The sequence below is a fragment of the Bidens hawaiensis genome, unplaced genomic scaffold (genome assembly GCF_021521415.1).
Source record: "Bidens hawaiensis isolate Kalapana, Puna unplaced genomic scaffold, B.hawaiensis_p1.1 tig00040543_1, whole genome shotgun sequence".
NCBI classification, from domain to species: domain Eukaryota; kingdom Viridiplantae; phylum Streptophyta; class Magnoliopsida; order Asterales; family Asteraceae; genus Bidens; species Bidens hawaiensis.
In genome coordinates, this window is record NW_027497149.1 from 3,371 (window position 1) to 147,549 (window position 144,179).

The 144,179-nt window shown below is 36.9% G+C and overlaps 3 protein-coding genes and 1 pseudogene across 3 annotated transcripts; all 4 read right to left on the reverse strand.

Moving 5' to 3' along the window:
- Positions 1–33,073: 33,073 nt before the first annotated feature.
- LOC143592131 (uncharacterized) lies at positions 33,074–35,465 on the reverse strand. The gene is made up of 4 exons (XM_077072122.1): positions 34,908–35,465; positions 33,839–34,288; positions 33,439–33,745; positions 33,074–33,210 (listed from the first exon to the last, which is right to left on the reverse strand). The coding sequence occupies exons 1-4, from the start codon at positions 35,307–35,309 to the stop codon at positions 33,074–33,076; spliced, it is 1,296 nt and encodes a 431-aa protein (XP_076928237.1). The 5' UTR covers positions 35,310–35,465.
- A 13,830-nt stretch (positions 35,466–49,295) lies between these two features.
- On the reverse strand, positions 49,296–50,360 carry LOC143592134 (ethylene-responsive transcription factor 3-like). The gene has a single exon (XM_077072124.1). It carries the CDS (start codon positions 50,175–50,177, stop codon positions 49,506–49,508), a length of 672 nt encoding a protein of 223 aa, XP_076928239.1. The 5' UTR covers positions 50,178–50,360; the 3' UTR covers positions 49,296–49,505.
- An 11,146-nt stretch (positions 50,361–61,506) lies between these two features.
- On the reverse strand, positions 61,507–62,678 carry LOC143592135 (glucan endo-1,3-beta-glucosidase 11 pseudogene; annotated as a pseudogene).
- A 21,036-nt stretch (positions 62,679–83,714) lies between these two features.
- LOC143592133 (uncharacterized) lies at positions 83,715–84,137 on the reverse strand. Its single transcript, XM_077072123.1, has one exon. The coding sequence runs from the start codon at positions 84,135–84,137 to the stop codon at positions 83,715–83,717; it is 423 nt and encodes a 140-aa protein (XP_076928238.1).
- Between the last annotated feature and the right edge of the window lie 60,042 nt (positions 84,138–144,179).

The window sequence follows — 144,179 nt, forward strand, 5'->3', positions numbered from 1 at the left end:
TGGTCTCAAGTTTAGAAAAAGAATGCTCTATATTAGCTTATAAACCTTTCAACCTTTAAATTTCAAATACGAACCTTTTAGGTGTAAAATACAATAAAAACCAACTTAAAACAACTTGAAAGTGTAGGAAACATTTATATGAATTATATATATTATAGAGCACATCAAATATCCCCACACTTAAACCTTTTTCGTCCGTGAAAAAGTAGTCTGCACAAGATCATAACCGAGATATACAATATAAACCCACAACTCTTGAAGTTTGTTTTTTTTTTAATATTTAGAATTATCAAACACATTAATCATGATTTCTGATAAACTTATCAACGGAATTCGCCTAATGAGATAAATCTGGTTGATTGCCAGTATTGTTGTCCACCTAAACCCATGCCCTTTAATACTTACCGAGACAGGTAAGATGTGACAAGTTTATTAGTTTATATGATCTAGTGGGACCCACAATTAAGAACAATTTCACACGGTTTTACCGGACCCAAGCCACCCCAACTTGACTTAAACCTTATATCTAGTTGATCAAAACATGTTGTGCCATTGATAAGAACAGCTAAAGACGATCAAGGATATTGTTTATCCACCTAAGCTTAAGCATTAAGGTCTACCTGGCAGCCATTAGATACGATTAAGGTATGTATTAAGTAACTAACTAGTAAGTGTTCCCCACTACATGACATACCCCCGTTATCAAGCAATACCCCAAAGTCCATCTCCATGGGTGAGTATGCACGAATTCATCTGTAGGGCTTACATATGACGTGTCCCTTGTGGTCCATTTCTTAATGGTATTAGGACGCGAGCAAGGGGACCTCATATGACTAACAACGTGGATGATCAAGTCAGTAGTGTATTTGTACTTTGAAGTACGGGACGATCATGTTTAATGACTTATATATGGCAGAAAAACTGCGGGCTTGCTCTTTGAGCTCTTTTAATATTCATAAATCCACTTAGGATATATGAATACCGAGATGATATACCGCATAAAGACCCATGGTGTCCGAACCCCGGAGCATCCCATCAATACAGGATTTAAGGTTATAAAACCATACACCTATGAAGTGTTAACCACTAAAACTAGAAGTATGAAATTTATGTTTATATCACAGGCTACTTAGGCATACCCTAACGTTAAACCTACCCAAGCATCGTATGATTAGTCTAAAAAATTTTAATTTTTACGATCAAATTTAACATAAGGCTTGAGTATGGCTCGACCTTTCATCCCATTTTCTATAGTCTAGTATGTATCCCACTAAAAATCAAGCAATTTAAGTTCAATTAAATCTACAATCATACTGTCCTTTCATTCTTAAGGGGTTGAGCCTACTGACACATCAAATACAGAGTCTACCTGTTCAGTTACATTCCAGTGTATGTGTTGATCTAAAAACTTCTTTTTCTTTCTTTTTTTTTCATAAAAATTTTCAAGAGTGTTGTCAAAATCCATCGGTAAATTAATATCATATCCTGTAAAATGCAGAAAAACAATTTCAAGGAATTTATTATTATTATTATTATTATTATTATTATTTTATTTTTTGTTTTTTTTTATTATTATTTTTAAGAAAAACATCAGTTTCTCATCCCCATACTTAAAATCTACATTGTCCCCAATGTAGGAATAGAAAATGACAAAAATAAAGTAGAATTAAAATCTAAAACAAGTAAAGTGGAACAGACTCCCCTAGTAATGATGCAATTCTCTTCACAAGTCTTGTTCCTAGGCGACCGTATAGCATTTCATTCGTGGTCGCAGCTTCGGGTGTCCTCTACAATATGATAGGCTTGGAAAAATCCTCATCCGAATAGAGATTGAGTACGAACGAGAAAATCCAATCCTGCAAAATAAAACTCAAAACAACCCAAAGCAGACATCAAACAGACTCTAAGGACTAAAACAGACTCAAAGAAAAAAATAAAATAAAATAAAGAAGAATAAAAATAAAAGAAATGATGCAACTAAGTTTTATACAAACTCTACAACTCGGTCGAAGTCCCAAGTGTGCTCTCCTCCTCTACTCTCCAGGCGGATCAAGGTAGATCGCCTCCTCCTCGCGATCAGCAAGTGGACCTCCAACATAATGCTTCAGTCTGTGCCCATTAACTTTCCTAGAATGTCCATCATCAGCCCCTATCTCAACTACTCCATACGGGAATGCCTCCTTCACAACGAACGGACCAGCCCATCGGGATTTCAATTTACATGGAAACAACTTCAACCGGGAATTATATAAAAGAACCTTATCCCTACACTTAAACTCTTTAAGCCCCTTAATATGCTTATCATGAACCTTATCCATCTGAGCATTACAAAAGTGGGTACCCCGATCACTGATCAGGACCTTAGGAGTACCGAATTAAGCAAAGAGTTTCCGAAGGAATCCCACTACAACCCGTGCGTCATTTCTGGGTACGGCCAGAGCCTCCACCCATTTCGACACGAAGTCAACAGCAACAAGGATGTATCTGTTCCCTGTAGACATAGGGAACGGACCCATAAAATCAATGCCCCATATATCGAAGATCTCAACCACCTGGATGGGGTTTTGGGGCATCTCATTTCGGGATGAGATGTTACCGGCTCTCTAACACGCATCACACGAACGAACCAACTCATGCGCATCTCAAAAAATAGTCGGCCAATAGAATCCTGCATCAAACACGCGTTTGGCGGTATAAGTCGCACCGAAATGGCCACCAGTCGGGCCCTCATGACAATGTCGAAGAATACTACGAGCCTCATCACCAAAAACACATCGACGAATCACCTCATCTGCACCAATACGGAATAAGTACGGATCCTCCCAAATGTAGAACTTGATATCTGCAAAGAACTTCTTCTTTTGCTGATATGTCAGTCTGGGCACTAACTCACCAGAGGATAAATAATTAGCAAGATCAGCAAACCATGGAAACCCTCTTCACTCGCTTTTAAGTACAGCAGAGTCTCACCTGGGAAATCATCACCAATCCCCTGTTCCCGGGTCTCATCCATGTCGGGATTTTCTAGTCGTGATAAGTGGTCAGCGGCGACATTTTTAGCCCCTCTTTTATCTTTAATTTCTATATCGAACTCCTGAAGCAGAAGGATCCAACGAAGGAGTCGGGGCTTCGCATCTTTCTTAGCGAACAGGTAACACAAAGCCGCATGATCAGAGAATATGATAGTCTTAGAAAGCACGAGATAGGAACGGAATTTATCGCACGCGAAAACAACCGCAAGAAGTTCCTTCTTTGTCGTGGTGTAATTCTCCTGAGCATCGTTAAGGGTCTTGCTAGCGTAATGGATGGGATGGAAATGTTTCTCTCGACGCTTCCCTAACACGGCTCCAATAGCAAAGTCGCTTGCATCGCACATGATCTCAAACGGAAGAGTCCAATTAGGAGCAACAAGAATAGGAGCACTCACTAACCTCTCCTTTATCAACTCAAAGGCCCTCAAGCACTCCTCACTAAAATTAAACGGCCTATCTTTCTCTAGAAGCTGGATCATCGGACGGGAAATCTTCGAGAAATCTTTAATAAATCAGCGGTAGAATCCCGCATGACCTAAGAAACTACGAATAGATTTCACAGAAGTGGGCAGTGGAAGTTTGGAAATGGTGTCTACCTTAGCTCTATCGACCTCAATCCCCACACTAAAAATCTTATGATCTAAAACAATACCCTCACAAACCATAAAATGACATTTCTCCCAATTAAGCATAAGGTTCATCTCTTCACACCTAGCGAGCACTCGATCTAGGTTACGCAAACAATCATCGAAGGAATTCCCAAAGACAGAAAAATCATCCATAAATACCTCCATGGAATCCTCGATCAACTCATGGAAAATGGCCACCATGCACCGCTGAAATGTAGCAGGAGCGTTACACAATCCAAATGGCATGTGTCGGTACGTGAATGTACCAAAGGGACATGTAAATGTGGTCTTTTCCTGATCTCCCGGGGCGATGGGGATCTGGAAATAACCGGGAAAGCCATCAAGGAAACAATATAACTGCTTCCCTGACAAACGCTCAAGCATCTGATCGATGAATGGAAGCGGGAAATGGTCCTTTCGTGTGGCCTCGTTAAGTCTGTGGTAGTCGATGCAAACTCGCCACCCTGTCACAGTCCGTGTCGGTATGAGTTCATTTTTTTCATTCGTGATAAATGTCATACCGCCCTTTTTAGGGACCACCTGGACTGGGCTAACCCATGCGGAGTCAGAGATCGGAAAAATCAAACCAGCATCGGGCAACTTAATAACCTCCTTTTTAACAACCTCCTGCATGTTCGGGTTAAGCCTCCTCTGCGGCTGCACGACAAGTTTAAACTCGTCCTCCATAAAAATTTTATGTGTGCAGAACGACGGGTTTATACCTTTGATATCCATAAGCTTCCATGCGATGGCATGCTTATGAGATTTCAGAACAACCATCAACTTCTCCTTCTCCTCCGTCTCCAAACTCGAAGAGATGATGACGGGAAGTTGAGACCCCTCCCCTAAAAACGCATACTCGAGATGAGATGGTAAATCTTTCAGCTCTAAAGATGGAGGGTTCTCAACAGATGGTTTCTCGATCGGAAACTCTCGCTCTTCAACCGCTAGGACGTCGGAAAAAATATGGGAACTCACGATCAGCTCGTGTCTTCCTAACTCAGGCAACTGCTGCTCCTCCTGCTACTCCATATCAAAATCGAATACTGTCATCTTGACTAACTGATTCTCCACATCGATGATCTGAGTGTCGGATGCATCTCTCTCACAGAACTTCGTAAGATAATCACCTACATGCGTCATGAAAGTATCGATGAAGTAGAGAGTGTCATCCTGCTGCTGAGTATCTCTCATGGATTTCTGCACGTCGAATGTGACCGTGTCATCATGAACTCGAAGAGTCAATTTGCCATCGGCAACATCAATGAGAGCACGTGCGGTGGCTAAGAATGGACGGCCGAGGATGAGCAGGGCGTTCGAGTCCTCATCCATATCGAGAATGACAACATCGACCGGGAAGATGAATTTGTCCACATGCACCAACATGTTCTCCACAATGCCCCTTGGGAACTTCACAGATCGGTCTGCCAGCTGGATGCTCATTCGGGGGGGAAGCAGCTCTCCCACGTTAAGTTTGGCAAACACAGAGTAGGGCATGAGGTTAATGCTTCCACCGAGGTCGGCCAAAGCATTGCTAACATTAAGATTACCAATCAAACAAGGAATGGTAAAACTGTCCGGATCTGTCATATTCCTAGGAAGCTTGTTCTGTACGGTGGCAAAACACTCCTCACTAAGAGTAACAGTCGAAAGCTCCTCGAGTTTCTTCTTATTAGTGAGCAAATCTTTAAGAAACTTGGCGTGTTTTGGCATGTTCGCAAGAGCTTCGATAAACGGAATGTTCACATGGAGCTTCTTAAGCATGTCGAGAAATCTAGAGTACTGCTCCGAATCATTATTCCTCACCAGACGACCGGGGTATGGCAGTTTTGGCTTATAGACGCGCATCGGTTCCTGCCCAACCTACTTCTCCTTCTCAACTGACGCACCACCTGACTGTGAGGTACTTGCTGGGTATCGCATTCGGTTCACCTTGTCAGGTGGCGTCTCTAACTCCAACTCCTTATCGAATTCCTCCTCCTCTCTTGGTGCGCTGCTAACAACCCCTCTCCCACTTCGGGTGGTCACTGCCTTGGCATGAGCATTTGGAAATGGTTTAGAATAGGTAGGACCGGGATTAGAAACGGTGTCACTAGGAAGACTCCTCGAGGGTCGTTGATCAATCTTTGCGGACAACTCACCAAACTTGGCCTCAAGATTCTGAAATGCGACCTGTTGCCCCTTCATAAACGTCTCATGTTGCAAAAGAGTGGATTTTGTGTTGGCCTGATTCTGTAAGAGCTGATTTAACAATTGAGATTGGTTAGCCAATAGCTCCTCGATCTTGGAAGTATTATGCGGCACAGGAGTAGGTTCTGGGGCGGGTTCTTGGAACAGATTTTGGCGTTGCTGATAACTGGAGTTACCTGCTCGCCAATTAGAGTTATTGTTTCGCCACCCGAAATTGATGGAACGGTTTTGATTAGTAAGAAAATCTACCTCCTCCTGAGAATCAACGGGACAATCGGCTGTCTCGTGATTTTTGTGACAAATCTCGCACTTTCGTTGCAGCTTTAAATCTCTAACCTCCTTCGTCAACTCCTCCAACTGTGCCGACAGTCTCGCATTCTGATCAACATGATGCACTCCACGGGATGATGCGATGGCAGCGGGCTTGGTAGCCGAAACGGACCTTCTACTCGGTGTATGCTAGTCTGCTAACGCTATGCTCTCGAACATTTCTTCAGCCTCCTTTATGGTGAGCTTATCGAGCATGCTTCCTCTAGTGGCGGTATTGAACCGCTGTTGAGTTTCGGGGGTAAAGCCATTATAGAATTTTTCAACCACAGCCCAATCGGATAGGCCATGTTGAGGACAACGGTTTAGAAGAGTTTTGAAATGCTCCCACGTAGAAAAATAAGATTCGTCGTGGTCCATGTGAAATGAATGGATTTGCTCGCGGAGACGTCCGGCCTTCGATGGAGGGAAATATTTTCTTAGGAACTTTGATTGAAGGTCGGCCCATGTGGCGATTGAGGCGTTTGGCAAAGATTCGAACCATGACGCAGCACGACCGGAAAGTGAGAATGGAAACAACTTAAGATGAATGACGTCGGACGATATATTATTAATATTAAACGTTGTCGCAGATCCGAACGAATCAGGACAGGTGTCCCGGAGCATCTTCGTCATCCAAGCCGTAGAACTGAGCAGAATTGGTGATGGAATTCATGACATGAGAGGGAATTTGCCAATTTTGGTTATTAGTCGCAGCTGGTCGGACGATTGCAGATCGGGAACCCACGATGCCATCGTTGGCTTTAGCATGAACGGTCTGTCTCGGTGGTGGTAGAACGGCGTCACCCATATCTATTCTAGGAGCAGGGACGCGTACCTGGATGTTGGGTGTAGAACTCACGCTACCTCTAAGCTCCTTAAGCCTCTCGCTAAGATCTCTCTTGGGTTCTTCTGATGCAGAATACGGAGGTGGTCCTTGTGAATGAGTATGGTGCATAAACTAAAAATTATTAAAAAATTGATTATTTATTTTATTTTATTTATATATATATATATATATATATATATATATATATATATATATATTAGAAACCAAACCAAAAGGCACAAATAGCAAGTAAAGGCACTTAAAGGCAACTAAAAAGCAAATGAACAAACAAACAGATCAGATAATCAACTCGGTTTAAACAAAGAATTTACTAGTGTCCACGGCAACACCGTCAAAAACTTGGTGTAGTGAAAAGTGTGTATATAATATTAAATACCAAGTTTTACCGAATTCACCAAAAAAGAGCACACAATCGGCAAGTGTACCGGTCGTTATGTAGCTAGCAAGTAAGAACGAATATCGAGCCTAGGACACTATGGGTAAACTCTAATTATTAAACCTAAATGATTACTAACCTAGACTTTCTTTTGATTTTTTTTAAAATATTAATTAAACTAATATTACTTAACTAATTAAAATTAAACTAAAAATAAACTTTATAAAAATTGGGTTTTAACCAAATGCGAGAAACGACTACCTAGGCAATGGAATCCTACTAGTTAAATTAATAGTTAACGAACTTGACTTGGTTGAAAAACAATATCTAAAAAAATATGACACTAAAGACCACTAAAGTATGTTAGATCGCCTCCCTGCCTCACCAACGACACCCTAGAACTCTAATGACATGTGAAGCTCAATTGTTAAAGGTTTGGATCACCTCCCGGTCTCACCTTACCTAATAATACTATGGTACCCCAAAACCCAAATCACCTCCCGGTCTCTTTGAATACAATATATATTAATATAAAGGGGGTGTTTTTAATTAATTGGAACACGACTTGCATCACAATAACCTAAAGGGACCTAGGCTAACTCACTCCCGCGCAATTAGTACCCAAACCCGCAAAAGACAAAGATGACACAACACTAAATTGCCTCCCGGCCTCTCTAGAGTTAGAATAATAAAATCTAATCCGATCTCAATAATTATTCCTACGATTCTTTCGACCATAAATCTCAAACAAGTTGAAAACACAAAGTAGACAACCTAATCATGCATCTAACAATCACCAATGACTATCAAATACAAGTGGAATAATTATTAAAGCAAAAATTGGATTCAATTATGCATATATATCATGACCAAACCAATAAAAAAACTTTACCATAACACTAAATCAACCAACGCCAAATACTAGTTCGTCAAACCATTATTATCACATAGTATTTAACCAAAACCTAGGTAGTCAAAAGTATTTAGCTACTCATAAAAAGATACGAAACAAAAATAATATATAAATCACGGTTCATCATAAAACAAATAAATATAGTTGAGCTACTAGCCTGTGAGCTTAAATTAATTCAACTGTCTACCTGCTTGCTTATTAATTCGTTTTTTCCTTTCTTGACTTTTTGCCGTGAGAATCCAAGGAGCAGGCAAGCTGGCTGCTTATTTTTTTCTTCTTCCTAACTCAACCTCACGTTTCTTTTCTTTTCTTTTTTGTTCTTCGGTTGATTGATTTCCGCCGCCACTTCCGTATGATCTCCCCCTCTATCTTTCTTAGGGTTATAATATACTAATAAATGTAGGGTTTTTTCAAAGCTTAAGCCCAATATATTTTATGTAAAACCCACATTAGCTTGTATGAGCCAATATTTAGATTTCTTAAGACCCACGTGAACTTCACTTCTGAATTTCTCCATCTCATTCTTTGCTTTAAACTCTTTTTATTCTTTTTGAACCTTCACGTTGTCTCTAATCTGTAACAAACAAAAAATAATTTTCTTTAGTCACCATTTAATTTTTTACGGCGCTATGCACATAATATTAAATGGTGGTATACACACAAATATTTAGACACCAAATCAACTTTATTATAAGTTGTTTAAAGTTTTCTCAATTGGTCTCAAGTTTAGAAAAAGAATGCTCTAGATTAGCTTATAAACCTTTCAACCTTTAAATTTCAAATATGAACCTTTTAGGAGTAAAATACAATAAAAACCAACTTAAAACAACTTGAAAGTGTAGGAAACATTTATATGAATTATATATATTATAGAGCACATCAAACGCTCAGGGGCGGTTCAACTCAATTATCTCGATGATTTGTTATTTAGTTGGGACAACAAAATACCATGGAAAGCTCATTAGAATCCCAACACACAACTTTATTTTGGTATGATAACAAGTTAGGGCAATAAAATGCCATGGAAGGCTCATAGAAATCTCAACCCATCGAAGAAAATTCGTTTATTCATTTAATTTGTTGATTTTATTGATTTATACACGTTATTTCAATTGATCAAAGTATTTTAATTCTCATGATCCGTCAAGTTATTTAAACAGCTATCAGTTTGTTACGTCTCCTCTTGTTTATATTGTTTAATTTTATTATCAAACTATCACACATGTTTCAATTTTCACCCTCAAATTTTAAATATTAGCATTTTAGTACTTCATGTTTTGGTTAAATCTCATGTTACAAAACCTACCCTTCATCTTATAAATCTTTATTTCTGGTCCTCGTAGAATGTCGTCTCTAAGAAACCATCATTGCACTCAACGTCGTTTAGTTGGTTCTCTTGATCCCCATCTGGCCGCAACGATCACTAAAGAATTGGTTGCTGCAATGCCTACTATCGTAAATAAAATCCAAAGCCTCAACTCGAATGGTTTTGCTTTATCTACTGCTTCGAGAAACTTCAGCTACAAGCAATTCACTAATGCCAAGCCACCCAAATACCTTGGAGAACAAAACGCCACTAACCTTCGACAATGGTTTGAGAGGACGGAGAAAGTATTCATCCATTGTGAATGTCTAGAAAACAAAATGATGAAGCTCACATCGAGCGTCTTTGACGATCGGGCTCTCACTTGGTGGAACGCTATCAAAACCATCCAAGAAATCAATACCTCTATGGCCATGCCATCGAATGATCTCAAGGAAGCTATGAAAAAAGAATTTTGCTCCAATCATGAACCGTAAAGGCTTGAAACTAAATTCTGGGTACTCAAGTAAATAGGAGGTGACAACTCTACTTACTCGAATCGCTTCAAAGAGCTCAGTCTTCTAGTACCCACCTCGTAACATAATGATCGGGTGTATTTCATGTGTATGTATGTGTTATTTCATATATTTTAATTGTTTATTTATAACAAGCATAATTACTTCTGAGTTCTTATATGATCACAGGTGTTCAGAGCTAACGAGCAAATTCAGAGCCATCCGGATAAATATTAAGCAAGCCTTGAGAAGACGGAAGCATGGGGAAACATATATGGATGGTTAAGAAGGATCTACGAATTATTTGGATGAGAAACCTAAAGCCGAAGCGAAAACTGAACAAGACGGGTTACCAAGAAAGTGTCTTTTAGTAAAACGGGCATATCTTGGCCTAGAAAATGAGTTACGGAACCCATAATATATGAATTTCGAGTTTCTCAACGAGAAAAGACTGAATATGTGGTTAGTTTAGTTCGCGTGATGCGAAATGAGGGTCAAAAACCCTTCACGCTACGCGAACCGGCATAAAAATGGGAAAAAGAACCCTAATCAATATATTATTAGTTTTCAGCCCCCATTCGACCTATCTCCCATTCCAACAGCCAGAGAGGAACCTTAGGGAGATTTTACACCATCTCGTAGCTTTCAGTTCATCAATTCATCACATGCTTTCATCATTTCATCAGATAAGCAATTCAATTGTCATGTCGATGTTAGCCTAAAACCTTTGTGTTCACTTTAGGCTAGGGTTTTGTCTAAACTTACCTTGATCGGATTCTTTATGTTTAAATGATTAAGAACTTGATTGAGTTTATTATTTTATCTTGTTTTACCTTCGCAAATTGTTCAAACAATTTATATTTTTGGTTATCAACGTATGCAGCAACTACCTGGTTGCGTTCATCAACATTTAGGATTAGATTCTTGTGCCATTGAACCAATAATCATTAGTCATTTCATGTTAAATGGTTTTCATAATATAAAACTGGTAATTAGGTAACCTGAGTTCAGTTGTGTCAACAATTCGGATAGGGTTTCACTTGCCATCACAACCAATTGTTAGGTTTAGTAATTACTACGCAATCAATTAATTGAATCCGCGATTAGTTTGTTATCGCATAACCTGAACCTGAAGTGAATCATTTTTTCTTATAATTGTTTACAGCTTTACGAGTAATCGTGTGTTTTTAATTCATCCTTTTAAACTGCTTGACATCGTCTGTCCGCTTAGTTAAATAGTTTTTAAGTTATGAGTCAAATGTAACACCCCGGCTAAAGCGGAAGCACCTGAGTGTGACGTACAGATTGCTCAAGCACACATGACACTATTAAGTGACCATAATATCATTATTTCATTATGTAACACAAGTTTATCAAATAATACAAATTGTAAACAAATAAATAAACGAAGTGATAAGTTGTTCTTTGAATATCCTAAAAGCATGATATGTGTCTTCTAACCTTCATCCTCGTATCTCTACACCTGTAGCATATGTATAAAATAAAGTCAGCTATGAACATAGCTGGTGAGATTCCCACAGTTTGATATAATACGTAAAAATCATACAATTCCATGAAACTTGTGAAATGAGCACATAAGGGTTCTTTACACTCGATGCAATGGACCAGAGTGTAAAGAATAAATGAAGGTCCTTTCCTGTTGGGGCTACCAACGTACTTGGATATGAGGTCCCTTTTCCACTTGATACAAATGGACATGAGTACAAAGGGGAGCTTATGATCATACTTATTGAGGCAACAACTTCAAATCCACGTATATAACAAATAAGCAAGTAAGCATACAAGTTCATGATATGAATTGTAGTTTGTAAGTGAAACTGTAAATCTTGAAGTTTAATAGGATACATACTACCCCAAAAGATATGAAAACGATTAAAAACGGGGTGTGGTAAACTCACATTTGAAATTGAAGCAAAAGACTAAGAATAACCGAAAGCGTCAAAGAACCCAAAGCAAACGATCCGAACGAACTATATATAATAAGAATAAATACGAACTTTAACGATGAATTCTAACGATGTTGTTAAGGCTAATTATTGCATAAGTTTATTTAAGAATTAATTAATATTTTATTGTTATTTCTACTAATTTTAAAGCTTTTGGTTATAATAATCATATTTTATGTTTTAACGGAATTCGGTTATTAACATGATATAAATATTTTAATGGAAAAGATACGAAGCTTGATATCTGTAAACCTTGGACTAACATTTACGAGTCAAAATTGAACTTAAAGATTTTAATGCAATTACCTAATTAATTAAAGTTTATGGTTTAGGTTAACGACCGATTAAAGTTAGTGGATTATGAAAATGAAAGCTTGTTTTTAAACAGAAAAGTGATGAAATATAATATATATTTATTTTATAAAAATTCTATTTGGTTAAAAAAATAACTTTATTGTTTTATTATGATTTTAAAAAGATTTATTTGATTTTTTGATAATGAATAAAGGTTTTAAAAAAATGAAACACAAAACCGCTGTGACCCAGGTTCGAACCCAGGTCTGTGGTTTATCACATTACGAGCTTAACCACTAGACCATGTTGAATTGTTGGTTTTAAGACAGAAACAAAGATATATGTATTAGCATTACTAACCATCTTCTTCCACATTAAACCCTAGAATCCAATTGCTTAGAATAACTGTTCATTCATTTTATGTTAGGGGTTATGATTTATAGGTTTACATGATCAAAATACATATCTCAGTTACCTCAAATGGCGCCGGGAAGGTGGTGAATGACGGGTAGCCGGAGATAGGATTTATAAGTAAATTTACGGATTACCGAGAGTGTTGTTGTGATAGTTGAGATCGGGAATGAGTTTAGCTTGAGGTTGGGACCCTATTTATACATGTAATTGCAACGAAATTCATTAATTGATGTAAAATATTAAGGGCCAAAAATCCGACGGTGGTTGTGGATTTCTTTGACGATTCTAGTACGTTATAATTCAATTAAAATGTCAGTTAAAGGTTGTTAGTGTAAGTCCTGAGACAGGATCTTTCAATGTGATATCAAGAAACTCAATGATTAGGCGGAAACTAATCACCAAGCCGATTCTATGCAACAAACACATAAACACAAGGAACAAGCTTCAAAACACACGCATATTAATACGTCGGGTGCTTAAGCCTTTAACAACTTACACGGGTGAAAGATAAACTTGAACGAACAACCTAGAACCAACTACCCTACAATAAGTTACATACATCATATATATAGACTACCAACCCAAGTCCAAAACAAAATAAAGCCCACCGAAATCAATAGATTTTGGTTTACATATTATAGCCCAATTAAGCCCAAAAATAAAGCATAAACCATAATATAGCCCAGCAATCTCCGCCTTGGTTTATTGCTTGATTTTAGCCGTACTCGAGAATATCTTCAAAAATCTGTTCTTGAGTTTGTTGAGCAGCATTAGATGGGCCTTGAGTTGTCTGAGCTTCAACAGTAACAGGCTCAACAATAGTTGGTTGAGTAGTTGGTATCACATCACTAGCCAGCACACCCAGTCTTGGATCTTTCTTTCGTCGTTTGCATGGAATAATATCGGTGGCTGGCTCTTCGTCAATATCATCTTCAACATGTGTTGCAGTGACTGATTGAGGTGGCTTCAATGCTGTCAACTGGAGCTTTTTCTTGAACGCTTTGGACTCTTTAACTTGTTCAGCAGTAGTCACTGAATGTTGTACTTGGTGTTCAGTCTCCATAGGTTGTAATGGAAAACTATCCGACTCATCATCATCGGACAATGTCTCAAAGGTGGTAACGTGCCTTTGAGCATGAACCACATGTTCCTCAGCTACAGCTGCATCAGTAGCATCAACATCTGCCTCGATCTCAGCAAATCTTCCAGACTTAACTAACGGATGAAGACCTTGATAACCACTTTGACTTCTTTCCAAACTTAATCAAATCTGTAAACAAAACCTTTTGGACTCATGAGATGCCGAGAACCTGGATGGGATGAGAACACCTTTAACACAAACAACTTGGGCCAAAGATGACTGGGCCAGGAACACAAATATTATGGACACATTGGGCTAAACAGAATGGCCCAAGAACATAACTAGCAGACGTAAAATTTCATGAGCTAAAAACAATCCCGATTCATGTGAAAAATGATTTCTTAAAGATATTTGTTTCAACACGAGTAACCATGAGGTAAAAATAAAAATTAAAAATAAAATAAAATTAGAATAAAAAATAAATTAAAACAAAAATAATTTACCTATCTAGCAGATTTATCATATATTGGGATCAAATTTCAGCTATTAAAAACAACCAACCCTTTTCAAGAAAAGATCCAAACATGAAATCATATTGATTAAGATACTTTCATAATGATCCATTTTCAGCATTACTGAGACATATTGAAAAGGTTGATGGTAGGTAATTATCATGATTTTCATTGCGCCAGTGATACGATTAGATTCAGTTAAGCATAAATCTTATATGGACATCACTTATGGACTTATGATATCCCTTATCTCTTCTCAAAGCTTATTTGGCTTTCCCCAGATCACCCCAATTTGACTCCAACCCCCTAGTGCTTCATCAAAGAATTTTCTTTACACAAAATAAATTTTAAGCTTTAAGGTTGAACGTTGGACTTACATGCTGTCCAGACTTACAAACCTTACATTTAGGGTGTTTAGGACTTACTTGGATGCCCCACCCCTATAGTTCTATGGTGCCCCTTTAAGCTTATAGAAAAAATATTTGAACACTCATAATTTACAAAACCCTTTTTTTAAGCTTTTGGCGATCAAGACACTAACGGGCTCGTGTATGACTGGGTAATTACTTTTCTGCCTATCATTCGGAGAGATGTATCTAGGGACATGCAAACATCTTCAAAATGACTCTCCACAATAAGTTTAGCAAATTTAGTTTTTATCACTTCAAGCTTTTACTTATCATGGGAAGCTACCATACACACCAATGACTAATCAAGAGCCTTTTTTAGCCTAATCACTTCACACGTTAGGCACACATATCAATTTTCCTATCATTTTCCAAATGTTGGATCAATTTTCGTTTGAAAATATTTTAAGCTTCTAAAAAGCTTTAGCTGAATAATAATATCACTTCCCAGATGATAACTTCGAAGACAATTTTAAATTCAATCACCCCAGTCACTTTCAGTTTTCAGGTGAATGGCTATCCCATGTGTCTACAGGTAGATGATAGGACCAAACACATAATAATATATGTCCCTCAAACTTAGGTAGCTGACATAATTTTCAGTGAAAGAACTTAAAAAACAGATAGTTAAACCAAAAACAATTTATAATTTTTTTGATTATATTCAGTCGCCCCAGTCACTTTCAGTCATTGGGTTAATGGCTACCTCGTCCGTCAAAGGTTGACAACGAGACCAAACATAGAAATATGTCCCTTGAACTTGAGTCACCGGCATAATTTTAAGCGACAGAACAAAACAGAGATTTTTTTTTAATTAGAACACACACACTCTTTTTGTTTTTTTTAAGAACACACACACACACACACACTTTTTGAAATTTTCTTTTTCTCCCCCTAAATTTGTACAAAAAATATGATAAAATCAGAAAAATATTTATGTACAAAATTTAACCTCAAAAATACTCAGTCATCAAAACGCAACATCTTAAAAAACCCTACAAGCACATTAAATCTGGCTGTTTCGACCGGTTTTGTAAATAATCCGCCACATTATTATCAGTGTGGACCTGCTCAAGATGAATTAATTTCCGGTCGTAACAGTCACGAATGAAAAGAATTATAATATCGATGTGCTTGGTTTTTGAATGCTGAACCGGGTTTTTAACAATGGCAACGGTAGCATCATTATCACAGGAAATAGTAGTGTCAAGAAATTCCAAACCGTAATCCAGCAATTGATGTTGCCTCTAGATGACCTGTGAACAGCAGGCAGAACCAGCAACATACTCAGCTTCAGCAGTGGATGTGGACACCGTTTGTTGTTTCATGTATTGCCATGAAATGAGTCGATCACCCAAGAATTGACATCCCAAACTTAAGAACACCATTACATACAGTACCCTTCTATGTAATCTTTCCCTTCTCCCCTCCCGTAAAGAAAGCATACACTCCATTAAAGATTTGAGTGTCATGCAGTTGAGAGATGTCTCCTGTCATGTGCCTGGAACAGCCACTATCAACATACCACGGTCTGATGATATTCCTCCATAGCTGTTCTTGTACGATGTGCGAGATTAGTTAGTTTTATGTACCCAGTCCATAGTCGTTCTGGGTAGACCTGACTTATTTAAACGTGTCACGGGTTGCCATGACATGTCTTCCTGATTATCAAAGATCGAACAGGAAGGCTTTGAAGACTTAGTCACCGGAGACTTAGGCAACCATCTGTATTTGGGTTTTAAAACTTTATTGTTTGTACAAACGGTTGGTTTCGTCTACGGTTTGCGGACGGAAAACACGCTTGACTTTGACCTTCTAAACAATTTCGATTCTGACGCCCATTTGGGTCTCGGAGCCGAATCCGAGTTTCCATTCCGCTTTTGAAACGAATTAGGCTTAGTCTGATAGGAACTTGACCTGTCAGCCTTGTTTCTCCTCCAATCACCTTCAGAGGGCTTTGCCTTATAATACCTCATTTTATTTGAGTTAAAATTTTTGTAGGTATTTCGAGGCATAGTCCTCTGATGATATCTGTAATATGGGACATACGGACGGTGTGGACAGTTCTAGCAATGTGACCAGGAATGCCACAATTAAAACATGTTTGCCTTTTAACGAGAAAATCGTTATGGCCAATTCCTGGTCTTGCTCTGTTGTGTGAGCATGTTTGTCCCGCTTTGGACTTAGCACTGGATTTCTCACAATTTGAGTACATGAACTTCCTTCTTTAACAAACTTGGGTGACAAATATTTATGCAAATTTTTATTTTTATCAAGTTTATTTGAAAACAGATAACTGTTTTTAGAAGTTTTAGAAATATCAGCCACACAATTATCTTTGCTCTTTAAAACAAAGCCCACACTAGCATCATTAGCAATAGAGTTCAAAATAGGCAAATTTAAAGAAACATGAGAATCAATAGGTGAATCATCATCCTCATCAGTCCAATCCTCAATAATTACTTCATTTGCACGTGAAGTAAACACATTAGTATCGTTCACCCTAGATGTTGATTCAGTATTGCTGATTGAACCAACAACACATTAGCCATTTGCAGTCGGCTTACCATACTGCATGCATTTTTCCATTTCTTCCCCTTCCTTGGTAAGAGGAAGACCAGTGTAGTTATCATTATATGAAGGGGGAACCATGTTGTACCCAATACCCACACCCTTATTCTCTTTCCATTTTAACTGGTTTTCAATCATTGATTCAACGACAGCGCTAGAGACATCAAATTTCTTAAAATTGAATACAGCATTTTGAAATTTATTAGTTAATTTAGCTATCTCCAACTTGGATGCATCTAACTCGACGGTTAGTTCAGAAATTTTCTTTTTAGCATCTAGGTGGTAACAACATTTTATGCTGAAATCAGATTGGAGTTTTGAAAAATCTTTTTGTTGTGCCTCTATTTTCTCTTTTAATGCCTTTTCCAGTTTTTTAAGGGAAGTATTTTCATATTTAATTCCCTTCATTTCTCTAATCATGTTACTATTGTGAAAATCCTGAGAATAAGGAAGGTTCTTGATGTGGTAATCTTAAAGATAGAATCAAATCCCGAGAATGAAGAGATTTGAATTTAATTCAAAGATTAACTCAAATCCTTTCCAGAAAAATCTCAAGAACCCGAAGAACATGAAGAACAATTCTTCAAGATCCAGAAATCTTCAACCACGAACACACCCGAAAGTCACCGGTGAAATCCTTGATATCACCTTCAACCGAGCCTAGAATAGGTCAATAGGCTCTGATACCAATTGTAAGTCCCGAGACAAGATTTTTCATTGTGATATCAAGAAACTCAATGATTAGGCGGAAACTAATCACCAAGCCGATTCTATGCAACAAACACAAACACACATAAACACAAGAAACAAGCTTCAAAACACACGTATATTAATACGTCGGGTGCTTAAGTCCTTAACAACTTACACGGGTGAAAGATAAACTTGAACGAACAACCTAGAACCAACTACCCTACAATGATTCACATACATCATATATATATGTACTACCAACCTAGGCCCAAAACAAACTAAAGTCCACCGAAATCAATAGATTTCACTTTACATATTATAGCCAAATTAAGCCTAAAAATAAAGCATAAACCATAAATATAGCCCAATAGTTAGGGTCGTCTATAGCTGTTAGGCTGAATTAGCGAGTCGACGGGATCTGGGGGTGTTAGCGGATTTTCTGGCACCGGAATTCCGGTGGCCGGAGGATTGGTCGGGAAAACGAGGGTTGCGCAGGGGGGGGGGGGTTGGGTTGGGTAGTTTAATATAATTTAAACTGATTTTACACTTTAGGTCCTTGTAGTTTCAGCATGCTTTTAGTTCTGGGTTAAAGGATATTTACATTTTAAACCTTGGACTTAGGAATGTATAAAAAATGTTTTACAAAGACTATAATTTATAAACTCAATCCCGAATTTTGAAATGTGTAGTAAGTTATAAAGCTTGGATATTATATTATGCTTGAAAAGTTTGCAACTCGTTTAACTTTAATGAAACTTTAAACCTTGGAGTTTCGATAACGAACGAAATGAAAAAGAAAATGAACGAGTGATAAACGTAACTCCGTGTGAATATTATATTAACGAAGCAGCTTCAAACACGTATACATTGAAACGAGGAAATGGTTTGTTTTAACAAATACAAATATGAATTCAAATAATATTTAACAAAAATCATGTAAGTACACGAAACAAACTTGAGGAACATATATTTATAAACAAAACCGAAAAATTAAAATGGGTCGGGTTTTCGGGTTTGAAAGTAACGAATATTACAGGATTCACAACTTTTAGAAATTTCGTCGCGAAATAAAGATAAAAATAGAATTTTAAAAGAAAATAATTAATATAAGTAGTTGTTAAAAGTGTCTAATAATTTTACAAATACATCTTTAAATAAAAACAATAACGTCGATCATTAAATGGCCCGAAAGACGTCACAAATGGGAAATATGGCAAGGACACTTATATATAGGATGTACCACCGGCGTATCCACTAATATCCCCACACTTAAACCTTTTTCGTCCCTGAAAAAGCTATTTGCAATGGAATCATAATTTGAAACTAGTATTCAAAACATTTAGGTTACTTTAATTAGTAATAGGTAAACGCAAAAACCATGATTGCCAATATTGTTATCCACTTAAACCAAACCACCAGCCTATCGATCCCCCCAAGCACATTTAGCAATTAAATTTAAGTGATATCAAAAACGTATGGGTCTCACACCTCTTGAGTCAAGATTCACCTACCCCATCTCAAGCATAGTAAAGACAATTAAAAATTGAGTTGAAGAGAAATTGGTTCAACATATCACCGTAAGATAAGAACCCCTTAATGGTAAAAAGAAAATACACTTAGATGGATTTTATGGATGATAGGTCAAGTGAGGTCGTACGAGCATGCTCTAAATATTATTGGACTTTGTCCTATATATTACCTAAGAAAATATATATTGACTAAAAACTTTCGAGTCCCAATAGTGTATCCTCAGAGTCTCCATCCCCTTTGTAACACGTAAACTATCAGTCCCGTCTAGTATGTGCACTTTGGCCTCTTTTTCTATTTTCAGAATGCTTCTTTGGCATTTTTTCTTTACATAATTTTTCTCACTTTTACTTTTTACTTTTCAGACCAATTATTTATTTACTTTTTTTTATTGTGCACTTAGGCATCTTTAACCTTAAAATATATAACTAAAGACTAAAGATCGTAAAAATTGGACATTTGCGGGGCGCCACCACTCTTTATTTATTTTCATAAAACAGAGTGGCGTGCTAATTTTAAAGTGCATTTAATTCTCACCACCTTAGGGTAGTCAGCTTATGGTAATACTCCCTATGCCTTATCGAATTTCAGCTTCACTATCCCCCGTAGGATGAGAACCACAAAATTTAAGAATAATTAGGTTTATTAAGAATATGCAATGGGAAACCTTTCAAGACTAGTTGGGCCTATCCACACATCCATAGCTTAGTACGCTTTCTTTTATATTTTATCTCTTATATATAGTAGTTTCAAAAACCAATTTCCAATTATACTATCATTTTCCATTTACAGTGCAAAAAATCATATTCAATGGACATTTTTTTTCAAAACCTTTTTTTTTTTTATTTTTAATTTTTTTAATAAAATATTAAACTACGACTCAAGTATCCTATCTCCACATTTAAATTTTGCATTGACCTCAAAAAAAGGATAAGGATGAAAAATAAAAAATAAAGTCGGACTACAAAAAAAAAACGTAAAAAAACAAAAATAACATGCTAAATACTGGAAAAGACTTGGCTGGTAATATGGGCATGAAATATGATGCCAAAGTCTTCTTCCAAAGCTGCCCTCCATCACCGAACGTGCTTGTAAGGCCCCGAACCCCGGGAACCCCACAGTTGGTAATCATTCATAACACTCGTAAAATTAAATAAACTCAAAAACCGTTTCTTCCATTAAAACAAACATTTCAGAGTATCAATTTTGTGGAAAACATGAAAAATGAAATAAGTTCCCGAAATCCGGGAATTTTGCCCAAAATCCAAAGTAAGTATAACTTTTATAAGTTTCCTTGAAATAAAACATTCATAACAATTCTTCCTTCCAGTATGCCCTTCACCATCCAAGTAGCTCCGTGCACGTCCAAGCGATAAGGCATCCTCTTCCGAATCCTGAAACTTACACTAACATGCACACAAAGTCAGCTTGAGCTGAGTGAGTTCAAGTTTTAAGTAAAAGATATCAGTAGTAAAATCATGATAGTCATATCAAAGGTTTTCTAAAAGTAAAAGGGTACATCCATCTAATCATCATTACCGAACTTAAACACCCTCATACATACATATACAAAATGTATATGTAAACATCCATTCAATAACATCCCTATATACATAACAGTATATATATATATATCATCCACGTATAACATCAGGGTCGAGCAAATGTACAACCCAAACACGTAACATCAGTGTATGCAAACACAAAGTAGGCATACACAACATCAGTAGTCGAAACGACCACAACATCGCCAAATAGAGGCCAAGAAATAATGTATATACACATATATATATTTAACATCCCAAGGCTTACCATATACTAGCAAGCCTATATAAAATCTTTTTAAAAACATTTCATCAAGTAAGAAAACATTTAGGTGCGCATGCTAGCCCAAAAGTAAAATGAGTAAAAAGGGTATCATGAACTCACCTGAGATCGATCGAATACTTGCAACGAGCTAGGAAGTTCCTAAGGGCAAAATCACAAGCAAGGGCCTGTAAATTATACATAACGCGTTACTAAACTACACTGTAGGAACACTCTAGCCTAATGGGCCGTACAAGCCCAACACTTTGGCCCAAGGCCCAACAACTTGGCCCAAGGCCCAACACTTGGCCCAAGGCCCAACAACTTGGCCCAAGGCCCAACAACTTGGCCTAAGGCCTAATACTTGGCCCAAGGCCCAACACTTGGCCCAAGGCCCAAAGATAGTCAAATCGGGTCGAATGCGCGTGAAATAATCCTTAAAACCATTTGTTAACCGAATCAGCCCCGAATGGACCAAATTCTGTCATAAACCTTTTCATTCATCATAATTATGTCACCCAAGTTGATAGGGTTGACGGTTTCTTTTTACAACACTTACTTTAACATTTAAACGAAAATTCGCGCACCGCCGACTCGATTGACGAAGCACTAACCCCGACAGCCCCGAGCACCAAAAAAATAATTTTTCCACAGCCCTTAAACCCCCCCTAGGACTGCACGAACAGAATCGGTCGGTCACCCGATCAACTAACGCATCAAACTCAACAATTTGCAATTCTACACCCGATAAACCCTAGTTTTCGAACTAAAATCGATTGACCGACCTAAACACCTCCAATGACCACAAAATTTTAATATGATGTAAATGCCATACCTGGGGATCTTTCTACACTGGAAACTCTAATTTTTATCCACGGGAAGTGGGTCAATTGCACTCTAGCCGAAATCTGCCCAACGAAAAGTTTTGGCAAAATTGAGCATCAAAACGATTAGGGGTGAGCAAAAAGAGTGTAGGGGATTGTAGTACATACCTTGAACTACCTCTAGGAACTTGGAATCGATCAAAAAGTCAAAGCAATGAAGGGGGGCTGGAAGTGGCTGATCGGACCTGCTGCCAAGGGTTAGGGTTTTATTTTTTGTTTAATGTTATAATATAAAACATTTTCATTCTAGCCACCCGGAATTTAATAATAATGCAACTTGGAAGAAAAGTTAAGCGATTAGGCGTACTGGGATGACGTGAAGGCTTCCGAGAAACGTCAGTTAAGTCCCGAGAGTTATACATACTCTACAAGCTTTAGTTCTTCAAACCGGAGTTAACGGGTGTTACAGTGCTCAGCAATTAGTATCTCCTTCTCTCATACAAGAACGGAAGCGGCAAACACATCAAACAATATCTAAAACATATCTTATCAACTTGATAGATGTTAAACTTTTAAAGTCACCAGACCAACAAACCCTAAACAATATATAATATGAATAATAGCAACAAATAGATAAATAAAAAGTATACGGCTCCTGCTGTTCCATCCCCACACTTGAATAAAAAGTGTGGGGATATTCTTCTAGCTCAAATCTTACAAAACTTAAAAACACAAAAACAAAGAAAAACTACAAAAGACTACGTTAGTGACTCGAAAATTATACAAACTCCGCGGAACCTCCCCACACTTGAACTTTTATCAAGAGGTTTTTCTTTGACCTGGACCCTATCCAACCCGTTCAGTTACACCCGGTACTTGTTAAACATTGAAATTTTCTTGATGGAATTGAAAAATGCTTTAAAAATCCTTAACGGGTTAGACCACCAAAATTTAAACTTACCTGGCATGAACCGGATGCATGACATATATCGAGAAGACAGGTCTTTCTTGAACTTCAATGGCTTCTTCTTTCTTGTAGACCATCTTCTCATTTGCAAATTATTCTGGTTTGTAGATACTTTTCTCTTCGCCTTCTCCCGTGGTTTTGATTTATGAGCGACATTTATTATAAGTGTTGCGGGCCAGCTGTGATATTCTTCCACCACCACCACTTCTATATCTTCTAGTTGGGCTTCAAAAAATGCTAAGTCACCCTCCGAATCAAACTCTCCTATTTCATCGTACTCAGGCAACCCTTCTAACTCCAAATCCAAAAACTCATCCTCCTCACACAACTTATTCTCAACCTCTTCCTCAACACCAAACATCAACTCAATTGAATCACCCAAATCCACTTCATCCTCTATCTCTTCTTTCTTTACTAACAAACGTTGATAAGCAACCCACTCTTTTTCATCTATTTCATCATCAAAGTCACTCCAGTAATTAGTAATAGTAACCTGTGGCACTAGAGGTGAGACTTTATCGTCCATTTTCGTCTCCGTTACTTATATGATCTCCTCATCTGACTCGTCAACATACTCCAATGACTTCAATCTCTTATCTTCTTCTTCATCTTCTTCATCCAATCTCCTAGCAATGCTTTCTATTATACGTTGGAGATCTGTAATAGCGCTATGTTGATTTTTCAAGATGATATCATGCTCGGCTAACTTCTGTAGGGAATCTGAGGCCAGATATTGAGCCGACATATTCTCTAAATTCTTCATACTACTCTCGGACAAACTATTCTGAACAGGGCTGTTACAAGAATATTGACCATCAAATCGACCCTGATTATGCTGAGGTTGCTGATATAGATCATCATAAAAATACGAAGGAGGCCCCTACAAAAAATTTTGTTGCGGCTGCACAGGAGGGTTAGCATAATAATGTGATAAACATCCCACATATTGTGGACATATAAGCGTAAAATAGGGTCCACCACAAATCTCACACATATTTACGATACTCAAAAGAAATAAAAGACATGGACAATTAGACTCCTACAACTCAAAACAAAATAAAACGAAGTAGACTCCTACTAAAGAATTCCTAAATAAAATTAACAATTAACTAACCTATATTAACCTAACTCCTACGACTCAAAAACAAAACACAATACAAATAGCACGTATATAGCAAGTAAGTCTAATCAAAGCTAATAACGCAATCGCCAAGAGTCCTCGGAAACGGCGCCAAAAACTTGATGTGCTAAAAGTAGTTATATAAAAACACGCTAATCTAGACACAAATTAATAAATTATAGACTCTTAAACTTAACTAAACTACTAACCGGCAGGTGAATCGATCGACTCTAGTGTAGCTAAGTAAGTCCGGATATCGAACCCACAGGACTCTTCAAATTATGTTAAATAGCTAAATTTAGAGTTAACTATAGACACGACTATTTGAAAATTGCTTGAAATTGCTTTTAAGAAAACTTGTTTTAGGCCTAAGCCTTGGAATTGTGTGTGTGTGTGTGTACTTGTGTTCCTGAGGCATTAATGAAATCAGCAGTACAGTAATACAGTAACAGTAAGTGCATTTAAACAATCAAGTAGAGGCTCACATAATTCTATCATGCAACCTAGACAGTTAACAAATAAGCTATAGCTACCTAGAACACTACGTCTAATGTCCTATATTATAACCATGGCTCTGATTCCAATCTGTAACACCCCGGCTAAAGCAGAAATGCCTGAGTGTGACGTACAGATTGCTCAAGCACACGTGACACTATTAAGTGACCATAATATCATTATTTCATTTAAACCTTCATGTAACACAAGTTTATCAAATAATACAAATTGTAAACAAATAAATAACCGAAGTGATAAGTTGTTCTTTAAATATCCTAAAAGCATGCTATGTGTCTTCTAACATTCATCCTCGTATCTCTATACCTGTAGCATATGTATAAAATAAAGTCAGCTATAAACATAGCTGGTGAGATTCCCACAGTTTGATATAATACGTATAAACATAGCTGGTGAGATTCCCACAGTTCTTTACACTCGATGCAATGGACCAGAGTGTAAAGAATAAATGAAGGTCCTTTCTTGTTGGGGCTACCAACGTACTTGGATATGAGATTCCTTTTCCACTTGATACAAATGGACCTGAGTGCAAACGGGAGCGTATGATCATACTTATTGAGGCAACCACTTCAAATCCACTTATATAACAAATAAGCAAGTAAGCACACAAGTCCATGATATGAATTGTAGTTTGTAAGTGAAACTGTAAATCTTGATATTTGATAGGATACATACTACCCCAAAAGATATGAAAACGATTAAAAAGTGGCGTGAGAAACTCACCTATGAAATTGAAGCGAAAGACTAAGAATAACCGAAAGCGTCAAAGAACCCAAAGCAAATGATCCGAACGAACTATATATAATAAGAATAAATACGAACTTTAACGACTAATTCTAACAATGTTGTTAAGGCTAATTATTGCATAAGTTTATTTAAGAATTAATTAATATTTTATTGTTATTTCTACTAATTTTAAAGCTTTTGGTTATAATAATCAAATTGTATGTTTTAACAGAATTCGGTTATTGACATGATATAAATATTTTAACGGAAAAGATACGAAGCTTGATATCTGTAAACCTTGACTAACATTTACGAGTCGAAATTGAATTTAAAGATTTTAATGCAATAATCTAATTAATTAAAGTTTATGGTTTAGGTTAACGAATGATTAAAGTTAGTGGATTATGAAAATGAAAGCTTGTTTTTAAACGGAAAAGTGATGAAATATAATATATATTTATTTTATTAAAATTTTATTCGGTTTAAAAATAACTTTATTGTTTTATTATGATTTTAAAAAGATTTATTTGATTTTTTATAATGAATAAAGGTTTTAAAAAAATGAAACACAAAACCACTGTGACCCATGTTCGAACCCGGGTCTGTGGTTTATCACATTACGAGCTTAACCACTAGACCATGTTGAATTGTTGGTTTTAAGACAGAAACAAAGATATATGTATTAGCATTACTAACCATCTTCTTCCCCATTAAACCCTAGAATCCAATTGCTTAGAATAACTGTTCATTCATTTTATGTTAGGGGTTATGATTTATAGGTTTAAATGATCAAAATACATATCTCAGTTACCTCAAATGGCGCCAGGAAGGTGGTGAACAACGGGTAGCCAGAGACGGGATTTAGAAGTAAATTTACAGATTACCGAGTGTGTTGTTGTGATAGTTGAGTTCGGGAATGAGTTTAGCTTGAGGTTGGGACCCTATTTATACATGTAATTGCAACGAAATTCGTTAATTGATGTTAAATGTTAAGGGCCGAAAATCCGACAGTGGTCGCGGATTTCTTTGACGATTCTAGTACGTTATAATTCAATTAATATGTCAGTTAAAGGTTGTTAGGGTCGTCTAAGGTCAAACCCAAACCCACTCTGCACAACAAACTTCCCGCTACAACAAGAAACACAAACCCAATCACCTAAACTATGCTATTAACCAAGCACAACTCGACCCAACCGTCCCAAACAAGAAACCTTACTCTGGTTCTTTCCCGTAATGCTCCATTTGTAACCGTCATCATTCGGCTCAATTCCCATGCCGTCTTTGCACCCAATGCAACCGTTATGGCCATCTTAATAATACTATGCTTATGCCCCCTGGTGCACAGGCCGTCCCTCAATGGTCAATGACTACTGCTCAACCCGGCGCACCTACCCTACGTTCTTGCTACAATTTTGGAGACCATAATCATTTCCGCAACATGTGTCCTCAGCTCACCCATGCTTATCAATCTCAAGTCATACCCGCACCCTACTACACTACCCATGCTCATCAAGTCCAAACCTACCAACCCCCACATCCTTCAAGCTCCTCCAGTCAATCAAGATCATTCTTACCTAACCCAAACCTATCAAATTCCATACCCGCAAGCTCAAGTTTATCAAACTTACTCTAACCAAATCCCTCTTTGGCCACTCGTTCAAGCTCAACATATTCAAGCTATTTCAAATCAATCCACCTTGACTACACAAGTTCATATGGGTCAAACTCCTAATGGTGCTCAAAGTCAAATGAATCAAGTCAACCGTAAAACTACTTAAAGACTGAAGACTGTTGTTGCTTGCGTTATTCTATCTTAAGTTATTTTGTCTTTTCAAACTATATATTGTAACGACTCTTTATTTAATTATGGTATCGAATAATTTTCATTTGAATTAGTAATCCTTTGTGTATTTCTCTCTCATGGATAAAATTTATTTTATTTCTCAAGCTAATTGTTTAGATATCGTACTCTTATTGTAACATTTCGAATTTTTCGTAATTGAATTTGTTTGCATTTACCCAACGCGGAAATATTCGAATCTTTCGTATTATTTAAAAGTTGGTATTTATTAGTATTTATCTTGGTTCAACTTATTTTATATTCTCATAACTTTCAAACTCAATCAACCCTTAGAAACCCTTAAAATGGCAATATAGCGCATTTATAAAAGTTCAGGGACTAAAAATGAGAAAAATTGAAAATCAGGATTCTTCCACACCCGGACACATACGCGAAAGGGGAAAACTGACCCGGCCGCGTAGCGCAACCAATGCTGTAGACCAGCCAACTCGTTTTTTGTTTTAAAACCTGATTTTAACCCCAAATCTCGTCCAATTCAATTGGTTTCTAGATTGTTCTTCAAGATATAATAAATACCAACATTCCTAATGATAAACCCTAACTTAATCTCCAATATTGGACTTTAATTTGCTATTTAATTAGTTTATGGTAAAACCCAACTCAAGCCCTAATCCATCAATTAATCAATATCTTAAGCCCAAAGCCTAATTAGTCCTATATAAACCATCCTTAACTTATGTAAAATATTTACCCTAACTCAATGTAGCAATCATCAATCGAATTTGGGTGCTAATTCTCAAGAAACTCTTCCGGTGTTGACTTTTGAAAGTCCAAGGTTACTCTTTTCTCGGTTCTTCCAACTCTATTCATTTTCCAGGTGAGTTGTCAGCATGAAAAATATTTTCTTTTATCTAGCTAACAAAATCCCTCAATCAATTTTATAGATTGATGGAGTTTTGGTCGTCAATCTAATCTCGACCCGTTAAGGGGCATAAAAGTCAACTTTTGTAATTTTTTAATTACTATATCATCTGGTCAAAATTAGCTTTCAAGCCAGAAGACATTTTTGTTATCATGAGATTTTGAGAGTACTGGTCAAAACCTGACTCCAGATTTGAAGTTCGACTTGTGAACAGTACCAACTCGCTTATATATTAAAAGTTTCATAGCTTGAGTTTTACATGTCTGTTTAATCTGATTCCAGCAACATTATTCTCGGTTTCAATTATACTTTATTTTCTTCAAGTTTCAGTTTTACATTGTTATTATCATTAAACTCGTCTAATTAATAAGGTGAGTAATCACTCCCCTTATTTTACTATTTTTAAACAACCTTTTGGGGACCCTATGCGTAGTTATTCATATTTTCGTACTACATATTAATCATAACTTGCAAATCATGATTACTGTATGTTGAAAAGTTGAATGCCATGCTTACTTACTTATTTGTTTATTTTATCGCACTGGAAGAGGTCTATCATTAAAGTCTAACATATGTTGTCTGAATAGCCAAAGCCCAATTCGCAAGGCAATGGTTAAACGACACCAATTAATTGCTCATTGTTTAACTACTGATGCTCACAATAATGGTTTGCGTATTTCTTACATATTAATTATACAACAAAATTTGGTGATTACTTACTCAACCTTGTGTTGACAAACACATATTCTATTTTGTACGTATATTGCAGGTTATCATATGGTTTGAAGTGAAGGTTGAAGATCACATAGAATGGGCTTTATCTTATAAATAAATAAACAATTTGTTTAATTGTTTTTTATTTTATTTATAATTATTTGAGACAATGTGTACTTGATTTAGAAATTAATAAAGTAACTTAGAAATTGTCATTTAAATTTTATGTTAGTGTCATGTGAGCTGTGAACCAATAGTTCGCGCCCCGGCATTTCCGACATAGGTTGGGGTGTGACAGTGGCATAGAATGTCATGAATTATACTATGTGGAAGAAGTGGATCTTCATGGTACTGTGTTTTTGGCTCATGGAACTACTAACATAGAAGCCTGATTATGACATATGAGATTGGGACATCCATCAATTTGTTATTTGCATATTTTATTTTCAAAACTTTTTCCTGTTAATAAAACATTAAGTTGTGAAACTTGTGTCTTCGCTAAAAGCCACATACATACTTTTAAACCAAATAACACAAAAGTGAGTTTGCCTTTTTCTCTTATTCATTCGGGCGTATGGGATCCGGAAAAAGTTGTTGGAGGATAAAACTTTCATTATCCCGTCCTCTTTGTCGATGAATGCACTCGTATAACATGGATTTACTTTCTAAAACATAAATATGAAGTTTTTGATAAATTTAATATGTTTTATGCTATGAAACAAACACAATTTAAAATTGATATTCAAGATCTTCAATCCAATAATGGTGGGGAATACATAAACGATTCAACAAATTTTTTTTGTCAAACAAATGGAATAATTCATCAAACGTCGTATTTTCATACTCTAGAACAAAATGGCACTGTCGAATGGAAAAATCGTATCCTCTTAGAAATAACTCGAGCTCTCCTAATTGATTCCCAAGTTCCTAAGTCATTCTGTCCAAAGCTCTAGCTACTTCCACATATCTTATCAATCGGCTACCAACAAAAGCCCTTGACCTAAAAACAGCACTTCAAGTCCTCTCAGATTTTACCAAACTTCCACCTGCTCTGACATTACAACCATGAATATTTGGGTGGCTTTGTCTTTTTCCACATACCTAAAGTCAATCGAAGCAAACTTAACCCATGAGATAAAAATGTGTATTTGTAGGCTACGGTGTCAACCAAAAAGGGTATCGGTGCTATAGTCTAACCAAACGTCACATGTACATGACCATGAATAGCGATTTTCTTGAAACTAAATTTTTTATACATCCCAACTCAATGGTGAGGGGGGGAAAGAACATGACACATTGATTTGGCTAGATATGGGTTCTAAAATGGGCTACGTTATCCGAAGAAATTAACACAGTATCCAAGATGAGTCACCAATTCAATACAAATCCGGTGAACCAATTACAATTCCAAATCCTCCTTACCTAACGCCTGAAGTAAGTAACTCTCAAAATTCTAAAAATATAATAGATAACGGACCTCATGATATTAATGAAAATATAACTAACCATGAGGTAGATTTAGGACAAACAATGTAGGTGGAACAAGAAGAACCAATACAAGAAGAAACCACCGAGAGATACATTCTTCCACCAAGATTAAACAAAGAATTCCAGCAAAATGGTATTCTCTAAAAAAAACAATTTAAATCTTGTAGGTTTCCCATGGCGAACATAGCCGAAGAGAATCTATCTAAAGAAGCCAAAGCCTTTATTCAAAGTACTATGGAACAAGCCCTGTATTCAAAGAATTGGAAGGATGCAATGGATACTGAAATGAAGGCATTAATGAAAAGCAACACATGGGAAAAGTGCAATCTTCTTACAGGAAAGAAACCAGTGGAATGTCAATGGGTCTTTATAGTTAAACACAAACCAGATGGAACAATTGAAAGATATAAAGCACGGTTAGTGGCCAAAGGGTATACTCAGGCTTATGGGATTGACTACTCGGAAACATTCTCCCTAGTAGCCAAGTTTGACACAATAGGGTTTCATTTCTCAATTGCTGCAAATGAAGGATGGCCTCTTCATCAATTTGATGTTAAGAATGCCTTCCTGCACGGGGAATGGAAGAAAAAGTTTATATGGTAGCTCCGCCTGGCCAAGACAACTGACCTATTATATTATATACTCATTTTACAAACATGGGAGCTTGATGAACAACTCACCTATACATTCCCATGGGTTCACACAAACTTTCAAAAAAAGGAAGTATGCCAGTTAAAGAAATCTTTGTATGTGCATAAACAATTCCCTCAAGCATGGTTTGGTAGATTCACTCTAGAAATGAAGACATATGAATATCAACAAAGCAACTCCGATCATACATCGTCCCTTAAACGAAGAGGTAAATTCGTTACTTGTTTAATAATATGTGTTGATGATATGATTATTACAGGAAACGATGAAGAAATGAAGAATTTAAAGACAAACTTGTCCATGGAATTTGAAATGAAAGACACGGGAAGGCTCAAATATTTTCTTAGAATTGAGGTATTAAGATCCAGAAAAGGGATCTTTATATGCCAGAATAAATACATTATCGATCTTCTAGCCTAAGTAGGAATGGTTGACTGAAAGCCGGTTGACATATCAATGAGGATGAACCATCAACTTCATAGGGAAGAAGGAGTGGAGTTAACGAAGAAAGAAAGATATCAGCGCCTTGTAGGTAAATTAATTTATCTTTCACATGCTCGTCCTGATATTGCATATGCAGTTGGAGTGGTTAGAAAGTTTACGCATCAACCTCAAGTCAACCACATGGAGGCGGTATTGAGGATTATAAGATATGTTAAAGGAACAGCGGGCCATGGAGTTCTTTTTCAACAAAACAAACATATGAAAGTCCAGCTATATACTGATGCAGACCGGGCAGGAGATCAAGATGACCGTTGATCTACATCATGATACTTCACTCTGGTTGACGGAAACCTGGTAACCTAGAGAAGCAAGAAACAAAAAGTTGTAGCCTTATCGATTGTTGAAGCCGAATTCTACGGGATTGCATGAGGCCTGTCGAAGTTCTATGGATCCGTCGGCTTCTGATTGAGATAAGGATCCCTCCAACAGAAGCAAGTAAGATTATGTGTGATAACGAAGCCGCTATGCAAATGTCAGAAAATCCAGTTCAACACGATCGTACAAAACACATAGAAGTTAACATAGAAGTTAACTGGAACATCATCAAAGAAAAGCTTGAAACCGGAATTATGGAATTACCATTTGTCCAGTCCGAAGATCAATTAGCATATATATATTAACAAAGGCTGTCAACGAAAGAATATTCAGTTCTTGTCTTAACAAGTTGAGCATAGGAAACCCCACTACTCAACTTGAGTGGGAATGTTATAAATTATAACAAAATAATTAATTAAAGAATATTGCTTGGGATTAGTTTTCAATCATTTCCCTACATAGAAGATCTCAATATTAACATCAACATTGTACCGTTGGACAATAATCAAAGAATACACATCCATTTTATTTTATTGTTTTCCTTGTTAAGGGTCAACCCCTTTTTCTTGTATTAACAGTTCTTTACTTTGTACTTTATAGATACTTTGTAGACACAGAAACATATGAATCAATTGAAAACATCAAAATTCTCTGTACCATATTAAAATAATATACACATGTTGAACTATAAAACTATAAAAGAAGCTTTTCGTTCCCATGTTAGTATCATTAGCTTACAAATCATACAATGAATCACAACACATGGTCTCTAATCAACCCAAAGAAAGGTTCTTTGATGTTTAATAAGATAACTAATTAATGCCAGTTTTCTCATCATGACAACGCAACATACCTTTGTATTTTAAATGGAATGAAAGACAGCCTAGAAAGACAGCATCATGTGATGCAAAGATAGTTAAAGGTATACAATAATTAAGAAAAAATATATTTAATATAAATGAACAATCAATGTGATCATCAGGGATTGTACAAGGAAATAGAAAATGGAAATGACAAATAAATTGAAAAAAAATAAAATAAATTATAAATTATATAGTGATAGATACATGCTCTCTGTCCCTTCTCACAAACTTGTTTAATTTCTACTCTAGAAAGGATTCAACAACGAAGGGATATTGGAGGCTTTAAGAGATGCCAACAGTCTTTCCAAGCAACCACAACACCAATGACATTTCTATCATCACTATAGTGTGCAATGTGGTCCTATCCAGCATAAATCCGAACACCGTTATCCCCGCTCGATTGTTCTCAAAATACGTTACTACAACAAATTCAAAAAATAAATAAAATAAATTTTGGGTCAACAAAATTGTGTTAATATATTCATAATCATATGGAAAAATCATCAAAATAAACATTTGACTTGTAACTTTTATAAAATAAACATATTTAGTTTTGAAGTCTCTTAAGTAAACATATATTATGAGTTGTTCATTTCACAAACTTTAAAAGTGAATGTTTATTTTGTAAAAATGTTGACTGGTCTTACCTAAGGCTTGCCTTTTCTGGAACGAAATGGTACTGCGAGCATATGCGGGTATGAGTTTTGTGCTGTCTAGTTCATCTTCACTGGCAGCATCATCATTATCAGATGATGATCCATCGCTAAACACTTGGTTAGGCAAAACACTCACGGGTGGGGTTTCTGTGTCAAAATCTGGTGTGTCAAATGACTCAATGGTTGCACATACATGCCACTTAGCAGCCAGGCATGTCACACCTTGAGCCTTATGCGTGATCCTAGTTGCACTCCTTAGCAATATCATTATCCCAGCAAGCAAACTCACAGAAATCAACTGTATATTATAACACAAACCACATCAAATCAGTTACAAAAATACATGAAACTAATGATTTTAATATCATAATATTTGGTCATGATCACTTACTGCAAGTTCACCAGTTTTGAAGATGCTAAGGTCAGCATTGGACCGGGTGGTGTCAAGAAGCGATGTGAATTGACTTATTGTGACGATGATGAGGGCCCACATTATAAATATGCGATATCTGTGGCTGATGATGCGTAGATGCCTTCGGATCCTTAGGTGTTCTTTTAATACAGACTCAACATCAGAGTCCTCATGGAACACTTGAGCAAAATCTTGGAGACGGAGGATTTGGAGATGACAAATTAGACGAAACAAGACACAAACCAGAAAAAACACCACGGTTCTGTAGAGCCAGGATACAAGCTCCAAGGTGCATGCAACCGCATCACTAACAATTGCATTGCCTAGAAATGGAATAGCGGTGGCACCTGAAGTGTACCACCAGATCTTGTACGCAGCTTCAGCAGTAAAACATGGCGCAACGAATATGAAGAGAATTTTAAGCGAGCTCTGAATATGTACACAAAGAATTAATCTGGTTAGACATGTGAGTGTCAATTTTTTTAGCTAGTTTAGAAGACTGAAAAGCGTTTATATGTACGTAGTTTTGTGAAACGTGTTTGTTTTCTATGCAATCCGCTATTTAGGGCAGCGGATTTTGACTTGTCTCTAATAGCTTATGCATATTACTTTTTTTAAACCTAAATACACAATGCTGGTTAGCTTTTTTCTCGACATTCTTATATATATTTCATTGAAAACCGAGTTAGTCTTGTAAATTTTAAGAGATCTTTAATATAAACCAATTTTAATATATTACGTCAAAATATAAGGAAAGGGAAAAAAAGAAGCTTAACAAAACTATATATTTAGATTATAAAAACTGTAAAACAAATATTATTAGAGAAAAAAAATCAAATTATGGGTTAAATAAAATATTATTTAAAATGAAAAAGGCAAATAATTTATTTTGAAGACAGCTGGTTGAAATAGCAAACTTTGAACCTTTTTATGTTTCAAAAAACAGCTGTAAACGCATTTTAGTTCTAACCAACCAAATATAAAAATATAAAAAGAGACTCATAAGAAATAACATTAAAAGATAAATTAGGAGGAAAAGAGGACTTACATCAAGTTGTTCCGTGTAACCCTGTCGAACCGTATCACTTTCATTGCACAACTTATCAAAGAACAGGAACCTTCGAAGTCCATAAACACTTATAAATCGGGACAGACAAACAAACGAAAGTGTCGCAATGACACTGAGAGACAACTGGACATGGCTATCGTAAGGCCTCGCATGTCGATTATCACAATCGCTACACGCTAGGTAGAAATGCGAGAGAATGGGGATAACAATTGTAAAAACAATAAACACTAGCCAAGATACACAAAATGACCATTTGGTAGATTGATCAACACACATCCACCTGAGCCATGACCTGAAACTATGTAGCTCGTCGTAAGCGCTAGACTTCGTGCGCGATATGTTATTTCTCTTTGGTATAAGAGATGCTTTCTCGGCGTCCATGGCAGGTGGATGAATGGTGAAGTAATGAAGGAATATATATAACGATTCTTTGTTTGATAACTAAGACAAAGGAGTATTTATAGAAGGGATATTGTTTCAGAGAGACCCTCGAGTTTATGAAATTTTGCACTTTTAGCAGTGAACTAATAATGACTGGATTTGATTTATTGATTCTGATTTAGAATCGATTTAAAAGAGATTTAGTTTTAATTTTAAGATTATCTTTTATACTAAAATAATCTCACTAGTTTTTGTCTCGTACTCAGATGACACACCACAATCATTGGTGTACATGTTACACTTATATGATTAGATTAATATGTATGTGGTGTTATTTATTTACCCATTATTAATATTGTTGTTTATGATTATTATTTATTTATTTTATATTTATATTGTATTTAATTATTATAAATAAGTGTGTGTGTTTTTAATTAATTTCCTGTTAATTTTCAAAATACTTATAATAAAAGATCATAATATGTAATATTAATAAATAATATCTTTATAATTTCTGGAAAATTATTTAATACAATAAGAAAAACTGTATAAAGTTACTTGATATAACTAAACTACTAAAGATTACTTAAACTTATTTGGTAAAACACAAGATTTTCATAAAATATTTTGTATCTTGAAAGCCATGGTGTTATCAATGATTTTTCGGTTAGGGGTTTTCTATTTTGGTTTTTATTTGATCTTGACCTATAAAAAATAATAGTAATTAATTCTTACATTCATTTTATTGGCTTTCACGTTCATTTCCTCTTCTGATTTCTTTCAAATTTTCGTACTTAATAGGTTTATCTTTTTAGTATCAACTCAAGATGATGCATTCCTTATATCATGAACATTGACAGTTTTGATCTCCCGATCAGGTATAATAGTCTCAAGCATCTTATATATACTTATGTTTGGGCCTGAGTTTGAAAACCGCTCGTCTTGTTCAACTTGAGTATCTTTAGTATCTGATATAATTACCAATTAAATGTAGTTGGTAAGCAAACTTGAGTTTGATCTCCTGATCAACTTGATTACCTTTTACTCACATTTTTTTTATTTGTTTAATACGACGGATACCTATCGTGTATATACTTTTGTTTGGGCTTGAGTTTGAAAGCACCCTATTGACTTAATGGTTTTTTCAAAAATCCAATAAGTTAAAAAGTCTTTGCCAATCAAAAAATTCTTTTTATTTTACCTTTTTGAAAGAATTAAAGAACAGTTTTCTAAAAGCTCAAATTCTGCTTTTTGAAAAAAAACCAATAAATCAATAAGTTGTATACAACTCAATCCCAAACATTGTGTTGTTTGTTTAATTATATTGTCTTTTCATATCTTTCTAACCTAACTATTTAAGATTGTTTATCATTTCTCTTTATATTTTAAAAGATATTTTTTTTTATTTATTTTCTTTTATAACCAAACCTTAGTCTTTGTAAATTTAGTTTTTGAATCTGTGAAAACATTTTGTTATAAATATCATTTTTATACACACAACATTTAATATCATATATTGATATGAATGTTTTATTTTAAAAATAAATCAAACACCACGTTTTTGTAATCAACTTAAAATCAATATTGCATAATATATCAAAAACTTATTAAAGAAAGCCATAAATAAAAATTATTATATGAGATAACTGAATTTATGTATTACATATAATAATCTTTTATTTTTATTATATTTTTCAACCATATGGCCGTATGTAACATATGTTCTATCTTACTGTACTAAATAAACATACTAAAATAAACTTGCTAATTAATAAATTTAAACTATTTTATGGAACACCCCTTTAACTTTCACTTTCTTTTTGAATGACCTGTTTAACTTCATTGATAACCCGTTTCAGGATTAACTTCCAATTTATGCTATACTTTATGTTGTTAGAGCATACTGGCGGAGATCACATGCTTTGAATTTTTAGTTTTGTGTGTTCGGTATGCGTAGATGTTTGGCGTAGATATTTGATTGTAATAGAGATGAAGACAGTTATCAAAGTTGAAGGTCATGGTTACCGGACATGTTGATAGGTGCTGCAGGTGGATGATGGTGTCCAACATTCATTTATAATTTACTTACAAATTAATGAATTGGTTATCATGTAATGTTCTATTTTTGAAAGGATTTAATTATATGTGTATATACATCTGCAACCCCTTTTTCTAAATATCAGCCTTTTTATGATATACTCATCTTCTTTATTTAGATGTGTTAAAAATTGGGTTCCAATATGTAGAAACATAGATATTACATCAATATAGCAGGTAGGCGGGCAACAAGTTGCGCCGCCACCCCTTTCTGAATTGCAAACCCTAACCTGCTAAAGACATACCCCTGCCCCTTTGGAGTCGACACATTGCTATGCACAACCTGTTGGACCCTGGTTAGAAAACGGATAGCTTCCGGTGCCAAGGAGCCAAATGTATCAAAAGCCAGAGGGACAAAAACATGTTGGTTCTCTTCGCAGGCTTTAGCATGTTTCTCCACCTTCTTCGTTTCAGCCCTTTTCATTGCTTGCCCAGCTACAAACCCATTATCCCTCAAACCAGCTAAGGGAGATACCCCTGTGAGGTCAACACAAGCGTGTTTTCCCCCGGCCCAACCAAAGACGAGCAAATCAGCCGGTCGTAGAGTGGATCTCCCTTCCGTGGGGTCTGTAAGGAAGTTTACGGGGGCTTCCTTTTTAGTTGATATCCCAGCTCGCCTTAAGATGTCCCAAAGAACGTCCCGCACCCAATCATGTCGGTATTTGAACCCAGGCATCTCCTTGCAATGAACCGCATGCTCTCCGAATTTATCCAGGCAGGCCTTACGGCAGATCGGACATGTTTCGTCTTCTGGGTACATTGGGACCATCAAACGGTTTGGGGCGTTTTTTATGAAAATATGTTTGGGGCGTTTTTTATGCTCCTACATTGCAATCGACATGTTTCTTCAAGACCATCAATTAGTTTAGCACACTTCAATAAAAGGTAAGCATCACTTTTGTAATTGCCGGTGCATATTTATATTTTATTTTTGGCAAATTCGAATAAACCCAAGATATCTTTGATGTTAACTTTTAGTTTCTGTAGTGTTGTCAGTTGTGTATGCTTTACAGATGAGTTGCTCTCTTTTTGTGATATTTTAATTTCTTAAATCTCTAAGGTTTCTCTCTTCAAGTTGATTTTTGCTCGTCATTTTTGTTCAACTTATAATCTGTTAGTTCAAATTTTTTGGCCTCTTTAGATATATCATCCACATTAATCACAATTATGCACATCCATCAAACTAAGTTGAAATGCATGTAAAAACGATAAACCAACAAGCGTGCATTAACTCGCAAAAGTTACACCGAAATGTAAAACATATAAACTTGGTCGAAATGGTAAAGAACATTATTTAAGCAGGCGTGAACTAATAATAATAATAATAATAGTAATAGTAACTACTTTATAAAATATAGAGTAAACTGCGGTTTTCGTCTCTGTGGTTTGTCCAAATCTGTGATTTTAGTCCAATAGTTTCAAATTTGCGATTTTCGTCCATGTGGTTTCATTTCACTTGCAATTAAATTCTAACCTACTAACTCCGTTAAATCTACCTGGTTATGTCCATCTGCTTGAGGGGCAATTTTGTCACTATACTCCCAAAAGAAACCCCAACCAGCCCTAAACACAAACAACCAGATCTAAAACAATCAATCAACAACCAGATCAAATCAATTTCAACACGCGTTGACCACTAACCATAATTGGAGACCCGGTATTCAACACGCATTGACCTCTAACCAGACCTTCAGTCCCATCCATAGCAATCGTCCTAACCATATTCTCCCCAAAATGCTGAGCCACTTCCAACACCAGCCTTATCGAGTTATCCAACACCTCCAATGCCGTCAGATTCGGCGGCAACGCTTCACTAAACCTCACGTCCACCACCGCACCTATCACCTGGCACACCTTTCTGATCGCTCCTGCGCCGGTGAACTCGTCGGTGATCTTTCCGGTGGAAGATCCTTTGGCACCGGTTGTCGGAGGTGGTTTGGCAGGAACGGCGGTAGCGGAAGTGGAGTGGTTGACTACACGATTGTAGAAGTGGTTAGGCGCGTGAGATTGGGATAAGGCGCATGCGGATCTGGTTGTGTGGGTGAACGGAGATCTGGATCGGTGGAGGGAGGAGCGGAGGAGAGTGGTCAACGCACGTATATGAAAACAGTGTATGGGAATCAGGTATTTAGGGCTGGTTGAGGTTTCTTTTGGGAGTATAGTGACAAAATTGCCCCTCAAGCAGATGGACATAACTAGGTAGATTTAACGGAGTTAGTGGGTTAGGATTTAATTGCAAGTGAAATGAAACCACAGGGACGAAAATCACAAATTTGAAACTATTGGACTAAAATCGCAGATAATTTGGACAAACCACATGGACAAAAACCGCAGTTTACTCTAAAATATATGGTGTACTAAAATTAAAAGTAAAAAGTATAGGGTTAGTTAAAATTGAAATTAAAATAAAAACATAAATGTAATATTGTATTTTTACTAATGTATCTAAGAGAAGAAAAATATTAGTTATTGATATAAGGGAAGAAAATGTAACTCTAATAAGAAAATGTAACTTTAATAAAGATTAAGGGATAAAAAATAAGAAAATTGAAATGGTGATAAACATAAAGCTAAGGCATATAGGGGGTGTTTGGGTGAGCTTTTAAAACTTGCTTATTTGCTTGTCTGTTTGTTGAAAAGCAAAATGTGTTTGGTAAAGCATCTCCAAAAGCTTCAAATTAAAGCTTTTCAAAAGTTGCTTTTGCTTTTCAAAAAGCAAATAAGCAAAAAAGCACTTTTAAAAGCTCACCCAAACACCCCCATAGTACAACATTTTAACACATGAAAAAAAAATGAACTACAACTTACTTTTAGGACTGGCATTTTTTCTCGAAACTCGAAACATGACCTGAATAAACCATACTCGAACTTAAACTAGCCTTACTTGAAAAATCCAAACCCGAGAAAAGACTAACCAAACCCAAACCGAAATAATTCTGGTTGATTCTTGGGTTTTATGGGTTTCGGGTCAACCCGAAAAACAAGAATAATTTTTTTCTTTTAAAACCGAATGTATTTTTATGTATAATAGATTAAGCCTTAGCCACTAAAGTTATCATGGACGGATTTACGTATACACTTGTGGGCTCACGTGAACCCACTGAGTTTTGGATTTTATATAGAATGCCTATATAAAATATGAAAGTGAACCCACATATAAATTATAAGTGATCACATGCACAATAGTCAGCCAGGTTTTGGTGGTAAACCACCAGCCCTTTTATTGTGATTATAACCTAGGTTTGAGTCCCCTTTAAAGCTTTATTTTTTTTTTTTGTACGGAATGAAAAAGAAGAGGAGTCAGCTTTGTGTGGATCTTGTTTCTTCACTGGAAATAACATATGTGGCCTCATATATTATTTACCTAGTTCCACTCATCCTTCTATTAATGCTGTTTTAATGCATTTTGTCAAATTAAGATTTTGTGTTTAGTAGTCAATGTTTTTAATTTAGTTTGACCTGACCTTTGATTAAGCTTGTGAAATTTATTCATACTCTTCAGAAACATTTCGCTTTAGGCCTTCCAAGAGTAGTCAATATTTCATGTATATTTGATGTTTTGATCCAAATATTTTTGTTTATTTGTTGAAATTAGAATTAAAATGAATGAATGATTATGTTGAAATTTGTTAGACAATTAGTGATGCTTAAATTGAATTCATAGGCATTATTATGTGATAAACATTAACCAACCCGAACAATTTGATTAATATTTTTATTATGTGACAAACCTTAACCAACCAGAATCGTCAAACCGACCCGAACAGTAAACCTATTGGAAATAGTTTCTGGATCCGCCACTGAAAGTTATCATAATCTAACTCGCGATTGTTGTCATTCCACATATTATGGATCAAATGTATATTGTTAATTTATGTTTTCCATTTATGACTAACAACAACGGCAATCGAACAACCAAATCAGGTATGCTTGAAGACAATTATGATTGGTGTTTGTTTTGCTCTTTGTTTGAATTGTTTTATCAGGTTACGTTGTTTTATCAGGTTACGTTGGTATATTATTTGGTTATGTATGTTACGAGCAAATAAGAATATATTATTTTAATTTTAGCATTGTAGTTTTTAATTTTATTTTCTAAAATACTCGAAGCCTGATTAACCCAACCCGAAATACCCGTGAGAGATTTGGGTTGGTTTCAAGTCATGATTTAAAACTTTAAAACCCGAAGAAACCGACCCGAAAAACTCAACACCCGAATACAAACTCGAAGAACACCCCTAAACTCCTTTTGAGAATTAATATATGGTTAATTAGGGCATAAGTGGTCATATTACGAGAGTTTGATTTTTATTTGGATATATACAATATTTAGGAAATTTGTATGAGTATGTATATACAAGGGCGAAGCTTAAGCTTGCTCAGAGATGTCCTGGCCTTTCTGTTTTTTTGTTTAGTAGGGTAAATTTATTCGTTTTCGTTCTAAAATTTTTATATATAGTTTAAATTTTATCCGTTTTCATTCAAAATTTTGAGCCCCGACTCCCCATGTTTCTGAAAGCTATTATACGTATTGAGTCCGGCCCGTAGGCGTTTTCGTCCAACCTTCACCGCTGATTATATAAGAAATTCATATAATATTTTATTTTTGAAAAAAGAATTGAAATTTAATATTACTTGAAGTTGTTTTTATTAATATTTAATAGTCGCCACATTAAATCACTATGAAATACTTTTGCTTTTTCTTAAATAAAACCATACGGCAATACAAACAAAATCGTTACGAGTATATGTTGTCTTAAGTGGGAATTTGTCGTTAATTAGTACACATGTAAGCTAAATGTCAAATGAAGCTAATATGCCTGTTTGTTTATTGACCGAATATATTTTATTGAATACGGTGATATTATACGTGGAGAAATAACTGTAATAGCATAATTGATTAGTTGTTTTAGATAAAATGTTAACTGACTTTTTCAAATTAAAATTTTAACTACTACAAATAATGAAAATTTCTCAAAACGTTTATTTTGAAAAGAGAGAATTCAATTATGCATCTCCTTCAGATCGGGAATCCACAAAATGCTCTCTCTCAAACTTTGTGTGAAGCATGAAGTCTAGTATGATAGTCAAATCATGCGTGAACACTAGTTTGAAACCAACAAACTATACGTCTACAGCTCCGCAAGTACCATTTTTAACAAAATATGTGTCCCTACAAGCAGGATCTTGTGAATAGAAAAAGGAGAAACGTGCAGCGGCAATTCGGTAATTTTGCGAACAGTGTAACTACGCTACAACTGATTTATCAACTAGCGTAATTATTTCACGTAATTACAATTGGCACCGCGTTTTTCTCTCTTTTCACTTCCTACGGTTTTTTCCTTTAGTGCGTAGCCCGACCCTATAACGTATATATTGTAATCATATCATTCTATCAAGGTTTGTAAATCTGTTTAGCCTTTTAAAACATAAACAAGTAATTTATGGCTTCTTTTGAAAGTAGAGGTATAAAATATATAAACTCAAGTGCTCAACTAAAACAGTCTAAATGAGAGGGCGCCAAAAACAACAGAAAGGGGATGGCGAGTATGACTGCCACGTATACACGAGGAATCCTGTCGTCCAGGCTATCAATGATGTATATATTCCACATGCCATGTTACTTTTGCCAAACGTAAACATGAATGGGAAAACAAAACCTACGTCGTTCTACCTTAAATAAGTTTAAACCACACCATATAGCCACGTATAAAAGTATATTCTGTCTTTTAATTAGAAAAGTAAAGAGATGATATAAAACTGACTTCTAAATTTCTAAGCAATCACCATGCATATAAATATACTTAAAAATCTACCCAAGTTTGTCCATAGTGACTAAAATGCCACCAATTATATGTGTTTATGATGTAAAAGCACAAAACTTAAAAACTTTAAAATTAGAAAAAAATTAAAAAAAAATAAAAAAAATAAGAAAAAATATGAAAAAGGAAGTTGATCTTTAGCATTAAAGGGCAGAGACTAGAGTGTCGTTGGGTTTAGCTTGTAGGTATGTAAACAACTTGAGCTGAGTTTATGGTCAAGATTGGCTTATTTCAAACACTATTTTTATACATGAGTTGAGGTTGTGAATAATTTTTCTAGCTCAAGTTCAGTTCGTAGTTTCGACTCATTTATTGTTTTTAGTTATTTTATGTATATTGTTATATAATTAGTTTTACACATTTATGATTATAACTTTATATAAAAAAATATTATATATTATTTATACAAATAATTGCATTTGCTATGTGGTTATATATTTATTATATTAGACATAAACTATTATATTTATTTAAGTTATATGTTCTTTTAGACTCATGAGGGAGTAGGTCTATATAAGAAGTTCAAACTCGGTTATTAAATAAGTTTCAATTTAGATTTGAGCTTTTTTAAGATCTACTCAATTCGAGCTTAAAACAAGTCTATTTTAAGTACCTCACGAACAACTTAGCTCATTTACACCAATAGGGAGCGTGGTATTATGGGTGATGCAAAGGTGGTTGTTGATAATTACGGATCTAGAAATATTCATCGCAAGTGCTAAATATAATCACAAGAATGATAAAAGCTAGAGAGAATTTTTTTTTGGGGGGGGGGGGGGGGGGGTGAACTGATTCATTTAAAATCTGACTCATTTATACACATACATTATCAACTCTAAAGCCCATTAACATCAAGCTGGGACAAAATGGCCGGTCTACATTTATAGGCTTATAGCAAATACTAATTTCGTATAGTTGGTCATCTTTTTCTTGAATGATGGTTTTGATTGATTCACCTTGTTATAGAAACTGAAAAAAGAAAAAAAAAGTGTTTAACATGTCCATAACAACCTAACTCTGGGGATGGCAATGGGTCGGATTTGGGACGGGTCTAGGTAATCACAAACCCATACCCGATTATAAAAACCCGTCTCAAACCCGTCAGGTATTATCAAGTAATTATCCATCGGGTATACCCGCGGGTTTCGGTATACCCGTTAATTTATTAAAGATACCGGTACGAATACTTTTAGGTACAGATACAAGTATAGTACCAATTTCATCCCTACAACCTATATCTCTAATTTTTGGCAATCTCCAAATCTTTGTTTAGAATAATTTTTCAGCTACCTCTATCAACATATTTCTTGCCCTATTTTTATATTTTAATTTGTTAAATTAGTGGGTTAAGAGATTCAAACTCATTTTCTTGAGGTTATAAAATGGTTTAATAGATGTCATGGCCAATATAACTAAATGTGGTTTGGTTAGGGGCAGAGCTGGTCAATCACAAAACTAGTAAAAGATATGAGGTATATATGATCTTGTTTTACTTGTTAGGAAGTCAAAGCCACGCAACCGGAAAGTTCTATACGTCAAGGTGAGTGCGTTCAACTCCTTAAATATCAAAATTCTGTGATACTAGTCATAGAGAAAACTCTTTGGTGAAACTTATAAGCATGCATAGAAGATGTTATGTTGAATTTCATGTTATCACTTGAACAAGTGGTATTGTTGGGTTCGTAGGCCTTGTTGGCCAGGTTTATTATTTGAAGTCAAAGAGGAGACGGGTGCAGGTGGTCGGGCCCAAGCCCAGCTCAGTTGAGATTTCTTGTTCAATAATTTACAAACTCTAGTTCAGTCTCTATATAAACAACATTATGTACTTGTAGTTATTTGTCACTTAATAAAGAAATTCCTAGTTGCCACCCGTAGACGTAGGTCAGTTTAGACCGAACCACGTTAAATCCTCGTGTTCGTTTATTGCTTTCGCGTGTGTGTTCAGTACGTGTGTGCATTTAATCCTAGCAAGTGGTATCTAGAGCTTAGGTTCGGATCACACGAAGAACACTGTCCCGGTCAATCGATCTGAAGTATATTAGAAGGCATCAGATAGTTCGTTTAGGGTTCGTCGGCAGACAACCACCGCCACCACCCTAATTTTGTCTTAGCCTTAACCCATCGTCGATTGAAGGTTTTGTTACTTTTCGAAAGCAGGTCCACCGCATCACCACTGTTTTCCACCACCAACACCATTAGTATAATTGTTTCCGGTCAGATCGAACGTGCAAAGTCAACGCCAGTTAAGGGTCTTGCGCTGTCGTTCAATTTTGCCATCGATCGGAGAAAGAAAGAAAAAATGATATATCACGTTCTTAGTTTTGTCGTGAAGTTCCTATTTTTTTTTTCTTTTTATTGTTTTTTTTACCAGGAGCTTGATTTCTTGGTTGGTGCATTTGTGTTCTCAAAATAGCTGGGTGTTAAAAGTATTGGGCCGTGAGAAGTTAGTAGCCCAAATTTGTCAACGTCCTTTTTTCTAGGAGCCAAGAATTAGGAACAATATTTTATATATATTGTTTTTTGGGTGGAGATCATATTTTGCAAAGTACGAGCCACGAATAGTTGAATCAAGATCCTATTTTGTTGAAGAACCGTTGTGAATCGGAAGAAGCGTTAAAGAAACCAAAACCAGTGCCACTGCATTTGACAGGTTTTATCGGTTAAGTTAAAGTTTCAGTTTCTGATTTTCAGTTCGTTATTCCGCTGCGTTTAAATAGGTTGATTATTTAACAGAGTTCAATAGAACAGCCGTTAAGTTCAGGCCTGTGCCACTGTTGTGTCTGTCTCTGTTTTTATCCAGGTTTTCGTTTTAGTCATTGTAATGGCAGAAGATGGAAAGGTTTCGATACAAAAGTTTGATGGACAGAATTTTGGTTGGTGAAAGATGCAGATTGAAGCGTTACTTTGTCAGAAAGACTTAGATGTAGTGCTTGAGGATGAAAAACCAGAAAAGATGTCAGAAGCAGATTGGAAGAAGTTAGACAAAAAGGTTAGGGCTTGTATTACTTTGTCGTTGTCAGAAGATGTGGTGTTTAACATCATGAAAGAAACCACAGCGCGTGGTATGATGGAGGCGCTATCCAACATGTATGAGACGCCTTCGGCAGCGAATAAAGTCTATCTTATCCGAGAGCTAGTGACAACAAGAATGAAGAGGGTGGGTCAGTTACAACGCATATCAATAATCTTAATTCGATCATGTCCCGCTTAGTGTCAGTTGACATTAAGTTTGATGATGAATTTCAAGGCCTTTGTTATTATCCTCTTTGCCCGACAGTTGGTCGCAGACAGTGACTGCGGTTTGTAGTTCGTCTACAAAAATTACATTTGATGGGATTCGTGACTTGATTATGGGAGAAGATTCAAGACGCAGAAGTTCAGGTGAATCATCAAGAAATATGTTAGTCACAGAAGGTAGAGGTAGGGGAAAACAGTGAGGCAGTGGGAGCAGGAAGAGGAGTCAGTCTAAGACTCATAAAGATATTGAATGCTAGGTTTGTAAAGAGAAAGGACACTTCAGGAATCAATGTCCGAATGGTAAGAAAGAGGTGAATGTTACAGAAGACGACACAGATGACGGGGTCAGTAGTGATGAGGCTTTGGTTTACAGTGTTGAGAGTAACGTTGATTCTTGGGTGATGGATTCTGGTGCATCGTTTCATACCACTCACTGTAGTGAAACGATGAAGAATCTAAAGTTTGGGGATTTTGGAAAGGTTCGACTTGCGAAGGATGATATTTTAGAGCTTACAGGTATGGGGGATGTTGATTTGATAACTTCAGCCGGTAGTTCTTGGACTTTGAAAGACGTGAGGGTTATTCCAAGTTTGAAGAAACGTTTGATTTCAGTTGAGCAGTTGGATGACCAGGGTCATGATGTTAAGTTCGGGAATGGGCAGTGGAAGGTAGTCAAAGGAAATCTCGTGGCAAGAAAAGGGGATCATTATATATGGTCGATATGTCACTGAAAGGAGTGGATCCAGTTTTGGTGAAACACAAAATCTGGTTCACAGAATCTCGTGGGTAGAAGAAGGTTCGTTTTGCAAGTAACAAACCCATAGCCAAAGTGAAGATTCGTGATGAACGAGCTAGGAAGGTTAAATCAGTTGGGGGACATCGTGACAGTGGGAGCAAAGATTGTGTTTCAGTTGCAGTTCCAAGTCGACAGTGGATTAAGAAGACCAGTATTCCAGCTGTAAAAGTCTCTCTAGTGAATTATTTGCTGAATATGGAGAGTGTTTTGTTCTCAGGATATCTTAAGATCCGATAGTTCATTACAGTGGGAGCCGGTATGGACAGAGAACGGGTTAGGGGCAGTTTTAGCCGTAACTGATGTGTTGGAGCTCCGAGGAGCTTCAACGGGCCTTCAGGTTAATTGATGAGAAGGCGGTGGCAACTAGAGGAAGTTAAATGTTTAGATTGCAGAAGTACAATCTGGAGTGCAGACGAGAGTACTCAAGACCTCCGAGAGGGAGATTGTTGGATTCGTAGGCCTTGTTGGCCAAGTTTATTATTTGAAGTCAAAGAGGAGACGGGTGCGGGCGGTCGGGCCCAAGCTTAGCCCGGTTGAGATTTCTTGTTCAATAATTTACAAACCCTAGTTCAGTCTCTATATAAACAACGCTATGTACTTGTAGTTATTTGTCACTCAATAAAGAAATACCTAGTTGCCATCCGTGGACGTAGGTCAGTTTAGACCGGACCACGTTAAATCCTCGTGTTCGTTTATTGCTTTCGCGTGTGTGTTCAGTTCGTGTGTGCGTTTAATCCTAACAATTATGCGATAGCTCGATTTATCTAATATAATATATGGTGGCTCGATTTAATTATTATGCTTATTGATTTATATTATGATGTAATTATAAGCTTATACCCAACTTTATTTTTAAACATTTGATATTACATTGGTAGCGGTATGGCTGCAATGAGACATGGTTCCATGTGAACAACGTAGATATGAACATGTCTCATGACTTTTAACTTTAAAACCACAAAAAAAAAGGATCTTGAAATCATGAGAAATTCGAATTCTTGAGGAAGTTTGGAGATTTGAAGTCCATTTTCGCCTTTTCAGGGGAAAGAAAAGAATGGAAAATGCGAATATGAAACTTAGTCGAACTTGTGATTTTCTTACAAACTATATGATTTTACAGTTTCACAACTTAACAAATTACCTGGTTTAAACGGATATTAGAAACTTAAACCTCTTTTATATCTTGACTATAATTTTCAATTTGTTTGCTTATCATTTAATATCATTACAAATAGGCTTTATAGATATGGGCCAGTTATATTAAACAGGTCTTCTGAACCCAAGATACCACAACTCTCTTTTATGGTGGCTACTTTAAGAGTCCAAGGCTGCTTGTCACATGGCCCATGCCTCTTTTCCTTTTTCTTTGTAAACTTGTTTATTAATGCATATATGTCATGTTCATGTACATGTGGCTTAAATTAGGCTTGGAAATCGAGTCTTAGAAACAACCTCTTGCGGAAATGCAAGGCAAGGATGCGTAATTCAAACCCAAATTGATCCGACACCCACATAACTCGTGCATGCAGGAGCCTCATACCCTGGGTTTGCCAATTTGTGTCGGGTTGATTTCTAGGTAAATTGATAAGCCTACACATGATTACATGACCCATATATTTGTTTTGTCAAAAGCAAACACGTTTGAAGTTTGGGTTGTCTGTCGACGTCACTCTCTAATTCCACTCGCATCTTTTCTATGGTTGTGCGTAGCAACAAAAATCCCCACTGGTAACTTAAGTCATTCTTGACTTCCATCGTCAGGAGGGCGCCGCTACACCCCCCAGCAAACAACAATTTCAGACGATCCAACTGATTGCAAAACATTAAGACACCACAGGTTGTATTAAACTATTTTGAGATACGTTTGATGCAGGAGTAAAGCTTGGATATCTTCACTTCAACATGAATCAATCAAGCAAATATAAAATTCTATTTACAACTTTATTCAAAACAGACTTCACAAATTGGCTTCCTTGGCAAACAAAGAGCATAGGACCTTCTAGCAAACTTTAATGTTAATTCACCAAATTTTACCATTTCAACATCAACAGATTTAAGACTAATCTTATGTCAAGATTGACATTTTTCATATATGAATTTCATTTATAATACTGCAACAAACAAACAAAAATTCTCTAATAACCCCCATCTTTCATCAACAACAGTATCTTAATCTCGTCTACATTTGATGTTTTTCGGGGATACATTTTCCGTTACATAAAAAAAATTACATAATTCGAGCAATCAAAGCCGGAGTGCCGTGCATTGAAGGTCATCCCCAGCCAGAAACCCGAACTCCAGTTCATCAAACGGCGGGGGAAGATTTAAATCAATTGACAAAATTGGCTTCGAATAACTCGAAGAAGTAATTTCAACTGCTTCTCGTTCTTCCCCAATCCCATCAACAACCACCGATGACGAGGAATCACAATCACTATGACACTCATTAGGGAAAACCAGGGGCGGCCATCGGGGCAAAGCAGCTTCCGGCTTTACAAGCGGCCGGGGTCCACTGAACGACTCCAGTGTACTGCTCAAACTACTACAAGTCGGCCTCTGCGGGGTATTAATAATCTGGTACTCTGCGTGCTGGCTACGGTGGTAAAACAAATTTTGTTGCTGACCATAAAACGGTGTCGTTTGCACCGGGAAATTGGTTTTCACATTAGGCCCACGGAGATTAATGGCAGCTGCATCATAAGCACGAGCCGCGTCTTCCGCCGAGTCAAACGTGCCAAGCCAAACCCTGGTTTTCTTCCATGGATCTCTAATTTCGGCAGCGAATCGGCCCCATGGTCTCTTTCTTACCCCTCTATATCTGATTTCTAGCTTTGATCCCCCAGATCTGTTGACGGCCAAAACGACAGGTTGTTGAGCTGACGTTTTGGCCGCCGTCCCTGCTCTTCCTCCTCGCATCGCCGATCAAGTGTGTGTGTGTGTGTGTGTGGTGGGTGTGGAGATGAAAGGGATTTAAGGAGGGAGAGAGGTGGGGGTGTGTGTATTGGTTTTTGAAACTTGTTTTGGATTTTGGGTTTTGCTTTTGGAACCTTAACACGCTTTCGCCTGCCCTCTTTTCTTGATTTTCATCCATATATTTTTTTAATTATTTTAAATAATATTGTAGGCATGAAAAAGACTATATAACCCTAATTGACGTCAACACTTCTTTGACTAGATTTTTGTTTGGATTTGATCATCATTTGATACATTAGGGCATTAAACGCGTATAGATGGCCCGTTTCTCTATTATGTGTTAGCATTTTCGATCCAACTTCCTTTTACATATGCTACGATGATTCTCTCTTTTCTACTCTCACAATATGCAACATCTGCCTTCAAACCTTGTATCATGTGTAGCTTCCTTCGTCTATGTCATTATCATGTTAGCTAAGAGCGTCCTAAAGACTAGAACGTAATCATTTTTCATATCATGCAATTGTACAACCATAACAAGTTTAAATTGACGTTAGTCTCAAGGAGATGATAGTTACAATTATGGTAAGATAGATTCTTGAGATACGGAAGGCTAGCATTTGTGGTAGTAAAAAGGTGACGGAATCCATAAAAATGACAATGTTTTGGTTCATTTGGAAGATGAGTAACAAGAAGGTGTTTGTTATGTATATGTAAAACACAACCATCGGATGTGATATTAGATACGATCAAATTAAGTATATTTTTGTGGGAAAACCATAAGGCGAACATGCAATCTAGATTGAAATCTAGGTGTGCATTAGTTACTGCTCGTAATTATTCCGTACTAGCTCATTGCTAGTTTTAATTTTTACTGCTCAATAATAATAATAATAATAATAAAAAGAGTTAAATCAAATAAATGACGATATTGATTATGGTGCAGTTAGAATTTACAAGGCTAAATGCAATGGTGCAGTTAGAATTTACAAGGCTAAATGCAATTGATATTTAAAGCTCAAATATGATTGAAGATTGGATTTTTTTTATCATACATGCTAATTACTCTTTCTAGCTTTCACCTTGACTAATTGGCTAAGGTTTAAACATTGTACTGTGCATTAAAACTCAAAACAATTGTAAAATAAGACTATTGCTTGGAAGTTGGGTCTACTCTTGTTCATGTCACCATTAAGTTGTATTTATTAAGATACTAGGTTAGGTACCCGTGTACCAAACGGGTTGAAAATTTTAATTTTGTTAGTCCAAAAAATTCAAAATATATACATAACGAAAACACATGATAGATAAATTTCCATAGTATTTAAGTTTGAACACATGTACTACATTGGGTTTAAATTAAAAGTTACGCATACAATTGAAAGAAATGTAAACAGGTCAACCGAACTTTAATTTTTCATAAATTTTCAAATAATAATTAAAAAAAAACAGTGTCTACATAATATTTCAAATTGTACATAGAAAATATCTAAGGGTTCAACCCAAGTTGGTCCTCCATGACTGATCCAAGTTTAAAAAATGCAACCCATCTGGACATGTTATCCACAACCTATGTTTTAACTTTTAACATTAGCCAATCTTATTCAACCCACTTGTTTCACCACTTTAAAAGACTGTTAACCATGTGTGATCATGTTTATGACATTATTCTTTGTGAACCGATCTTGCAAATAGTGCAGTCAACCTTGCAAAAATCCATGAAGCTTGATCTTGCCAGATATAGAGAAACAAACTATCAATAATCGAACAATTGGATATGTCAAGAATGATGGCCCTTATGATGAAGACTGAATTACCCTCATTTATTAATAGTTGCATCAAATTTTTAGCTTCAGTCATGAATCACAGAATATAGTTTATGGTCCATATGAAAGAAAGCCCGTATTGACCCAAATCATATTGATGACTTTAATAATGAACCGTTTTGGCCCAACTCACTTTGCTTTGAACCCATACTGATCCAAACACATTCTAACCTGTAACACAAACCGGCCCCGCACAATTTTCCAGATCTAAAGATTACATATAAGTGAGTTGTATAAGGAATGAGAAATACATGAAAATAAGAGGTTGCATTATTAATGCTTTTAAAATGACTCGTTTGACTTAAAGAGACATACAATCATTTATAGTAGTGAGTTGAGTTTTTTGACAAAATCCTTGAACTTAGAGATGGTCTGATCCTAAAATTACATATCAATTAGTTGCATAAGTTATAAATCATAAACAAATTTTAACTATTTTAACCATTTGAAAAACACCGAACTTTGTCATACTGCAAATAGCAACTAAAAGACAATCTCTAAACGTTTATAAACATGAGCTCGGCTCGACTTGAAAAATGCCAGGCTTGTTTCATGCTCTATTTCTAAAGCTTGAGCTCGGCTCGAGCTCGACGAACTTATTGTTTACTATTTATTATCTATTTTCTTATATTTTATATTTTTTTTTGTATATATTTTAACTATAACATTCATATATAAATAATAGGATCGTTTAGGTTCAAACTCGTTTATTAAACAGGCTTGTTCAAACTCAGTTTAGTTTTTAGCATTAATTTTACCTGACCTAGTTCATTAGCAGGAAGTTAGTCCTGAAGCTGTGTTTACCTAAGCTGAGATTCCTTATCGTTTGCTCCAACTGTTCAGTCTTTATCATTAGCGTATCTTGTCATAGAATATAAATCTGCCCACATATTTTAAAACGTTAGAATAGTTATACAACAACAATTTAATCATGCTATAGTAAGTTTAGGTTCATACGTATTGCTAAAGCTTTGAATCAAGGATCAAGAATAGGTGGACATTTCAACATAATTGAATGATAGAGGCTAAGATTAAGAGAACCAAAGGGAGTAGAATTAAATGTGACAAAGAAAATTGGTGATTCAAGATATAAAATTGGTGTCTCGTTAAATTGACAATATGACAAATAATGTATCAACGAAAAGTTTATATTGCTTGAGTAATTTGTGACTTTGTTCAAGTCCTCAAGTTCTGAGGGTGCAACTTAATCACATATAGGTTTGTACACAAAAAGTTTCATACAATGAGTCAATGAGTGTAGATGTGTTTATTGTTTTCTGTTTTAAGATAAAGGAGGCAAGATCATAAAGCAAGGTCAATAAAGGTAAAAGTTGGTTTAATGAAGGTAAAACTTGGTTTTGGTCATCTAATTATCTAAATAAGCAACAAAATATTAATCAAATTTCAAGTATCCTTCAAACCCATGTGTAACTGTAATAGGTTCTTCATTAAAAAGTACTAAGTGAAACGGTCTAATCAGGTTAAAATTTAAAATCCATAATCAAACAATCTGCTTCACATAATCAGAAAGAACAAACATCACAAAAATAAATTTGCAGTTCATAAAGATGAAACATTAACTGTATATTCTTGATCAATCATATGCACTAAAAGCTATTTGTTGTAAATATATCCAGGGACATTAACACATGTGATTGTGTGTGTTAGTTCATAACCAAAATTCAACAAAACTGATTATGGTCTTCAGAAAAAAAAAAAACTAAAAATGATGTCTAACAATATACCTACAAAGATGATAACTGAAAGTAAAACTAACATGAAATTAAATCTCATTGAGGCAATTCATCGAGCAGCTTGTGTGTAGATAAACACAAAAACATTTTTAAATTATATAACTGAAAATATAAGTCCATAGCTGCAAAATTACAGATGAAAAGAAAATCAGCAGACAAAAATGAAGCTGTGACACAAACCTGAACTAAAAATAAAACTACAGTAATATTTAGAAATCGAAGTCGATTATGTAGGGCTCATAATCTATTAATCTTAATATCCGAATTGATATAGTGTTAATACAAAACATCATATTAAATCAAATTTTTAGGGTTCATAATATTGATGAAATCGAACAAACCTTCATCGATTGAACATGGTTGCCAGATTAAACTCCTAACCCAATTGTATATCCACATTCAAATCGTTAGAAGATTCCCCGTATATTATTGAGCATTGATTGAATCCAACTATTAAGAATGAGGGGCCGGCTATTAGGAAACAGGGATGAAGAATATGAAAATGATGAACCGTAAAATTTTGTAATATCAGTCACCGGTGGAAAATAAATATGGGCGGGAAAATAAAATTATGAGTGATTGATAATGAGACATCTGTCTCATTTTGGTTTCCTTTATTATAGAGTTTAGATAGGTTAGTTACCCGTGTGTTAGAATAAATAAATTTATTTAAATAATAACATAATGTGAAATACAAAAAATATGTCCAACAAATATAAAGATATATTATATGGTTTAATAAATTATACATTATACAATATAGAAATAAAAAGTTGTTAGAAAATTCATAAATATCTAAATATTTCTTTGTACACAATATTTGTAGTTTATTTGTAATTTTACTTTCTATACTAAAACTTAATAGTTTCACATTGTTTCTGTTTTTAACTCTAGATAATGCAACATATAACTGACTATGAGTTAACATAAATTGTCTAAAAACAACCCAACCACCAACCATCTATATTAATTGGCCTTGGCTTTTATTAATATTTATTGCGAAACAAAAATAAAGTGAAAATTTTATTTTTTGAAATTAATTATTTTATCTAAAGGTGTAGAAATTTTTCTTTAGAATAAAAGTGTGAGTTTCAATATTACTTCTGGATATAATTTCGGCTTCTATAGCACGATTATCATATTGTATTTTCATATACAGTTTAGCTTAATATTAAGTTAAAGTTTACTGAAATTTTAAATTTAAGTTAACATTGGCTCTTCATCTAATAATATCGTTTCTTATAAAACCTTAATATTAATTAACTAATATAATATATTTAAAACCTTAATTTTTACAATCATTATTCACAATCAATGTGAAAATTGGTTACTTATAAAAGCTAATATTAAAAACTAATATAATATATTTAGATAAACAAAATAACATATTTATGTTGATATTTAATTTTTTAAGTCAGAAAAGAATTATTAAAAAGAGAAAACAAAAGATTAAAAAGAAAAAAAAAATGAAATGCAAAACTATTAATAAGAAAGAATGTCATTTAATATGAGAGATAGGAGGAAAAATTTTGTAAGAAACACTTTGGTGATGTCATGTGGCATTTGAAAAGCTTTATTTATTATACAGTATAGATAACAATAACTATTTTACTTAAGTTGACTGATTTGTTTTAGTGAAGTTATGCCCTATTATAATTAGGGTGTATAACATCACCCTTCCCAACATGGTTATTTGTTAGATTATGTATTGTGGCCAAGTGAGCACCGACTTTAATGGGTGGCGTGAGCCACGTCAGCCACGAACCCCACAACACCCTTGCTTCACCACTCACTGCGAGCGGGCACCACGATCTCGGGCGAGCGTGATCGCTTGAGTTAAAGGAAGAAGGGTTGGCTCGCGAATAGATGAATTTAGCGGGCGCGAACGAGAACGGGGTGAATTCACCGGTGGCGCGACCGACAAGGGTTGAACGGTTGGATCCGGTCAGCGGCACGTGCCACAATATGATTATATAAATTTACACGTCAGCTTCAGCGACAACACATAGCCTTATGATGGAACAACTTAGTTGGCTTTTAAAATCATTTCTAGTTAGTCAAAATAATATTATATAATATGTACCAAGATTTAGCATACCAAACGATTTACATATTTACATAAGTATCATAACAAATCGAATCAATATCGATCGAATTTTTGTTGTGTCCATATCAGGCCCGGCCCAAGGGGAGGGCGAGGAGGGCAACGGACCCGGGCCCACTATCCCGAGAGGCCCATAATTGTTAAACAATAAAATTTATATTTTAATATTAATTTTATTTTAACATAATAGCCTACAAAATGACTCTTTGGTTGATTGGAAAGTGTTCCAGAATATGGTAACAAAGGTTATAAGTTCAATTCTCACAATTAGTGTTCTTTTTTTATAGAAAAAAACTTTTATTTATGTTTTGTATTGACTCATTTTAATAGCATGTTTATTATTATTTGTTTGTTTTGGGCTTTTGAGAGGTAATCTTATTGATAAAATTATTTATTACATAGTTGAGAACGTTATTTTAGAGACCTGTTTTTTTACTCATCCCAGTCCCCAAAATATTAAGAGGTTCTCAAGGACGGTCCTGGTCCATATGATACAACTAGATGGACTAAAATACTAACCGTTAAAAAACAGTTGAACCCCTAAATGACCCATGACTAGGGCCCCACTTGAAGACCTTCCAGCCATGCCCTGGCTCCTCTACACAAAAGAGTGGTTGGCTACCACCACCCAACCCATATTCAAACACTCCATTCCCATTGGGTTGGTGTGGACCCACCGTGAGTCAGCACCAGTCTTTTTCTCCTACCCGTCACCTGCCCTCTTCTTTGTTTTCTCGGGGCTCGATGCCTCTTCTCTTCTCATCTCATTTTCCCAACTTTTTTTTGACTAGTCAATACAGGAATCAACTGTTTCATCACTCACATTAAACTCACAACTACCTAGATAAATTTATTTAAAATATTTTTTTGGCTTATTTATAACTTTTATTTTTTTTCCTAACAGCTCATACTTCTAATTTTAAGAAATAACAACTAAGCTAGAAGCTAATCTACTATACAAACAAAATTTGAAAGTTTTGTTTCTAGGTTCTTGTTGGTTGTACATAAAATAATTATTCTAAGTTATAAAACATTGCTCTTTTATCTTTTAAGTTTTGGAGAGTGCCCTTCAGTTAAAATTAGCGCATAAAGCATACATTCTTTTAAGGCTAACAAAATACACAAGTAAAACGTGTCAACCCGTGAATCCGTCATAGCTACACATTTTAGTGAAATGTGTTTGTAGGTTTGACCCGAAACTGGCTAAGATTCATTTAGACTGAATCTAAACTTGTAAATTTCATGTTTGGTTTGTGTTTCATATTTACTGATACTAGCAATACACACTTTCTACATGCAAACTGGTCAATTAAGCTAATCTATACACTCCTAACAACGATATAGATCCTCAATAGTATATGTTTAATTAAGCAGTACTACCGATATCAGTAATTATAGTTATTGGCTATAACTGATTAAGTTTATTTATTTTCTGGTTTGCATGTAACACTTTTTAAAATATTAATGTAAAAGTTGAATAAAAAAAGTAATTTATTATTTTATTATTTGACGATGAACTACTATTACTCATTATAGAATTTAGGAGTTTGGGCATGGCCCATCACCCACGGGCGACCCGTGAACATTTTAAATTACAATGGGCCTACAACTTCACTGACGGCCGATCCTGCTGGTCACAACACAACTCACAGGATACACATTAGTGCCACAACACTCTTGTCAATTTTAAAATTTGTAGTGTCATTTGGCAACTGGGCTTGCAAACTCTCGCATGACCCAATATTCTGGTTGACATTTTTACAGGCAATCAACCCATCTTACGAGTCGTTTGACTGTGACATACTAGTTTAGATAAACATGTTATACGGGTCGTGTTTAAGTTAGAGGCTTTTAACCATGTTTAAGTTAGAGTCGTTTGACCCGTGAACATTTTAATTACAATTCCCTCCATTACTTAGTTATAGGGATGAGCATTTCGTCCCAAATATCAGTATTTGTATCTGGATTTAGCATATTTGGTACGGGTATCGGTACATATTTTTGTTGAATTTCGGTATATGTATAATCGGATACAGGTATGGGTACACGGTATTGGTGCGTTTAGTATTTTGTACATGTTTGGAATATGTGGAGGTTTAATTGGGATTCTTCATATGAAATATATAAAATAAATTCTCCAACCATGATATTATTGGACAAGTACCAAACACATCTTCAATATTAAATAATATAACATCCAAGACTCAACAAATAAACAAATCACTTAAAGTCGTCGACCATATTAGAGTTCTTCAATACTATCTTATCATTAAATCGGTGACTTATTTGGTACTTGTACTAATTTGGTGTCCATCACGTACCTGTACGAATACCGGTACCCGGACTAATTCAGGTTGTTTATTATTCGTACTAGTACCGGTTCAAGATCATCAAAGATTTGAAAATAAAAAAAAAACAAAATGGTACAAAAACTAACACTGTACCGAAATACACGTACCCTTACTCATACCATCTGAAAAAATTGGTATGGGTATTGGTACATGTTTTTATTAATTTTCGGTACGGGTACGAAACTGGGTACTGTACCAAGCTCATCCCTAATATTATATAAAATTTATATAATAGCTTGCATATTGGATCCTTAATTATCTTTACTAACTATGTTGCATCTCAAGGAAAAGTTAAAACACAAAGAGATACAAAAATAAGAAGTGTGAGAAGGATTTGTGATCATACAAAAACCCCTAAAATAATTCAAAAAATAATAACAGAAAAATCATAACTCAGAATATAAATAGAAACCGAAAAAAATTTAAAAACTAAAATGTTTCATCCGTCATTTCCGTTAAAAAAAGGTCGAAAAGACACATTGCCGAAAAAAAGACATAATAACGAAAATGAACAAAAGACACAATAATAACTGAAAAAAAGACACAAAAGATCACAAAATGTAACACAATCTCGAACAAAATATAACACAATGTTGAGTAATATAACACAGTTCAAGAAAAAAAAACACAATGTCAAGGAAAAAAGATGCAATTAATAAGAAAAAACACAAACTACAATGATAAACAAAAAGACACAATTATCTTTTTCCCTTAACATTGTTTTTTTAAGAACAAAAAAGACGGTAGAAACATTTGTATCAAAGACATAATATATATCTTTTTCCCTATATATATTGGCCTTTACATAAATCATACTCCCTACCCTACATTATCTCCCATGAGCCAAGATTGTGCATTTTCCCTTTCGTTTCCTTAAGCCTACATTATGCCTTGTTATTTTAACCCTGTGTGATGAAACCTGGTATATTAGAGTTGTATATAATCTGTTTGTGGAGCATAGTACACAATGTACGTATGTATCGCGTAAGTTGTTTGCATATATTGATGTTGGTTTAAAAAAAAGTTGAAAAAGAAAGTGAAAAATCAGAAAAACTCAAAAAGAGTCAATGTTTAAAGTTAATACCGGTTGTAAATAACATTTTATTAGTTGATTGCTTGTTTAGTTTGAATAAATTGGGTTTCATCTACCATAAGTCACTAAATAATTCCTATTCCATACCCGAGCCTAAGCCACAACAAAACCCTTAGTCTTAGTCCGTATGCAACTAGTGGTTAATGGATGGAGATATGACTGGCCTGCAAGCTTATTACTTTGGGTTCATATTTGGTATAGAGGTCTGTGAGATACTAACACTTTTTGCTGGTCCAGATATTAAATCGAGAGCAAAGATATATATTTGTGAGGGGTGTGATCAGGTGTGCCTTAACCGAAAACAATGTACACTTGTTTGGGCGGCTCCGTTGTTTTTAAATGTATTATTAAATTGTTTGGTGGGCTATGAATCTTAAAACTGTCAGTCTTGAGAATTGGAGGTGACCTTATACTTTACTAGTATTAATGATGATAATTGATGAATCATCGGTGTATGTATTGCATAAGAGTTTGCTTGAGGGAAAAAAAATGGTAAGTGTGGAGATGTGATGGTAGGGTATAAATCATTTGTATATATGTGTTATTTTATGTATTTTAATTGTTTATGTATGACGATCACGATTACTTTGAGTTCTTTCACAATTACAAGTGTTCAGAGCCATCCATGTGAAGATTAAACGAGTCTCGAGAAGATGGAAGCATATATGGATGGTTGAGAAGGATTCAAGAAAGCTGTTGATGAGAAACCCAAAGTTGAAGTGAAAACTGAATAAGACAGGTAATTAACAGGAAAGTGTGTTTAAGTAAAACGGGCATATCTCAGGCTAGAAAATGAGTTACGGGACCCATAATATATGAATTTCTGGTTTCTCTATGAGACAAATCTGAATATGATGTTATATTAGCTCGCGAGGGGCGAAAAAAGGGAGAAAAAACACGGAGGCTCTAAAAAACGAGAAAAAAAACCCTAGTTGAGATTATAATAAGTTTTTAGCCTCAATTAGAGAGAGTCTCCGTTCCAAAAGATCTAGGGCGGCTTCCAGAGCTTCTCCACCATCTCCAACACCATCCCGAGAAAGAATTCATCCATGGAGACCCAAACCAAAATCAGGTTTAGCGGTTCCATCATGGTTCTTGGCTAAGAACTTGGTTGAATATAGCATTTTATCTTGTTTGCTTTATTGATGGATTATTTAAACATATTATGTTTTGTTTATTGAATCTTGCATCGACTATTCGGTTATGTTTATCAATATTTAGGACTACGTTCTTGTGTCATTGATCCGATAGTCGTTAGTCATTGCATGATAATTGATTTTCATAATATAAAACTGGTAATTGGATAGATCGCGTTCAGTTGTGTCAACAATTCGGATAGGGTTTCGTTTGTCATCACTCATCACAACTAAACTATTAGGTCTAGTAATTACTGCGCAATCAACTTAATAGAATCCAACTAGTTTGTTATCGCATTACCCGAACCTGAAGTGAATCACTCGTTTCTCAAAATTGTTTGCAAAATCAAAAAGTAATCGTGTTGCTTTCAATCATATTTAAAAACTACTTGACATCGTCTGTCCGCTTAGTTAAGTAGTTTTAAAGTCATTAATCAAACTTGCACTTTCATTGATTCCCTGTGAAAACGACCTTACTTACATGTACTAATTATAGGTATTTTAGTTTTATATACACTTGTTATTTATTAGAGCACGACATGTACATTAGTCTCACAACTCTTCAGGTTTTATTTTAACTATTCTATGACATTTCTCTTATTTAATGATAAAGATAGTTGATAACTGAAAAAAGAGGTTAACAAGAATATACAATGTTAATTAGGAATGTAACACTGTAGTTAATAAGATGAAATCTCTAACTTTTATATAAGTGCCATGCGCGAGCCCTGATATTAATTGGAGACTAAGAGGGGTGTTTTGGTGAGTTCTTAAATTTTGCATACTTGATCTAAAAAACAAGTGTTTGAAGAAGCCCATAGCTTTTCAAAAATGCTTTTATTTTTTAGAATCTAAATAAGAAAGTTTGATAAACTCACCCAACACAGCTAAATATAAAACATTTACAAATTATTATATTAAACGTGACAACACAAAAAATACAAATCCTAATTATTACTTTATTACCCAATAATAAATCCTTTTAACAATCCAATCCAGCCTATCATAAAGAACCTAAATCAGCATAACATACTTATTATATGGATCATGAAACATCAAACTAACCAAAAAATTAAAATTAAAATTAACATACGTACGAGGTTAGCCCAATTTACTCAACGGCACATCGTAAACCCTCTGCCCGTTCGGATAAAACAGCCCGTAGTTCCGTTCCGAAGTGGGCCCCGGTTTCAAGTCCTCATTAAAAAGTGCAAACAAATAAACATTTAAAGCATCATTTGGTCTCAACGGAGTCCCACCACCCGCAACCACCCTCCGCACCAAATTCCCGTTATACTCCGCCGCATTATCCACTCCGGCACCGAGTTCGCCCGAATCACCAACCGACGGCCACCCGGTTTCCGTCACCACTATATTAACATTACTAAACTGTAACTTATCCATTGCGGAAAACACCGCGTCAAGTTGCGCGTCTAGTAAGTTTTTATAAACGAGCCCGTTTCCGGGGTCGGTGTTACCCGCATTATCACGGAACAGCGCGTAATCTAGGGAAATTATGTCCGTGTTCGCTTCATAAGCGAAGTAAGGGTACGCGTTAACCATGATGCTAGAGTTTGTGTCGCGGAGGAAGTTGAGGAACGGTTTGATGACGGGTTCGATTAACTCGGGTTTGAAAGAACCCGCGGATGGAGGGTAGGAGTTAGCAAGTGCGGAAAGGGGTAAGGGAGATGAGACTTTTATAGTTAAGTTATGTTTTGTTAAAGAATAATAAATGTTTTGCATGGCGGGGATTAAGAACGACGTCGTGTTGTTCGGGTCCACGAAGACTTCGTTGCCAATGGCAACGAAGTCAAATGTGGTGGTTTGGGAGTACGGAAGGAAGTTGGATTGGACCCATGCGTCCGTGAACGCTTGGGATGCAGCCGCGGACGCGAGTTGTTCGTTGGGAAGGGCGACAATGACTGATATGTTGGAGCCCGAGAGGGCTTGGAGGACGGTCGGGTTGGTATCGAAGAGCTTGATGCGGGTGACCCCGTTGGAGGTTAACATTTGGACCACTTGGGTTGGGCTCGGGAGGTTATCCGCTATGCGGCCGTAGTTAATGCCGATGGTTCCGCTGGAGAGTGTGAGTTGGAGGAAGGTTAAGAAGATGGTGAGAGTGAGGAGGTGTGATGGTGGTGGTGATGACGTCATTGGTGGTGGAAGGTGGAGGTGGATATATGGGATGTGGTGGTGATGGAGTTTAATGCTTAGTTATTTATAGGGATGAAATGGACTTTTGAATTTATTTTAATGTTTTGGTAAAAAGGAAATGGCATGGGATGGATATTTAGATATGATTACAATTTTAATGAATTTATTAGTTTTTATATTACATGTTATTAGGTGATACTGGTGTGATTATTGAAATATTTTTATTTATATCTAAATTAATTATGTTAATTGTTGTGTGGCCTTAGTATAAAATACTACGTTGAATATGATAAAATGTAATATAATTTGTTTATATTTTAAGTTGGACTTTGAATGAGTTTAAGATTGTATTTCAAGTAGGTTATGGTAAATTTTGGGAAAATTCTAAGAAACAAAAATTTAGTCTTAGCCTTTTACATGTACATATAATATTTGTGTAGTGCTTAGTTGTATATTATGTAAGAAAATTTGAATATTAATGAATAGTGAGTACGTGAGTGTAAGAAATAATGATTTTTAATATATAATATATTAACTGTTTTATAAAATTCTGAATACATCGTTGAGACATGGCTTTTTTTATTTATGTGTCTACATAAATTTATTCAAAATATAAATTTGATCCTCTTGATTTTGAATAAAATTTATGTTGGCATGTAAATAAAAATACATGTTTCAATGATGTATTCAGAATTTTATAAAACTTTATATTTTAAAAATTATAAAATAAAAACTAGTTATGAGTAACATTAATTATAATAATATAATACTGGAAAAGTAAAAAAGTTACACCAAAAAAAAAATTCGTCCCTACATTCTTTGTTTCCTGAAATAGTCGCCCCTTACATTTTGTTTTACAAAATACTCGCCCCGGTAATTTTCTTATACTAAAATACACGTCCCGACCAGTTTTAGTGCCACACGCCAGCATTGTATAAACTGCTCGTCGACACTAAGAGTATACGCGTGACGAGTAGATTTGGGTGGACGTTTGTGGAATTCTTTATAAATGGGGGTGATAATAGTCGGCATGCATATCTGAGAATGAACATTCTCATAATTTTGTAACCACACTTATAAGTTATAATGCTACATGTAGATAACAATATGGCGAATCGAGAGGAGAGGAAAAACTCGTCACATACAAGGCAATTTTGACACATTTTTCCGAGTCGTTTATAAGCGCATAACTTATATCAAATTACAAATTATGTTTATATGACGCTGTTTACTTTTTGTTACCTTTATCTAAGACAAATTTTTCGAGTCGCTTGTAGACATGTAACTTTTATCAAATAAAAAGTTAATCTTTATTTGAAGTTAGTTTACTTTTGTTACTTTTATCTAACACAAGTTTTTCAAGTCAGCTTATATATAATGCTATCAAATTAGAAGTTAACTTTACCTAAAGCTAGTTTACTTTTTGTTACCTTCATTTAACACAAAGTTTTTCGAGTAGCTTATTGACATATAATTTTCATGAAATTAGAATATTATTTTAATTTGCATTTCATTTACTTTTTGTTATTCAAATTTTAAAGCAATTATAGTTTGTCAAAAATAACCTCATAAGTCAAATCTTTTATTATTTTTATGCGGTTATCGTACAAATTGTAAATCCCCGTTAACTTTTTCGTCCCGGACCTATTCATTCACTTTTGCTTTTTAATTTATTGATTGTATATTCATTTCTCTTCATCATATGAAATTTGAAATTAGTGGCTTAGTCAATCATTTAACAATTATGATTTATTTATAATGCGACGGGACACCACTTCTTTTGGCGTATGCATGAAACAACGTAATTAATTTCTTTAACGGTCCGATTTCCTATATATAATTTTTAACGACACACCAAGTCTGATCATCTAGATATATGTATTGGCACATGCCACTCCTACATCCGTGAGCACAAACAATACCGATGACTAGATTTACTATCAGTTTAAGTAGAAACCCACTCTCTAAAGCTCACTGTTACCATGGTTCCCACACAACTATCTATCATGAATAAAACTTGAACCGTTTACAAAAATGGTTTTTAATTGGTTTTTGTTTTCCCTTTTGTTTTTTTTTTTCTTTTTTTTCCTGTTTATTTTTTTTTATAGTTTCTTTGGTATGTATATAGCTCTTAATGCATGTCATGGATGTCACACCCCAACGGGTGATGGATCTAGACATAAAGCTCAGGGGTAACATTCAAAATTTTTTTTACCGTATATCATACAATGTAAACAAAACAAAAATAAAAGCACGATACATGAGGTGCAAATTTCTCCTATACGGTTTTTTAAAGCTTGAAATTGAGCCATTACACCTTGTTCTTTTACTTTATCGAACGTTTCCCTCACTACTACATAAATTGGTATTTGGTAGGGATTTTTGCTACGGAAAAAATCGGTCGTCAATTTTGCTACGAAATAGCTACGGATTAGCTATGGATATATTTTGCTATGACTTTGCTACGGATATTCCGTTGCGAAAAAAATCTGTAGCAAACTTGAAAAAATAAATACAATAAAAATGACTTGATAAAACTGGTAGCAAAATCCGTACCAAAATCATGAACGCGAATATTTAAAGCGTTGTAAAATAAATTTTAGTAAAAGCCGTAGCAAAATTCGTAGCAAATTTGAGAAATTAAAAACATTGACAAAAAATTTATTGCAAAATGCGTAGCAAAATCAAAACAAATAAATTAAAACTAATTTGGCAAAATTTGTAGCAAAGTCCATAGTAAAATTCGTAGCAAATTTGAGAAAATAAAAGTACTGACACAAAAGTTGTTGCAAAATGCAGTAGCAAAAAAAAAAGTATTTTAAAACTAACTTTGTGAAATCCGTAGCAAAGTTCGTAGCAAAATCAGAAAAACAAAAATAAATTAGAAAATCTTTACAAAATCTCAACAAATATGTCTTCTTATCAACACGGTACCCAATTGAAGTTGACCCGTTTGTTTCTTTAGGGATGGACCAACGACCCATTATCCTATGTTCAAGACCCTCTCCAAGATTTCGAATGTCTAAGGCGAGCAATAAAAGCGGCCCTTATATAAAAAAATCTCAAAAGAAGTCGACCCAATTGTGTCTTTAGGGATGGACCAATGACCCATTATCCTAAGCTCAGGTGTGTCTCCGAGATTTCAAGTGCTTAGAATGAGTAATAAAAATGACCTTTTAAAAAAATCTCTAATGATCAACAATAATTGTAATAAAAATCAATAAAATAAAGTCATTGGGTTTAGAATTGGTGTTTGAAATTCAAAATTATTATTTAATAGTATATGTTAAAACATGGTCGGTTTGAAGTTTGAGCAACAAAAAATTAATTATCATTTTAAATTTAATTATACACCATATCCTTCAAAGGATAAAGGATTAAAAGACTGGTGGGCTGTTGTTAAGACTAGGGCTGGCAATTTGGTACCTGTTAAATACACGATAAGACCTGTTAAGCAAAAAAGTGCGGTATGTGATTTTTTAATTTTTCTTAAATAATTGAAATTAGTAGGCTAGACTCCATTATTCTCCAAAGCATACTGTAGAGCGATACGAGAGTTGCATTGTAACTCATAATAGAAGTGGTAGTTATAATGTCTTAAGTTCAATAAAGTTGCCTGCTTTGTTACCCACTTCAACAGCTTACAAAGTGTATATGTGGTGAATCTTTGACACGGTCATTGCCTAGCTAGATATTGGCTATTGACCTCTATTTATTTACTAAAAGAGTTTTTGCCTTTCTTCAAGTGGTAGTTATTTGTCCTTTTGATTTAGACTCATCGTCCACAGAACCTATTAGAGCAATATATTTGGTATTAAAATCCTGTTTTGAAGGCTATAAGTAGATAAATTGACATGTTCACCTGATCAGAGTTGTCTTTTTGAGCTTGTTTTTTCCGGAACGGGTATTGTTGGTGTTATTGCTAGAGGTTGTTCGATTGGTCTTTGTGTTATAACTTGCTGCCCGTCTGCGATGTTTGTAACCCTATTAACAATGATTGACCTATCCGCTTTCATTGTAAGGTCAATACAGTTTTAGTTGACAGATACCATTGGTACCCATTAATAAGCTGCAAGCAACAAAACTAATAAGTTAATACCATAATGAATGCTATATGTGAGTTTCATTGCACTTAAGTATGCATGAAAGATCATTAAACTACGAAGAAAAAGAATTCCCTTTTGTTGGTTTCCTCTTTCAAACTGAGTATCCAAGTTACTGGTAGGTAAGAACTGATAATAAAAAATAAATTGATCCTACAATACATGTACCACAGGAACACTAAATTAAGAATTAAGATGAGAAAGGATAAAGCATGTCCTTGGCAATCAGGAGTTAAGGAGTGAATGTAAATATTAGTTAGTATTGAAGGGATAAATTGTTTTATTAATGCCTTTAAACTTGTTTATAACTTAATTTTACATATCTTTTAATATTAATAGACTTGTCTTTTTTTTTTTCTTTAAGAAATTATGGCACCCAGTTCAACCAGAGGTGGCAGGGGTCGAGATGGTGGTCAAGGTAGCAAGCAAGTTAATGGTAATGGTAGTAAAGACTGTAGTGGACAACCAACTACAGAAGCATATCAGCCTCTCCATGAGCCTAGTGATGATGAGGATGATGCAGTTGCTATAGGCCGAGGGCCGGTCGTCCCACCTCCGATACCTACACCTGAAAATCGCATTTGGATTTGGGTTGAAAATGATGAGTAAGTGTGTGTGTTTGTGTCTATATGTATGCGTCTCTCTCTCTCTCTCTCTATATATATATATGCTTATTAATATTCTCTTTTTAGTGACCACAAAAGTATTATTATTGCTGATTATTGTGCATTGTTTCCATTTTCTAGATTTAATATTCAAAATCCAGTTTCCCGAACCATTGGTAGCATTTTGAAATTGATGTGGTCGGGTGGGTGGCTAGGATGGAAAGATGTTCCAATACTTCATCGCGAACGCATGTTTGAGCGTTTTCAGGTGTATACCTACGTCACATGTGCACATATTTTAATAACGCATATAACTTTATAAAAAGTATAACATAAACATTGTTAATCATTTTTTTTCTTTTTAGAAATACTACCAGTGGGAAAATGAGGAAAAACACTCGATTCACTCTTGTTGGGAGAGGTGCATTAAGGGAAAGTTTCCCAATCTTTTGGGTAAGGCTCGGAATTTTGCCAAGACTCGTGCGCTTCAAAAGGGTATAGAAGTTGGGAAAGATTGGTTGGTCACTAGCCCGTTTAAGCCACAATGGATTAGTCAAGATTCTTGGGAATAGCTAGTTAAGGTTTGGAATACCAGTTCGTGGCAGAACAAGTCTTCTCAAAACAGCAAAAACAGAGAGAAAGAGACAGGTGGTAGACATACCGTTGGCTCAAAAAGCTTTGTTACAGTTAGAAAAGAGATGGTAAGAAATATTAATGTCATGTTTATTACACGGTCCGTTAGTAATGGTTTTTGAACATCAAAAACTGAAATCGAACCTTTACTATCGGTTTGGTTTAACATGCTAGAATTTGAAATACTCTCTCTCTCTTTCTCTCTCTCACTCTCTCTCATTTAATACATCACCAGCACTATTTTCTTGCTAACTTATAAATATGTACTTTGTAGGACAACACATTCAAGCGGCGCGCTAAGTTTGGTGAATTCTGGTTACAAACACATGCAAAGAAAGGGTCAAGACCGTTAGATAAGTTGCCAGTTTGTAGCGAGTTAGCAGATGTTTATTTGGTGGAAGACGATGATGTGGAAGACATTAATCAAGATAAAAATGTGAATTGGGTTGACACAAGGGCGGGCGAAACTTATGTAAGTCTCGTTTACTTTGTAAATCTATGTTTTTTCACTACTTAATAATATAATGTTAACACACTAATTTTTATGTTCCATCTTAGGAATCATATAAGAAACTCGTTGTAAAGAAGTACGGAGATGACACTAGCTTACACCCAGAGTTCGATATGGAATTGTGGTCAAGTGTTGCGGGGGGGACGAGAAAACGTCGGCTGCACGGGACTAGCAACATCACCGACCCGCATGTCGTGTTGACGGGTGCACCATCAAAGCTGAGTTCCGATTCCTGCCCATCGACGAGAAGTAATAAGGTTTGTATTCTTTATTAGAAAAAATACATTTAGTGTGCACTTTGTACAACCTGGAACCAGACCAGTTACATATTGGTCGGTCCGGTGGTTGAAATGAGTTTTATGGGACGAGCTTGTGGTTTTCACATGTTTGTTAAACTTCAAATAGTGACCGATAGTTTGGTTTGCGGTTTATATCGGAAATAAATAGGCTGTATAAAACTAGACAAGAATGTAGAATATTATATAATTTATATGAGGTTTAATATTAAACTAAGTAGCTGACTTACAAACAGGTCACACATATTTACAAACTAGTAAATATTTTATCTACAAGGTGTTTTTTTTGTACAAAACATTGAGCATTGATATGTTCTTAATAATGATGTGCGACTTTTTAATATAATTACAGGTGCAACAGTTGGAGGAAAAAATAGCTGATTGAAAAGGGAAAAAGTAGCAGAGTTGGAATGAGGAGAAGTAGAAAAAGGGCTATGTTGGAGAAAATTGAAGAAAACGCGAGATTGTTTGCAGAAATGAATGAGAAACTTCAGTTACTGTCACGAAATCAGCTACAAAGCTTTCCACCTACTTAAAATATATGGAAATTTCAATTTTTATTCTATTACATTTTGGATGATTTGGTCTTGTATTACATTTGGATATTTTATGCTAAATTAGTTTGGATATTTTTCTTTATTATGATATTTTATAAAATTTGAATATAATGTTTACATGAAGAAAATAGATAAATATATATAAAAAAAGAAAAGATCTGAAAACAATATATAAAATGCATAGCTAAAACCTTGTATAATCCGTAGCTAAGTCGTGTGAATTTGTGTAGCTACATTTGTAGCAAAAATTAGTTAAAATTCGTAACTAAATTCATAGCAAAAACCATACCAAACTTTGGTAGCTAGATGGTAGCAATATCTTTAGAAAAAATTCGTAGCCAAAGTTGTAGCTAAAATTCGGTAGCAAACTCTGTAGCTAAAAAAACTGTAGCAAAATTACATAGTTATAAAATCGTAGCAAAATTCTGCAGCTAAAAGTCCGTAGCTAAAAAAACGTAGCAAAATTTCGTAACTAATAATTCGTAGCAAAAATTTCTGTAGCAAAATCCGTAGCTAACATAGCTAAAATGACGACGTTTCTTGTGGTAGCTAAGTTCGTAGCAACATTCTGATTCTGTAGCAAAAATACGTAGCAAATAAGTTAGCTACGAGACTTGTAACTACGGACCAAATCCGTAGCAAATCCGTAGCAAACACCTGGTTTGCTATGGATTAGCTACAGATTTGGCCGTACCAAATACCTATTTATGTAGTAGTGCCTTTCGCTGCATAAATTAAAACATTGTTCAAATATTTATCACTCATTTGCTTACGCAAACCCGTATTGATAAGTTTCATTTTAGAAAAACATATTTCAACGGTTGCGGTTGCAACCGGTAAAGCCAACGCTAGCTTAAATATTAAAAGAAAACGTGACGTGCTTTCCGGTTTCCACCATTACACGAGCAAATGTCACACATTCATCCAAATTTGAAAATGTATCAACTTCCTTTAAAGTGTGATAAAAAGGTCATAGGATCACCCGAAATACACCATATTTTTTCATTACTAAAACCATTCAGATACATTTCCGAAAATGCCACTATCTTATGTATGACAAACTTGAATAATGAATCTCAAGATTTAAACCAGACATATTTTTTAACAAACTAGTTAAGACCTCACAAAATCTATTTTCAAGTCTTGATTTTACATATCTAAAACTGCTTTAAAATTTTCAATCTCAAAATAATGATTATGTTTGTTTCCTTTTTATGTTTCTCATTCAAGCAAAAGGGGAGAAAAAAAAAGTTAATGGTTTCTATTTGCTTTGGGCTATAAACTTTGTTTGGACTTTATTTGATTTAAACTTTTAAAATATGATATTCTGTTGAGCTTGTTTATGTTTGAGTTTGCTTCTATTTAATGTTTTCTCGTTCAAACAAAAGAAAAAAAAAGATTTATTGTTTTTATTTGCTTTGGGTTACAAATTTGTTTGGGCTTTATTTAATTTGAACTTTTCAATTGGTTGGCTTTTAAACAAGTAGTGGTAACGTAAAAAAATTTCAGGGGTAGCGAAATACGAAAACCTACCCAAAAGGAAAAAAACTACACCGCCGACGAAAAGTTGAGGGGTAGCGGATGCTACCCCTGCTAATGAGTTGCATCCGCCACTGCCCCAACCTACGGTAGAACATGTCGGGACGTGACATAATTTGTATATAGCTCAAAAGACACTAAAGTATATTACAAGTGTCAATGTCTAAATTATTTTATTTCATATAACGATCAAATACACAAAAACATAACACTTTTTTCAAAAGAAAGAAATACACAATACAATCAAAGACTAATAAAAGTAAATTGTTGTTTATTCATCATTGGAACATAAGGTTAAATCTATTATTTATTCTCTTGCTTCATCTCATATAGCTACCTGCGTTATGCGTAAAAAATACATAGATATATTGTCAACATAAAGTTGAGCAAGTAATCACGACTTTTGTACATAGTAATATTGAAAATGACAATTCCTTGCAAAAATATGAACTACAACAATTAATATAACAATAATATAAAAGGGCCATTTCACTCGTCCCAAATCGGCCGAGTTAATCCGGCGGCGTAATGAGCATAAAGATGAGGATGGGATACCGATAACCATAACTCAAAAATAAACACATAGTCACATTCCAACGTATCAACTAATTGAGAAATTGCATATCTACACAAATGATGGAATTATAGTGAAAATTTATAAATCTATTTAACTTGTGAAAGCACAACCCCCCCCCCCCAAGGAAAAACAGTAAAAATAGGAGTTGTGATTACTCACATTAACGAGTGGAACAGCTGATGAGACGACGATGAAAGTTAAGATAAAAACGGTCGAGCTCCTCGGGATATGTCGACAAAAGTTCCCAGTTGTTAACGATAATATTAATTAATTATAAACGATAGTTACAATAACAAGACTTATGACGGATTTGGGATTTGATAGGGTTTTAAGTAAAATTGCAATTAAAATATTATTAATTTAACTATCATTATTATTGTTATAAAAACTCAAAAACTAGAGGTCGGTTCTCAGATTTAACGAAACATGCACCGGCCATCAGGCCAGTGTGTTAACTTGGTTATATGATGAAATCATAAATTTATATACAATATTCAGTCTTGTTCTTCCCCAATTCACAAACCCTAGAATTTGAATCCCTTTAATTATTGGTTAATGATTGAAATTAGGTTAGGGTTTTGATTAATCAGTTAAAAACGAACTAAAGCATAATTTAATTACCGAAATCGAGTATGGATTAAGGAAGAACGATGAACTAGGGTCCACAGCTTAACTCGAACTCAAAACTGATCTAAACGGCTTTGTAGGTTGAGATTATGTTAGGGGTTTGAGTCATTATGATGCAGAGAGTATGTAGTCTCGTTCAATTGCGTTATGGATGTGTTTATATAGTTTAATAGGGTAATAGACGCGATTTGTTAAGGTTTTAAAAACGATTCAATTAGCTGTCAGTGGTTAACACATTCCAGAATTAGAGTGTTGGTTAGAGTGTTTTAGGTTGGCAAATGATTTGGTATCATCCAATGTTTTAAAAACCGGTATTTTATGCGTATCGGATTTTGCTAAAAAACGGTACAACCGGTTGAACCGGGTTATACCCGGGATGTTCAACCGGGTTATATAGTTTACCCTATAATTTCATATAAATGTAGCTTTAACTCAAAATATAACCAAAAAATATACGATTCCATTATAAAATATAATCCAAGAGTTAATACATATTAAAAACTGATACAAAAGCACTTGTTTTTGAAACAAAATATATTCATAAAATTAATAAAAGTGAGTCATGACTAATTATAAACCATTAAAAAAGAAACATAAAATTAAGTATAAGCAATTTAACATAAAAATTAAACATCACAGGGCTACGTATTGTTAAATAACTTAAATTAGTTGGACTTTAAATATTGGTTTTCCATCTAGGTTAAAAGTCCGCAAGCCCGCAACAATTAAAAAATAATTGGGTTAAAAACCGGTTTGATGGTTCAAACCGGTATTTTAGAAAAAACTGGCGGTTCAACGATCTAGTAAACCGCCCAAAAATACCGGGCTTAAAATACCGGGCTTTTATACAAAATCCGATAATACCGGTTGAACCGGCCGGTTCATACCGGTTTTTAAAACACCGGTATCATCAATTACTTTGATTATTCCGTGAATTAAGGATCAAGAAGAGAGGGGGGGGGGGGGGGTTTATGGCGTCGGATGGTAGGGGGAGATGGAGGGAAAATATTTTCATATTATTTTTGCAATTTGGTCCTTAGACTTACGTGATGGGTGCAAAAGTAGGTTTAAGTTTGGTTAGGGGGGCATTTGTATAATATTCACATAGTTATTTACTAATTTATTAATTAATACCCACATACTAAATAAATTAGGAATTAAATACAATAATTGTACTAATTAAATGCATGATTTTATTTATGAAAATATCCGTTTACAAACCAGGGTTGGCTAAAGGCTACAAATACATGGAAAGAAAAACCTGAAATGTTACAATAGGTTTGGATATTTTAGAAAAGAGTGTTGGGTAGATAATGTAGGAAAGAATCACAGCCGTTTAATTGAGATGCAATAATTGAGATTATTCCATCCAATACAATATGTTTTCTCAAGTTTAAACGATTGAAAATGGGCAAAAATGTAAAAATGTGTTGTTTTATAAATAGGATACCGCTTAAAAAGTGGTTGATTGTTCGTTGTCAACAATAGTTTGACTAACCAAATTGCAATCAATCAATCAATCAAACATACCCAGTATTTTCCACCACAAATAGCCTAGGCTATCATAAGTAGGGTCTGGGGAGGGTGGGATGTAGGCACACCTTACCTCTATCCTTAAAGATAGAGAGGTTGCTTCCGGCGAGACCCCCAACTCAAAAGTAAATAGATATACAAATAATATTTATATATATATACAATCAACTACAGTACTATGATATTAGTGTGTTTAATTCAACATTTCACTATAGGTAAACTAAAAACACAACACACGGTATAATTTAGTAAATAATAATAAGTAGAAAATAATAATTCTAAAAATAGAATTAATAGTAAGAACGATAGTAATACTAACAACCACAACACCCACCACAATAGCAATAGCAATAGCAAAAGGGATAGTAATAATAATAGCCCGTCATTCTAAAGGTCTTTAACCTTAATTCTACGTCTCCAAGAACTCCTATCCTCAACCATGTCCTCAGAGAGGTGCAACTCTAGAAAATCACGCCTAATCCTCTCATCCCAAGTCAATTTGGCTCTACTTCTACCCGTCCTCCCCTCTATAATAAGGCTTTCCACTGATCTAACGGGAGCCGTTGTCTGTCTCCATTTTACATGTCCAAACCATCTCAATCTGCCTTCCCTTATCTTATCTGATATAGTAGCCACCCCCAGTCTTTCCCGAAAAGTGTCGTTTCTTATTCGGTCTAACATTGTGTGTCCACACATCCACCTTAGCATCCTTATCTCTGCTACCTCCAACTTGCGCATGTGTGTCTTCTTGATGGCCCAACAATCTGTTCCGCATAGCATCACAGGTCTAATCGCAACCCTATAAAATTTTCCCTTTAATTTAGTAGGGAACCTCTTGTCGCACAATACCCCTGTGGCAGCTCTCCATTTACACCATCTTGCTTGGACACGATGGGCTACATCACTATCTATGGCCCTGTCACTTTGCACAAACGATCCCAAGTATTTGAACTTGGTTGACTGCGGAACCTCCTGGCCTTTAATTGCGATTTGGACATCTTCATCATCGTTTACCCCACCAAAGTCACAGTAAAGATACTCCGTCTTTGACCGACTAATCTTCAAACCTTTACTCTCTAGAGCAGAACGCCACTCCTCTAGCCTCATATTCAGATCTTGTTTACTCTCTGCGATCAACACGATATCGTCGGCGAAAAGCATGCACCAAGGAACAGTATCCTGAATCAACTTTGACAACTCATCTAGGACTACTGCAAAAAGGAACGGGCTCAATGCTGATCCCTGGTGAAGGCCTACCTCTACTGGGAAGAAGTCCGTATCCCCAACAGGTGCACACACGCTTGTTTCAGACTTGGCATACATATCCCTAATTATCTTTATATATTTTCTACGAACACCTCTACTCTCTAGGCAATCTCAAAGGAGCTGACGTGGCACACTGTCGTACGTCTTTTCTAGGTCAATAAACATCATGTGCAGGCTACGCTTTTTATCTCTATATTTTTCCATTAATCTTCTTAGGATGTGTATTGCCTTTGTAGTTGACCGTCCTGGCATGAAACCAAATTGGTTCATTTTGGCCTGAGTTTCCCGTCTAAGTCTAACATCAATAACTCTTTCCCATAGCTTCATCGTGTGGCTTAGAAGCTTGATTCCTCTGTAATTACCGCAACATTGGGCGTCTCCTTTGTTCTTATAAATAGGGACTACTACACTGCTTCTCCATTGATCTGGCATCTTTTCGGTTTTTAAAATAGTATTAAACAAAGTGGTTAACCACATAACTCCTTCATCTCCCAAACACTTCCATACCTCGATCGGTATGTTGTCCAGGCCAACTGCCTTAGCCCTTCCCATCTTCCTAAGTGCGTTCCTCACCTCTTCCTATGTGATACGTCTACAGTAGCAATTATTCCTTTGTTGTATAGTTATGTTCTCATTTTGCTGTTGGTGAATGCTCCCGCTGTTGAAAAGATTATGGAAGTATGTTTGCCATCTCAACTTGATGACCTGCTCCTTTGCCAATATGCGCCCATCCTCTCCCTTTATAAACTTCACCACCCCTAGATCTTGCCTTCTACGCTCCCTGGCGTTGGCAATCTTAAACATATCGTTTTCCCCTCCTTTGTTTCTAGATGTTCATACATCCGTTTATAAGCCATGTTTTTTGCTTCTGACACTGTCTTTTTTGCCTCTCTCTCGGCCTTTTTGTATGTCTCCCTCAAACCGACTCGCTCATCCTCGTTTGTGCATCTCATAAGCTCCCTAAAGCTCCATTGTTTATCCCTTATCTTGTTTTGCACTATCTCGTTCCACAACCAGGACTCCTTATACCCACTAGCTTTTCCTGTTGTAACCCCTAGTCTCCTTCGCCACTTGAGTAATTTTTGTCGCCAAATCCTCCCACATCTGACTTGAGTCCCCATCTAGTTGGACCAAGTTCGATGATACGAGTTTTTCTCTGAAAAGTGAAAGCTTTTCGTCTTTCAGATTTCCCCAGCGAATCCTAGGTCTAAAATTCCTCTCCCGCTCTATCAATGTGTTTCTAAAACCTATATCTGCCATTAGCAATTGATGTTGCGCCACGACTGTCTCTCCAGGTATAACCTTGCAGTCTTTCCACCAACGTCTATCTCCTTGCCTCATTAATAGATAGTCGATCTGCATGTTGCGTTCCCCACTCCTAAAAGTGATCAAATGTGAATCTCTCTTCTTGAAGAACGAGTTTATAATACCAAGGTCATGGGCTAGGGCAAAGTCTAGGAGATCCGTGCCGGTCTCATTCCTATTACCAAAACCAAAACCCCCATGAACGCCTTGAAAGCCATCGTTATCCTTACCAATGTGTCAATTAAAATCTCCTCCTATACATATCCTCTCGTCCCTCGATATGGCTCCCACGATCGCATCTAAGCATTCCCAAAATTCTTTTTTTTCCTGGTCCCCTAGTCCGGCATGTGGTGCGTAAGCGCAAACCACTGCCACTACGTCTTCCCCTAGTACTAGCCTCAACACCATAATTGCGTGCTCGCTAATTCAAGATCATTGACGAGATTTCCACAAGTAAGTTTCTCGTGTTTGCGTTCGTAATTAGGTTTAAAGAAAACCTAATTTTATTATTATTATTATTATTAGTTTTCTTGAATTCCAGTTAGTTTAGGTTAATTGTTGTATTCTGGTGCTTCCCACAACGCAATTGCCCCATGATATGACTATTTTACGACAAGATGATAGTTCAACGATTTTTTTTATGTAAATGTAATTGGTGTGCTGATGTATTGCCGGTTTTGATAATTTGGGTTTTATTTTCCAGGGAGGGTGTTATTGTGTTGTCATAGTTATAGTCTTCTGGTGATGTTGAGATGTTATAGTTGTGTTGGTTTGCCCCGTGTTGCTCGGAAACTCCGAGGTTGGGGATGTGTTGCTTGCACCCATGTTAGTAATAAGCATAGGTTATTGTTAGTTTTCAACGGTTGTGTTTGTTCTGCTAGAATCTGAGTTGTTAGTATGTAGTAGGTATTCTTAAGATAGCGTGGTTGTTAGGTGGTTATTAATGTGTTGGTTTTGACTGCTAGTCAAAAACTCCAACGTTGGGGATGTTAGTGGGCTTCACTCGTGTAGGAGTATACATATGTTGGTTTTAGTGTTTGATGGTGTTTGTTAGTTACTGCTGAAATGTGTGTTGTTAGTGTCCAGTAGGTGATCTTGTGATAGTAAGGTTTTTGTTACCGTAACCTGTGTTGCTATTAAGCATGTGTTGTTCAGTAGTGGTGTTGGTAGGATGCTGGATTTAAGGGTGTGATGTGCTGGTTAGGTGGTAGCTAATTATTTGGGGCTTTTATCTGTTAGTTGTAACAAAGTAGTTTAGGTTTGTTAATATTAGGATGTGGTAAGATGTGCTGAGGTTGTGATGTTAATGTGTGTCTGGTAGTCGTTGTAATGTTAATATTCGAATGTCCAGGTACAGTGTATGAACTAGAATATATATAGGTGGATTTTATTGTTTTAATATGCTCGCTATTAATTTGATGTTGTATGACCCGGGCTTTAAAATTTATTCAACAATCAGGAGTAAAAGTGATAGGATTGCGTTAACGACGTCATTTAGCAAATGCAAAAACACAACTTCAAATCCAATTGACTTGACAAGGGAAGGCGAAGGTATTTACAGTTTAATATAACAAAATTATTGTTGGAGCAAACATGTTTATGAGACTAGTTTTTGGTTTTGTATTCTTTTCTTGTTTAAAGTTTCCTAGTGTCTGGAAACAAATCGGTAACAAAAAGAAAGACAAGAGTCATAAATGTTGGATAGGAAAACAAATCGGTAACAAAAAGAAAGACGAGAGTCATAAATGTTGGATAGGAAAACACAACCCGAAAGCCAAGAACAGGCGCTTGTTTGTTTGTTGTGTAATGTTTGAATTTGAAGGAGTAGCGTGATGTGTGGTAGCTGTTGGATCGAAAACCACGACTAAGAAGCTAAGAACAAGTGCTTGTTTGTTTTTTTTGCATTGAAGCGTTCTGTTTATGTATTGGGAAATGAACACTATAATCTGTATAGTTTTTTTAAATTGTAGGAGCCACACAATGTGTGGTTGAGTTGGATCTTCAAAATCAAAGAAATGAAATGTTGGTGGAGAGGAAATTGGGAGATCTGCTAGAAAATGTTAGTCTTTTTTTTTTTAGAAAAAAACATATAATGAAAATAATTAAAATATGTTGGGAGATTGGTTATAATCCGTCATTAGACTTGTTATTATTTCGTTTTTAATCTAATATAACTATATTATTAAAGCAAGATGATTTTTTCACATGGCACCATTATAGAGTGTCCACATAGGATTCCACATATGCAATTTACTTAAATACATTTTCCACCTAATCTACATTCATTAAAATGCATAACAATTCATTAAATGCATAAAATTCTTTATCCATTATTTTTCATTTAATTACCATTTTAAAGTTAAATTAACTTACTCATATAACGTTAGAAAGACTTATCTTTAACCTTTTACAATTTAATATAAAATTCTTTATTAAATTTATTTTATAATTATGTAAATCAATAACAAAAGTCCGAATATATAAATCAATGCAATGGGTAAAATCTTGGAAAATTATTAAATGGTAAAAAATATGGACATATCTTCTAACATCTTCTATATACATGCATTTCAATTTTAATAATTTGAGTAATAATTTGATTTTAAATGAATATAAAATAAAAGTCATATTGCATACAATATTTTTTAACTTTTATTTAATTTTCGTCCATGTGAAACACGGGATCTAACCTAGTTAATTAATATTATCATTAACAACTGGGAACCTTTGTCGGCGTATCTCGAGAAGCTCGACCGCTTTTATCTTAATTTTTGTCGCCGCCTCATCACTTATTCCACCCGTTAATGTGAGTAATCACAACCCTTGTTTTCACCGTTTTTACATTTTTTTTTGGAGCGTTATGCGTTTACAAATTAAATAGATTATGATTTTCACTACAATTCCACTATATGCGTAGGTATGCAATTGCTCGATTAGCTGATATGTGCGAATGTGACTATGTGTTTATTTTGAGTTATGGTAGTTGGTATCTCATCCACATCCTCATTAGTATGATCATACGCCGTTGGAGTAACTTGACCCATTTGGGATGAAGGAAATGGCTTTTTAACAGGGCCGTCTCTGAGAACCTCTTAAAATTTTGGGGCCTGAGACGAGTAAAAAAGCGCCCCCCCCCTAAAACCGTGTTCTCAACTATGTAATAGATAATTTGACAATTTTATAAATAAGATTACCTTTCAAAAGCCCAAAACAAACAAATAATAATAAACATGCTACGAAAATGACTCATACAAAACACAAATAAAAGTTTTTTTCTATAAATAATAACACTAATTATGGAATTGAACCCATGACATTTGTTACCATAGTTTGGAACACTTTTCATTCAACAAAAGAGTCATTTTATAGTCTATTGGGTTAAAATAAAATTATATATAAAATATACATTTTAGTTTTTAGCAATTATGGGCCTCCCGGATAGTGGGCTCGGGTATGTCGACCTCCCCACCCTCCCCTTGGGTCGGGCCTGCTTTTTAATTATTGTTATGCTAGTTGTAGTGTTTCATGTTTATCGCAAGGAATTGTCATTTTCAATATTGTTATGTACAAAAACCGTGATTACTTGCTCAATTTTATGTTGACAAACTATATATTTTCACGTATGACGCAGATAGCTACTATATGGGATGAAGCAAGAGAATAAGGAATACATTATACCTTAGGTTGAATGATGATAAGAACAATTTACTTTTAAGTCCTTGATTATATTGCTTATTTCCTCATTTTGAGACAATGTGTGTTTTTGTGTACTTGATCATTTTATGAAATAAATAATTTAGATATTGACACGTATAATTTACTTAGTGTCTTTTGAGCTATGATACAAATTCTGACGCGTCCTAGTATGCTCCGTCGTAGATTGGGGTGTGACACTTGCCGCCTCTTTATGAAGGCATAAGATGCTGAGATGCAATGTTGTGACTTTTTGTGCTGCTCTGTTTGTGACTTTGAATGAATTTCATTATGATTCAAGTGTGGCTTCTTTATTAATTTGAATGAGTTGACTTTCACTTGGCAATGATGTGTATTTGATCCTGTGCTCTCTTGGATTGGTGACTAAGATGGCTTGGTTGCCAATTTGAAAAGAAGACCACCTCATTATGTTGGATCCTATTCTGGCTGGCCGGGGAAGGTTCCTAACTATCACAAGAATGGGATCAATGCAAAGTGAAAGTGTGTGGAGTGATTGTTGTATTGAGTCAATGAATCCATACAAGTGTTATCTCTTCTTTATTTAGAGAAGAGGATGTATACACACATGGGCCCTATGGTCTATTACTTCCGACTAGGTCCTCCGGTCCAATCCTCTTTCCTGTGTTCCTTGTTTCCTTCGCAGATCTTTATCTCTTAGTTACTGCTCCCTATCCCGGATCATGCGTGCCTCAGGCCACCCACCGGATCGGACGAGTTGCATGAGTTTCCCTCGCAAACCATTTTCCCTCCAAACCATCTTCTAGAACTTCTTGTGCTATTGGGCTCGCCTTTGTTGGGCCTAGCTTGGGTTATTGGGCTAGGGCCTGCCCATGAGCCCGTCTTATAGGTAGGCTCTTCAAGTCCCCCCAGTCTATTGTTTTCGTTATTTATGACGAGGACCATAGACTCATCTTGTCTTTCTCGATCCTTGATTTGTTGCTTTATCCTTGGGCCTCTTCTTCTATCGGTCTGCCTTCTATGCGCCTTCCCTATATCCTTCTTCGGCCCGTTTGAAAGGTCTGGCCCAATAGTTAACCGCCCCTTTTTGGCCCATCTTTCATTTTGAATTTCGATGGTTTTACTTTCCCAATGCCCATAATTAACCGCCCCCTCTTGTCATTTAAGCATTATTGATCCTCTCTCTTCCAACTCTCTCTACCAACAGTTCCGGTGATTTCTCCTTCTCTACACAGGCGTGGCTTCTCTTTTCTTTTCTTCATTATGAGTCGCGATGGTCGCTCAACCATTACCTTGATTATGTCCTCCGTCAGAATGGCTTCCTTGTGTGCAACTTACCATATTCCTTTGTCGTTGTCTCCTACCCTTCCTGGGCCAAATGAGACGGCTTGCAGTCGTCCCGGGTTCATTGCATTATATGCGAAAAACCTTGAGTTCGCAAACATTCGTTATCCGTTGACTGAATTTCAATTGGCCCTGTTGAAATACCATCGATTGTGACTGGTACACTTTTGAACGACGGGCGAGTGGTAAACATCCTCCCTGCACCTCTTATATCCCCTTTGAATTTTACCCCCGGGAGTGGAAAAATGATTTTTTCTTTGTATCTTCTTCCTTTGCTCCCAGCCTTACTCGTCGCTGTCATGTTGGCTCTCATATTGATGACCCTGCCCCTGGTTTTCCTACCGTTCATGATTCTCTTTATTAAGTTGTTGATTAAGAATCCAACTGAAGCTGCCACTTACCCTAAGCCTTTGCTGTACATGGCTGGACTCAGTAACATTTGGCCGAACCCGTTGACACGTCCTGCTATGTTTGACGGGTACCGAGGTTGGTGACCCCATGCTTCTGTAATTCGTACTTAAATATTTTCCCCTGTCTTTTTCTTTAGTTTTCATTTGTTGTTGTTTTGCAGAAATGGATTTGATGGAGATTCTTCAAAAACGACATGTAAAAGGTGCCAAATTCGTTGCTCTTCCAGTGTCTGCTGATGCTTCCACCCGGTTGCCCGCACTGGTGATGCTTCCTCTGACTTCGAAGCCCCTGGTTTTTCATCTGTGGTTGTCCCAGATTCTTTAAAACGCAAGAATGTTGCTTCTGAATTATTCGACTCTTCCCCAGAGAGTCGTCTTCGTAGCTCCAAACGTACTTACCTAGGCTCTGCTGGTCAGGGTTCCTCTTCTGCTCCAGAAGTTGTTAATGTTGTTGATGATTTTTCCTTCTAGGTTTCTGATGTGGTTCCTTGCCCTGTTGCTGCTCCCGTTCTGAAGATCAACAACCCTAATGTTACTGAGGCTGACCCTAAAGGCAAAACCCTCATTACTCCTGAAGGTTCTTTGAATCCTTCCTCGGGTGTGCCTCCTCCTGCTGATCTTTTCATCCCAAAATGGTCTTTGACAGTGAATTCCTCCGTTAATACCCCCACCTTGCTCACGAATTCCTTACGTGTGTTATTCCCCATGTTGATCATGCTCATGTACAAACCATTCTACCGGATGTCTTGCTTGGGGAGTTTGGTACTAATCTGTATCGTACCTTGGTGCTGGGCTCCGCCCTTAGTCAAGGGTTTGTTGATGTCAATGTTGCGTACCATGATAGTCAGGAGGAAGTTGCGAGCTTGAAAAAGTCTGTTGAGGGTTATATTCGACGGGTTGGGGAAATGAGAAAGAGAGTTAATGTGGCTGAGGAGCAAAGTTTGGAGGTTCCTGGGTTGAAAGCTGCCCTGGAGTCCTCTAACAAGCAGGTCTCTGACTTGACTGCCTCCTTTCGGCTTGCTTAGGAAAAATTTGCTGAGTTTGATGCTGTTCAATCTTCCCTTCTCGATGCTCAGGCCAAAATCTTAAAGGTTTGTTTCTCTTTCTTCTCTCTTTCTTCTTTCCTTTTCTTTTTCTCTCATTTTTTGCCATGTATTGTTAATGTAGTTTGAAGAGAGTCCCCCTCTTGAGAGGATATATGAGTTGGAAAACCTGCTTGATCGTGAACGCACCAAGCATAAATCCGCTTTGGAGCAGCTGGAGGTTGCCAAGAGTCAAGGGGAGCAAAAGGTTGAAAACTTGTCGAAAGAGATTGAGTGGTTGAGGGGAGAGTGCTCCCACCTGCAGAAGGTTGTTTCGAGGCATGATGATGATCGGAAGTGGCTTACTTCCAAAGGTTTTAAACAGGTGTATGACCGGGCTTCGAGTTGTTGGGAGTCCTTGGAGGTCCGGGACAATCTTAATCGGGCGATGTTTGCTTTTGGTTTCCAACATGGCTTCGGGCGGGTTACGAACATTCTTCGCATGGGATTTCTTTGTAGGAGGCTCCCTCATTTTCCCCTACTGCGGAGGCGGAAGCATAGGAGGCTTTTGTGGCCCTTACCTCTCATGTCCCCCCCATTATTGTATAAGTTTCGTCGGACCCCGAGATCTCTATTGCGGACATCCAAGCCTTTGCCTCAGTCGTTGATCCCCATCTCCGTTGCCGTAGTTTATGGTTTGTTTTAGACAAGTAAACTTTGTGTTGGTTTGTATGTTTTTAGACAATGGCACTACTATCTGCTCCTTCGTGGGTAAATTTGAACTTTGTATGCTTTGATACTTGAACATGCGTGATAATGCTTGGTGTATGCCTTAGCGTTTTTAAATATTTATGCTTGATTGCTGGTTAACCATTTAGCCTACCTGCGAGGCCTTCCCCCTCTGGGGAGCGTTTTATGAGTATTTACGAGACGGACTCGTGTGTTATACTTATTGCTCTTTAATGAGACGGACTCATTGCCTTACACATTATAGTTTTGACAAAATACTTTCTTGCATTAGGATCATGTTTACATCATGGTTACAAAAATACAATTTAGGCTTTCTTGTCTTTCCTCTCGGAGAGGTTTTTTATTTGATCCTTGGCTCTTTTACCGGTGCCACTAGGCGTAATTTTTTCGGAGTTGCATGGAGTTCCAAGTCCTAGGAATCTCCTTTCCAGCCAAATCTGCCAGTCGGTAGGCCCCTTTCTCTCCGGCCCAAATAACTTGATAGGGCCCCTCCCATTTAGGCCCCAACTTTCCATGGTCTTCCTTCCTACTTGCCTCGTTCTCCCTTAACACCAAATTCCGTTTTTTGAATTTGACTTCTCTGACCCTTGCATTGTAATATCTTTCAAATTTTTTCTTGTATTCCACCTCTCTTCTTGCTGCTTCCTCCATTCTTTCTTTTTCCAAATTCAGATTCAACCTCAAGTCTTCCTCATCTCCCCTTTCCCCTTGCAAAGTTCGCCGGGTTGGTGCCCCAATCTCTGCAGGTATCATAGCCTCAGTTCCATACGTTAGGCTGAAAGGTGTTTCCCCCATTGCTTGTTTTGGGAATTGTTCTATTTACCCATAGGACGTGAGCCAACTCTTCTACCCATGATCCCTTTTCTCTTCCTAGTCTTGTTTTAATTCCCTCTACCACGCTTTGGTTTGCCCTTTCCACTTGGCCATTAGCTTGAGGGTGGGCCACTGATGTGAACGTTTGCTTGATTTTCAATTGTAGGCACCATTCTCGGAATGGGTTGTTGGCAAACTGCTTCCCATTATCACTGATTATGGCATATGGTAGCCCAAACATGCAAACAATGTTTTCCCATACGAACCTCTTAACCTGCTCACCCATGATGGTTCGAAGTGGCTTGGCTTCTACCCACTTTGTGAAGTAGTCAATTGCCACTACTAAAAATTTTTCCTTCCCCGTTCCCTTCGGGAAGGGTCCCACTATGTGTATCCCCCACTTTTGGAAAGGCCACGAGGAGCTTACCGCTATCAGTGTTGATTTTGATTTCCTACCCACCAGGGCATGTATTTGACAGTTGTCACACTTTTGTATTTCTTTGACAGCGCTGAGAAACATCGCTAGCCAATAGTACCCAGCCCTCATTGCTCATGCCATAACCATCTTAGCTCCCATATGCATCCCACAAATCCCTTCATGTATTTCCCTTATCACATATTCTGCCTCTTCCTTGTCAATGCACTTTAGGGAGGGTCCCAAATAGGACTTCCTATATAAATCCCCTTCAATCATTTCATACTGTAATGCTTTGACCCTCAACTTTCTTTTTTCTTCTTTATTTCCTGGAACCTTCCCCTCCTGAAGGTATCCGACGAGAGGGGTCATCCAACTGTCCCCCTGGGTTTCTACATTGGTTTCCATAGTTTCTGTTATCGACGTTTGCTGGAGGGTTTCCACTTTCACCTCTTTTGCCAAATGATTAAAAGCCACTGCGGCCAGCTTGGTTAAATCATTTGCCTTTTTATTCGAACCCCTGGGAATGTGTATCACTTCCGCTTCTTTGAATTCCTTCATCAGTTCTTGAGTCACCCTCAAGTACTTCTTCATTTTCGGGTCCCTAGCATCGTAGGTTCCTCCCACCTGGTTAGCTACCAGCAGGGAGTCGACATGAGCTTGCACTTTCCTTACCCTTATCCCCTTGGCGATTCTAAGACCAGCCAAAAGTGCCTCATACTCTGCTTCGTTGTTCGTGCTTGGGAAATTCAACCGTATTGCATAAGTCAGCTCTATCCCTTCGGGGCTCACTAAAATTTGCCCTGCCCCACTTCCCTCTTCATTGGAGGTCCCGTCAGTGTATAGTTTCCCCCAAGGTTCCTCGTCTCCCTCCCTTGTCTTCTCTCTACCCCTGCCTCATGTTCTTCCCCCTTTTCATTATCCTCTCCCCCTTCTGTTTCAGCTAAAAAATCAGCCAAGACTTGTCCTTTGATGGCCGTCCTTGGTAGATACTCGAGCGTATGATCCCCCAATTCTACTGCCTACTTCGTTAATCAGCCCGAGATCTCAAGCTTCGACAATACTTGTTGTAGAGGCTGGTTGGTAAGTACTCACACAACGTGTGCCTGGAAGTACCTCCGGAGCTTCCTTGCTGTGTAAATCAAGGCTAATACCAGTTTTTCTACTAGAAGATATCTTTCTTCCGGTCCCTTCAATGTACGACTAATGAAATAAATAGGTACCTGCGTTTCTTCCCTTTCAACCATCAGCACAGAGCTTATTGTTTTTGACGTTTGGGAGAGGGATAGTATTAACGTCTCCCCCGGTTGAGGGGTTGTAATTGTAGGGAGGTTGCGTAGGTGTTTCTTCAGCTCTTGAAAGGCTTCCTCTGCTTCCTTATCCCAGCAGAACTTGCTCTTCTTTGTACTTCTTCTCAGGACAACCATAAAGTACAAGGTCCTTTCTGCTATTTTGGAAAGAAATCTATTTAGAGCCACAAGTCTTCCATTGAGCCTTTGTAGCTCTTTGAGGCTCTTGGGAGACTTCATTTGGATCAGTGCTTCCACCTTCTCTGGATTGGCTCGAATCCCCCCTTGGTTATCAACACCCCCATAAACTTCCCTTCTTCCACTCCGAAAGAGCACTTTCTTGGATTTAACTTCATGTTGGACCTTCTTAGGGTTTGGAACGTTTCTCTTATATCCCTTAGAATTCCCTCTTCATGTTTGCTCTTTATGACCAGATCATCCACATAAATCTCCATATTTCTGTCTCTTTGTCCTTCAAAAAGCTGGTCCATAAAACGTTGGTATGTGGCTCCTGCGTTTTTCAGACCAAATGGCATCTTAGTGTAACAGAAGGTACCTTCTTCAGTATAGAAAGATGTCTTCTCTTTATCTTTAGGGTCCATCTGTATTTGATGGTATCCCTTATAGGTGTCTAAGAAGCACCTTACAGGATATTCCGCCAAGGATTCTATTTTCTTTTCCACTTTAGGGAGTGGGTATGCATCCTTTGGGCAAGCCTTGTTCAAATATTTGAAGTCAATACACATCCGCCAACTGTTGTCAGCTTTGGCTATCATCACCGTGTTGGATATCCACTGGGGGTACTTTACCTTCTTGACTATTCCGGCCTGCAATAACTTCCTAGTCTCTTTTAACACGGCTTGACTATTTTCTGGCCCCAGACTTCTTTTCTTTTGCTTTACAGGTTCCATCTAATGGAACTCCTTAAGACTGTGTTGAACTTGGTTTCGGGGGATTCCCGTTATGTCTTCGTGCCTCCATGCGAATACATCTACATTTCTTAACAACAGTTCCTTCAACCCCGCTTTCCCTTTATTTGTTAGGGAGGTCCCTATTTTGACTGTTTGGTCGGGAAACTCCCTATTCAGGACCCACTCCTCTGTCCCGGCATGCTTCTTTTTCGTTTTTCCTTCCAGCTCCACACTGGCTACAATCTCGGCTGAGGACCGTATCGTTGCCACTCCATCAGGGATTGGGAATTTGATGCACCCATGCGCTGTGGATGCGATGGCTCGGAGGGCCCTTATGCCTAGGCATCCTAATATGATGTTGTACTTTGAAGGAGCCCTAACTACTGAGAACCGAAGCTGAACGGTCCGAGCCTTTCTGCCCTCCTTTAAACTAAAATGAAGGGTTATGGAGCCCAAAGGCTTGACTACTTCCCCCGAGAAACCTACCATAAGGCACACATCATCTTCCAAATGGTCCCGTACTTCCTTCTGGAACCTTTCAAAGTAGTGTTCGTACATGACCTCAACCCCACTTCCCTCATATACATGGACTCGGGTGACCCGGTGCCCCGCCATGCTGGCCGATATGATTAAAGGCATCTCCCTAGCGTCCTCATTAGTTAGCCCTGAGAACGATAGGGGGATGTTCATCCACACAGGATTCCGGGGAAACACATCACCCTTCCCCCTCTTAGCATGCCTGTCTTTGTGTCCCTCTTCCTCCCCTCTATGTCGAATCAGATCGACAAAATGCTTATCTTCGTCCTCCTTCTTGACCTTTGAAGTTCCTTCTTTGGGAGGAAGTGGTAAGTGTCCTGCCTTTAGGGCGGCTTCCCATAATTTCTTTAACTACACGCAACTCTTGGTGGAATGCCCCGAACTTTTGTGATAGTTGCAATACCACTGTGGGTTGGGTCTGCAGGGCTGCTTTAGCTGGGGAGGGGGTCTGGGAGTATAATTGGATCATTCAGCTATCATCACGTCTCGATGCCCCATGCTAAACCGCTCTCCTAAAAGAGGTCTACCGGGGATTGACAATCGAGGGGGATAGTAGGATGCATTGGCGGGATGTGGAGACTTGTACGGGGAGAATCTGGCCCCTTCCCCCAGAGTCCTTCCCCGGCCTGCTTGGTTACCCACATATACCCCCCGGTTCCCCCCTTTTTTCCCTCCCACTCCCTCAGCTTAAACCCCGTGTCCTTTCCCTGAACAAAGGCTCGGACTCTGTCCATTAGCTGATCGAAGGTGGCTGGAAAATTTTCTCCTAGCTTTTCTGTGAGCTGGGAGAATCTGAACCCACTAATCTTCATTACCTTCGGCACCCCTTTTATGTTCATGCTTTCAGATATGTACCTTTCCATGAATTGTTCTACCTTTTCTTCGTCTCTCCTTCGTATATGAAGGATTTTGTTGGGATTCTTCATGTCCTTCCTTTGCTGACTAAAATCTTGTAGAAACTTTTCCCTTAACTCTTCATAACTGTCAATACTTCCAGGCTCTATGCTATCAAACCACACCCGGGCTCCCCCATCAGCGTTTGGGGGAACATTAGACACCACACCGGCATGGACCAGCCACTTACCAACCCTTCCCCCCGATAGGCATGAAGATGGTCTTCTGGATCTTGCGTGCTGTCATACTTGTTAACTGTGGTGGGGTATTTCAACTTCGGGGGTAGCGTTGCCTCAATTATACGTTTAGTGAACTTAGAGACATCGGATGTGTCCCTGGTCTGGTAGGGGCCTTCCAACGGGTTTCCCAATATTTTCTCCTTCCCCTTACCAGTGGATAGGAGGGTCGCCAGGGAATCTATCAATTCTTCGGGACCCCCCGTGGGGACGCCTGGACCATCTGTGTTTAACTGTGACCCGGGCCTCTCCAAGGAGAGCCGAGTCCGGAGTGTTTCCATTTTTCCTTCTTCTCCTCCTCGTCTATAAAGGCTCTCAAAGTGTCTCTATGAGCTCGTATAAACTCCGATGTGACCTTCCACCCTTCCTTCTCGCCTTCTTTATCTTAGGGATCTTCTTCCTCCCCCTCTCGCCCCGTGATGTCCTCCACAAGGACAGGTCCCCTGTCTTCTAGTCGGGCATTTGGTTCTTGCCGAACTTCGCTTGCTTCTTCGTTAACGGCGTGACCTTTCTCTGACCTGAAGGGAAAGGTGGTGGCATGTTTTTTAGAGCTTGATCGGCCATTCTATGATGTTATAGTAAGACCGGTGATCAAGAGGTCCCACGAATGGCGCCAATGTTGGATCCTATTCCGGCTGGCCCGGGAAGGTTCCTAACTATCACAAGAATGGGATCAATGCAAAGTGAAAGTGGGTGGAGTGATTGTTGTATTGAGTCAATGAATCCATACAAGTGTTATCTCTTCTTTATTTATAGAAGAGGATGTATACACACATGGCCCTACGGTCTATTACTTCCGACTAGGTCCTCCGGTCTGATCCTCTTTCCTGTGGTCCTTGTTTCCTTCGCAGATCTTTATCTCCTGGTTACTGCTCCCTATCCTGGGTCATGCGTGCCTTGGGCCACCCACCGGATCGGACGTGTTGTATGAGTTTCCCTTGCAAACCATTTTCCCTCCAAACCATCTTCTAGAACTTCTTGTGCTATTGGGCTCGCCTTTGTTGGGCCTAGCTTGGGTTATTGGGCTAGGGCCTGCCCATGAGCCCGTCTTATGGGTAGGCTCTTCACATTACAAATCTAATGGTGCTTGATTATGGTTATGATGATGTTACACTCATAGGTATGGCAATTTAGTTGCAGCCATGGTGCGGGGCTGAATCTATTGTGATTCCGCCTCTTCGGATCGATTTATGGCTATGATGATGTTCGGTTTTGGTATAGAAATTTGTAGTGCAGCGGTGATACCGACCTGAGCATCAGGTTGGCCATTAACATGCTTTGTTTTCTTTGTATCTTCTTCACGTTTACTTTTTAATTGCATCATGATATACGATTATGGTTTTGATAATAGTTATGTTGTGGGCCTGGTGTGAGCCCGAGCCTATCTTAATTATATATTTTGAGAGTCTTTTCCTTTGCCACATAATCAGAACCGCTACCAAATTGCTGATACACGTTTATTTATTTAAAATACACGTATGAAACACGTGTAATTGCCTATCAATTTGCTTATAATTTTGATTTTTGTATACATGTCATTTGGTTTGGTAGCTATGAAGAGAGTTAATGAACCAAATTGAGTTGATTATGCAACTATTTATCACATGATATATATATATATATATACACGGTGGGATTTAGAGAGAACTCATCTTAAAGAGAGAACTAGAGAACTAATAAAAATTATTTTTAACTTTTTTTAAAAAAATATTTTGTGATTTTTTTTCTTTCCTCCTTCTAATAAGATGCTATTGTTCCCTAAAAAAAACGGTCGATGTAATGCATATGTGCACTAATGTGTATTACATATATACAATAGTGTTTTATTGCATATAGTACAACACAATTACATTATACAATACACACTATTAAATATATGCAAATATAACACTAATAATTGTACTCAAAACACACTATCGCATATACGTAATACAACACTAATGCACATATGCACTATGCTGATTTTTTTGTATTTATGGATATAATATAGCACTATTGTACTAATACAATACAAAAAATTACATATATGCTATTCAACACTATTGCACATATCAAAATACACATTAGTGCACATATGCAATAAAAAAAAGTCGATGTATTGCATATGCGCACTACAACGAGTTTTTTATTATTATTACTTTTATTTTTTTTGAGTGAACGCGAACAAAATATATAAGAATAATGGCAAAAACAAAAATTCAAAAATATTTTTTTAATTAAATTAAAAATATTTCTTTATTAGTTCTCTAGTTCTATCTTTAAGAAGGAGTTCTCTCTTGATCCTCTCCCTATATATATATATATATATGTATATATGTTGATGCAGGGTTGGGTTGATGGAGGTGACCTATTAATGTAACTTTATTTTTTTTTCCAGGAAGTGTTAACGCAAATATGATAATTGTGGGGCATGATAATTCGTTTTCTAATTTTGTTTTTTCTTTTAATGTAAGTGGGTATATTTGTCATTTTATGACAACTTAACTAACAAAGTTAACAACCGTTAGACTGGGATTGTTACCGGTAACAAAGTTGAAAGTTGGGATTACCAATGGTCATGTTGTTAGTTGGGATTAATATTGTCCGATACTTCATAGTTTGGATTATTAGAATCCAATTTTCCTATAAAAAAATAGTATCATATGAATAAATTGTATTTTTGTTGGATAAAATGAAGAGGGGATAAATAAATTATAAAAAAACTAAATTTGTGTTTTTATCTTTAATTATTATAGTTAAATTAGTTAGGTGTATTAATTAAAGAGAGATTTATTATGGTTCTATTAGTTGTATTAATTGAAGAGAGACGGTCCATTTATCGTTGCATTTACATCGTTTTCATTTATTTTTAAACATTTAAAATCTAAAATAAAACTAGTGACCCATATTCATTTCTTGCATTTCTCTCACTAATATCGTTTCCCGCCTTAATTTAAACACACACACACACACACACACATATATATAGAGGATGAGTATTATTTTAGAACTCTTAAATTATTTAAAAACTTGAAGGAACTCTTAATAACTAATGTTTTTTGTATATTTTAGTGCAGTTTTATCACTTTTTATATCTATCTTTATGATTAAAATTATCAAAATTATTTTTTACACATATCTAAAATTTTTTTACACATATGTAAATTTGTTATTACATAAATTTTACACATATGAAAACTTTATGGTTTACATATGTAATCAAAAATTTTATATTAGAAATATGATAAAACTACTCTTTAACAATAATAATATATAAAAAAATTTCATAAAAATAGTTGGTTGTTAAGAGTTCTCAAAGTTCTTAATTTTTTGGAGCTCTATAATGAAATAACCTGGATGAGTATCATTACAGAACTTTTAAATTATTTAAGAACTCTAAGGAACTTTTAATAACTAACGTTTTTTATAAAAAAAGATTTGTATGCTAATATTATTTGAGTGTAGTTTTATCACTTTTTATATTTATATTTATGATTACAATTATACAAATTTATTTTTACACATATCTAATTTTTTTACACATATGTAAGTTTGTTATTACATAAATTTTACGCATATGTAAACTTGTGATTTATATATATAAATCACAAATTTATATATCAAATATGATAAAATTATTCTCAAATATTGTTAATATGTAAAATTTTTTTTAAAAATAGTTAGCTTTTAAGAGTTCCTAAAAGTTCTTAACTTTTTTTATAATTAAAAGTCAGTATTTTGGTTGAATTGGTTCGAAACTTACAGTAACTTAACGACATTGAGATGCACCAACTTATTACTTTGGACTTATTTCGAATTTTATTCATGTTAGGTCATATTTTATGGTTTATGCTTGGTTGGGTTGGGCTTAGTTAGGCTTTTGTATGTAAACTGAGATCAGTTGATCTCGGTGGGCTTTAGTCTGTTTTGGGCCTAGTTGATAGAATATATATTGATGTATGTTAACGATATTAGGGTTGTTCGTTCAAGTATTATTATTCACCCGTGTAAGTTGATAAGGGCTTAAGCACCCGACGTATAAATACGTGTGTTTTGAAGCTTTTTTGGTTGGTTTACGTGTGTTCTTGTGTGTTGCATAGAATCGATTTGGGGATTAGTTTCCGCCTAATCATCGAGTATATTGATATCACATTGAAAGATCCGTCACGGGAATTACAATTGGTATCAGAGCCTATAGACCTATTCTAGGCTTGGTTATTTGTGATATCAAGGATTCTATCGTTGATTTATGGGGTATTTTTGGTTGAAGATTTCTGGAAATTCAAGAATTGTTCTTCGTGTTCTCCGGCTGGTGAAAGTCTGGTTTAGAATAGATTTGGTAAATCTCGTGTTTAGTTTGAATCCCATCATTTTCGGGATTCAGTTAAATATTCAAAGATTACCATATCTTGAACTATCTCTAGTTCTTGGTAAACCTGTTTCAATTCTCGGGTTGATTTCGAGGTTCTCGGGAGGATTTTCAAGTTCTCGGGTTAATTTCATTGTTCTCGGGCAACTTTGTGTGTCTTCGGATATTATTGACAGTTCTCGGTTAACATTCTGTGTTTTCGGAGGAAATTAGCTGTTTTCGGTTTCTCTATCAAGTTCTCGGTTAAGGCTGCTACGGATCTATCAGTTGCTAGTGCGTCTTCTGTTGGAATTATGGACCGGTTCCGGTAAGTCGATACGGCCAACCGGGTTATGACCCGTGAGAGTTACACCGTGAGGTAACGAACCATTAACCCGCTTAAGTTAGTTAACCGGGTTAGATACTTTAACGAGAGATAATTACATGGAACGGGCTTTGGAGCAAGACGTGGAATTGTTGGCACATTGGGTTATAACTAACTAGATTAGTTAAACCTAATTAAGGGTTATATAAATATATGATATTTACATAACCTAAACTCTAAGCTAATCAACAAGTCCATCTCCGTTCTTCCTCCACCCCATCACCGACCGACCTGCACCACCGCCACTGCTCAACCATCAGTGCCTGTCTAGCCACCACTGCTGGTTCCCCGCTGCCTGCAGGTCCCACAGTCGCCTGTCCGTCGCCGGCGCCGCCGTCCACAGCCGCACACCGCCGCTGCTTGCGGGTTTGCTGTACGCACACCACCACTGCTGCCGTTGCCGTCGTTTACCGCCACCGTTGGTCGTTGATCTCGTTGTGTCACCTAGCTCGGTTCGTTAGCCTTCAGTGTGTCAACCGGTTATTTATTAACCGAGGTAAACTTAAATATATCGTTAGTTGAGGTTTGGTTACAACATATGAGTCGAATCCGGTATTTTCACCGGTTCTACATCATAAACTTCAAGTTAGTTGAGGTTTTTGATCTAGATAAAATATTAGGGCAATTTTAGTTTGGTCAAAATTTTATTTATTTTATTTGACCAAAATATTGCCCGACTTATTTTTCGTTGAATATGTAAATCTGGCCCGACCTTGTTTGTTTGGTTGAATGATTTTTATTTTGGCCATATGAATGGTTCAAAAGTTGTATTTAGTTTTCGGTTTTATTTTATGGTTTTTGGCCACCTTGATGGTTCAAAATTGTAATAGATAGGGTTTAGTTTTTCATTACTTGTATTAGTGTAATTTTGTAATGAAGAAGACCCGAAGGAAAACCGAGGACGACCTCATGGAGTTCTTGAAGTCAGTGGGTGTTATCAAAGATGACGGGATGCACCAAGAGTCCATCCTTGTGGTTGTTTTGTGTTGTGACCCCTTGACCCGATTGATCTTGCTAATAGGCTCTAGCAAGATCAATCACTAATCTTGGCCATTTAAGATTTACATGTTCTTATTTGCTATTGTGGTTGCTTGCTTAATTATAATATGTTATAATACCACCAATCTAATATCAAATACATTAAATAAATTAACCAATCATGTTTTGCAAAACTAAACTAAATATAATTTTCCATAACTAATAACTTAATAGGTAAAACTATTAACTTAAAATTGGTTGGTATTATCACGACAAACTTAGTTTTAATAGGTTATTTAAAACTAAGTGTCCTGAGAGATGAAAGGGTTCATCAAGTTGTCTCGATCAATAAAGTAAAACTAGACTTTTTTTTATTCGGTAATATTTAAAATTAATCCCAATTTATATCAATAGTCTATGCCATCCTACTATAAGTAACACTTGAGGCATACTGCGAAACTTCAAGTGTTTGGAGCTACAACACCGCCCTTGATTTCTAGCGTATCCCTTCAAGATGAAAGGGTTTTGTTGACACATCTGGCTCTTTCACAAGTGATTATACTAGGGCGACTATTACTTTACTCTCTTGTTACGTGCTACAGCTGTCTGGAGACTAAGGTGGGCATAGATGAGGCTAAACGTATCTACTTAGGCAAATGTTTTCTTAATAGGCCTCATAAACGAGAGTTGTGCTCTATTCACAATTGGAAATCGTTGTCTATCTGCCTAACCACTTACTAATGTTGTGTGCTACAGCTGCCATTAGTAACTAGAAGCCAGATTCTCAAGTTCCTATTTACTAATGTTATTGGGTCAATAATAATAGGATTAAAACATCGAAAATACTAATAAAAATTTACTTTTGCTTATGTAAACAGATGTCTACTGATAATAACTCCTCATTCACCCTCAAGGCTATCCTTGAGAAAGAAAAGTTGAATGGCACAAACTTTCTTGAGTGGCACTGCAACTTGGGACTTGTTCTCAAGATGGAAAAGAAGCACTATGCTCTCGATGGACCTGTTCCAACCGAGCCTGAAAACAATACTGTTGATGCCAAGAGGGTTCTTGACAAGCATATAGATGACTCGGCTGAAGTCGCCTGGATCATGCTAGCCACCATGACTTATGAGCTTCCAAAAGGCTTGGAAGATTTTGGTGCCTATAAGATGCTTGAGCAACTCAAGGGCATGTTCCAGAAACAAGCCCGTCAAGAACGCTATGAAACCATGAAGCAGCTTATCAGCTGCAGAATGTAACAGGGATCACCTGTTAGTACGCATGTCGTCAAGATGGAAGGGTACATCGAATAACTAAGGAAACTTGATTATCCCCTGTCAGATGAAACGACAGCGGATTTCATCCTGAACTCTCTTCCCAGCTCTTACGACCAGTTCGTAATGAATTTCAATATGAATGGCTGGGTGAAGACAGTGTCGGAGCTTCATGGAATGCTCAAGACCGCTGAGATGAATGTTCCCGCTAAAAACAATCAAGTTCTTATGGTTCGATCTGCTGGTGTCGTCAAGCCTAAACCTAAAAACCGGGGTCATAACGGTAAAGGCAAGAAGAAGGTTACTGTTGCTGCCAGGTCTGCCACCAACACTAACAAAGGTGTTGCAAAGGTACCACCGCCACCTCCTGAGGAGCGCCAATGCTACAAGTGCAACAAAATGGGACACTGGAAACGTAACTGTCCTGACTAACTTGGTGAGCTGAAAAGGCAGAGGACCAATGGTGAAAGCTCCTCTAAAGGTATTTTTATTTACGTTATTAAACTTTTCACTGTCTCTAGCAACACATGGGTATTTGATACTGGATGGGGTTACCACATCGTTAATGTCTTGCAGGAGTCTGAAAACTGGAAGAAACTGAAACAAGGAAGCATGGAACTCATCGTTGGTGATGGGAAGAGAGTCCTAGTTCTTGCAACTGGCACATATCGTTTTGCTTGTCTGTCTGGCCTTGTAGTTACTTTGGATAACTGTTTCTTTACACCTGGTTTGACCATAAACATTATTTCCATTTCTTTACTATTTGAACAAGGATTTAAGTACGTTTTTAATAGTATTGCTATTTCTGCCTACTTGAATGATATCTTTTATTTTGAGGCTAAACCTCGAAATGGAATTTATGAAGTTGATGTTCAAATAAACAATAATGTATATAATCTTTCTAAACGTATCAGATCTGGCATCTGTGATACATTTCTATGGCATTACCGACTTGGACACATAAGCAAGGCACGAGTGAAGAGACTCCAATCCGAAGGGATTCTTGAATCCACAGGACCGGACTCTTTTGATGACTGTGAATCTTGTTTAGCTGGTAAACTCGCCAAAGGCTCCTTCACTCATAAGAATGAACGAGCAAAGGATCTACTGGCAATCATACATACTGATGTATGCAGTCCTTTTAGAACCATGTCTAGGAATCATGAAAGATACTTCTTTTCTTTTATTGACGATTACAGTCGATATGCCTATGTGTATCTCACGAAACACAGGCATGAAACTGTGACACCCCGCTAAAAATGTCATTTTCCGTACAACGCTTAATCATGATTTCTAAACGTTAATTCCCGAATGATTAAAATTTGCTAAGATTACTCACAATGATTCTAGCAAAAGCTTGCATATGCACAATACATTGCCTTTAAGTAAATTATTTTTAACTAAATTACTCAAACTTTCGGATTTTGAACGATGCGAACGCTGGTAAAATTTTAAACGACTCGAATATATACATTTAAAAACGAACCAGGAAATTTGAATTCGATGTTATAAGATTATATTTTATAAATATTTTTATAAAATATTCGAGCGTTGGATACAAAACAAATTACGAGCATTTATTATTTAGTTTGAGATATTACTTTTACAAAACGTTATCAAGTTATGAACGAATGAATATGTTTAACGACGAGTCACGGATGTTAAAATATCATATTCTAAGCACTACCTAATATTAATCGTACCCTTACTAGTTGATCTAAACCAATTAAAGTCCTACTAAGTAGCAAAATATTTCTAGCAAGAATCCTCTATCTAGTCAAACAAAATCTATGTGATCATACTATCCATCAAACAAAATCTATGTAATCTACCTACCATCATTCTTCACGACATCCCTATCTTTCAAATCTTTTGCAAAATCACTTTATCAAAATTTGGTCACAATTTGAATAAATAAATGAGTGAACCACACTCCTCCCTTGTTATTAAAAGAAAACTTGAGTTGGTGAAGCAAATCACAAAAAAATAAAAATAAAATAAAATAAATTATAACATCACAAACATACTTCACGGACTCTCGATTGGATATTTGTGTTGGCCACATCCACAAATCTCAAGTCTCTCTTGAATTACAAACATCTCTACCTCCCAATCTTCCTTCACAGCTACAGCCCTACACCACCACGAGACACCAACGTACAACCACCAAACTCTCTCTCGCTCAATCTCCGTTACACCGTAACGCCACCGGAACGTCACCGTAACACCCCCGTGATGCACCATAGCCAACCCGTCACCATTGGAAACCACCAGCATCCTCTAGCGACCACCATGCGCATCACCACCACCGAACCACCATCAACATCCTCCATCTTTAATCTCTCCACACGTACTCTTTCTTTCTCATGAGGTAATACACACATATACACTCACGTTCATTCTCTCTACAAACTCTCTCTCTCCTTACGGTTCATATTTCAAGCACACAAACATTATATTAATCTATATTATCTTGTGTTTCAAGAATCAAGATGGTGTAGGAGACCTCTTCTGAGAAGTTAGATGAGCTACACGTGAAGAAACAAGCTTAAGATTCTGTAATCTCTCTCAAACCGAATCCAAAAACTAAGTGAGCTAAACTTCCCTAACCCTAGTGTTGTGTTTTTATAAAATGGTTATGCTAAGCTTTCACCTAATATAACATATAAGCTTACCATGCTTAAAAAGAGTTAACCACACAAGAGAATCACTAAAAACGGGTTAAAAGTGAGTTAACCAAGCTTAAAAAATAAGAGAATGATAAGTGTGTCAATAATATTTTAAGAAAATTTAAAATGAAAACATGGTTAGTAAAGTTGGTTTATGGTTGAAAGTTGGTTTGAACATGTCTAATATGACTAGACATAAATTCTAAAAAGATATAATGTCAGGACCGTCTGTCGGGTGCAACCTTAGCAAAGGCTTGACAAGAACACACCGACTTAATTACTCAAAGACCGATTGAGTATCCCGGCGGAATCAGGATATTCAATGATTGAGAATGAAAGCTTGTGGAGAATTATCAAACACAAAACAATAAATGATAATCGGTAAAGACTATTTCAACGACAAAAATTCACTATATTAAATGATACGTCAATGATACAGTGAATGGAATGTCTAGGGTTTTGTGTGACGGCGGCTTTTGATATTCGTCTGCAAAGATTGTCAGTATGCGTGCCAAAAAACCCGTCCCCTAGTCGTACCCTAGGATGTCTATATATAGTAACATTCCATGTATACGTCCTAGACATTACATAATGAAAGATAAATCTAATACAAGTGTTTCAGACCTCGAGTAAGGTATATACCTTGCTCGAGCAAGCTTCCTATACAAGGTGTGCTCGGAGAGTGTCATCGAGCATACTTTACTTAGAATATATTCTCTTTCGGAGAATACATATTCTCTTCGAGTAAGCTTTATTCCACTTGACTTGTTCAAACTTTGCTCGAATAAGTCCATCGAGCAAGCTCATTCTTCTTGATGTCTTCAGCTTTTCTTATTCAGCAATCTTTATCATGCTCGGATGTAAATCTTGCTCGGTAACTGAACTGTGCTCGAAGTCTTTGCTTTGATTCACGTGACATCCTCTTATTGCATCCATGCTCGTCCCCATGTGCTCGATCATCCTGTGCTCGTAACACTTGGCTGGAACTTGTATGATCAAGCTGTTTGCTCGATTGGCAATCCATGCTCGATAGAAGAATATCCTTGCTCGTTGAAGTGTAGCTTGCTCGAAGCCTTCAACACTTAGAAGAATTAACCATTTAAGATTTAGAACCTTGCTCGAAGTAGTAAAAAACCATGCTCGATCGTCTGGGCTTGCTCGTATTCCATACTTAGCCGTTTCTGAGGAGGTTGAGAAGATTCCAATCTTCCTTATTAAGAAATCCGACCCAACAATCTCCCACTAGATTGGAACAAGCTCAGATGCACCAAAACATACCTGCATAGAGTAACAAGTGTATCAGTTTTCTAGATAAATCATTTAAGAACGTGTCATTTCATTACATAATTGGAATTTTTTTTTTCACATTTGCATTTCACACTAAATTTTTACAACTCAAACAAATTACAAAGATAAACAGAATTAAAAATCAATCATCCATTAGCTCCATTCTGTTATCTTCTTCCTCTGTTCTTGGCTTCAGCCCTTTCTTTCAGTTTCTTCACATATGCAGCTCTTTGCTTCAGCATGTCAAGTTCAGAGGAGTCAGAGGCATCACTTGGGAATCTTGCACCAATTAAATCTTGTAAGTCTTATGGATGCATATAATGCAGATCTCCATCCTCCCTTATGACTGCAATTGGTATCCCTGACTCATTTCTCAAAGTGGTCGAATCATCATTTTGATTGTACGTTATGTATGTGATTCTTCCAAATTGTTGCACTCTTGAGTTGGGTTCCTTCATCACTTCTCTCGTAGCCAAGCACTCTTTTAAGGTTTTCCTTTTCTGATGAGAGCTGCTTGCTAGAGTTCTTTGTTTCTTTGATTCAGAGAGGGAAAGCTCAGATATGTGAACTTCACTGATTCTCTTCCTCCTTTTCTCCTTTTCTGCTTGGCTCCTGATCTCTCTCTTCTTCTACTGCAGAAATGGGAATCCCTTTTCTGCTTGTTCCTTCAAAAACTTTGAGAGATCATTCCTTAGTTGACTCCTTACTTGATTGTCATATAAAGTCAGCTCAGCCATCTTGGTCAGTTGTTCTGTTGTAAAGTTTCTCAAATCATCTCTGAAGATGATGTGATGTTTTGCTTCATCTTCAGTCACAACCCTTAAGGTCTTCGATCTTCTGTCAAAATAGAGATGTGTGGGAAAATTCAAGTTTCTTGGCTGCACAGGCCTCACACTCTCTGACCTCTGGGTTCTGCTTGAGCTCCCCATTTCAACTTTCTTAATCTTATCAAGACCCTCTTCAACATACCATCTCTTTATTGTATCTTCAGTTTGCATTAACAGTCTTGACATTTTTACTCCCTTTTTGTGGAGGGCATTCATCATTTCTGCATGAACTTCTTGTTCTGCCTTCCTTCTGTCTTCCTGCAATTTCCTCTATGTTTCAAGATACATCCTCTGCTCTCTGTGGTATATTTCCGTTAGCTCAGCAAGAGGCATGTTCTGAAACTGTTCTTCTGATATCCCTTTCTCCATCACAATTTTCTTTAACATTTCCATCCTTTGAGGGTCCTCAAACCACCTCTTTGCTTCTTGATCTTCCTTTTCTTTTTCCTCCCTTTCCTTCTGTAATCTCATTTTTAACTCCTGCTCTTTTTCAAACTTTTCTCGACTTTCTTGATCTTTGTGAGAGTCTTTAATTTGTTGAATTCTTCTTTTCAGTTCTTCAGGAGAGAGATTTATCAAGAAGTTGTAGCTATAGCCATACAGCTGAAGGAATTTGATATCTTTGTGTTTTGACTTTAAAGACTCATATTCTTCTTCATCTTTTTGTTTCCTTTCAGTCCTTTTCCTGCTACTTTTTGATTCTTTGAATTCTTTTTCTTTCTCTTTCTTCCTTTCAGACACCTTTCTCACATAGTCAGATAGATTCTCCATGAGAGCCCTTTTGTACAAACTATCAATCTTGTCAAATGGTTGTAAGTTCAGGAAAGCAGGCTTGTGACCAGGCTTTATCAAAACTTCCCTTTTACCTTTCCTAACTCTCCAACCATCGCCTTCTTTTGCCACATCCTCTTTTGATAGTCTTTGAACATACAGAGGATCATAACCCAAACTGATCAAATATTCAACATCTTCATTTGTCTTTTCAGCTTCCTGAAGTTCTTCTTCATCTTCACTTTCACCATCCAAGTCCACCACTTCTTCAAGATTATGAAGAGCCTTAGTCATTGGTTCATCATTTTGTTTGGATTGAGCTCTTCTTCTTTCTTCTAGCTTGTCTATCCTCAACCTGTATACCATCTTCTTTACTGACTTTTGTCTCTTGGACTCTGGTGTCTCAATTTCAGATGAAGGTTTCCTTTTGAGTTGTATTTCCTCTGGTTCTTCTAGGATTATTTCTTCATCAACAGACTCAGATTCGTCATTTTCAGTTTCAACTGTGTATGTGTCAATAGGTCTTTCAGTAACTTCTTCAATAATGAGCTCATTTAAGTCATTTTGTTCTTTCATTTTATGTTCCCTTTCTCTGCCCATATTGATGTAATCCTGTTGCGCTTTCTTTGCCGCCTTTACAATGTCTGGGTGATGTTTTTCTGGGTTGTTCAGTATGAGCGTTATATATTTCATTATTACTAGTTTGACCATTGTAAATGCTGAAACCTCAACTGTTTCATCTTCTTTATTTGTTACAGGACCCAGTCCCAGTTCATCTTCATTCACTTCAAGCTCTTCAGGCTCAGTGATCAAAGGCTCTGCATCTTTTTCTTGTTCATTCTTTGCAGGCCCTTCAGCCACTTCAGGCTCAACTACATCTTGTTCGACTGATGTGAGCTCTTGTGTATCATCATTTTGTCTTGCTTTTAGAGCCTCCAATGTAGCTCGAATAGCATCATCAGCCTCTCTTAATCTCTCTTCTGCCTCTTCCTTTTCTTTCATATCAATCAGAGCTTCTATTACTTCTTGAGGGATTTCCTCCTCTTCTTCCACTCTTTCTTCCCTTTCAAGGGCCTCCAACTCTTCATTCATTAAATTGATTGCAGTTTTCACAGATTTAGCTTCAGCCATGTCTTTATCAATAAAATCTTCCTTAAACAATAGATCATCAGACTTAACTGCATGCTTGGGTAAAGGATGTAAGTCATCATCTGTGTGGGCAATCCCTTTTCCCTTTTCTTTCCTCTTCAAATTTTCTTTTTCAGATTCATCTTCTCCAGTTTTCTCCCCCTCACCTTCTGATTCTCCATCCTCATATGCTTGGTTTAGCATATTTGAAGCATCAGATGGTCCAGCTTCCTCTTCAAGTCCAACTTCCTTTTCAACACTAATATTCTCCCCCTGTTTTGGTGTATCTGAGGTCTTCTCAACCTCAGACTGCCCCTTAAGAGTTTGAATTTTCAATAACGCCTCCTGCAGTGCAGCTTCCAGAGCCGAGTTCTTTGCAGCCAAAATGGCATTCTTCTCTCTCAGCATGATGTTCTCAAACTCCAGTTTTGCATTTCACACACAATATCATAAAGATATGGACTTGATGGTGGGGTTTCAGCAGTAGGTTTTGGAGCTGGTTTAGAGAATGGTTCAGTATCTTCAGTTTCAAGGGATGGAATGGTGTATGGTTCTGGGACTTGAGTTGGGAGAGTAGCAGGTTGAGATTGTTGATGGATAGGTATGTCTTGTTCAGTTGGCTCAGTTGTGACAGGTGAAGAACGAATCTAATCATTATCAGTTGGCTCATGAGCTTCTTGTCCAAGTTCATACACAATCTCTCCAATTACAACCGGTGCATCAGCAGCACTGTCAATAACCATTGCATCTCCTCCATTGGCACTATCATCATCCTCATTATCATTGTCATCACCATCATCAACTTCCTCATCACTGTTGCCAGGAGTCCTTGGTACAGCAATGGCACCCAGTGCAGGTACGAGTAACCATGGGAGTACATCCCAGTCATCATTCTCAATGAAGTTACTCTGAGCATCCTTCATACGTTTGCATATGTTTGAGTCCTGCAATTTCAAAATCTGCCGTGTCCTTTGAATGTCTGGTAAGGCTCTGTTTATCAAGATTTGAAGAAACCTTGGATACATCAGAAAACGTTGAGTAACATTCTTCTCTGCATTGGAGATCATCCCTTGAAAAATAAGTCTTGAAATATTAAACGGTTGCTGGTAAAGAATGGCGACTGTGAGAGTCCCAAGCTCTCTGCTCAACAAGGTCCAAGTCTCTCTCCGAGGAGATAAGGACTGGATTACGTGATGAATCAAAAATCTGTAGATTAATGGAAAACTTCCCTTTTGGAACTGTCCTTCCTTAACGCCTCCTTGATAGCCCATAGTCTCTTGAAAAACTTTTAGTAGCCTTGGGGCTGAGGAGGACGGCTGGTCCTCAAAATTGTCATTAAGTTCCAGTGCAGCTCTGATTGAGGCTTCTGTTATCTCAATGTCATGATTTAGTATCGATGCCTCAATTCTTTCCCCATTGACGTCATTGACATGTGTTGCAGAACCCCAAAAATCCGAAATATGATTTCTATATATTGTGGGATCGATAGTTAAAGCCACCCTCATATTGGAGTTTCTCAAAAAGTTAATGATTGGCTCCAACTCACGGTTGGCATCATCTATCTCCAACCGAGCACACATATTATGCCGTTTTTCAAATTTGAAGGCCATCAGTTCTGCAAGAACAAGAAGAGTTGTCAGTACACAAAGTTGCAGAACTAATATATGAGAAAAGATAGATGATGAATGGCGTCTCCAATTAACCTGTTCCGTAGTAATATACGTACCTGCAAAACAAGTAAACAGTTAGTCAATTTGTTCAATTGGAAACCCTAATTTCAAAAACGGTGCGACGATTATCGAACAACGATGTCTTACCGAAGTCGAAACAGAGCTAATGGCTATAATCGAAGTGAAATTAACAAGTAATTGAAACAGCGAGCAAGGGGGAGATAGCACGAGTAAGAGGGTTTTCGTCTAGGTTTAATTAGAGAACAATGTGTGAAAAACTAAGTCCCCTTTTTATACTTAATGATTTGATGGTACAGTACCTTAGTTTGTCGTCTAGCACACGACAGTTGTCATTTAATTTCAAATTCACATTTACCACCCTTGCTCGAGTATACAGCCAAAATAAAAAAAAACTTGCTCCCCCTATACACAAGGACATGGTACAATGCTTGCTCGAGCATACTTAGAAATATATCATCAATTTTTTATGCTCGAGATGCATTCCTGTGTGCTCGAAGTACATTGTGCTTGAAAAGCCTTAAAATCTTTCCTAATCCCGCACTCGAGCACAGAAACTGGTACCCTAGTGTGCTCGAAAATTTCGTAGCAATAAAATCATCTTTACTCATCTCGAAATTTTAACTCAATCATCTCTACACGCTCACTAAGACACCTAGCACAGACCTTGCTCGAAACACTTAGATGTTTCCTATCATTCAGTTCTCGTGCTCGTAAACTTGAAATCATACTTACTCATGCCATCATGCTCGAAGATACTTAGTAAAATAACAAAGTATATCTTCGTGCTCGAAGATCAAAGATAACAAAACACATGAAAAGTAAGCTCGAAGTACATTCTAATTTCTAGATCATACTCGAAAATACTTAGAACAAACACTGATAACAGAGGTGAAATTAAAATCATTTGCCTAGAAGTTAAGACAAAAGTCACACTCAAACTTTGCAAAAATTAAGATTACAAGTTAACGAAATCATTCCGTTTTCTCAAGCTTGGGTTTGAGGTGAACAAGAGATCAAAATCCAGTTCAAAAAGTTATGTCAATTCATTGGAAAGATCTCAACATGGGAACAGATTGTCCAATAACTGTCACACCACTTCATTTTCAGCCGTATTATGAGTTAAGTCAGGCTGACACTAGGTGTAGGTTCTTAGCATGATTCTTATGAATTTTTGTGATATTCTTAAGATTCAATTAGTTGCTTGAGTTAGAATGGTCACACTTTAGACTTTAGTTGTTCCTTATCTCTTCTCAAAGCTTATTTAGCTTTCTCCGAATCACCCCGAATTGACTTCAACCCCCTGATGCATTGGTCAAAAATAAATTTTATTTGTCCGAGCAGTTTATTTAGTAATAAGATACTTAGATATCAGACCATCAGGTTGAACGTTGGACTTACAAGCCATCCGGACTTACATTCCTTTCATTCAGAGTGTTTAGGACTTATTTGAATGCCCCACTCTTGTAGTTCTGATTGTGCCCCTTAAGGTCATGCTATATTTATTTATCATTAATGATTTTGAAGCATATTTTATTTTCTTTTTCACTCTTTTTCATTTGCTTCATTTTCTATTTATGAACTTTCAAATATATATATATATATAGCTATTTAGTAGCTGCTCATAATTTGATAAACTGTTTTTGGTAGACCAAAACATCAACAGGCTCGTGTATGATTGAATAATTGCCTTTCTGCCTATCATTCGGAGAGATGTGCAAGGAAACATACCTTAGTTTTCAAATGAATCACCACATCAAACTTAGCATGATTATAGTATTTGTATCACATTGATCACTGCACTCATGAGAAGAAGCTACACAAATTGTCAGTTTACTGAACATAAATCTTTTAAGCCTATAATCCATGAGTTAGGAGATTGGACAATATACTATCATTTCCCATATTAGTTGGATTCAATCTCCACCTGAATAACAATATTCATTTATGAATATGAACTTGGATAATATTATCATCTCTCCTGTTTGATCACCAAAACAGTGTTGCTTATCATAAAACATGTTGCATTTTCAAAATCATTTATTTGATAGGTCATTTTTAAGGTTAGATTCTGAAAATAGTATAGTCTTGTAGTCACATTTGACAAGCAGACACTTCACTAGTGTCACACACATAATACTCACATCACACATTTCAATCAGCAAAGCACACAATACAGTGGAGCATGCTTAGAAATCCATCGAGCATACTCGGAAGTCTATAGCAACCTTAAGATGTATCATTACAGAGTTTGTGCTCGACAGAGTTGTACATTGTGCTCGAGCAAGAAACTTGTGCTAGAAATACTTCAAGAAAATTTTCCATAGTACATGTCCATGCTCGAACATCAAAACATATCATTTGTGCTCGAAATATGGTTTGTTTGTGCTCGAAGAACAACAGACACACCATAAGTACAGAACCATGCTCGGAATACTTAGAAAAGTTTTCCAAAGCAAGTCTGTGCTCGAGCAACTGAGCAACTCACATCTGTGCTTGAATGAGTTAGAATTGTCTTTGAGAAGCCTATGCTTGTGCTCGAAGAGAAATAAGCACAACATCGAGCACAGATTCATGCTCGAAGTACTTAGAATCAAAAAAATTTATCATGAAAGCACAGATCAAAGTACTAACAGCTGTAAATATCAGATTTAACAGAAATTCGACATACACACATTCACAAACATGATTATGACACCCAGAACAGTCACACACATGATGAAGGCAAACAGAAAATTCAGATTAGCACAACTATCAATCATGCAAACATTCACAGTGAGAAACATGGATCATCAGTAAGCACCTCACTTAAGCACACATCCTAAATCATACTTCATCAGCATTAATCATTCCTAGACATTTTAACAGAAAATGAAATCTGGTCTTATCTAAAGGTTTGGTGAACAAATCAGCCAAATTATCAGATGTATCTACCCTCTTCATTTCTATAAGCCCTTTTTCCTGACAATCCCTAATGAAATGATGTCTAATTTCAATATGCTTAGTTTTAGAATGTTGAAATGGATTCTTAACAATGAACATAGCAGTCGTATTATCAATTAAAATAGGTGTGAGTAAGAAATTCAGACCATAATCCAGCAGTAGGTTTTGAATCCACAGAACCTGTGCACAGCAAGCAGATGCAGCAATGTACTCTGCTTCAGCAGTAGAGATTAACACTGTGGTTTGCTTCTTGCATTGCCATGACACCAATCTGTTTCCAAGAAACTAACATCCTCCTGAGGTTGATTTTTGACTCATGTTGCATCCATCGTAATCACTGTCAGTGTAAGCCATCAAATCAAAGGAAGAGTTCTTTGGATACCAAATTCCCAGGTCTGGTTTTCCTCTCAAGTATCTGTATATTCTTTTCACTGCTAGCATATGTGACACCTTTGGATTAGCTTGAAACCTTGCACAAACACACACAACAAACATAATATCTGGCCTAGATGCTGTAAGATACATCAATGATCCTATCTTGGCCCTATATTCATGCTGATCAACTGGCTCCCCCTTTTCATCAGGTACCATTTTCTCATGTGTGTCCATTGGTGTCGACACTATCTTGAAGTCTTGGCACTTGAACTTGGTGAGAATCTCTTGAACATATTTTGATTGATTAATGAAAATTCCATCTGGCTTCTGTTGCACTTGCAATCCAAGGAACAAATTCATTTCTCCCATTGAACTCATTTGGTATTTGGACTTCATCACTTACTCAAATTCTTTGCACATTTGTTCATTTGTTGACCCAAAAATGATATCATCCACATATACTTGCAGCAGCAGCAGATCCTTTCCTCTCCTTTTGTAAAACAAAGTCTTGTCTATGGCTCCTCTACAGAAACCATGTTCTAACAGATGGTTAGACAGCTTATCATACCAGGCTCTTGGTGCCTGATGTAATCCATACAATGCCTTGCTGAGCTTGTAGACTTTGTTTGGATGAATTGGATCTTCAAATCCAGGAGGTTGAGTGACATACACTTCTTCATCTATCTTTCCATTCAAAAATGCAGATTTTACATCAAGCTGATAGACTTTAATGTTCATTGATGCTGCATATGCCAGAAAAATCCTAATAGCCTCTAGTCTTGCAACAGGAGCAAATACCTCTTCAAAATCTACTCCTTCTTCTTGTAAACATCCTAGAGCTACCAATCTAGCTTTGTTCTTTATCACTATCCCCCTTTCATCCTTCTTGTTTCTGAAGACCCATTTTGTACCAATTGCATACCTTCCTCTGGGCTTGTCCACCAAGTCCCACACATGTAAGTCTCTGAACTGAGCTAATTCCTCCTGCATAGCTTCCACCCAGCTATTTTCTTTCAAAGCTTGATTGATGTTCTTTGGTTCAACTTGGGATAGGAAACAGGCATACAGGCAGATATTTGCTTTTTCAGATGCACTTCTAGTAACTCTTTCATGTAGATCTCCAATAATGTTTTTTGCAGGATGATTTCTTTCATTTGAGGTACTTTGTACAACCGTAGGTACACACACTTCTGCTTCTAGATTTGACAAATTTAACTCTACAGATTCATCTTCAGATGTGACTTGAGTCTCAGTAGAAGTTTGAACAAGATTGAGTTCTGATGTAGATGCCTCATTTCCTCCTAGCTGCAATGAGTCAAACAGGGATTGTAGCTGACACATTTCTTCAGTTTGAGAAGGTTGTTGACTTTGGATGGGTTCACTTTCAATAACACTTGGACCTTCATTTGAGATTTCAACTTCAGCCTCTTGTCCAACTCTCTCTAGATCATCTTCTCCTTAGATAGTACCTCCAAAGGTAAATCCATTTGCTTCAGACGCAACTGAGGTCCATAGTTTGTCTAGATCAACTTGCTTTGCTTTTTCTTTTTCTTCAAAGCTGGGTCTGTACATACTATCATCCATGTCTTCACTGTAGATTTTAAATGATTTGATCATTTTCTCAAGATCAAATAACCATTAGGACCATCAGTATTGTTGAACTGGTTTTCATTGAAGATAATGTCAGACGATTCAATCACCACCATGTGCTCTTTCACATAGACTTTATAAGCTTTTGAGTGAGATGAGTAGCCCACAAAGAAACATTCCAGTGATTTGGACTGGAATTTATTCAAGTAATCCTTTGTGTTCAAGAGTGAGCATTTGCATCCAAAAGGCTTCAAGAACTTCACATAAGGTTTTCTCTTGTAGAGAATTTCATATGGTGTCTTGTTTTGAGCCTTGTTGAGTAGAACCCTGTTCTGCACATAACATGCAGTGTTTATTGCTTCTGCCCAGAAAGTAACAGGCAGGTTGGCATCAACAATCATGGTCCTTGCAGCTTCAATTAAAGTTATATTTCTCCTTTCTGCAACACCATTTTGTTTAGGGGTTCTAGGAGCACTATACTTCTGGAAAATACCCTTAGAAGTGCAGAATTCACTCATAGTCTCATTCTTGAATTCTAACCTATTATCACTTCTAATCTCTTTCACTCTCTTCTCAAGTTGATTTTCCATCTTCAAAACATAAGCCTTGAGTAACTATGGAGTCTCATCCTTGCTTCCCATGAAAAAGACCCATGTAAACCTTGAAAAATCATCAGTTATTACTAGGCAGTATCTCTTCTTTCCAACACTTGGAACACTCACTGGACCAAACAAGTCCATGTGAAGTAGTTCCAAAACCTCATCAATTGTGTTCAGCAGTTTGCTCTTGTGTGAGGATTTGTGTTGTTTTCCTTTAAGGCAAGATGTGCATTTGTCTTCCAGCTTGAACTCTCTTGTGGGAAGACCAACAACATGTTCACCTTTCACTAGCTTGTTCATGTTCTTCAAATTTACATGACACATCTTCCTATGCCATAAAACAGATTCATTCTTAGTTTCCTTTGATACAAAGCATGAACCACCTCTTGAAGTTGCACTATTCATTCTCAGTTCATAGAGATTGCCATTTCTTGGAGCCATCATCATAATCATTTCTGTTGGTATCACAAACTCTGGTTTCAAAATCAGGCAATGTTCATCATTAAAGGCAACCTTATATCCTTTGTCACAAACTTGAGAAATGCTCAGCAGATTGTACTGTAGTCCTTCAACATGTAGAACATTCTCAAAGGATACTTTGCCATTCGTGAGTGTTCCCTTGCCAACAATTTTTCCTCCATTTTCATCACTCCCAAATGCAACTGGTCCCTCATACTTCTTCACATAATCTATTAATGCAGACTTGTCACATGTCATGTGCCTTGAACATCCACTGTCCATATACCATAAATCATTTTTGCTCATGGACTGATCCTGCACACACACAAAAGAAATCAGTTTGATTCTGAGTTACAAACTCCATCAGTTTGTAATTCAGAGAAAGTGGAGGATGTATCAGAAGTTGGAATTTGAACTGGTGGTGGATCTTCATACACAACTTCACACTCATCATCAGTGTCTAATTCTGATCCAATGTGCATTGCAGACACTGTAAAGCTTCCATCAACTTCCTCCATCACCTTATCCTTCCCACCTTCTACTTCCTTCTTTACTTTCCACTGAAATCCTCTTGGTTCAAATCCTTGTTTTAACAGAAACTTCTCATCACCATTAAGAACACCTGATCTCTTCTTAGCCTTTTCTTCATTTGGAGATCTTCTGTTCTTGTCTGTTGTTTTCATGATTCTATCATCTTCTTTAAGCTTCAAATTTTCTTTGAGTCTTTGGTCCAACACAGACTGATAGTTATTCTCTTCAGATGGATTTTTTATTCCCTTCAAGTATCTCTCATACATTTCTTTGTAGCTTTTCATATCATAGCTGCTAACCACATCTGGAATTTCAAAACTATCCTCAAGAATCCAGCAAGAGTCAGTGTGATGCCCATATGGATCACATTTTGTGCAGAACACTATAGCAAAGTTTCCCAAATCCTCAAGAAGTTTCTTGTCCTTGATCTTGTCACTTGGTTTAGGGAAATCAAACCCTAAAGATGTTTTTGAGTACAAAGTGTTGGAAAAGTCCATCTTGATTGGCTTGCTGAGATCAATTGGTTGGGAACATTTTTCTTTAACAAAAACAATCTTCTTCAGCTTAGATGGCAATTGTGAAGAACTTTCCTCTTGTTCTTTTGAACATCTTCTTCTTGGAGCATAGTCCACATCACCCACATCAAATAATTCATGATTAGAGAAAACTGGGTAGATAGGTGGATGACTTTGATCATAAGAGAATTTGCTTTGTGTTTATGTTCTCTTCTTGATGGCTGGTGGTGATCTAGCACATATATCAAATGGAACATGCTCTCTTCTCATTTTCTCATGATGCCCTCTCACCTTTGATGTCATAGGTGGCAGAAGAGGAATTTTGTCACCTTTCTTCTTCTTTGCTCCTTTCTTCTTCTTCCTCTTTGATGACTGAGAGCTTCCACAGCTACAATTGCTTTCTTCACTGGAGTATTCACTCCACTTCTTTTTCTCTCCTTGAAGCTATTCATCCACCACAGTTTCTTGCTTGTCAGCCTTTTTCATTACAAATTCTCCATTCTGATCTACCATCACATCATCATATTGCTTGATAAATTCTGGCTTATCATCAAACACATTTTTGAACTGTTTGAGATACTCATTTCTGCTCTCTTTATCAACTTTCAATGGGTAACTATCACAGAACGGGGGTGGAACCTTCTTGTACTTCTCTTCTTCAGTCATCTTTTCAACATGCCCAACAATGTTTCCAGTAGAGACTAGGTTTTTTAAAAACTCAATTTCAATCAACAAATCTGCATTCTTGAGTTTCTCTTCAGCAAACATCTTCTTCAGTCCTTCTATCTCAATTATCATTCTGGATTGAGCTTGATATGCTACCATGCAATCATCCTCCAAACCTTTGATTTGACTTTCATATGTAGCCTCACTTTCAGCATACACATTTAGAAAGACATCCTTCCTACCACATTCAGTTTTCAATTTTCCAACCTCCTGATTTAATTCTTCAATTTTAGCAAGAAGATCAGAAATAGAAGTATCAGAATGTACTTGAGTGTTTGAAGATTCAGCCTTCTCATTAATTTTGGCCATGAATGCAACATTTGCTCTTTCCATCTCAGCAGCATGATTACTCCAGTCAAACTCTCCATCCTGAGCCACCCTTGCAACGGCCACATTCCCTTGATCTCTTTGCTGGTTCACACCATTTTGAGATGGTCTGCTTTGATTTGTATGAACCTGCATTTGATTAGTTCTCTGAGGTTGAAATGTGTGTTGCTGGGTTCTATTCTGATTTTGATAGGGATTTTGATTGGGCATTTGATTAACAAACTGTCTTGGCATGTTGCACTCTCTTGCAAAGTGTCCAGGTTGTTGACAGTTATAACAGATGGCCTTGGATTTGTCAAATTCAATTCTTTCATTTGGTCCATTGAAACTACTTCTGCCAGTTCTGTTATACAACCTTTTACTTCTTACTGCCAACATGGCCGCTTGCCATTTGATGTCCATATCTTCTAAATCATCAGCATCAATTTGTTCTAAGTCTTCTAGCACGATGCTTGTGTTTATCAGATTCTTGGCCACAAAGGCATGATAAGACTCAGTGAACATCGAGAACAAGGCCTGATAGGCTGTTCCTTGAGTCTGGTTGTGATATGCAAAATTTGATTGCCCATTTCCAGTAGATGGATGGTCATCTTCAATCAGTTGCACATTGAATCTTGACTGATTGTTACATGAGGAGTGTGCATCTGATGGTTCCTCAGCAATAGGCTGTTGATTCTTGACAGAGAGGTTGCCCATGGGTGCCACAAGTGCATTGTTCATTTGGAAGCTTGGCTTGTCCTCTCGAATCATGTGATTCTCTAACATTTCATGTTCAGCAGCCTTGAGGAAGGCAATCACATCATCTAGTTTGAAGGTAGGAAAACTTGCCTTTTCCTTTATGAACTTGCTTGTAGTATACCATTCCCCCGATAGAGATGATAAAAGCTTCTTGTTAAGCTCAAAGTCGGAAATCTGCAAATCAGTGGTCCTTATTTCATTTACAATGGTCATGAACCTTTGTAACACTGACTTTAGACTTTCTCCTTCCTTAAACTTGAACATGTCCAACTGCTGCTTCAGTCGATCTTTCTTTATGTCTCTTAACTCAGTATTACCTTCAAACATTTCAATCACTGCATCATACATATCCTTAGCATTCTTATGATGATTTACAGTGGTTAGAATCTCCCATGAAAGTCCCAACTTCAGCATGGACAGTGCTTTGTCATCCCTCATTTTCATTCTTAGATCTACCGCAACACTGTTATTTGGAGCGGCTGAAAGAGTGTAATTCCCTTCAGTAATAGCCATCCAAAGTTCTGGATCGTTGTAGTTCACAGCAGCCTCAAACAACACCTTCCACTTTATGAAGTTCTCTTGTCCAAGTAATCTTGAAATCTTGTTGGTTGAAACTTCTTGATCTTCCATTTTATCAGATCTGATGTTATCAATAGCAATGCACAGTTAATCTTCACTTTTCCTCACAAACCTTCAGTCCCGTGGTCTTCAATGAGCTTACTCAAGCTCTGATACCACTTGTCAGGACCGTCTGTCGGGTGCAACCTTAGCAAAGGTTTGACAAGAACACACCGACTTAATTACTCAAAGACCGATTGAGTATCCCGGCGGAATCAGGATATTCAACGATTGAGAATGAAAGCTTGTGGAGAATTATCAAACACAAAACAATAAATGATAACCGGTAAAGACTATTTCAACGACAAAGATTCACTATATTAAATGATACGTCAATGATACAATGAATGGAATGTCTAGGGTTTTGTGTGACAGCGGCTTTTGATATTCGTCTGCAAAGATTGTCAGTATGCGTGCCAAAAAACCCGTCCCCAAGTCGTACCCTAGGATGTCTATATATAGACCCTAACATTCCATGTATACGTCCTAGACATTACATAATGAAAGATAAATCTAATACAAGTGTTTTGTAACGCCCGTTAATTTCCGACAAAAGGTTTAATCTTGTAGTGTTATGTACACCTTTCGGGCTTGACCCGGTTAACTTTCCACCCAAGTTGCTACATACTTCAGTTTGGAGGGACTTGGATGTAACTATTTTATATCATAAAACAAAAGAAAACTCAAACCCTAAACCTATTTGCAGCCGTCGGACCTGGACCCCCCTGCTCGTTTTCTTCTGCCTAGCCAAGTTTCAGCCATGAAAACTTCAATTCAAGGTCGGTTTTATGATTCCCAATGTCTTTTACACCTTAATTGATCATATTAACGCGCTTATTGGTCGTTAAGATTGAGTTTTGATGATAACAGCTTGCTGACAGATTCATATACGTTTATTGTAGGGTCTGTAACGCGATGTTAATCCACTGTTTTTGATCGATTCTTGATTCCATGATGTTCTACTTTGAGTCTAGTTTCCAGAAAGGTATAATACGTAATTTTTGGACGAGATTTGAATACTTTTTATGATTTTATAAAATCGAGTGTCAAACCTGATGCGGGACGACGGATTCTGGTCCGTCTTCCCGACGTCATAACCTTTTTTTGACAAGTCTAAATTGGTTGGTTACACTTCTGGAAGTTAATATTTTGAGTTAGAAACCAAACCCAATTGGAATCGTTTAATTTGTCCAGGTAATGAATTTTATAAAAATAAAACCATTTTGTTGCGCAGCTGAAATAGCTGCACATACCTTTTTGTGTTAGAAGAATTTTTATGATTTTTGTGTCCACTAGAAAAATATAATAAAAATATTTTTATAAACTTAAGATATTTATGTAACACTGGTAAAAATTTAATAATTTAATTCCATGGTTTTCCTATGCAATAAAATACATCTTTGCATGCTAAAATCTGCATGTTATATTCGTATTGATCAATAAGTTCGTTTTAGGCATAACCGGTGGCTGCCCTTTCTTGCATCTTTCGGGGCTGTTATAATTGAAGTTCATACTCTGTCATATTCTTAGGTATGTCAATTACAATATACTAAAATTTCATGGCCAATGGAGGTGTTTAGGTCGGTCAATCGATTTTAGTTCGAAAACTAGGGTTTATCGGGTGTAGGATTGGCAATTGTTGAGTTTGATGCGTTAAACGATCGGATGACCGACCGAATCAGTTTGTACAGCCCTAGGGGGGTTTAAGAGCTATGGGAAAATTATATTTTTGATGCACGGGGCTGTTGGGGTTAGTGCTTCGTCAATCGAGTCGGCGGTGCGTGAATTTTCGTTTAAACGTTAAAGTAAGAGTTGTAAAAAGGAACCGTCAACCCTATTAACTCGGGTGACATAATCTTGATGAATGAAAAGATTTAAAATGGAATTTGGTCCATTCGGGGCTGATTCGTTTAACAAATGGTTTTAAGGTTTATTTCGCGCGCATTCGACCCGATTTGTTGGGCCTTGGGCCAAGTGTTGGGCCTTGGGCCAAGGTGTTGGGCCTTGGGCCAAGGTGTTGGGCCTTGGGCCAAAGTATTGGGCCTTGGGCCAAGTTGTTGGACCTTGGGCCAAAGTGTTGGGCCTTGGGCCAAGTTGTTGGGCCTTGGGCCAAGTTGTTGGGCCTTGGGCCAAAGTGTTGGGCCTTGGGCCAAGTTGTTGGGCTTGAACGGCCCATTTGGCTAGAGTGTTCTTACAGTCTAGTTTAGTAACGCGTTGTGTATAATTTACAGGCCCTTGCTTGTGATTGTGCACTTAGGGATTTCCTAGCTCATTGCAGGTGTTCGGTTGATTCAGGTGAGTTCATGATGCCTTTTTTACTCTTTTACGTTTTGGGCTAGCATACACACCGAAATACAATTTTAAACGATTTTACTCGTTACAATGATTTGAATAATTTTACATGGTCTCACTCGTGATGGTGCATTTTGAAAGCTATATTTGAATTATTTTATATGCCTTAGGATATTTTAGACTCGTTCATGGTCTTGTGTCCTTAAGATTACATACACTATTGATGGTCTAGACTCGAGGACGTTAGCAGACTTGGTAGTAATTGAATATGAGTAGACCTATCTACTTAGTTCACGTATGGGATGATATATATATATATATATATATATATATATATATATATTTATGTAGGAATATATATGTATGTATACATGGAGGTATGTATGTACGTATGAGGATGTGTTACCTTATAGCCTACGATTGTGTAATGATATTTAGTTCCTCGTGACTAAGAATGATGTATGTAGGCTTATTGATGTGTGTGTGCATGGTGATTCACGGCCGGGTCAAATATATTACTCGGGTTGTACCCGTGGTGGAGAGGCCCGTGTGACGTGACCATCATTTTGGCGGGTCAAATATATTACATGGGTTTTAAAATCCCGTGGTGACGAGGCCCGTTGATGTTGAGCCGTGATCGGGCCAAATATATTACTTGGGGAAGACCCGGGGTGAGGAGGCCCGTATCACGTGCTTGGATGTATGAACCGTGGTCGGGTCAAATATATTACTTGGGGAAGACCCGGGGTGAGGAGGCCCGTATCACGTGTTTGGATGTTAAACCGCGACCGAGTCAAATATATTACTTGGGGATGACCCGGGGTGAGGAGGCTCGTGTTGCGTTAAACTGTGACCGAGTCAAATATATTACTTGGGGATGACCTGGGGTGAGGAGGCTCGTGTTGCGTGATTTTGTTTTATTAAACTGTGACCGAGTCAAATATATTACTTGGAGATGACCCGGGGTGAGGAGGCTCGTGTTGCATGATTTTAACGGTTTTGTTAAACCGCGGCCGGGTCAAATATATTACTCGGGGAAGACCCGGGGTGAGGAGGCCCGTGCTGTGTGAAAAGATGTTTAATGTTTTATTCACTTATGATTTGGTTAAGAAAGGCTATTTATGATTTTATGGTCTCATGATTTTCCACTACATTTCATACTTATGGAATTTAAATTTTTAATGAATGTCGTTTATGAAAACTTGAACTCACTCAGCTCAAGCTGACTTTGTGTGTATGTTAGATTGACTTTCAGGTTAAGAAGTGGATGCTACCGCTTGGATGTGCTGGATGCTACTCGGGAGGTTGAGGGCATTTCTGATCGAGGAATTCAAATAAAACAAATATTTTATTTACATTTGATTTTGGACACCTGTACCCGTGTTTGGGATATTTAAATACTTACACTTTTTCCACTGTTATTTACTCTGAAGTTGTTTTAAATAAAACGAATCGATTGGTTTTAAATTTTTGTGAATTTGTGGACGTGATTACCAACTGTAGGATTCCCGGGATTCGGGGTCTTACATGTTTCAGACCTCGAGCAAGGTATATACCTTGCTCGAGCAAGCTTCCTATACAAGGTGTGCTCGGATAGTGTCCTCGAGCATACTTTACTTAGAATATATTCTCTTTTGGAGAATACATATTCTCTTCGAGTAAGCTTCATTCCTCTTGACTTGTTCAAACTTTGCTCGAATAAGTCCATCGAGCAAGCTCATTCTTCTTGATGTCTTCAGCTTTTCTTATTCAGCAATCTTTATCATGCTCGAATGTAAATCTTGCTCGGTAACTAAACTGTGCTCGAATTCTTTGCTTTGATTCACGTGACATCCTCTTATTGCATCCATGCTCGACCCCATGTGCTCGATCATACTATGCTCGTAACACTTGGCTGGAACTTGTATGATCAAGTTGTTTGCTCCATTGGCAATCCATGCTCGATAGAAGAATACCCTTGCTCGTTGAAGTGTAGCTTGCTCGAAGCCTTCAACACTTAGAAGAATTAACCATTTAAGATTCAGAACCTTGCTCGATCGTCTGGGCTTGCTCGTATTCCATACTTAGCCGTTTCTGAGGAGGTTGAGAAGATTCCAATCTTCCTTATTAAGAAATCCAACCCAACATATAACTTTTTATTACTAGAACTTGGGTTAAGAAGTGAAGAAAAATTGATATTTAAAATAATATATAAATTAGATATGAAAATATAGTTTTAAAAGTGGGCAATTTGAAAAAAAAATTTACAAGTATATATACATATGAGTTTTATTACAAAGATAAACTTATTTTAAAGAAAAGAAGGATTATATAATTTTAAATTAAAAAAATGGATTATTATTTTTGTAGAAAATACATTTATATAAGTTTCTAAAGCTTAAATATGATTTTGAATAAAACTATAAATTCTACGTTTGAAAATGACAAATAATAGAGTATTACCTTTAATAGCGACACTTTGTGTCAAAACGGTTATTTTTATATAAATATATATCTCAAAGAAATATATACATGTTAGACGTAAATATTACTATCTTTACGAGTTATACGAACGACACTGTATACAAGTCTGTTAAGAGTTGATGAGAAAGCGTACAAGTATATTATGTTTTCTAACCATAACTTAAGGAAATATTTCTTTTAAATAAATATATAGTTTTAATATATATTTATTACTCGATCAAACGAATCAGTTATGTCTAAATAAAAACAACACCAAAAAGATATATATTCTTAGTATTTATATAACTATTTAAATATTTACTTTCAAAAAGAAATACAAAACCTTATCACCAACGGCTCATCGAGAAATCAAACGAAACGTTCGGTTGGTGAAGGAAACCGACAAAATATAATAAACAAAACGTCTGGTTGGTGAAAGAAACCGACACAATATAATAAATGAAACGTCTGGTTGGTGAAAGCAACCGACACAATATAATAAACGAAACGTCTGGTTGGTGAAAGCAACAGACACAAATTTAATAAACGAAACGTCTGGTTGGTGAAAGCAACCGACACAAATGTAATAAACGAAATGTCCGGTTGGTGAAAGCAACCGACACAAATATAATAAACGAAACGGCTAGTAGGGTGAAAGCAACTAGCATAAACCGACTTGCGAGTCGATAACGGTAACTAACTAACCTTACGCGTTTAGGACGTGTGAAGGCAGTGGACCCAGGTCCAAACTGAAATTGCTAATGAATTGAACACTGAACGTACGAGGTGAGTTTCACTAACCCCTTTACTGTTTTACCGTTTTATTGTTTTATAAATCCGGGGTGGAAAACATACACAACTGCTTTTATATACGATAATTAGAAACAAAACACCAATCCTTATGCGAACATGAGTTGAACTATGTAGTGCTATAAGTCCCATGCTTGCATACTATAACCATTAGCTAACGGAGTTAGCCACATGAATATACGAATAGTACTATTGATGTTGACATTTCCCCCTATTTTAGGTTAGTCGCTCTAACATCCGATATTGCATCGAAACATGGTGCGTATATTCCATCTGTGAGATTTGAACAGGGCAAAAGGATATAAGTCGTGGTTTGGTTATAGGCTCAGGGTTCGTCATGTTAATTCGTAGATTTAGCTAGTCTACGGAGGATCATCGTATTTGTTTCAATATATTATCGTATACTTGTTTGCGAACTGATTAAATGATTTATGAATAACGTGATTTCATATCGAATCTCAAAACCTGTGAACTCACCAACCATTGTGTTGACATTTTAAAACGTATGTTTTTCAGGTAATTAACAATGCACGTAAGGAATCATGAAGACGGGACCTCAAGGCGTATTTAGGATACCTTTTGGAGGGGTTTCGCTTGTATGCTCCTATTGATATTTGTGGTCATATACGAGAAATCCCAATTTTATCTTAAACTAATTTATTTAAAAACATGTTATGGTTTATAAATGCTTTTTAAAACTGTTGGTATCCTAATGCTACTATGTTGGCGATAATCATATGCTTACGGTATACATGACGTCACGCGCCTGCGTTTCTGTTTTGGCAGGGTGTGACAGAAACCTTTGAAAAGTTCAAAGAATTTCAAAACGAAGTGGAAAACCAACTTGGGAAAACTATTAAAATGCTTTGATTAGATCGAGGCGGAGAGTATCTCACCTCATAATTCATACATCATCTGAAAGTGCGTGGAATTGTTTCACAACTCACTCCACCCGGCACACCCCAACACCATGGCGTGAGCGAGAGGAGAAATCGAACCTTGCTAAACATTGTCCGATCGATGATGTGTAGAACTAACTTGCCTCACTCCTTTTGCAGTTTTGCCATTTTGACCGCCGCCCGCATTGTCAATCTGGATCCAACTAAAAGGGTAAGCAAAACCCATATGAGATATTGCATGGGTGAAAACCCTTTTTTTCTTTCCTTAGAGTATGGGGATGTGATGCTTATGTCACTAGTGATTCTGACGATAAGCTCGATCCTCACGGCGTAAAAGTTGTTTTCGTCGGATACTATAACCAAAGCGGATATTATTTCTTCCATCCTAATACAAATGTGATTTCTATCAAAAGGAAGGGCCACTTTCTCGAGAAGTAAATTCTCGATGGAGGAACTGGAAATAATATTGTCGATCTTGAAGAAATTCAAGAACTACAAACTACCGCTGAGTAAATTGGAATGTCTGATCAACAAGTTGTTGTTGCTGATACATCAGACTTGAACACAAGTGTTCGCAGAAGTAATAGGACTCACGTACCAAACACGAAATACCTATGGCATCTAGATGGTCCCGAGGTCCTCTTGGTAGCCGAGTCAAGCGATGAACCTACTAATTACAAATATGCTATCTTAGATCTAGACTCTGAGAAATGGCAAGATGCCATGAACGCCAAGATGCAATCTATGCGTGACAATCAAGTCTGGAACTTGGTTGAGCTACCCCCGAGTGTCGGGCAGTAGGGAGCAAGTGGATTTTGAAGAAGAAAACCAACATGCATGGAAATGTGCAGATTTATAAAGCACGGTTAGTCGCTAAAGGTTTTACTCAAACTCATGGTATTGACTATGATGAAACCTTCTCGCTCGTTGCTATGACTAAGTCAATAAGAATATTACTTGCCATAGTCGCGTACTATGACTACGAGATATGGCAAATGGATGTCAAAACTGCTTTTCTTAATAGACATCTTTCTGAAGATGTCTATATGGTTCAGCCTGAAGGTTTTATCGATCCTAAATATCCTAACAGGGTGTGCCAACTAAATAAGTCCATTTGTGGACTTAAACAAGCTTCTCGCAGCTGAAATCTTCATTTTGATGAGAAAATCAAAGAGTTTGGTTTTATCAAAAATGAAGATGAGCCTTGTGTTTACAGAAAGGCTAGTGGGAGCACTATATCATTCCTCATCCTGTATGTGGATGATATACTGATCATTGGAAACAACATCCCTACGCTTAAAGAAGTTAAGAACTGGTTGGGCTCTTGTTTTGCAATGAAAGATCTTGGTGAAGCTTCTTATATTCTTGGAATTAAGATCTATCGAGATAGGTCTAAGCGGCTTCTAGGGCTGAGTCAAAGTACATACATGGACAAAGTAATGGCACCCTTCTCTATGGATAACTCCAAGAAAGGAGCTCTCCCCATGGCTAAAGGAACCGTGTTGAACAAATCGCAATCTCCGGCAATGGACATTAAAACTAAGCACATGCAAGCGATTCCATATGCTTCAGGGATTGGTTCTATCTTGTATGCTATGTTATGTACTAGACCTGACGTCCCGTATGCACTGTGCATGACTAGTCGTTTTCAGCAGAACCCTGGCACTGCCCACTGGACTGCTGTGAAGAATATTCTGAGGTACCTAAAAAGGACGAAAGACATGTTCCTAATGTTTGGAGGAGTGTAAAAAGAACTCACTGTAAGGTGTTACACTGATGCTTGCTTCCATATTGACCGAGATGATTCTTGCTCACAATTAGGATATGTACTCACTCTTAATGGAGGAGCTGTTTACTGGAAAAGCTCTAAGTAGAGTGTGGTGGCGGATTCTACCACTGAATTAGAATACATAGCTGCATTAGATGCTGCTAAAGAAGATGCTTGGATGAAGAAATTCATAGCCCACCTCGATCTGGTTCCAGGTTTTCTGAAACCGATCGACGTAATCTGTGATAACACAGGAGCCATTGCTCAAGCCAAAGAGCCCAGGTCTCATCACAGAGCCAAGCACATTCTAAGGAAGTTCTATCTAATTCGGGAAATAATGGAACGAGGAGACATCATAATAAGCAAAGTAGACACAGATCAAAACTTAGCTGACCCGTTCACTAAACCGATAACTAAGGACAAGCATGATCATCACAGAGATGCTATCGGTCTTAGATTAGCTAGTAGTTTGTTTTGATTTAGTATTTGAATGTGTGACCATTTAAATAGTTATACTTTTTAGTTCTCTTTTGATATAATTGTTAAATGCAAATGTTGAATAATATAACTGTTTTCGATTTTAATACGCTTAATCCATGAATATTGTATTCTAAATTATCCGTAGTCGGTCAGACTCGTTGGAACGACTCTCAATTAAGACTATTCTGACTTTGGACTCAAGGAGTTGACTCCCAAACTCACAGACCTCATTATGAATGACGTTGGATGTAACTCGCATCAAATCATCTTCATGGATCTTAGTCATAAGATGTTTTGATACTGGTATACTCATTTAGTATCCTCAGACCTGAAATACATATTAGAACTTTCGTTTACTAAACGTTATTCTTTGATTAGTGTCAACCGCTGTCGCGTAACTACCAGCTAAAAAGGCAATGGTTGGGAATGATCTGAAGTTCAGTGGGAGTTGTATGTGTTCAAGATGGGATTCTATACTCTTACATGATATGTAATAGTTAGACATCTTGGCGCCCTCGTTGATTCAAACTGGTAAAGTGTGAGGCCTCACCCAAACTAATTGTGTGTTTGATTGGACCACTTTGATTCTAGATCGAGAACTATAATGATTAAACGCCATATGAGATTGAACCTGATTATGGACTGGTTCGGGTAAGTCAATACGGCCAACCGGGTTATGACCCGTGAGAGTTACACCATGAGGTAACGAACCATTAACCCGCTTAAGTTAGTTAACCGGGTTAGATACTTTAACGAGATATAATTACATGGAACGGGCTTTGGAGCAAGAGGTGGACTTGTTGGCCCATTGGGTTTATAACTAACTAAATTAGTTAAACCTAATTAAGGGTTATATAAATATATGATATTTACATAACCTAAACTCTAAGCTAATCAATAAGTCCATCTCCTTTCTTCCTCCACTCCATCGTCCGCCGACCTGTACCACCGCCGCTGCTCAACCATCGGTGCCTGTCCAGCCACCATCACCGGTTCCCCGCTGCCTACAGGTGCCACCGCCGCCTATCCGCTGCCTATCCGTCGCCGACGCCGCCGTCCACAGCCGCACACTACTGCTGCTTGTGGTCTGCTGTACGCACACCACCACCGCTGCCGTTTGCCGTCGTGCACCGCCAGCATTGGTCGTTGATCTCATTGTGTCACCTAGCTCGGTTCGTTAGCCTTCGGTGTCTCAACCGGTTATTTATTAACCGAGCTAAACTTATATATATCGTTAGTTTAATTATATATTTATTGTTTAACTCGTACTCGTATTGTCTATAACCGGATGTCGGGTTTAGTTTTCGATGCTGATTAATTATATATCCGCTGCGTATAATTATTAATTAATGTGATTAATTATTATTTGCCACGTTTATGAACTGGATTTAATAAACTAAATTTTAACTGATCACCACTGAAACCCAACATCTTCTAATATCACTCTTCATCAAGAACTTGAATCTATCATGGGAACTACCACTCGTGTACCACGACTACTGTCATCTGAAGGGTTTGCTGAGTGGAAGTTCAGGTTTGAAAAATATGTGAAGGAAAAGGATGCAAGAATGTGGAGGAGCATGGTTCAAAATCCTCAAGTTATCACGTATCAAAGAGAGGGTTCGGATGAAGTGGAGACGAAGCCAATTGAGTTGTATACGGATGATGATTTTGAAAAGGTTGAGCAGGATGAGAAAGTTCTGGCTACTCTGACTATGGCACTGTCGCCTGAGATTGCCTTGGGGTTTAGAGAGTTGGACTAAAGCTCTTTGGGAGGCTCTTATTGAAGTGTTTCAGGGAAATTAATGCATGAGAAGAAGTAGGCAGGATCTACTACGACAACAATTCAACATGTTTAACTATGTTTTGGGAAAATCTCTTGAGAAACAGCTACACCGTTTTATATTGTTGGTTACTGAGATGAGATCGGCCAACATAAGTCTTACATCTGCTGAGATTAACAACAAGCTTGCCAAATCACTGCCACAGAGCTGAGATTTAAATGTGGCTATTATTAAAAAGACCAAAGATCTGGCAAGACTGACTCTCTCTGAGGTGATGGCAATTATCAAGGCTTGTGACATGGACGACAAGCAGCGTGCTATCAATCATGCAAACATCTACAATACTGCTGGTTATAGTGTTACAGCTAACAATGCTTTAGTTTCACAAGACAATTTCTCACAGTTCAAAAGTCAAACAGCTCAACCACAGCAGACTCAGCAGACCTTATCCATGTTCAGGTCATCTCAAAGTCAACCCAATCCACAACCTACACTAGCAGTCTTCTTTCCACAACCAACTCCAGCACCGAAATCGCAAGCTTCTGTGGCCACCTCCAGCCAGTCTCCTATTCAAACTCCTATTATTTCCAAAGAGACTCAAGAGAACATAGCTTTAATGGCAGGTTTTATAAACTGCTATAATGCTTTTCTTGCTGGAGACCTGGTACAATCTGTTGTGGCTGCTGAGTTGGATCAGATACATCCTGATGATGTGGAGGAGATGGATATTCCTTGGCCAATTGCCATGGTTGTTTTTAGAGCCAAGAAGTTCACTAAGAGGACAGGCAGGAACAACTGGAATGTGCCTGCAAATCAAAAAGTGGGATTCAACAAAAGTTCTCTGAGGTTCTACAACTGTCATGAGTTGGGTCATTTTGCTCGTGAGTGTACCAATCCGGCTAAGGAAGGAAATAGAGAGAGGGCAATTGTTTTGGTAAATGGTGGAAGAGAAGAGAATGTTGCTAGTTCGAGTGCTGGTGAGCTAGGTTTGGTGGTTCAGAACTTTTCGTGGGAAGAGCAGATGGCAGCTCTGAACTTGGGTGATCAAGTTGCAAATTTTGCTGAGATAGATGTCGAGGAAGAGGAGAACGTAGCAGAGGAGCAGGTGACGGATCTTCAGCATGCCTTCGTGGTCTTCACCTCCATCAAACCAACTAAGGTAAGTCCTATACTTTGTTCTCAATCGTGCATTGATAAAGTAGGCTTGTATAAAATACATAACAGTAACTTAATCAGGGAGATGGAGGGTGTTAAATATGAAAACTTCACACTTAAGAATCTTGAAAAGGCTTTAAAAGATAAAATAGAGGCACAAAAACAAGATTTTTCAAAACTGCAATCGGATTTTAGTATAAAGTGTTGTCACCATCTAGATGCTAAAAAGAAAATTGCTGAACTAACCACTGAGTTAGATGCATCAAAGATGGAGATAGCAAAACTAACAAATAAATTCGAAAATGCTGAATTCAATTTTAAAAAATTTGATATCTCTAGTGCTGTTGTTGAGTCAATGATAGAAAAACAATTGAAATGGAAAGAAAATAAGGGTGTGGGTATTGGATATAACGTAGTTCCTCCTCCATATAACAATAATTATACTAGTCTTCCTCTCACCAAGGAAGAATAAAAGGAAAAGTACTTGCAATATGGTAAGTCTCGTGCAACCGAAAAGGGTATGGCTAGTTCAGACTTGTCATCTGAATCAACCTCAGGGGCGAACGATTCTAATGTATATACCTCATGTGCAGATGCAGTAATAGTTGAGGATTGGACCGATGAGGATGATGACTCACCCATTGACTCTGTTGTTCTTTCTAATTTACCTATTTTGCCTATTTTAAACAATGATAGTACTGATGTGTGTGTGGGCTTGGGTTTTAAGAGCAAAGAAAAGTGTTTGAATGTTTTTCTTAAAACTTCAAAAGGCAGTGATCTGTCTAGTAATAAATCTGATGAGCTTAAAAAACATAATAAATATTTATCACCTAAGTTTGTAAAAGAAAAGAATATTTGTGATAATGAATGTGTAAGCTCAAATGATAATATCAAAAAGGGAAAGACAAAGTCTCACAATAGAGCAAGACCGGGAATCGGCCACAACGACCTTTATATTAAGAGGCAGACTTGTTTCAACTATGCCATTCCCGATCACATTGCTAGAAATTGCTCTCATCTCCCGTATATCCCTTATTATAAACGACATCAGGAGGACCATGCTTCAAAATGCCTACAAAAACTTTCATTCTAATATAACAAGTCATTATGAAGCAAGGCTCTCTGATGGCAATTGGAGAAGGGGCAAGGCTGACAGGTCAAATTCTCAAAAGACCAGGCCCGTTGTGAATTAAAGGGGAAATGGAAACTCGATTTCGGTTCCAAGACCGAAATGGATCTCAAAACCGAAAACGGTTAAAAAGTCAAAGGCGATCGAGTCTTACATCCGCAAACCGGATGCCAACTCAACCACTTGCTTAAATCACAAAGTTTTAAAACCAAAATACAAGTGGTTGCCCAAGTCTCCGGTAGCAAAGTCCTTTTTGTCCTCTGACTCGAACTTTGATAACAATGAGGATATGTCATGGAAACCCGTAACACGATTGACCAGGTCCGGCCCACCCAGAACTACTATGGACTAGGTACCCAAAACTAACTAATCTCGCACATTGTGCAGGAACAACTATGGAGGAATATTATCAGACCATGGTTTGTTGATAGTGGCTGTTCCAGGCACATGACGGGGCACATATCTCAGCTAAGTGACATTCAAATCTTTAACAACGGATATTTTTCCTTTGCGGGAGGAGAGAAAGGGAAGATTACATAAAAGGGTACCGTGAGTAATGGGGTTTTAAAGTTTGAAATTGTTTACTATGTTCCAGAATTGAAGCACAGTTTGTTCAGCGTGTGACAAGTTTGTGATAAGGGCTTTTCTACACACTTTACCAACAAAGAATGCTTGGTTCTGAAACCCGGTATTGTCATACCGGAGGAGTGGGTCCTGGTCAGATCTCAGAGAAAAGATAATGCCTACCTAATTACCATGAACAATAACATTCCTGATGAAATTACATGTTTGTTTTCTAAATTGTCGGAATATAATGCCATGCTCTGGCATCGTCGCCTTGGTCATGCAAATGTCAAAAATCTGAATCGTCTTGCAAAGAACAATATTGTACGCGACTTGCCAGTTAAAGACTTCGTAACTATCGAGAAGTGTGTGGCTTGTGCGTTAGGCAAGCATCATCGGAAATCACACAAGCCAAAGCTGATAAATACCATTTCTAGTGTCTTTCAGTTGCTTCAAATGGACTTGTTCGGTACATTTCATGTCTTAAGTCTATCTCGTATTAATCACTGTCTGGTCATCACCGACGACTACTCCTGTTTCACTTGGGTGTTTTTCTTATCGAATAAAGGTGAGACAGCCGACTTGATCAAGAAGTTCGTGGTGCTTATGGAAAATCAGTTGAATTTGACGCTCAAGGGAATTCGTTGTGACAATGGCACGGAGTTCAAGAACTCTACACTAAATCATTTTTGTGCCAAAAAGGGAATTTTTTGTCAGTACAGGTCAGCTCGTACCCCGCAGCAGAATGGTGTTGCTGAAAGAATGAACCATACTTAGATTGAAGCTGCAAGAACGATGCTATGTGATTCAAAGTTACCATTATTCTTCTGGGCTGAAGCGATTAGCACCGCTTGTTACGTTCAAAATCGGTGTTGATCAACAAATCTCAGATGAAAACTCCCTATGAAATTGTTTATAGTCACAAGCCCATGGTCGCACACTTTCGAGCTTTCGGGTGTCGTGCACTTTGTTGAATCTTGAGTCGACTCCTAAGTTCGAAGCCAAGGCAGATGATTGTTATTTTGTTGGTTATGCTGGTCGAACTGCCTACAGAGTCTACAACAAGGCATCGAAACAGATCGTAGAATCATATGATGTACGTTGGTTGGAAGAAAATGAGACAAATGCTCGTGTGGGGCCTAACTGGCTGTTTGACTATTACAAACTGTTCAAGCCATTCAATCTGTTTCCTGTGATTGATTCTGATAATAACTCGGGGGGGGGGGGAGGAGGAACTTCTGTCGTTGTCGATGATGAAGAAGATATCTCTGCTAATACTCAAGAGTTTCCTATGATGAGTGTGGACCCGTCTGAACCCTCAGACACCACCCAGCCGTCATCAGACAATCTAGAAGAGACTGTCACCGACACTGTATCCCCTCAAGAACCCTTTTCAGCAAAGATGTCATCAGTTGAGGGGGAGAGCGTTATTCGTCAGATATTCGGTAGCACTCTATTCCCTGATGCCATTCCAATCGAGTATGTTTCCAGTACATCGTACTCGCACAGTACAACAGCATCGGGGTGGAGGAACCCTCTCACTGAAGCTCTCGAAGATCCAACCAATTTACCAATAAGCTGTTCGGTTCCAGATCACTCCATTCCATCAAGAATTCAACGGGATCACCCCATTGACAGTATTATTGGTACTCTTGAAGCTAGCGTCTCAACCAGAAGTCAGACTTGAACAATCAACAATTGCTTGTATTCTTGCTTCATTTCACAAATTGAGCTTAAGACAATTGACATGGCTCTGAAAGAACCAAGCTGGGTTGACGCCATACATGAGGAACTCAATCAGTTTGATTAACTCAAGGTTTGGAGGTTGGTTGAACTACCCGCTGGGAAGAAGTCGCTTGATACGAGATGGGTTTTTTGCAACAAAGAGGATGACTCGGGGGTTATTGTTAGAAACAAGGCAAGGCTTGTGGTTTGTGGCTTTCGTTAGGTTGAGGGTTTAGACTACACTGAGGTCTACGCTCCAGTGGCTCGTCTTGAGTCCATTCGGATATTTTTAGCTTATGCATCGTACATAGGTTTCACAATCTATCAAATGGCTGTAAAGACGACATTTCTATATGGCGTAGTGAAAGAAGAAATTTATGTGGATCAGCCACCGGGTTTTGTGGACTCCAAGCATCAATCGTATGTCTATAAGTTGGACAAGGCTCTCTACGGCCTTCATCAGGCTCCTCGAGCAAGATATGCGACGTTGACATCTCATCTGTTGGAACACGGGTATAAGCGTGGAACCATTAATCAGACAATGTTTATAAAGACGGTTGGAAAGGATCTGATCCTGGTTCAGAATTATGTGGATGACATCATATTCGGTTCTACCAGCACTGCTTTCTGTTCTAAGTTTGAGGAAGTGATGAAGAAAAGGTTTGAGATGAGCGCGTTGGGGGAGATGACAATGTTTTTGGGTCTGCAAGTTCGTCAAAGCTCGACAGGCATTCTGCTACATCAAGGAAAGTACGTCGAGGATATGTTGACAAAGTTTGACTTTCAGGACTCCAAAAGTGCGGCGACTCCTATGGCTGAAAGACCTTTGCTATCTTCTGATCCTGATAGGAAACCTGTAGATCAAACGTTCTATCGGTCGATGATTGGGTCCCTAATGTATCTTACTGCTAGTCGTCCTGACATCATGTTCACAGTCTGTCAGTGTGCCCGTTTCCAGGCTAATCCTAAACTCTCTCATTTAATTGCTATTAAACGAATTTTTAAATATCTGAAAGGGCAACCGAAGCTTAGTCTTTGGTATCCCAAGAATTCAGAATTTGATATGTATGCTTTTTCTGACAGCAATTATGGAGGTGATGATATTGATAGGAAATCGACGTCTGCTGGATGTTAATTTTTGGGGGATCGGCTCATCTTGTGGCAATGCAAGAAACAACAAACGGTGTCCACAAGCACTACTGAAGCTGAATATGTTGCTGCTTCTGCTTGCTGCTCTCAGGTCATATGGATGCAACATCAACTACTGGACTACGGTTTGGAATTTCTTGATACTCCTATTTTTTGTCATAATGATGCTACAATTGCCAATGCTAAAAACCCGGTTCGGCACTCTAAAACCAAGCACATGGATATCAAAATTCATTTTATTCGAGACTGTTACGACCGGAAGTTAATTCATTTGAACAGGTCCACACTGATAATAACGAGGCGGACCAATTTACGAAACCGGTCTGAACAACCAGATTCAATGTGCTTGTAGGGTTTCTTAAGATGTTACATTTTGAAGACTGAGTATTTTTTAGGTTAAATTTGTACATAAAATTTTCTTTTGTCATAATTTATGTACAAATTTAGGGGGAGAAAAAGAAAAAAAGACAAAACGAGTGTGTGTGCGTTCTTAAAATAAAAAAAAAAACATATAAATAAAAAAATTTAATTAACAATTTGTGTTTTGTTCTGTTGCTTAAAATTACGTCGGTTATTCAAGTTTAACGGACATATCTTATATGTTTGGTAACCTTTGATTCATGGGATAGCCATTAACCTTAGAACTGAAAGTAACCGGGACGACTGAACATAAATTTCTTTTGCTCTTTCACTGAAAATTTTGTCGGCCACCTACGTTTGAGGGATATATATTATTATGTGTTTGGTCCTATCGTCCACTTGTAGACACGTGAGATAGCCATTCATTTGGGAACTGAAGGTAACTGGGGTGATTGAATTTAAAATTATCTTCGAAGTTATCATTCGGGAAGTAATATTATTATTCAGCTAAAGCTTATTAGAAGCTTAAAATATTTTCAAATGAAAATATTTTCCAACTTTTGAAAAATGATAGATAAATTGATTTTGTTTGCCTAACGTGTGAATTTATTAACCTAAAAAGGCTTTAGATAAGTCATTGATGTGTATGGTAGCTTTCTATGATAATTAAAAGTTTGAAGTGATATAAACTAAATCTGCTAAACTTTTTGTGGAGAATCAGTTTGAAGATGCGTGCATGTCTCTAGATACGTCTCTCCAAATGATAGGCAGAAAAGTAATTACCAGTCATACACGAGCTCGTTAGTGTCTTGATCGCCAAAAGTAATATACATTAAAAAAAATTGGTTTTATATATTTTATCATTCATTTTTATAAAAAAAAAGGCTTAAAGGGGCTTCAGGGAACTACAGGGGTGGGGCATACAAGTAAGTCCTAAACACCCTGAATGTAAGGCCTGTAAGTCCGGATGGCATGTAAGCCCAACGTTTAACCTTAAAGTCTAAAAATTACTTTGTATAGAGAAAGTTCTTTGATAAAGCACTAAGGGGTTGGAGTCAAATTGGGGTGGTCTGGGAAAGCCAAATAAGCTTTAAGAAGAAATAAAGGGCATCATAGGTCCATAAGTGATGTCCATATTAGCTTTATGCCTAATTGAATCTAATGATATCACTGGCGCAATGAAAATCATACTAAGTTTTTAAATACCTGCTATCAACATTTTCACTATGTCATAATAATGCTAAAAACGGATCATTTTGAAAGTATCTCAATCACTATGATTTCATGTTTAGATCTTTTCTTAAAAGGGGTTGCTTGTTTTTGTTAAACAGCTGAAATTTGATCCCAATATATGTTAAATTTTCTGAAGGCTGGATAGGTAAATTAATTTTGTTTTAGTTTAGTTTTTTATTCTAATTTTATTTTTATTTTTTACCTCATATTAAATCGTGTCGAAACAAATGTCTCTAAGAAATTAATTTTTAATCGGGATTACTTTTGATCATGAATCCTTGACAAACTAGTGGATTTGAGGAGCGGGCCAGTCCTTTGGCCAACGGATGTTCTTGCTTTCTACCTGATCCAATTGGCCAAGCGAACTCAACACATGCGAGTTCTCAGCTCAAAATAACTATTCTCGGCTATATGTGTTCTCGGTCAGTATATGTTCTCGGCATAGTTTGATGTGACCCGGTAGCTTAAAAGGCAATCATTGCTCCTTATTAATCATTCTTGAAATTTGCAACTTCCAATATCTTCCGAAATCATAACCATCTATTCATCAATCGTCATCCTTTATGTCTTCATCTAAGCTATTTTAAATCATTGAGAAAGGTAAGTAATGTTAACCAGCATTTATCTTTACCTCTTGAGTATTTCGGTTTTGTGGTAACAATGGCTTAATCGATCTATAATTATGTTATTTTTTTCGGTCTCTTGTTGAAGTTACTGATTGTTTTTGAGTTGTTAAAAAAAGATGCAGGCTTGGTCATCAATGATGATTGGTAGAATGATGAAGATGAAGGGTCATATGCATGTGTTCTTGGTGGAGATTTACCAAAATCTTCTGGTCGATCAGAGAGTTCCGTGGTCAATCGACGTTTCAAGGGACTCGTGATCAAACCTTAATCGAGATTTTGTTTGCTCGATCAAAAATCTATCATATTCAACGCTTCTAAGTCGATTGAACCTAAGATCCTCTACTGTTTTCATCAATCAATCTCATGAACATCTACTTGTAATGGCAAGTAGCATGACCTGTGCTGGATTACTAGTCGGGGTTACTATTACCGGAATAAGGCACAAAATAAGACACTCCACTTCCAAATGTCTATTTAGAAGCCACGGTATATACGCCGGAAGGTAGAAATGAAGGTATCGAAGCATGTTAGACGTCTCTAATTGGCATTTTTGAGAAAGGCTGAAGTCAAGCAATAAACCAAGGGGGAGAATGTTGGATCATATTTTATGGTTTATACTCGGTCAGGTTGGGCTTAGTTGGGCTTTTGTATGTAAACCGAGATCTGTTGATCTCGGTGGGCTTTAGTCTGTTTTGGGCCTAATTGATAGAATATATATTGATGTATGTTAACGATATTAGGGTTGTTCGTTCAAGTATTATTATTCACCCGTGTAAGTTGATAAGGGCTTAAGCACCCAACGTATAATATACTTGTGTTTTGAAGCTTTTCTGGTTGGTTTACGTGTATTCTTGTGTGTTGCATAGAATCGACTTGGTGATTAGTTTCCGCCTAATCATCGAGTATATTGATATCACATTGAAAGATCCGTCACGGGACTTACAATTCAGATAAAAAATTACAACCTGTGAAGTAATTGATAGCAAACTTAACTCCAATTTTGACTAACTAAAGTCAACAATTTTTCTTAGATAAGTGCATTGCTTGATATATAGAAAGGGTATGCAACGTCTATTTTGAAATGAAGTTTAGATATTTGACATTTTATTTTTGTGTTTTAGTGCAGGGTAGAAGACTCACATGCAGTTAAATCAAGAGGCCGATTAGTCACAGTCAGAAGCGTATTCAAGGCGAACTGTGCATGCTATTTTTTTAACCATTTAGTTTATTATTTTGTAGTTCAGATAGTTCTTGATTAAAAACTTATACAATTCACGTCAATTTGTATAAAGGCAGATGTTGGGTGATAGAATAATTGTTTTTGAATGCTTGCCTATCTCATTCTCAATCAATCATATATATACAATAATACATCTACAAGATATTATACAATAAATACTAAATATAGTCAAGTCTATTACACCCCCGCAGTCAAAGCGGGAGGTGACCAGATGCTGAGACTGGATCTGAAATCTTCAAATAAAGCACGAGGAAGTCCCTTGGTGAAGATGTCTGCTATTTGATCAGGAGAGGGCACATGATGAATACGCATTTGACCCCGCCGAACCTGTTCGCGAACAAAATAAATGTCTAGCTCAATGTGTTTCGTACGCTGGTGATTAACAGGATTCCTGAAAGATATATGGCACTCACGTTATCACAATAAACTAGTGTGGCTTGAGTTAAAGGACGGTGAAGCTCCAAGAGTAAGTTACGAAGCCAAAAAATTTCAGCAACCACGTTAGCTACACCTCGGTATTCAGCTTCAGCACTAGAACGAGATACCGCTGGTTGTCGTTTTGAAGACCATGATATAAGGTTGGACCCGTAGTTAACACAATATCCAGACGTAGACCGACGAGTGCCAGAACATCCCGCCCAGTCGGCATCTATATATGCAAGCAATGAGGGAGAATATGACTTACCAAGAGTGAGACCAAACATAAACGTTCCCTGAACATACCGCAAAATGCGTTTTAGAGCATCACAATGTGTGGAACGGGGGGGGGGGGGGCATGCATGTGCATGCAAACCTGTTGGATCGCATAGCTAGTGTCAGGTCGAGTGAATGTGAGATATTGCAAAGCGCCAGCTACGCTTCGATAAAGTGATGGGTCCTCAAACGGAGTGCCCGAATCAGCACCAAGTTTACCATCTGTATCAACAGGAGTGGGTGTTGGTTTACATGTTTGCATGCCAGTGCGTTTTATAATCTCAAGGGCATAGGAGCTTTGGGATAAAAACATAGTATCCCCGTCCGAGTGACCGATATTCCGAGGAAAAAACTTAACTGAGATCTTTCATAGCAAATTTATCAGCCAAACTTGACATCAGTTGTTGGCGAAGTGCCTCAGATGAGGAGGTGAGGAGAATGTCATCCACATATAACAATAAATACGTTGTATGATTCCTGGAGTGCAAAGTAAACAATGACTTATCACATTGACCCTGTTGAAATCCTATGTGCAAAACATAATTAGTGAACCGTTGGTACCATGCCGTGGCGCCTGTTTAATTCCATATAGGAATTTCTTAAGTCGACACACATGATCCGGGTGGGTCTTGCTACAAAACCCCATCGGTTGATACATATAAACCGTTTCAACTGAGTACATGTAGATAATATTGTTATGCCATAATACAAGATATTATACAATAAATACTAAATATAGTCAAGTCTATTATTGGGGTAGGTTGGTCCTAAATATAAATACATTTGTTGGTGTGTGTGGTTCGACATAAGGGATTATTAGGTGTGATTAAACGGACATCAGAGTACATGTAGTTTTTTGCTACAGAATTTTTTGGTGGTTCATTTTGTTCCATTGCTTCCATATAATGTTTTGAATTACCTATTGTATATTACTCCTGCTTGCTTATGGGAGTATATGTTGACCGCTTGCCAAGGAAAGATGGTGGCTTTATGTTAATTTAACTGCATGAATAGAAATGATTTATTGTATTTATAAATGAATAGAAATGATGGTATATTTAAGAGTTAATTGACATTTTCGTTCCTATGGTTTGTTACTTTCGCCACTTCGGTGCAAAGTTTGAAATTTTGTCAATTTACTCCTTATAGTTTTAAACATTAGCCAATTTCGTCCACCCGTCTAACGACATCCAACTATGCCGTTAGTTTAAGGGGTATTTTTGTCTTTGTTCTGTTTATTTTTAGTTAATTGTCATTTTCGTCCCTGTTCGTCCCTGTGGTTTGATGTTTTTGCTATTTCAGTCCAAAGTTTGAAATTTTGTCAATTTTATGTTTAATTTAATTCAGTTTTTTTTTCTATAACCCCTAAGAGCATAATCCAAGCCCAAAACTATCGAGCATCGACCAAAACAGGTCTACATTTACTCTGTCAACAACAATAACCATATCCCCCCTTGATGGTTGGGTAAAAGTTAGTTTATTTTATATATTAATTAGTTAGTTTTAGTAAAATAATCGAACAAACTATGGTACTTCAAGCATTGTTATGTGTTTTCAGGACATTGGAAGCTATGGAGCTTAATGAGGATATTTACGGGCTTAGAACGAAGATTGAGAAGTGAGAGATTGGAAGTGCACGCATCACGAGACAATCAAGAAAAGAAAATAATAAATCTGAAAAAATTGCATCCACGCGATACGCGAAGATGCAGGGGAACAACTTCGCGATACGCGAAGTTGCAAGATTTTGGCCGCGACTATTTTGTCCTTCGCGATACGTGAAGGAGCAAGCCTATCATCTTCGCGATACGCGAAGATGCTCAATGTCAGGAAAAATTAGGGTTTGCCTTATATAAACCCTTTAACATCCCCATTCGGATTATTACGACTTTCAGAGGCAGAAGAGGTGTTTTAAGACGATTTTCAGCCATTCCGAAGCTTCCGGTGTGTCCTACGATCGTATGTTCATCAAGATAAGTGCTTTAACGATTATGTCGATGTCCGGCTAAGTCATGTGTGTTCGTTCTAGGCTAAGGTTTTGTGTGAAGTACTGTTTTGATCAGATTCTAATGCTTAATGGTTATAGCTTGATTGAATTTATATGATTTGTCTTGCTTAATTAGTTATTTGGTTGATTAAAGGTTGTGTTTGCGATTATTGATTTACGTAACGTTTGTTTGGTTGTTCATCAACATTTAGGGTTACGCTCTTGTGTCATTGAACTATAATCATCAAACCTTATCATTGAGTTAATTATCTTAGACATAGAATTGGTAATTATGGTGTCCGGGTTCATTTGTGTCAACAATTCGGTTAGGGTATCGTTTGTCATCATAAATCAAACCATAGGACTAGAAATTGTTATAAAACCAAAGACTAAAGAATCTGTGATTGACGTATGGAACACATAACCCGAACCTAGAATGAATGCTTTTTAATTAATGTTGTTACAAATCTTTTTAAGTAATAATTAGTTTTAATTAAATCTTTTTATAAAAACCGCTTGACATCGTTTGTCCGCTTAGATTAAATAATTAGTTATAAACTAAATAAACTTGCACTTTCCTTAAGTCCCTGTAGAGACGACCTTACTTACCCGTACTTATTATAGGTATTTAAGTCTTAAAATTAATTGTTTGAGTAGACTGTAACATCCTACGTCACCCCTCCTCGTATTTAGTTTCTAGACATTTCCTAAACTCTCCCTATGGTGGAATTCATTGAGAAAGTAATCAAGGCAATTCCCTGAAACCGTACTATACAGATAACACTAAAATCGTTTCTTTGGTTAATGCATAATAGTTAGGGTTTAGAGATTAACATATCGTAGCAAACATCTTGGTTGAAATCAACATCAGGAGGACGAATATCCCGCATTTCCATGTTTGCTCAAGTAATCGATACACTAGATCGCATGTGTGCTCTTCAAATCGTGGTGTTGTTCTTGAATTCTTCAAATCGACAACAACTCTAAGTTGAATTCAACGAATTCAAGAACAATACCACAACTTGGAGAACACACATGTGATTTAGTGCATCGATTTATTGAGCAAACATGGAAATGCAGGATATTCGACCTCCTGATGTTGATTTCGACCCAGATGTTTGCTACGATATGTTAATCTCTAAACCCCAACTATTATGCATTAATCAAAGAAACGATTTTAGTGTTTTCGGTATAGTTCGGTTTTAGGGAATTACCCTAACCACTTTACCAATGAATTTCATCATGGACTGAAGTAGCAAAAAAAAAAAAAACTGAATTAAATTAAGCAAAAAGTTGACAAAATTTCAAACTTTGGAATGAAGTAGCAAAAGTATCAACCCACGGGGACGAAAATGACCACTAACTAAAAATAAACAGGATAAAGACAAAAATACCCCTTAAACTAACGACATAGTTGGATGTCGTTAGACGCGGGGGGGACGTAATTGGCTAATGTTTAAAACTATAAAGACTAAATTGACAAAATTTCAAACTTTGGACTGAAGTGGCCAAAATGGCAAACCACAGAGACGAAAATGACCATTAACTCTATATTTAATTTATAAAAAGTTTCTTGAATTGAAGTATGGAAATGCGGCTGTTGAAAACGAGTTATCTTGCATGAAGCTCGAAGTGCTTTAGATACAACTAGCAGTCGCTTTGATTTGGGCGCAAGTATGTAAGTGCTTTGGATTTTGTAGACAAAGTCGTTATTATTCTTTCTCCTGCATGCTCACAGGTGCCATCCACGATATTCTAACCATTTAAATTGTGTATGTTTTTTACTATTTATATGTTGTATGCTTTGTTTAAATGGTAGGCTAAAATACTAAAAGTAGGCTATTGATAATCGCTAAGGATTATGTCGGGGCAATTCCAGAAACATGATTTATACTTAAAGGTTTATTGGATTTTAATAATCCTTATTAACTGGTATTGGCCGATAATAATCCCTACTCATTTTATCACCGCTGGCAGTCCCAAATTTAAAAAAGTTGGCCCCCAATGGTCCCCGTTAAAATGACTTAACAGCGTTATACTTTTTTCCGAATTTCAAACTAATGTTTTAGGGATTTTGATCGGAAGGAAGATACGAGTCGATTAATGTAAAACTTAGCTCGAAACGGTGCTCCAAACGACTTGATTTTTGTTAATTGTAAGTTCAAACAACCGAATTGAAGCATTGTTTCGTCGTTTTGGAGCACCGTTTCGAACGAAGCTTTACATCAATCGACTCGTATCCTCATTCCGATCAAAAACCCTAAAACATTAGTTTGAATTTCGGAAAAAAGTATAACGCCGTTAAGTCATTTTCAACGAGGGACCATTGGGGGCCAACTTTTTTAAATTTGGGACCGCCAGCGGTGATAAAATGAATATGGATTATTATCGGCTAATACCAGTTAATAGGGATTATTAAAATCCAATAAACCATACTTAAAAGAAGATAAGAAATTTAGATGCATTGCTTCTTCATGGCGTGATTATTATTTGGTTAATCATAATGTTGCTACTAAGTTCTTAGGACTAGAATATTATGTACCCTTTCAACTCTTTTTAACTACAAGTAACATTATAACAATATAACTTATAAAGCGATATGTCTATGCCTAAACATTACTCTTTTTAAAACCCAGCGCATCGCAGGTGTTAAAATCTAGTTAATGTTCAAAAAAAGAAAAATAGAAAAGAAAAAAAAATACGTTTTTATAAAAGAAACACACAGGACAATTTCCAAGTCGCAAAAGCCCAAAAATAGAAGAAAAGAAAAATACAAACTCAACGAATCGAACAAGGTCAAACCAAACAAATTGAAAGGGAAAGTTAGCGAAATAAAACTTGCACTAAACTTCCTAATCAATATTCAACCTTTGGTTCCAGTTTTTTATCCATAAGAAGGAAATAGTTTTGATGTCGCTCACTAACTTATCTACCGATACCAGTTTGTTCTTAAAAATCTTGTCAATTCGAGCTCTCCAAATCACCCAACAAGTAATCAACGAGATCGCCTGAGTCAACTCTCTCTCAATCTTATTACTCTTATGTTTACACAGGTATTCAAAACCTGATAGAAACGACAACTTGACCCAGTTATGAATAATAGCCCAGATCCAATTTGCCAGTTGACAATGAACCATAAGGTGAATCCCTGATTCAGAAAACAATCCACGAAGCACACAAATTCCATCTCCAACATTAATATCTCCCATTAAAAAAAAATTACGTACGGATAAAAAATGGTATTCCATGATTTGTAGTTGAAAAAGGTAAATTTGTTGGATTTATGGGCAATGCCAACGAACTCACTAATTGATATTGGGCTAGAAACTTAATTACTTTCTTATTGCAGGAATTACATGGGCTGGGCCATGAGGAACGAGACGGACAAAATATAGAGAATTTGGTACGTGGAATTTTGGAGGGGTTATAAAATCTAAATCATCAAATTGTAACACAGGGAAGCCGGCAACTGAAGTTCTTGGGTCACGACAACTTGGAGAAATGTAATTTGGCTGGATTTTAATCGAGTATAGAGCGACCAGATCAACATCTTCTCATCAAAACAACGTTTGATTTTATTATATCTTTATGAACTACGTATTTAAACTTGTTATTTTGTTTTCGTGTTTTTAATCATTATTAGTTAATTTGTTATACTATTAACGTTGTTTAATTAGTTTTTCGGGTTTTAACATATGACACGTTTGCTATTGAGATTCTGAATTTAACATATAACAAATATTGACGGCAATATTTGAATCTTGTGTCTCGTCTATTGCATGATTTTGTGTTGTATCAGCTAGGGTTACACGCAGATAGTTGACTTTGTATTAACCTGTTATTTTATGTTTGAATTCGCATGGGATTTGAGTTGGGTTTATTATCTAGAAGTGTATCCCCATTTTGTCATCTTAATTAGTTTTATTTATAAATCTGCTATAGCAAGACGAGATTCTCCTATTTCTCAAAGTTCATATAAGGGTAGTAACTTGTCTCATTCAAGCCCGTATTTGACCCGATATTTTCTTCAAAGGAGATGGCCCATGATGATTCAATAACAACATCAAAACTAATAACAATAGCAAAACTGAAACTTGATTTTGAAATGGAATTTCATCGTCAAGAATGCAAACTCTATTTCAAACAGTCAAAATTTCTATCTCGTTTTCAACTGCGAATGTGAACAAAAGATGAAATCGACTCTCGTCTTCAGTGCCGATGCTAATGGTGAAGAGAGGAAGAGAGTCGATTTTGTTTTTCCGGCCACCTAAACACCACCGCGTGCAATTGCTGATATCAGAGGTTGTTTCCGGCGACCAGATCTTGTGTTACACTTCTGATTTGGGTTTCCGGCGATCTCCAACTCCATAGATTATACCCAAACACCACCGAGTTTTGTAGTTGAGGCTGAATGGTTCTACCAGGTTGTGAGCGTTAACATCCAAGTCATAGCTGAAGATGGAAGAAAGGGTTGGGGATGCCAGGGATGTCAACGGAAAGTAGGATCAATGTTGTTGGCGATGCTGATAGTCTAATGGTGGTGAAGACTGAAGAGTGAGAGAGAGAGGGAGTAGGGAGAGGTTTTTAATATATATATATATATAGATAGGGAAGATTTCAATTAAGAACCCCTTTGAGTTTTAAGAACTCGAAAGAACTCGGTGTAACGATTTTTTTTTTTTTTGAATTTTTTTTACACATGCGTAATATATGTAAGTTATATACACGTAAAAAATTACAGAATTTTTTACGCACCGAGTCGACTTTTTACACATGTGTAACGGACGTAAAAGTTAGTGTAACCACTTACATATTTAATCTCTCTCCTAAGTTGATTTTTTTGCCAGATTTAATCTCAACCACATATTCCAATCCATTTAATTAAATGTGTGGCATAGAATTGAGTTCTTAAGTTCTTAAAACTCAACATGGTTCTCAAAATATCTCTCCCCTATATATATATATATATATATATATATATATATATATATATATATTCCGAATATATAATTTGTTAAAAAATGTATTATTGAGGGGTATTTTGGTAATCTTATGCTATTAGTGAATTGGATTATCTTCTGTTCAGGTCAATATCTAGGATTTAAACAATTTTAAAAGTTAAGTGACTTGATTGGAACAAAAAATTAAATCAATGACCTGATTGAAACAGTTCTAAAACTTGGTTACCATTTTACAGAGTAATCCCTTAACAAAAACCAATACACCTTAAAATGAAGAAAATATTCATTCAAACTGGGACTAGCAAGTACCTGGCCTACGACCCAAAGGCAACCACCAAAACGTCACAAACACATCCAAGTTACAATCACACCCAACTACGCTTTAAATCTACACCAATTCTTCCACGACAAATATATTTCGCCCGATCTATTCTTAACCTATAAATAGCTAAGACCTTTATATGCCCCCACCACACTTTCTACTGTGACTGTCGCACCATTAAACACCAATCATTTCGTACCTTTCATAAGCATCACTACTAGACAAATCACCCAAATCATTATTCAATTTCAAAGGAGAATAGCCTAAATGCAATTTTAACATACTGATTTAGAGGGTGGGTGTTTTTATTATGTTTAGTGCGTTTTTTTTTCTTGTTTAACTATGGGGTAATATGGTTATTCTTAAATTAAATTTACTTAAATATTAGATGCCATTTGAAAAGGCACAGAATCGAACTGGATAGTTCGAATTTACGTTTCCTCAAGTGCGAGTATACTGATTGTTTGATGAGGTCAGATTCCGATCAAATACCTGCAAAACCGAACACCGTGAGTCTCGTCACGGAAAGGACACAATGGGGGGTCTTCCCGTAACCACCATCCGGCGTGAGAATAAGTACAGTCCTTATCGGAAATAAGTATGAATACAATTAATTGCTCTGGACGTGTGGGAGTGAATGAATACCTTGTGAAGATGATTCAAGTATTTATAGCCAAAGATGGAGGGAAGGTGATTGGTGGAGTTGTTATCAAGATATTTCATATCTGCCTGAATGGACACGTGTCGAGCGTTTACTGGATGCAACAGCCTGGCCACGTTGGGGACGGTTACCAGGTGTCATCTTTCCATTAGCTGATGTCGCTATCAGGGAATGTTGGGAAAATATTCTAGAAGTAGTTTGTTACAACTACTCTTCCATATCACGTGAGGACCTTGCACGTGCGGGGTCCTTTGTGTAGCCTGCGGGTTCCTTTCGCGGATGCTTAATGGTAATCCGCAGATTATGTTGGAGACTTGCAAGGTGTATTTCCTGGTTTACGGGTAGCTTTACTACCCTATCTCTATACCATTCTAGGGACAAAATGTACAAGTGTAAAACTACTAAATAATTGAGACCTTATGTGTAGTTTCTTAATAGAAAATAGCAAAGGTAAAACGTTAACTTATGAATATATCTATTTTTGTAAATTACTCTAAATATATTATTTACATAAAGTTTTAATAAAACAACTAAATTTTATATTTGATTATACACCTAAGAAATAATCACTATAACTACAATTGGATTTTAGTAATTTTTTAATCTAGTAGTTGACAATAATCCACATAATTTAACTAATGATACACTTAATCATCATAAATTCCAGAAGACTCAAAATCATTCTTTTAATGGTGTAAATTACTACTATATGTAAATAAAAACTTTGGTGTCGCAAATGGTCTATTGGGTCATTTAGCGGCACTATATTGTTCGGTTAATTTTGTTTTTTTAGTTACCATAATAAACGTAATGGAAACCATCCAAAGTAATTTTTTTGTTTTAGTTCCGGTACCATAACAAACTTGAAAGAACACGATCGAGTTCGCGCAAACATGCGGTCTTATTTAAAGCCCATGACCGACAACGCTTGGGAAACCGACCCCCCCCCCCCCACAATTGGTCGTTAGTCCACCTCAATTTTTATATTTTTTCGGTTTTTAGTTACGGTACCGTAACGCACGTAATCAAAACCGAACGAATTCGTGTCAAGATACCGCCTCAATGCTCGGGACTGACAACGCTTGGGTTTACCACTGCCCGGGTTTGCCAACCAAATAAACATCGTCTTAAATATGTTGTTTTCTTATATGTTAATCTGACAAATTAATTTCTTGATTTAACTTCAAATTTTACCAATAGTGTTTATATCGTAACAAACATACCGGTACTGACCGAATACGTGTCGACTAATCGTCGTAACGCTCGGGTTTTACCAACACCCGTGCTTCAATGCTGGGGTTTTGCCAGCTACCCCGGTGCAATGCGCCGGGTAGAAAAACTAGTTATGTCTCAAAACAAATTTCTTTCGCTTGTGACCATTATAAGGTGTTGTTTGTTAGCCTTTTAATGATTCTATTAAAAGAATACCTCTGACTGGTCAATCAAAGATAAAACGTGCTAATTAACTAAAAAAAAGCACATCTTAATAGTTTATGGAGCCTCCTAACAATTACCCCTTTAGTTTCAACATCTACAAACATTATACGTGGTAGTGAGTTTACCTTTTCAAATCATTTTTCAGTTAAAAGACTAGTAACATACAACAAAAACATAACTAATCTCCAAGATATTTGTTCATTGTTCTACCCTGAGCATTAGGCCTTGGGTATACCTTAACGTCCAGGACGTTAAACCTGAGTTGGCAAGGGTTAACGAGTGGCATACCACTCCCTTCATGGGTTAAGGTCGTTAAATGCAATGTGGATTCAAATGTTAACGGACTTTAAAATCCTCTACACACACAATAATTTAAAATCAATTTTACATTAAATAAATAGAAGTAAATAGCGGTTAAACAATTTCCTTAGTGTGAGGTGGAGTGAAATAAGGTAAATTTGGTGATGTGGTGCCAACATGGAGTTAAGAAGCGTGAATGTATACTCCTTGGCCTTAGAAGTAAAATAACTGGGCAGATTCCTAAGCCAATTTTGGTAGGAAAATAAACGGATGATTCAGAGTAATTTTCGACCACAATGTTTTGATGAGAAATTGGCAGTTGGAACTTTAAATGTGTAATTAGTTATCGACCAAAATTGTGGTTATTTTCTTACCAACAAGTTTTGCTTCCATTTCCCTACCTTCATTATTGTGACCATTTTCCTGATTTGAGATCATTTCCCCACCAAATCCGACTTCTGTAGTTTCCTACCAATCCTTTTGTAAACCAATTTTCTTACGAATGATGGGCTCAAGATTTCCTGCCAATTTTTTTACCAAATTAAGCTTTAAACAAAATAAATTGAAGAAAATCACGAAATAATCCAATTTTTTTTCCTGTCTATAACGCCTAAAAATATATCTAAAACAAATCATGTTTAGCAATTTATAATTACAACACATTATGTTTACAAGTTCAGTTACAACTAAAATAAATCTCAACTTTGATACATTTGGTAAGGGTGGAGAAAAACCAACAGAATTAGCAACTTGGCGTGTAATCTCGACACACTGGTTTTGCATCTCATCCCTTTTTCTTAGCTTAACTTCCCTTCTCTTCAAACATCATCCAGAAAAAAAATAACAAAATTACAAAGTATATGTTCTATTTGTTTAAAATTAATGGTAGATGAACGTTTGGGATCATGTGGATCCGGTTTGTGGCCGAGGAATGCAATAACTATCAATCTAAGACTACGAAAGAAAACAA

What these genes read in the sequence shown, in the direction of transcription:
- LOC143592131 (XM_077072122.1), bottom strand. Translation starts at nt 35,309, where the DNA reads ATGGACGCCGAGAAAGCATCTCTTATACCAAAGAGAAATAACATATCG. An exon ending in TCAAAACTGGTGAACTTGCA is followed by an intron (nt 33,746 to 33,838) that starts GTAAGTGATCAT and finishes TATAATATACAG; the next exon opens with TTGATTTCTGTGAGTTTGCT. An exon ending in CCAGAAAAGGCAAGCCTTAG is followed by an intron (nt 33,211 to 33,438) that starts GTAAGACCAGTC and finishes AATTTGTTGTAG; the next exon opens with TAACGTATTTTGAGAACAAT.
- LOC143592134 (XM_077072124.1), bottom strand. Translation starts at nt 50,177, where the DNA reads ATGCGAGGAGGAAGAGCAGGGACGGCGGCCAAAACGTCAGCTCAACAA.
- LOC143592133 (XM_077072123.1), bottom strand. Translation starts at nt 84,137, where the DNA reads ATGGGGGAAACACCTTTCAGCCTAACGTATGGAACTGAGGCTATGATA.